Source organism: Meleagris gallopavo, chromosome 24, assembly GCF_905368555.1.
Source record: "Meleagris gallopavo chromosome 24, MGAL_WU_HG_1.1, whole genome shotgun sequence".
NCBI classification, from domain to species: Eukaryota; Metazoa; Chordata; class Aves; order Galliformes; family Phasianidae; genus Meleagris; species Meleagris gallopavo.
Window position 1 is genome coordinate 1,968,252 of NC_139427.1, and position 144,179 is coordinate 2,112,430.

A 144,179-nucleotide genomic window follows, 5' to 3' on the forward strand; every position below is an offset into this window, starting at 1 on the left:
TGAATGTACAAGTTTGAACAACACTGTCACTACGAACCTGCAAGGAGAATGTTTGCTCTCTGAAAATGTTCTATTTGATTCATAATGTTCTTCTGTGACTCTGAAAGCTCACATTACCTACTGAAAGATAACAGCTTTGTGATTAAGCTTAGGATATTTGGACCAGGCAGGCACTGCAGCTCAGTACCAGGTGCTCTGCTCTGCACACCAATAGGTTCAGCTGAAACTGGAGCATCTTACCAGTGCTGGTTTAAGCTTTGACTCTACCTTAGTCTAAATGGAAGCTGATCTTGAAGAATGATCTCTAACTGACTCTGCTGGACAGACTCTTGACTAGAATGTCCTTATTGTGGCCAAAGACTCTTCAATCATTAGTGAAAGTATGCTAGTTCATCAAAATATCAAGGCATTCAGGAGGTTAAATCAAACAGAACAAACACCAGTGGCTAATGTGTATGCAGTATAATACAGCAGAGGAAGTATCTCTTGTGGGCAGAGAGTGGCAGAACTAGTAATTTTGTGAATTGTATCATTAATAAAATATATTTTATTCTATTTGATGCTGACTTTGGAAGGCTCCTGTATGATTATTACGTTTTTACGTATGAGAATTTTTTATTTCTAAGGGCTTTACCGGAGGCTAAATTGTGATCTAATACAAAATTCAAAGAGGTTCTGCTGAAATGCCATTAAAATTTTAACTTTATGTTCTTTCAGGGGTTTAAAACTTATAGAGGCAAAGCTGTACAAGCCAAAAGGAATTCAACTATAAGATTTCTGTGTTCTGTAATAGGTAGAATGTCCAACCTGACACAGATCCTTTGTTGGGTTATGTATTCAGAATATTTGGGTTTTCTCCAGTAAATGGTTGTGTTCACCAGGGGCTTTTCAATACTTGATCTTTTCATATGTTTTCCACTATAAAGTTTCAAGTCTCTTTCTGTGCTGTTAAATTGAAATTAGGCAGATATTTCTAGATCAATGATATGATGAGCTGACTCCTCAGAGCTTCCCTGTGCTCTTACCTGTGATATGCTCCCATCAGAAAGAAGCCAGGAAGCTGTTTGGCCTTGATTGCTTTTATCCAGGACCCATTGCTGTATTGCTCACAGCTTCCAGTATTTGTACTTTGATTTTTGACTGGTTGTGTGACTGGGAGTGTGTTGGCCTGACTCCTGCCCAGCTGATACCCAACTACAGACTGACACTAACCTGCCTCTGTGCTTTGATTCAGTGGGAAATTTGTCTTGGTGGTGGACCTATAACAGAGCTGGTGCATCCTCTGACCAGATTCCCATCAGAGCTGATAAGTAACAAGTGGAACCTTGCTGAAAACCTCAAAAGAAGGTTAGATATATAGGCTCATGGCATGTTAACTCCTATGATGGTTGTAATTTATAATCCAAAGTTATAACCCTGGGAAAAATGTCTTTTTTCGGGCTGTTAAGCATTGATGCTCATACAGTATTTTTAATATGCTACAGACACTGGTGGTAATTAAAATGCCTGCTGATGTCAGAAGCATCTCCAGTAGCATTTTTCCCTTATACTGTCCAGGAAAAAAGTCCCAAGCTATCATGCCTCTCTGAACTTTAATTCTACATTGCTTTTAATTCTGATGATAGCTACTGAAAAATTTATGAGTAAGTTTGTCTGCTATCAAAAGCTGCCTCATGGAACTTTATTATATTGGCACTCCATCACAACAGAGAAATATGTATCATCTCATTTAGTTTCTGAGAATGTGTCTGCAGGACAGGCACAGCTGATGACTCCAAATAGGCATCTCTAAAAAGAAGCATAGGCTGCATTTATCTCTGCTGTGGACCCGGAGCAAGTAGTAGTGCTGCTTTGTTTGAACTGCAGTGGCACGGAACAGAAAGAAGGCAAATTATATTGGGAGAAAGAAGGCAAATTATACTGGGAGAAAGGGGATGAAAAGAAAGGGATTAGGACATGTGTGGGAAACTGGTTTTGTTTCTTCAGTTTTCTGCTTCTCATTATCAGTTTGTGTGGTATCACATCTGCACTAGATGGAAAATTAAAATCTTTCTTGCACAAAATGCTCTGGTGCAAAAGGCAGTATTAGATGAGCAAAATATTGAGCACTGATGCATCAAGGTTTAAGATTTTTACTACATATATATATGTTACATCATACATTTCATATCTGTGTAGGCACTGAAAACTAAAATTCCTGATATCTGAATCTTCAGTCTAAATATGCTGGTTATTTCCAGTCATGCATCTGTTTCACTTTGTCTTATCAGCTCAAGCTAAATGAATTATTGAATTCTGAAGTTTCAGTTAGGAGGGAATTGTGATTTTCAGGCCTTGGCAGTAGTTGGGTTTTGGCAATTTGTCTCTTTCTTGAACATCCAAATATATAGTTTGATGGTAAGTGAAGAGTTGGCATCCATTCTTACCCTCATGATTAACACCTTATGATTGGGCTTTATTAAAATGGGGTGCTGAGTAATTAAGGACTCACTGCGCTAATGAGTATTTAAAGGGAAATCCCAAGATTCAGTTTGCAGCAGACTGTGTTAGTTTTAAAGATTCCCTGTCAAAAATGGCTATCAACTTCTACTTCTTTTTTTCCTTAGAGATCCATTAGAAAAATACAACTTGTGAGAATATTAGTAAAAATAATTTGCTTGCCTTCCACACAGAACTTGAGTAATAGAAGAACTTCCAGGTGCCTTGGACCATTTGTGCTGGAGTGATCACTGGGGTTTGGATATTTGCATTTGCACCTAAAAAGATAAACTGTCTGTATTGATTCTTACAGCAAGTGCAGCGATATTTATCCAGGAAAAATAAGAATTGTAGTGAACTCAAAATGTGATCTGACTTAATCTCAAGTTTAATGCTGAAATAACTGAATCCTGCTCACCCAATCCCCTGAACTTTTGACTGTCAGTTGGAAATTCTTAATAATTCTACCTGAAACACAAAGCTTTGGAAGTTGAATTGATGAATGTTAGCAGAGTTTCTCCTGACTTGCATTAACCTGACACTGATGGCAGTTTTCCATTGTCTGAATTTGTTGGTGTTCTTGTTTCTTCTTTCTGCTCTGCCATGAGAACCGAGTGCTTAGTTCCACAGGAATCAGTGGAGCCTCCTCTGATTTGCACTGACATAAGTACCGTGCTCACCGCATGGCTGTGTTTAACCCCACTTAGTTTTTGTACCCTCCTAACTTGCAAGAATAACTACATTTTGTGAAGGGCTTACTGTTTCATTTAAGAGTCTTAAATGAAACACATGGTGCTTGCTGGGAGTGTGAATGAGCAGGGCACGCTATCTCCGGTGCTGTGAGAGTGCCAGAACGCCGGGCTATTTTGGGACGAGGTACCAGACAGAATTAATGTGGTCTCTCACAGAAATCAATGCAGAGTTTTGGTATTACTTATTCTAGGGATGAGGATAAGAGTTTCTGTTTTGTCTTTAAAACTGTCACACCCTTTGCAGCTATCCATATCAAGAGCTGCCTTAGCAGCCACAAGATGGATTTTGTGAGAACTGGATGTCATCTCCTTCACAAAATAACCAACTGAGCCTGAGCAAGCTGGTGAATTTCCCTCCACAGAGAGTCACATTCAAATTAGTGGATAAAACTGATACTTTTTCAGAACATCTGTTCCTGCTTTCAGACTCTTGATCGTGGTGGTAATAATATCAAGTGCAACTATCCAGTTTTTTCTCACCCGTGTTTTCTAAATCTTGGCTATTGATGCTGTTTAGCAATGTTAATGGGTCTCGCTGCTTTTCTTCTCCCCCTGATAGGCTTTCCTCTTTAGACATAATTAGAGTTTGTTTACGCAAATATTTCAGAAGCGTCTGTGTCAGTAAGCTCAAGTCTTTGTGTTGTGTTCAGCTTCTAATATTCATTAAAATCTTAAGTCATACAGAAAGGAAAAAGACAATTAAAAGGCAACCCATATCCGTGTCCGAGTAAACAAAACATCTGATAAGAACGCTGTGACTCCAGTGGCTGATTTGTGGGATTTCTCCTGAGTCACTGCCAAAATAGAAAATAAAATAAAAGAATAACAGTTCCCCATTCTGTGCTTTCAGAAATCCAGGGTCTCACTTGAAGTATTGGAATTTTCTGCAGTTCTTATCTATAACTGTTATAAAATCCCTTAACATGTTTTAATAGTCACTGTTCTGATGTTTATTTGTAATGTCATAGCCTATTATAAACTTAATATCCATGTGAGTGTATTCTACTGTCCACACATTAATGATGAGGACACCCAGTGACTCGACTGACTGCACCTATAAACCCACATCCTATGGTCTTGGTTCACAAATACGATTCTGCATTTTCCCTGTATCCCATCACTTCACTTCCCCATTCTATTTCCAGTTCTAAACAAGAAGTGCATTTGATGGCATCTAATTCATACTCTATGGTCATGAGAAAAATTAACCTTTCATTCCTACTCCTTCTGTATTGCAGCCTTTTTAATTGTGATGGTGTCATACCTCTCACACGAGAAGGTCTTATCTTCCTGAATAGCTTCCTCAGACACCGTTTGATGAAATATATTTTAAGGAATACAAAATTTACCATTTAGAAGGTAATTTTTGATGCTAAATTGCATCAAAATTGCAAGAATGTGGGAGATTTTCCCTCTCATTCTGCAGTTTTTAAGTTGAAACATAACGATGACTAATACGAGATAAGCAGAGGATGGGCAATAATGAAACGTGACAGTGCTGTCCATCTTCCATGTGAGCATTGCTTTTTCAACCTGATGTTCTTCTGCAAAGACCACAAAAGGTGGTGAAGTGTTAAGGAGGTTTCTGAAGCATACAGCTAGATGGCAACTAACCTCTAAGTGACAATATTGAAAACAATTTGTTTTTCACCAGGAGGGTACACATAAAGTGTTCTAAAAATGCCCTGCTGCCACATCCACAAGCTCAACAACGGCAGCACTGACAGCCCTGATGAGGGAGGCCTCCAGCATTTCTAATTCTTATGGTTTGTTGCTGAACAAAACTGATGGAGTGATAGAGACAAAGGAGTGAGCAGGTTATCTGGGTGAGGTTATCTGAGTGCTGGAGCAGCCGGGGTCTGTGTTTATTTTCAACAGAAAACTAAAAAGTGTTTGTAAATAAGTCTGCTGCAGGGATTTTTGTACCCAAACGCAGCAGATCTGCTGTTGCCAGCACACTCAGTGCTTCAGACTCACAGAGTGCCTGGATTCAGCAGCAGAGGGTATTCTTTCTTTTTCCTTTCCAAAAACAACACTTGCTGTGATCAGGTAGAAAATAAGCATCCTTTGATGCAGTGATAGTGGTCATGTGTTCCTGTCCAGAAATGATGGGGTCTCTCTCCCACTACTTATTTATTACTGTCCTTAAGAGGGGATGCTACAAGGTTGTGAAGCCTTTTCTAAAAGAAGGCTGCCTGTTCCAAAGCCCTTGGTTTGTTGGACATTTGTTTTGCTTTTCTTAACAAAGAGTCTTTTTAAAAGTTCCAAACAAACAAACCCCTCAATTCTTTGCTTTCTTACACTTTTCTGTTTATCAAAGGGATTTTTTTCACACTGTGTACTGTAGAACTGTATTCAGATCTGTGCCTTTCTTTTCAGTGTGACAATGGGCTTTCACATGCCTTGGCACAAACAACTCTCAAGGCAATAGCAGGTTTTCCTCAGTTTGTAGTCATTGCAGTAGCTCCCCAGTAAGCTTAAAAATATCTGGTTTACAAAAGCAAATAGGATGTTGTATCACAGTCCAAAGCCCAGTCAAAAGCAGTGCTTCCTCTACTCCCATGTGCAGAATGGCTGCCCATTAGGTGCTGCCAAAAAAGTGGCCGAGGCAGTCCTTCTAAATCTGAGGACTGCTCACTGCAATGGGAAGAATTTATTAGCCATTTAACAGCTGTGTGTAGTACACTCAAAGGATGAATAAACAGTAATGAATTGGAGCAGCTTATGCTTTATTTATTTATTTTTGGTAGTGGAATTGGTAAGTAGCTTTGAATTATCTGGGCTGCCTCTGGTCCTCGCAGTAGGTAATTATGTGTTAAGTTTGCTATGATTTGTACAGTTCTCTGTCCATCTGCATTTCACCTGGGGAAATCCATGGTGTGAGCTGAGAGCAGCTTTGCTGGCTTTGGTGGAGGAGAAGAGACAAAGTCATGTTATTCCCAGAGTCAAGCTGGCAGATTGTCATTGTTTCCAAGCTTCTTGTTTTACTGCCATCTTGTGCTAGTGACACAATGTTCCACGTTAGGAAATGTCAGCTCCGTGGATGAGCCATCCAATGAGAATATCAGCTCTGTCAACAGGATGAGCTGTTGGCTGAAAGGAGCAACTGCCTGCATGCAAATCCCTCTCCTGGAGTTGGTTGGTTAAAGGGTTAGATGGAAGAAAAACCATCCTGCCTTTTCTTCTCCGTTAACTCTTTATTTCCATCTTTTACAAATACAATTCTCCATAGATCTTATTACTGATATACATGTTAATTTCTATCTTATTTAGCTTTCTAAGCCAGGTGCACACATGCCAACTGCAACAGCAAAAGCAGATGGTGGAAGTTGCTGAGGTCCCTTGGTATTTTTTGAAAGAGGGGATATTGTTCTGAACAGTCCAGCTAATTATACTGCATGCAGTCTCATTTTCTTCTGTCTGTGTTTTCCCCTTCTTTGGTTTGAGTAATTTATACTTTTTAAAAAAAAAATATTCTAATTTGAAGGTGATTCGTTGTGTTTTTAGAGCAGAGTTCAAGCAGAATTCCTTCTGTAGCAGTTGAAGTTTATTATGCAGAAGTGTTTGAAGCTTGGGTAGGTATTAAGGTCTTTGAAAAAAAGTAGGTGACAAAAGAAAGCTAATTGAAATGCAACAGTGTTTCTCAATTGGAAATTCAGTTCCAATAATTATCTGAGATAGAACTTAACATTATTTAGGGACACTCAAAAATAAAATTGGAGAATATACTTTCTTTGATTTTTTAAATGTTTTCTTTTCTACTCAAATTTAGGAGTGAGGACCAAAGAAACACTTTAAGAAGTTACTGAAAGCAAGACTCTGCCTGCTGCCAAAGAGAGCCAGGTGCTCCATACATCTCTGAACTCAGCTGACTGATCCTGCAAAGTGTATTTCACATATTTCAGGATGGGATTTGGTAGTGAACAAAGCCCACAAAATACTGATGTTGCCAGTTAGTCCGAAGGCTTTTTCTGTCTTCCTTACCTGCTCATTAAGAATGAAATGCTTACCTCTTAATGACAGGAGCTGGGATACTCAAATGGGTGAAGTAGAGTTGCATATAGAGAGTTTGAAGCCCAAGCTAGTAGGAAAAATATATTTGTAGAAGGGTAGCATTCATTTCTAGAAGACAGATATTGGAAACATGCACTGTTTAGATCACATAGAAGCAAAGGTTAAAGTGGTCAAATAGCATCATATATCAGTGAATGGAGAGATACAAGCGAAGAGTCTGTGAACAAAAAATCTATTTAGATCAAAATCAATTTTAGGAAGGATGGCAAATGATTTAACAAAAATAAATCTGCAAAGCTTCTACAGCCCCTCACCAGCAGATTTTAGTAATTACCACATCCCTGCAACCAGAATCACATCACTCTAGCAGCTCTTTGCTTCCCCATTTAAAGTATAGGGAACAAATGCTATTAACCACTGTGTACAAATACTCCTGGATGAAATTCAAAAGTCATTTTTCCATTTCATCACTGAACTTCCAGGAGGGAAACAGTAATGTGTGTGCATCTAGCACACATTACCATTCCTTTGTAATACTTCTTGCAATCCAAATCGTATCTGTTCAGAAAGGACTCTTGCTGCCTCAGCTCTAAGGACAGGCAGGGCCAGCTGCAAGACAGCAGCGATGCTTTCACAGTTTGTTAATTTGAAGCTGTTTCTCATTTCCTCAAACATCAAAAAAAACGTCAGGAGAGCATCGTGCCCCTAGCAGGAAGCCCAGCACAGAGCCATTAGGCAAAGGAGCTAGGAAGCAAAGTTCTTCACTCACATACAGACAGTGCCAAAGCCAAGCTCTGGAGTTAGGATGCAACTTAGTTAAATGAAGACCACAGGACTCCTTTCTGTGAGACTTTCTAGATCTTGCTTGCAGGAGGTGCAAAGTGCCTGTGACAAAACGCTTTGCACATCTTCCTTTCCTTTCAGTGATAGGTGCAGCTGCTACAGCACAGAGCAGTGGCAAGTCCACTGGGCAGGCCTGCAGCATCAGGCTTTCTGCAGCCTAAAAACACATCAAACAGAACCAGGACCCCTTTTAAATTATATCTGCATTTGTTATCCTATCATAATGCATATGGATGAAGAAGATAAAACTGTTTTTTTTTTTTTAAAGATCAGTTCATTAAGTTCTGAGGAATTTACGTAATACACCTGCTACTGTTCTTTAGTGTATTTTGAATATTCATTTTATCAGCTGCCAAATCCTTCTAGTGACTTTTCTTTCATGTTTTTTTTTTTTTTTTGGGAGATAAAGCAATACATTCTAGAGATGCTAGTGATGCATCGAGTCAAGCATCTGACCAGAAAAATGTATTCTGTCTTACATCTTCAGTTTAAGCCTTCTTTGGGGTCTGAAGTCCTTCACTTTTGTCATGGTTTTGTATGGTCCCTTTATTGCTAATTGAACTGCTATTACTACTGTGTCCAGTTCCCAAAAATTTGGTAGGAAGGGCTGCATCCCCAGGATAGGGGAATCCTTTCCTTTCTGTTAGGATAGGCAGATAAGATTTGCAGTAACTCCACGAGCACAGGGAACTACTGTTTTCCAGTCGAGCTGTGCTAAGGGCCCACAGGTGCTTTCTACTCATTGCAGTAGTTAAGTAGAGCCAGCTGTCTGCATTCAGCCACCTGGCAGTGTTAAAATAACACATTCTCATAGCAGGAAAGAGCACGGACATGGGAGTTAACACAGCCTATCTGATGAACAGTAACTAACGAAGCCAGAGCACTTTGTGATTATCTGTGCAGACCCCCTAAGTAACTGCATTCCCAAAGTAGTTTAAGTTTTTTGTTTAGGGTCCCTAGCAGAGGAGGATAGTTAAGTAATAACTGCACAGCATGGTAGGGTTATTGCTACTTGTGTACTAACAGAGGGTAACTAAATATAAGATAATCAGACTATAATTTGATTTTCTCTGATTCAGAGCTTGTCTATTGGTAATGGAGAAGTCAGAGAAGCTAGGTAGCCCTTTGGGATAAGACAGGTGACCTAACTTGTTCTCTTTCACGAGCTCAGTACTTGCTTGGAAGAGCAGAAACATGTCATGTGCAGTGGAACTATCTGAAAAATTGAAAGCTTGCTTTCGATGCCTGTAGAACCAAGAAACAGGCTTCAAAGCTGTGACAAAGCTTCCTGCCTAGTGTAGGACTGCTGAGTGTTTGTTCTGGCTGCACAAGGGTGGGATCCACCTCGAGGGGACTGATGCTATTTGGTTTACTCAAAAGAGGGAATGAAGTCAAGGTAAAGAAACTGCTGTGTGCCAATTCTCTACAAAAGATCATTAAAACTATATATATTGTATATATGTAGTTTTATAGGGTTTTATATAGTATATTATAGTATATATTATATTGTATATTTATAGTTTTATAGGGGGATATTTTATAGAGTATATTGTAACCCCTTCTTCCTTGTGTCCTAAAAACATAATGGTTGTGTTTAGAAAAGCAAATCTAGGCACTTCACCTTGTAATGAAATTTTTCAAAAATATATTTAAGAAACTATCATCTCCCAGGAGTTAATTCAGATTAAAGCTTGTATCTCTTCTGGTAATAAATTGTAGAAAAGGAAGAAAACTTTCCACAGTACAACAGGACTGAGCAACTCCTCTTTTCCTCTGCTCCCACTTTCAGCACAGAGCTGCAACTGCGTGCTGCAGGTCTGACCTCAGAGAGATAAGGGATTTCACTGGAGCAGGATTTTCATTCTATCCTCCCACTGTGATCTAACAGAGTTTGTTTAATAACATTCCTTTTGTTCTGGCAGATAATCATGGGCTGGCCCAGATAGCATCACAAATTTGCTTCTTTCTGATAATAGGATCTTATCAGGGTTTCAGCAGCATATAGCATTTTACAGGATATGGCTTTAATTAAAATGACAATATGGAACAGCGGAGGTTAGATTTCCTAGTCTGGCATCTCTGTAACATCAGACTGGAAAAGGACAAGGTAATAAATGTCTTTCATCTGGTACCAGAGAAAAGGTAGAGAAGTATTTTGATGACATATTAATCATCTGCTGGCTGGAGTAACTGCACTTGGGAGTTCCAAGGTAAAGCTGTCTGTGAAGATGTTCAGTACCTATTGACACTGCTGGGAGGTCCCCAAACAGGCTAAAACTGAAATAGCAGGGGCTATGCTTTGCTTTTTGGTCATTAGTCTTGGAAATCCCTGTGTGCAAACCTCTGATTTTGCAGCGTGGAATACAAGATGATCAAAGTTCATGACAACAGTACAATGTTTTCTGTTTGAGAGAGGATTTGGTCAGGCCTGGGCAAGCTATCACAAGAGAACTGAGTGCTGTAAGCAGAAGTCTTCAGATAAAGGGCCTGTTTAGAAAATACAAACATCCCCCTCTCACAGTTCAACAGCTTTGCAATTCTGAGTTCATGAAAGACCGAGGCTGCCTGGCTCTGAGAAACAACTTTTGCTGTGGGGAAGCATCTCCTATCCACTATTAACTGTGTTACCCAAGGAAGTTTATAACTTGAAGTTAGTTCTTCAGTATCTTGCATCAGATTAGTGCTGGCGCTGAGTGTTTACGTAGATGAGAAGCTTTTGGCAGCTCTCTGAACAGACTCTTCTATGCCCCATGTGGAGTCAAAGCTCCAACTTCAAAGTTCAGATATCAGAATTCACAGATCAATAGTAGCCCCCAGCCAGCCAGGTTCCTTATCTCTGTACTGCTCCCTGGTAGAGCAATCAGGGAAGGGATAGCGAGTCCTGCCTTATCTGTATTAAAGGCTAGCTATCAAAAAAAATCTGCTGTTTGCAGAGCCTTGCTTTCTCTTCCATCTGCCATCTTAGGAGCTGTCTTCAGTCCCTGTTCCTACTCACCAATTCAGTTTCATATTGACAATAGCCTGTTCTCCCTCAGCCTCTCCATCAAAGATCACCAGGAGACCGCACTGTGATGGTGGCTGTAGGACATATTGAGGTACTGATAATGGCAATGGCTGGTGAAAGAGGAGGATGTTTTCCTATGAGAATTCCCTCTAAGAACAGGTTGAATTATCACAACCCAGCTTTCTAAGTGGCAGCAGAGGAGACGGTGCACTTACGCAGGACTTGAAGTTAAGGCTCATTTGCAAAGTTGCACATCTCTTACTTTTACTTCTGGAAGTTCTCTGCCTTTGAAGGTGCAACTGTGACACAGCAACACATCAAAGCGGGCATCTACCTTGAAGCAAGTTAACATACTAAGAGTTTTCAAGTACTAAGCATCTTCTAAATTGGAATTTCATTCTCTTAACACCGTAACACAATCAAGGAGAGTTACACGATGTCCTAAATAACAAGGGATGACAATGGATGAAAAGAAAAAAGAGATCAGCTGACTTAAGGGAAAATAATCGCTCTTACTCAGCAAGGCTGAAGTTAGAATTCCTGAATTGTTGAATTCCCCAATAAAAACCTTCTGAAAGAGAAAAATTTTCTTCTTAATTTTTGTGCTTTTCTTTGTTTTATCCCTTCTGTGTATTTTGTAACTTTTAAAAGCTGAACAGAAGTGTTTTATAACCTGTCATTGCTGACTTTGAAACCAGGGGAAAAGAAAATCATCCATTGTAATTCATTGCTGACTCTGAAACCAGGGGAAAAGAAAATCATCCATTGTAATTCTTTTCCTGACTCTATGATTTTTTTCCTTGCTGGGTGCCATGTTCTGATGCCTGATGCAACGGTTGGCTTTGAGGATACGGTCAGACACAACTTGCTCTTTTGATTTGTACATGTCGTCATCACTTGCAGTGCACTTCTCAGTTACACAGCACTGAAAGAAATGGGGTGATGCCTTCCTCTGCAAAATTCCTGGACTCTTTAGGATGTCTGTGTTTAAGTGTTGCAAACTGAAGCACCACAGACTCCCTGTTACTGTGGGAACTTTCTAGAAAGTCACAGCTTGCTTCTAATTGAAGTGGTAATACTAGCCTAGTGTCACACTCTCCATTAGAAAATATAGTACCTGGCTATATAATCAATGAATATACAGATGTTATAATTAAGAAATATACAGGAAAGTCAGGCTAAGTAAGATTATTGCAACAGAAAGATAATAAATGGAAAATACTTAAACGATGTTGCAGGCTCACAATATTCCCTGTGAGGAGTGACCTGCAGGAAGAAATCCTTCCTTAACGGCTGTCAGCACTTAAATGGGTCTAGGAGAGGTGGAACCAGGCTCCATCTCTTCCTGTAGCACAGGTGAATTGCCTTCAGCTGTGCTGCCAGGACTGACTCATTGCTCGCCTCAGGTGGTCAATCAGAGATTCAGGCTGTGATTCAGCAGTTCCCATACACTGGCTTAAAAGTATGACATCCTTTTATTGCAGTTCATTACAACTACCCTTTAAATAATTGGTAATTACTATCCTTTAACCTTTAGTTCTTTCTTGAAACAGCAATTAATTTTATTTTATCTTAAGCATTGAGGAAAGGCAAAGTCTGTCTTTCAAAGCCGTGTAGGTTTGTATCATGTGAGGTGTGCTTTTAATAACGTCATAATTATTGTTGTGGGCTCTGTTCTATTCTGCCTCACTTTCTCATAAACTTTCTTTATAGTGTGATCAAGGAATTGTGGACTTCAGCTGTTTGTGTGACAGAAAGAGAACTGCAAGCACAGAGCCTGGAAGGAAAAGCTCCATGGTAAGTTCTGTACCAAATAATACAGAATCTGAGTTTTATGCAATACCTAACTCCCGTGCTAAGGGAAATCACACCCAAATAGAATGTAGGATCTGTGTGAAGTACTTCAAATATATTGTAAGCAAAATGTTTTCTCCTATGCTATCTGCCAGCAGTTGACAATTTCCATGCATTAACACAGTTGCAACTGAATCCTTAAGGTGTCTTGAAGATCAGAGAAAACTGTTTTGAATACGATTTCATGTAAAACATCAGCGTGTGCATTGAGGTCTTGATAAATAAAGCAAAAACAATCAAACAAAAACACAACGAACAAACAAGAACCCTGCAATCCACTTCTCCATTTTCAGAGGTCACACTTCCCCCTGTAGCCAGAAAAAATCCTCCTTTATCTCGCATAGAAGGCCATTCGACTGAGCTACCGACTTCATGGTCTCTTGTGTGATTACTTATGACAGAGTTCATTGTATTTTGTTTGAGAACATAATTAAGTCCTTAGCGCATGACAGCCGGGTGGCCGGCGCTGTTACGGTGCTCGCTGCTTCCCTCTGCTGTACACAACTGGAATTGCTGCGGAGAGACGGCAGTGGCAGGGGATGGAGGTACGGGTGAACCTGAGTGCAGCGATGGGATCTGGAGTCTCATTAGCCCAGGGATTATTTGGACTGACCGTGGCTGCTTCCATCAGCACTGTATTTGGAACTGCCTTACCTGTATCTCAGCTCTTCTTTATGGTCTGAGCAGAGCCTTGGATCTTCACACTGCAGGGATGGGCTCAGCTGGGCTGGCTGTCGCTTGGGAGCATTTGTAGGCGTACTGAGTATGAGGGCTGCTCTTATCACACCAGGGGTCCCATTTGTGCTTCAGTCTGCCAGGTGATGCTGTGGTAATACAAACGTAAGGGACCTTTTGGAGGTGGTGAAAAAACAGCTGGTGCTTGGTGCTGTTTGCAGGAGAGGTTACTTAATTCCGTGCAGTCAACTCCTTTTATCAATTTTCACTGTAATGTGTGTGTCAAACCTTGGTAAAGCATTTATAGGGCTTGTTCTTGGCAGGTGAAATAGGTTAATTCATCTGAGAAAGAAGCTATGTTTTTCTTGATAGTAAAGGGATTATTGAAATGCTGAACAGGCTCTTTTCTCCATTCCTTCCTATAGGCTGAGTTTCTGATGCTGCAGAATGTAACACTAAACCTTGTGCTGGTTATTATCAAATGCAACTATAGGTTAGTGGTTTCCTCTTGTCCACACCTGCTGAAAATAAAAAGAAAATGCTCATTCCATTAAGCAGCCTCTAAACACCCCTGGCTGATTGGGGATATAAAGTGAAATTCACCTCAACTTTAACCCAAATTACCCAAACGTAGTGAAGTGAACCCAAGACAAATTGGGCTGAAGGTAGTGACAGGTTTGAGCATCAGGTTGCTCTTCTTCCTAACAGCATTGAGAGCATCGTGCATGAGAGGCAAGGAATGGGTTGGGTTGAAAATGTGAACACTGGCAGAACGGCCCATTAAACCAACGGATATAATTTTCTTTTTTCTATACATGTACAGAGTTCGAGGTCGGGTTTTTTTTTGTTGTTTGTTTTTATGCTGCGCATTTAAAATTAAAAAAAAATATGGAGGGACAGTTATGAGTATATGAGAACTGAAGCTGAAACATACAAATTGGTGATTGAGCAGTTTGTGTCTACTAGCAGAGGCACGCTCTCATTCAAAATGGGTAAAGCTAATGTCTGAACAGCTTTTCTTGCTGGAATCTCCTCACAGTGCAGGAATTGGTTGCACTGTTTGTTTAGCTCTCATCTCTCCCTGCAGCTCGCTCAGCTGTAGCCAGTTCCTTTAAGTCTCTTGTCTTTTGCAACAACTGCCTCATCACTGCCACGGAGCGCCTGTTCATCTCTTGGTGGAGCTATACAGAGCCTTTGATGTGCTCTTTAAATTACAGTTGTCTGAGATTACTTAGTTCTTTTTTTTTTTTTAATCAATGACTCTGAGATTCTTGAGCTTCTCTTCAAAATATTCAAGTGATTGTAGATGTAAGTGGATGGCTGTTATCTGCCATCCTTCCTATACTGCATTCACACAAGCTGCTCCTCCATCTTTACGGATGTAACTGAGTTGGAATAAAGCAAAATCTTCCTGGCAAGCCCCGTGTATCACAGCAGATCCTGGTTAGCACCACAGCGGGACATGTCACAGGGCATCACTTCTCTGCTCCAGCGACCTCCACCTGGGAATGATTCATCAGCGTTCATGCTTCTCTGCTGCAGTCACCAGAGCAGAGCACAAGAGGCTGCTCTGCCTTTATGCAGCCTGAGAAGCATCACCAGGGGTCACGCACATAGCTGCAGAAACACGTGCAGCCACCTCCTCGTGGTGGGGTTACCAGGGAGTGGTAAGAGGTCAGCAAACTTGTGTCAGGAGAACGGTGGGAGCTGCCAATAACTCAGCCCTTTGCTGCTTAATCACACGAAGAGGGGAGAAGAGCTTACCTCGTTGTTTGGTGTTTGATTGATGAATGTCAACTGGCGTTTCTCAGAAAATGATATAACTTGCACCAAAGCGTGCTCCTATTGTTCCTCTGCCTTGTTGCTGAAATGATGTTTTAATGGTTGAGGAAAGGAACTGCTCAACTGCTGTTGTCTTTCATTCACACCTGAGATCATCGAAGAGTTGAGTTTCACAATGTGGGTAATTATGAGTAATTCAGAGCAATAGTTACTGGATGGTCACCCTCTGCTTTTCTGCCGGAGATTAAGATGAAAATAATAATACAAAGAGTTCTCTTCCCCTTTTCCTCTTGTTACTGAAGAGTTATTATTATGTGACCATTTCAAAGGCATAATTAGGTAACTTAATAACATGACACCTGCGTATTTCCAGTCCTGTCAAAATTGCACTTAATTAGGGCAAAAATAATCTCTCATGACTCACTGTGAGGCTTTGGAGCATCAGTTAGCAAAAAGGAGAGAAAGGAACAGTGTATGTATGATTAGTCCAATGCATTCAGCAAATCAAAGCAGGGTGAAGTGTCCCTAATCAAGGCAAACATGTTTGCAATGTAAATGCCTGGTGCCTGCTTCAGCATCCTTTCCAGCGTGCAGGAAGCATGAGGCAACCTTTGGGCTAAAGCTTGGACCATTTCGTTAACCCCAGTGCAGAGCATTAGCCTCCCATCTTGCTAGTTAGCAGGTGTTCTTTCTTTCTCAGGTTCCTTATAAAAAAATTTCTCAGCTTTTGTGGTTTTATCCTTTTTTGCTACTCTCCAATTATAGAGATCATATAGAATCATAGAATGGCCTGGGTTGAAAAGGATCACGATGCTCATCCAGTTCCAACCCCCTGCTATGTGCAGGGTCACCAACCAGCAGACCAGGCTGCCCAGAGCCACATCAACGTGGAAACAAAATGCCAAAATGTCAGACTAGTATTGGAGCAAAAATTTTGAGACATGGCTTGAAGCAGTGACGGAGCACCTGGTGGGAAGGCAGGGCCAACCCAGGGGAGCTCAGCTGCATGCAATGCAATGCACTGAGTGACTGAAGAGCGGGAGCCAGGATCCACCCCTTCCCAGCCCTTTTAAGGACTGGCATTGGAGATGAGACTATCTCCCTGAAGATCCTTATGTACTTGAGGCTTTGTGAAGGTAAGCAGCTTCTTTCCTTTATTTCTGTGCCCCTGGTTGTTGTGTCTGAGCAAATCCTTGCTTGCTGCTGCCTGGAACTTTGCTGCTCTGCTGTCATCGCTGCATTTTCCATTGTGTTACAGCGATACAAGTGTTAACGTTTTAAGTTGCTATAAACACAGAACAAGAAAAAAATAAGCACGCTGTAAATAGTAAGACTGCATTATGAAGCAGAGGTAAGCATGCTGCTCTGGTGTCTTGATGAAAGATAAAGTAGAAATTGATATATGTACCTGCCACTTTCTTTGTGCTCACACTTCAGAGCGCTCTACTGAACAACGAGTTGGGGTTATATCACAGAGCACAATCATACAGAGATCCTGAGAGTCTCTCAGAAAGCTTTGGAGGAGTAAATGTGGGCTTCCAGGCAGGGGTTCAGAATGGTGTATTCAGGTATGTGTGTCTATACAGTAAATTATTCAGCCACTAGATGTCCTAATGTGTGGAGCTGCAAATCCAGCATGAGCAGTGATGTACAGAAACTACAAACCTGAGACTCAGTGCTGATTATCTGCATATTTTTTAGTCCGTGGATTTGCAATTCCTAGAATACTGCTGAAGAGGCTCTGAAACACAACCAAAAATGAGACTCTCAACAGTAGGTTTGCATGCAGGCTGTGACTGGCTGATTAATTGCCATCATGCACGTAGGTTGTACTTTTATACTGGCTTAGCAGATGCTGTAACTACTCAGTCTATTAGAGATTGTTTCTAAGTATCATGTGGCTGGATCCAGTACTGCATCTTGCTGCTAAATGTTGTTGTTTTTCCAGTATTACATCATATTATTTTGAGAGACCTGACAAACTCAAAGAAATATGGGTCTACTGCTAAAGGAAATGCAGTGTTGAAATCCTGACCTTATGCAGAGGAGTGAGAGATGTTACATGAGAGGAGAAGAAAATGATGAAATTTAGCTGATTTTTTTTTTTTTAAATTAATTCCTATATTATAAGCAGTGGAAATGCCATGCCTTCATCTCGCAGCTGCTCTCTCTGCCTGTGAGAAACCCCAGCCATTTACCTGCAAGATGCGTGCAGTGAAATTCCATGTTGCTGAGGGATGTTATGCGCTCAGGAAGAGCTTTTGAGCCAGCTCTTGTTGTAGAGATGGAGAAATGGCTGGGCAGAAGGAGCACCCAGCTGTTGTTTTTATTGCTGGCTTAGCTGTGTATTATTCAAGCAGGGTTGGGTTGGGAGTCTGTGTTCTTTGACTATCGGGTGGTCCAAAGCTCCTCACTCACATGCACATCCATGCACTGGGATGAGAAAGTTCTGTGGAGTGGCAGATAAAGTCAATCACAAACTTGAGGCCAAAGGATCAGGATGGATTTCAGCTGCATTTCTGCATATTATGTCTCATGGAATGCTACACTCAGCTGTTACCTCCTGCTGATTCACCTGCCCTGGAACTGTCTGAGAGAAGCAGTGGGTGCTGAGGCAAAGCATGGTGTTATTTTGGGGCTTTTATCTTCACCAATTTTCAGTTCCAGTTCTGTTTAGAGAGTTGTTTTGAGTGAGAGAAGGGGAAGAATAAATAACCAAAATATGCCAAGAGTAAGTAGGGCTTTTATTGGCTTCTGTGTTCTTACAGCAGAGCCCATTCTTAGTGTAATTTCATTAGAGATTTGTTGTTACAGTTCTTGCCTGCTCATGAATTATTTACCTGTTGTACAGGTGTGAATATTTGCATTAGAACCAACTGGTGCATGTGTAATCTTCTCTGTGAAGTACATCAGTGGGGTGGGTGCATTTATTCTCCTTCTATCGTTTAATCCATTATGCATATAGTTGTACACTTATACCTGAGGTTGGCATTTGAATATGGAATGTTTTTTTAGTTGTGAGAGCTGCAAAATGAGGCCATTTCCTTTCCACCTATTCTTGAGAGCATTCCAGCAGTGACCCCCAGCCTATTATCTGACCCCAGATGATGTGAATTCTGATCTAGCTCAGATCAGAATCTAACTCAGATCACCTGTGGGCTCCTCCAGGGCTGGACATGAAATAAGAAACAAAACATCATCACCTGCTGTAAACTTCTGTGCTGTGCCTGGGGAGAGAGAGGGATGAGAGCACCTTGGAAAATTCAGCTGGAACACTTTGCTGAGTTGCTGGTGCAAAGGAGGGAATTCTTAATATTTTCCCTCAGACTGCAGTTGTATGGCTTAATGAAAATTACTGGGGTATTGACATGTACCAGGGAGAAAAACTGCCTTTGCAGCTGTTTAATAAGTTTGTGTGGGTGAAGGCTAGAAATCCATAGACTCTTCAACTATCTTCATGGCACGGTATGAGGTGCAACCTGAAATGCAGAGATGTGGGAAAAACCACACTGAGTGCACAGGTGGCAGAGCTGATGGCTGCAGATTCTGTCTGTCCTTCTGGTTGGTGCCTTTGTGCTGTGTGTGGATGTGGTTGGAACCATTCAGGAGGCTTCCTTTGGTTAGCTTTGTTCCTTTTTTGCTTTTAGTTTTTCTTTGAACTTCGATGCTTCTGCTGACAGGCTTTCAGTTTCTTGAAAACGTAGAAAGCCAGATGTGAAATATGGAGTGTGTTAGAAAACAAGCTTAACCATTGAAACACAAGGGATTAACAAACTTCCTTCCAGCATTCTCAGCTTCTCTATTAGTGTTTCTCCCACTTGCCCCAGTAATGCCATGAATTCCCTCTGACTGAATTCCAGATGCACCTTTTCTTCTTGTTCGCTCCCTGATATCAAAAAGCAGATCCTCCCTTCCCCTTTAACTTCCCTCTGGTTAAACCTCATAGTGAATTGCAACTGTATTTCTAACAGAGGTGGCTCACTGGGCTGCCAGAACAGATTTAGAGCTTTGTTTCTGTAAGGTGCAGTACTTCCAGTGTGCATCAGTGCTTAAAGAACGCATGGTTTCATCTGCAGCTCAATTTCACCAGCTCAGAGGTTGCTGCGTTCTCCCCACCGAGGTTTTTTTTGTAGAACACTTTGCATCTTTGTATGTCAAGTGCTCTGATTGAAGTTACCAGCTGCTGCCCTTCTCTGCTTATGCTCTTTTCTTTCCTAATCATCCTAATAGTTCTCTAAACTGAGAACTCAGTATTTTAATCCAAAGGACCAAACACTGACTCAGTGGCATGGGCAGAAACAACCTGTGAGCTGAGCTCAGAGCACTTGCCTGTATGGAATGGATGTCCTTGGAAGTAGGGCTGTGGTGTTGACATGCAAAGGCTTTAAAGAAGCATAGGAGATGCTGTAATGTGCAAAACTATTCCTGTGTGTCTTCCTGATTGTGTTCCTTTGTGGCTTTCTGCTTGTTGTTATTCTTTTGGAGCCCATTGGCCATGGAGATGACCTTAGGCTGTTGAAGAAAATGTATTTTTCATGTGCTTGCTCTCAGCCTTCGCCACTCTGCTCTTGATTGTGGTCTGGCAAACACATGACAGAAAAGAAATAAGAGATCTTCTGATGTGATGTTTTCTCAGATATTGATTTTTTTTCTCTTAAAATTCTGTTTACAAATTCCTTTTGCTTTAATTATTTGTTTCCAGCTGAAAGCAGTACAAAGCTCTCCTGCAGGACCAATTGATAAGCCTTTGTTTTAAGCCCACGTAACTAATCCTATTGTATTTCTCCAAAACTCACCTGTCAGGGATTTCTGAGCACTTTGACAGGAGCAGTTGAGCACCCTTAGCATCTGATGCAGGTGGAGTAGGGTGAGGTTAATGGATGAATTCAAAAATAAGGAAAGGAATACAGCCCCTCTGCTGACTCCCGTGCTCTTGTTGCCTAATGCAAATAGGGCTTATCTCCAAAAGAACGGCAAACGGAGAACAAATATCTTAGATTTTATGTCTTTGCTCACTGGTGCACATTGTGATGCACTGACCTGGAGCGTGCCACGCTTGGCTTCCACAAAGAGAATTCAGAGTCACGGTGGCACGAACCCAATCCCTTTACCCTATGGTTGTGTAGGAGCCTCACGGTGAGCACTTTGGTAGCATCACTGTGCTCTGAGCGCCTCGCTTTGTGCCACCGCCGCTCCCTGCGGCCGCACCGCGTCCTGAAACGCGTGGGGTGCAGCTCCCTGAACCCCAAAGCTTTGCTCCTCCTCTGCCTGCAGCCGCCACGCCGCTTTGCACCTCCTTACTGCCCAAGCAAGGCAGAGCAGAGCGGCTGCGCTCGAGCACACCTGGGCTTGTTGGCCTTTCTCCTGTGCACCGAAATAGGTGGCTTGCAGCGAGCCGGGGGGAAGGGAGCGTGCAACAGTGCCCCTCACGGCAAGGAGAAGCACGCTTGGGCCAGGCACTGTTAGTAAGGATGGCACAAGCGCTGCTTGCTTCGGGCTGAGGCGCTGCTCCCCGCGCACCTGTTAAGGGCGGTGCTTTGCTAAGGAGAGCGGGGCTGGAGGGTGGGGGGGGGGGGGGGTTGGGGAGAAAGGCAGGATGCGCTCTACTCCCACCCTCTCTGCTCGGCCCCGAACACCGGAGCTCTTCGGGGGGGCTCTGCGCGCTGCCCAACGCACCTGGCCCCGCCCCACGTGCGGCTAATTAGCGGCGGGGGAGGGGCGGCTCATTAGGGATGCGGGCGCGCACGGCGCCTCGGAGGCAGTCGGCGGGAGGAGCGGCGGCGGCAGCGCGGGGCTACGGGCACAGCTCCGGTTCAGTGCGTGCGGGGGGGTGGGGGGAGGCGAGAGGAGGGGAGGAAAGCAGGAGGGGGGGAAAAAAAAAAAAGACAACGCAGAAAGCGACTTCTCTCTTCACCTGCGGCTCCGGCGGAGGTCTGCAGCCTCAGCTCCGGTCGGGGAAGGAGTGGAGTTGCAGGGCCCGCATGGGCGGAGGGGCTGAGAGGGGCGGCTGCGCCCCGCGCCTGGAGCTGCTGCTGTTCCTGGGGCTGTGCGGCCGCGCGGCAGCGCTGAGAGGTAAGCGGGGTCCCCAAGCCATCCCTCCCCGGCAAGTTTGTAAACGGAAACCCTCGGCCGGCTTCGAGCACCGGTTGCTCCGCTGCGCGAACCCCCGTCATTTAAATTAAAAAAAAAAAAAAAAAAAAAAAAAATCGCTGCCCACTCCAAAACCCCACGGGATCGCGGTGGGAGGCGAGCGGATATGCCCCAACGTTGGGGTAAAGGGAATACAGCCCTGTGGGGGGGGAACGGGAGCCGGGGACCGGGGGAGAGACGCAGCTCGGCACTGCGGGCTCCGGGCTGCGGAACATCGTCGGGAATGCGGCGTGTGCGGGGCTGCGGGCAGCGCTGGGATACCCGCAGCGGTCGCGAGGAGTGGCGGAGCCGTCCCGAAATGATGGGGCTGCGAGATCGTGGACTGTTCTGACAGCGAGAGAATCCAGCACCTGGCAGACAATGCGAGTGTCTGCGCTTGGATGCGCGTACGCGTGGTGTTACTGATGTACGTGCGATGTCGGGGTCCGTCCCCACCTCCAGCCTGGCACCTCGGTACGCTGGGCTCCGATAGGGCCGGGCACCGCGCATCGCTGGACCCGGCTTTGAGGGCTGCACAGAGCGTTCCCTCCTGCTGTTGCGGTTTTACAGAGCAAGCCTGAAGCAGGCTTTGTAGATCCGAGCACGTCCCTCTTGTTGTCGCCTTTCTCGATCTCTCCCCGCGTTCCCGCTGGGGCTGTGCCTCCATCTGCTGCCATGGGACACCATCCGCTGGTCGGGCATTGCCCGTGGGTCCGGCACGGGGCTGGGCCACAGGTGGCTGCTGGGCAAAAGCATCCCTTGTAGAACTGAACTGAATGATGAGAACGGGGGGAAGGCTGATATTACTTAGTATTTCTTTCAAAAAGGCATTTGTGACCATAAGGGACCGTGTGTGTGTTTAAATCGGTGCTTCATATGCAGCTTCATATGCATCTGGAAGAACTCTGGGGTGGATCTCAAATTGGGGAAGTGTGGTTGGGATCAGACCCCGTGAGCCCCAGAAATGTCACTGCAAACCATGTGGGGTATAGCAGGGCTGTTGCTTTAAGGAGTTTTAGTTGTTCAACTAAAATTTCCCATCCAGGACGTTTCAGGCTGAAATAGGATGGTTTGGTTTGGGAGTTGTTATGAGGAAGCACAGAGTATCCTTGGGATCAGTTGGTGGCTGTGGTCTCTGAGCCGTGATGTGCTGTGTTTGGTTGTGGCTTTGGCCAAAGCAGTGAACCTCAATCACTGACCTGCTGAGCTGTAAGGGATGCAGGTGAAGTTATCTTAAAGCCTCCTCTGAAACAAATGGCATTCTGAGATTCTGTTTTGAACTGAGTTTAAAGAGAAATGAAATGATTGTAGATAACCTTCACGCTGCGTTTGTCTGTTGGAACGAATGTCTGTGCAGTGCTTTGGGCTTTTATTTTACAGCAAACAATGCATAGACACTGAGGGAATTTGAAAATGAGATGGAAGTTGCTAATATTTTTTTTTACCTCATTGATGTATTGAAACTAATTTTGGGTTGCATGTATCCAAATAAAGATGTCTCTAAAACGTGAATGCTGGTTTTGCTCTGCATCTCGATATTAAAGCCTAAAGCTACGTGTTTCATCGTGTTCCTACATCTATGTGCATTTTGTTGTAAATAAGCACCATTTAGGGATTTTTCTTCTTCTGTTGTGACAGTACCAGTGCAGCCACTGCATCTCGCTTCTGGTTTTATTACAATAAACGCTCTGCTAAGTCTCCTCATGGAACAGGGCTTGGTAGAGCAGCGAGCCATAGGAGCGGGTGGATCAGTTTGCAATTTGGGGATTTTTATTTTATTTTTTTTTACTTTGCCTTTTTTTTCTTAATATTACCCAAAATACATGGTCTGGAGAGCTGTGAATTTAAGGCATTGCTCTGATCTGGGAACCCAAAGGACAAACCAGGTTCTGGGCAATTGAGCTCTTGGAGGAATAACGCTTTAGGAAGATAAAAGCAGCCAATTCTGGTGATGCTGAGATGAATCCAATGGCAGGGACAGGACTGATAGGCGAGTTATTTGTGTCCTGGTTCTACCTCTTGTCTGGAATTTAACGCCATCCTTGCACAAATTAGATGAGCTTCTGTTTGCTTCATTACGAACGGGCTGGAATTTCATTTGTGTATCTAGATTCTCTCAGTATTTGCAGTGTACCTCATTGCCACCAGCTTAGAGCAGTCCGGGAGCCACCGCTGCTGCTTTTATTTGCAGAGCGACGTGGATTTGCTGCGCTGCATTCAAGGAGCAGGAGAGGCTTTTTGTGTCCTGATTTCTGCATCTGAAGGAGGTGTGTTACGTCTGGTGTTGCGTTAGATTGTCTTCAGTTCTCATTCTCTGTTCCTCGTGCCCCGCTGAGAGTAAAGCTGTTTATTTGTTCCTACGTTCACCAGTTTACTACCTGGAATATTTCTCATGTGCTGACCTCAACTGAACAGACACCGTCAGCGTATGGATTTATGTGATCTTAAAGTACCAATGTCACCAGGATCTCAGCAAAGTGCAGAACTGAGATATTAGCAACTGACACGGGGTAAACAAAAACCAAGGAAAGGCACGAGAGCTGTGTGCATCAATTGTAGGACTGTGTTCAGACCAAATAGTTTTGCTGCATGAGGAAAAAGCATTCATTAAATTAACAAATCCCATCTCTGAACCATCCTTCTACTCACCATGCCTCTGTTTCTCTGCTAGTGTTTGTCTCTACTTCTCAGCTGCTCAGGGAAGAAACTTCTTTGACTTGGAGCTGTGGTTACTGAGTAGTTCGTTGCTTCTCTCTCATCTCCATGAAGATACAAGCTTGCTTTGCTTGTGCTGAGGTCTTCCTTTGTGTAGGAGGAGAAAGGAAGGTTTGAGAGAGGAGGATGGGGAAGCCTGGGGGCTCAGAAAGCAGCATTTCAACGCTGCCATCACAACGTGGAAGTTGTTATGCTTTGGGACTGACAGCATCAGTGCTTGTATTATTTCTTTTAAGTCTCTGTTCAGTGTTGTGTTGGCTTCCAGTCAGTCCTGCTCTTTTCTGCATCTATTGCTGTGCTCATCTGTTAGAGTGTAGTTCATGAGATGAAGTGGGATAGGAGAAGTGTTTCTATTGAGTGTAAGGCTGACTTTGGACCTGCTGTAGAACACTTATTGGGATTGTTTTAATTGTTCTCTGATGCTGTTTGGATGTATTACTGCTTTGCTCAGAGCACACTGAATTTTCTGCATCCTGTGGCAGCCAACGTTGGTGCTAAATGTTGCTTAGACAGAAAGCTGAGAAGTCGCACATATTGATCCCATGTTGGGAGTGTGGTGCACGCCTCTCCATCACGCTGTTCCTTTCTGATGTGTGCATATCTGGGTGATATTCCCTCCTGTCTTTCCAAAAAGGAACCCCTTCCCTGCAAAGCAGCGTGTTGTAGTGCTGCTTCTCCCTGGCACTTGTGCTTCTCCACATCCACGCTGTAGAGCTCTGCAATTCCTATCTCTTCCGATGCAGAGAACGAAGCTCAAGCTCTACAAAGATGAAATGAGCTTTCCAAGCTATGAAAGAAAATGTCCATCTTCACAGAGGCAGGGGACTCTGTATCAGGATGAATTGTTAGCAGTGAAGAAGAGAAGCTAATCTGATGGTTGTTTCACAGCGAATTACAGAATGCAAACATCAACAGTCTGATACGAGCCTAGATGGAAAATTACTTATGGTGCAAAGGATCCCGCAGGGCCATCTGATGTATGTTTTCTGTATTTTCAGCCCTGCTTTCTGGGGAAAGGTGGAGTCAGAGGGAAGGAGCAGAATGTTAACACCAGAGGCTGCTGTTTCTGTTGTTTTCGGCAGCTGCCGCTGTTGCAGTGAAGCAGATGGTCAGCTTCATTTCTATGAAATGGTTTGATATATATATATTTTTTCCATTTCTACTTTTAGAGAACCCCAATTGCCACATTATATCGCACTGCCTCACCTTATAACATGATTATTTGTAAGTATGCCCTTTTTTTTATACTTAACCATATCTTACGTGGTCCATAAACCACATTGGAGAGCATCTTGCCAAGTAGGCATCGAAAGCTTCTAATTTAAGTACATGATTTGGTGACCTCAGCCTCAAAATTCTACCTCCATCATTTTGGTTTGTGTTTTTTGTCCATTTCCCCCTTCCCATCTCCTTTTTGAGGTCTTTTTTTTAAGTACCTACCAGGACCAGCAGTAATAAAGAATGAGCACATTGTGGTGCAGTTCCATCTGTTGGGGTGATGGGCAGCACCCAGTGCCCCTGCTGGGGTTTGGGGGTGTATTTGTAGATGTCTTCAGTATTTTCAAGGTGCATTGGATGCTTCTCTACATAAAATGGTGCAATAAAAGAGCACAGCTTATCTGCAGATGAAACCCATTGAGTATGTCTGGAGATAAGCAGTGTAATCAAAATGAGTGCAGTAGGAAATAGTGTTGGTGGGTGAATGGTGGTGGTGTTGTTCCTTATATGGGTGCCTGTAGTAATGATAGGAAAACTTGAAAATCAGAAGCTTTTTATTTATTATTCCTTTGCAAAACATCCAAACTTTGCAGCTGTCAGGAAGCACAGAACACACAGCACACCTGCTCTTACCTTTTGTTGAATGGGCAGTTACTTCAAGTTGGATGTATTTTCTTTTTTTCTCAGCAATACGTTTTGTGGATCTCTGCTGTTTCTTCTTCAAGCACTTCTGCTTGTGAAATTAAATTGCTGGAGTCCTGGCGGACAATGGATGTGAAAGGAGCAAACGTGGAGGCTTCTTATAAATGCTGAATAGTTACAGAATGGCTTCCATGCTTACAGTGCTCCCAATAATAGATTGCAGTGCAGAAAAACAAATTTGCTCTATTAATTGAATTCACCTGTCATATAAAACCACGTCTGATCTGCAGTTCAACAGATGCGTCTGTGACTTTTATGGTGACAAATGCTTCAGGTTAGCAGTGTTTTGGGCCAGATTTAAAACCACTGAGGGTCCGTGGTAAGCCATTACCCTTTGAAATATTAATTTCAACTTCCAATTCCGAGGTATTTGCTGCCACTGATTTATTGCGAGGTATTTGCTGCTGCTGACATAGACAATAACGGATTTGAGTTGGAACTTTTTCTTATCTTTTAACTTTTTCTTAACTTTTAACATGGGCTGTTTGCTCAGGGTAGAAGAGTGATGCTGGGTGGCAGCTTGCAGTGCTCACCCTGTCACAGCTGCTGTGCAGCTCAATGAGGAGCAGCTGCAGGATGCAGGGTGATGCACGTCCTTACCATGTCCTAACCAAGCTGTGTGCTGTGCTCATTGTGTGGTTCTCAGAGCTCCAGTGATCCTGGAGAAATACCCCTACATCAAAGTAGCTCTCTCATTCTGAAATTTAATTATTTTTTTCTTGATATCTGTGTGTTTCTAAAGGCTTTATGAACTTCTTGATGTGGTTCATGGGCAAATGACTGGTAATTTCTCTATTTGTAAGAGGGAAAGTAGCTGAAAAAAAATGTTTAAGGGATAAATAAAAGTGGAAATAAAAAGCCACTGCCCCTATTTATCATTATATGTTATAGAGTCGTGTCAGATTTGTAGATCTGACCTGGAGTAAGGTGGTGTAACTTGTGCTAAATGGGGTCACTCAAGTTGAGATGCTGGAGATCTGTCTCCTATTTCTGCCTGCTCCGTCCAGCTGCGTGCACTCCTTGAGGCAGAAGGGAAGAGGGATTGCATGGAGCTTTAGGCTGCTCCAGAGATGCACCATCCTGACACGAGGAGGTTGGCAGTGTGTGTCACCCTGTTATTTAACCACGTATTGTGGGGAAAAGGCACTTAATCATACATTCCCTTTGTTACCAGCCCTTATTCTTCAGCTTTTCCTGGTAGAAGCAACTTCAGTGGTGTTAGATTAGTTTCTAAGAAGCAGTGGTGCTGTGGTAAGAGGGGAAACAAGTCATTCTTCTCCAACTGACACTTGGTAACAGTTTATGGCTGTCCTGAATACCTAAAAGCTTCTGTTAATACCAAATTTGCCACAGTAACAGCCAAACTCCCCCTCCGCTCCCACTTCGTTAAAAACGTAGGACTTATTTTGTGTCAAATGAGCTAACAAAATAAAAGATGAATTTAGAGTATTTAATCTGTCAGCATCAATGAATCTGAGAGGATTATCATTCCATTACTGCTAATAGATTTTTTCCAGAGATAACTCTGCTACTTGACTTGCCTATTTTTACAGATCTAATTTAGACTACGATTTAAATACTTCTGCTCTATTTTAGATTTGAATCTGTGAGTTAGTAATGTGGTACCTGACTTGTTTTGAGCTCGGTGACTTCACTTCAATCATTTGAGTGAGAGCATCTTTAATTCTTGATAAAGATTATGTGGTGTTTTCAGATCTGAGTTGTGCTAAACGTGACCTAAGAGTTGGAGCTGACTTCTTGCTGCCTTCCTGAGGAATGACAAAACAAATAGCATTGCCCTTATGATGGGTATCAGAAGGACTGATGCAGACCTGGTGCTTACTCACGTGTAGGGAAAGAGCCCAAGGATTGGGATTCTTATTTCCAAGGTCTTTTGGTGGTCATTGATATGTGAAGGTTTTTTTTTTGAAGACAAATAAGGATAACATCACTTCTTACCTTAAAGAATTAAAAAGAGTGTGTTCCTACCATCACTCCAAACGAGCTGTGGGCAGGAGGGAGAGGAGTACATAGCAGAGAAACTTCCTGACTCTAGATGGAGCCCAGGCTGTAGGATTTGACTTCGGTGATTGCAGTAATGCCCTCACAAAGGTCTTGCAGTCCAACAGTCCGACGTGTCGCAGTGAAAGGAAACCACACAATATCAGTATTAGTCTGCAAATAAATTCCCCCTTCACAGTGTGTGTTTCAGCAAATGGTTCCACATGACAGCGTGCCCCTGAGTTGTGTCTGAAGGTTAAGAAGTTTGTGCAGGTTGGGGTGATTTGTTGTTACTTTGGGGTTAGTGGGGCTGTCTTATCCAGGTGTGGGCGAACCCGTGCTCCCATTGCACTCTGAATTTAGCAGAAAACAAACCAGAGAGGGAGATGTCAGTGAGGGCTGTCGTGACCTCTTACAGCTGTAATCATCCCCAGCTCCAGCACTGCATCTCTGTAGTTTGTGATGTCAAACTGGATTACGTGGCTATTGAAACTCTGCTGTGTATTTCACAACCTCCTTGGGCTCTGTGTGTAATTAAAAGACTTTCATCCTCCAGCGTTATTTAGTGCCTTTCTCTAATTAGCTATTTCTGTGACCTTTTTTTAATACAAATATTATGTCTGCCACCTTTTCTGCATGTAAGAGTGAGACCCCTCCGCTGGTCCAGCAGTGATGGAATAGTGTAGGAGGGGGGAGGGCTGGTAGAGCCTTGTAAATCGTATCTGAGAGCCCAGAATATCATAGATAAAAGTAATAATTAATGTTTTACAGCTAGATTCTGAGTGCTGCCACTGGTTGGTGCAGCGGTATCTGGCCATCCTGCAGCCCCATGAATGAGATCATAGCCACTAACAACTTGGCAGGGCTATTCTTGAGAGATTTTTTGTGCCTTTGGAATGTCATTTATCGTTACAGTCCCCTTGGTCCTGCAGGGACAAAGGATACACTTCTTGTGATGGAAACAAATAACAAGCTGTGGTCCCCCTGTGTTTGGCTGCACTGTCATGCAGCTTGCAATATTCCATCATCTGAGCCTGTCATGCTTAACCTCTAAAGCAGCTTAACATGAGAAAGTAGAAGAAGCTATGAGTGGGGAAATAGAGCTGGGCCTGATGTTGGCTCATATTTCTAACCTTTACTTTCCTTGGGGGTATACCCATAAAGAGAAGAAGAAAAAAAAAAAAACATACAAAAAGCCCACAAAACGTTACCAGCTCACATCAAGATGTTTTTAATCCTGTGAAAGTTCTGTATTTAAAATGCTTTATTAAAGGTATAAAATATTTTCTATGGAGCTCAACCATTTTTCGTGGCAGAAAGGAAGAGGCTTCAATAATGCAGGTGTTGTTATAAGGGGAAGTAGAAAGAGGAATTCTTTTTTTCGGTGCACAGTTTCTCTCGCAGCTGTGAATAAAACGAAACCCCACAGCCCCCTAAACAGTTTGTTTTTTGAGATAGCTGCTCCCAGAATGATGTGTGATGTGTCCAGCCAAGGAGCCTTGTAAAGGTAGGACTGCAATTTGCTTCCTAGTGGTTTGGATATTTTTTTTTGCCTTATAAATGCAGAAGAAAACGAAAGGATAATGAAGACATTTGACTCAATCTCAAATGAGACCAATAGGAATCAACTTTGATCAAAATGTGAGGCCCCTGAGCTCTACATTGGTTTCTGATGGCTTTAGAAGGGCCAAGCTTTGTATGGGCACTCGAGGTTTTCCACCTGAAAAGACATCTGAAAGTTTGGGAGAGCAAAATGCACAGTGTTCCTAGAGCAGCTTAGCCATACTCTTCCTGACTTAGACTCCAGTGTCTGCAAGCAGGTTGTATTTCTTTGTATGGAAGGCTCACAATTAAATCTTAGCTGATGATGATACGTGGTGGTGGCTTGTGATGCTTCTCATGGGCTAGGCTGATGTAGCAAGTGGCTTCAAATTCATGTCTGTCATCAGCTGTGAAACTTATTTTAAGCCCAAGCTGTTCTTCTTGCACTGCTGTATATTTTAAATCTCCTACCATTGTGGAAAGCAGTAGGAGAAATCCTCTTGATGGCTGCTTAAAATCTCATCTCAATGGTTTTCAGCAAAGTAGATCCAGTGTTAATAAAGACTGAGAATGTTCCACGAATAGATTCCTATTCAGAGCGCTGAGATGATGTGCTGTATTTATGAACACGGATTTTAACCTCTAGGTTGTCATTAAACAATTTCTGCTGGAGATCAGCAAATCTCTGGTGGTTATTCCTGACCTATTCCACTGATCTGACGCTACAAATCTTTCAGTAAATTGTTTTAATAAAGAGAAGCCTATAATGAGGCAACTATGAGAATGTCATTTCATCATGTTAGAGGTCTGTAAGACTTCACACAGACAGGTGGCTGTATTGGCTGCCTACCTGCTTCCTTAATTCAGTTTAGCAGTCAGAAGAGGACAGAGGGAATAGCCCAGGAGTTGTTCAATTGCTATATGTTGCTTCTGAGATGCTTCAAAAAGAAGTTTGGTTGTGGTTTTTTTTTTTTTCAGTGCTGACATTTGAGACAATACATGTAATTTAATTCATAGCATGGTTGCAGACAATGCAGTCGTATTTCTTCTGATCTTTGTTGTTTTCTTTTCAAATGACTGACATGATTCTTGGTTATAATACTCCTCCTTATAGGCTGCTTGTTCAGTTAAATTTGTGTGTCTGCTACAGTGAGCAATCCTGAGTTTACAGTCAGTAGCTGCTATCCCTAATTCAGCATCTACTTTCTGTGCTTGGAGCAGTAACTGAGATGCTGCTGTGAGAATACACAATCTGCTTAGTTGCAAAGAGAAATTAGCATTTACACAGGAATCCCATTTAGCTTTCTCCTAGCAGATTTCTGCCTTGTAACCTAAAATCAGTGCATCTGGACCCGCTCTGATGTGGCTTTTCAATGTGTCAGGTCCAGCTGACACAGGAGACTTCGGACCACCTTCAATGGGTTGTGCAGAGATTCCTGCCAGCCTTTATGGCTTGCCTGAGCTTCAGGAAAATGTAAGGAATTCTCCATATCTCAACTTTCTTGTGCTTTTCCCTTATTTGTTAGGGGTGTAGGGATATAACAAAAAAAAAAAAAAAAAAGATCTGATTTCCCCAACAGTTTGGGCAAACTGTGTGCTTGCTGGACCTCTCCTAACTTTCCAAAGAATATGAAAGAATTCTTCTAAAGAATGGCCAACAAATCCTTACGTTAATAAAGAAATGCATTTTGTTGCACCTCTGAGTGAACTGGGAAGCTGTGGGTTTGATGAAGCACTCAAAGTGTGGGCGATGTGGCTGCTCTCTGACTTGGCTTCTCCCTTGGACCATTACTCTAACTGTAGATCACTGTAAACTACTTGCCTTAGCCTCCATTTCAAGCACGGTGGAAATGGAACAGAGGGAGCAAGTTATTTTAACAAGCACTGACTTGGATTCCGGCTCTTTTGTGTGTATTTATGTTATTGAAGGGGGCTCATGAAGCATTTGTGGCAGTGTATTCCATGTGGCGTTCAAAGAGGAGGCTCAGGAATTGATTCCATGGGCAGCCGTTGGTGGGAAATGGAAGCAAGTGTCAAGTAAAAGCAGTAGGCTCTTATTTATAGTGGAAGGAAACGCTGCACATCCCTATCTGTTCTGAAAGGGGGAAGCAGGAAAAAACACCACCATGTTCCTGTAGACCTGTGCTTGTAATACAGACACGAGAACATAACAATCCACGGTTTCTGGTAGCCTGGAAGTTGCTCCTAGCACAAATTGCACTTGGCCAAACCCAGAGCAGTTGGTTTAGCTCTGTCACAGCAATGACTAATGAGCAAAGGTGTGGGGTTTGAATGGTGCCACCTCCTTTCTGTCATTTTTATGGCAGTTAATAACCTGGGGCGTCTCACTGCATGTGGGTCCCTCCTCCTTTCCCCCAATTTATTTGCATCTTGTAAGAATGACCTTGTTATATTTCAAAAAGACAAATTCTGGAGAAGGTAGAGGCTGCCATAGCTGCTGGCTTTCCCATCGGCAGAGTTCTCTGGCTCCTAATTAGTTGCAGAAGAAATCCAGCTGACAAAGAAATAAAAGATGGAATTCACATACTCAGCTGTATACTACCAAGACACAAACAACTCCAGAATTTGCAACAGGGTCAGCAAGAATGGCTGCATTTTATATTTGGTGGACTGTTACTTTATGTTGTATAATGGAGTGTTACCTTATGGAAACATCAGAGATGTTCACACAGCCCAGTTCCATGCATGAGCTAGAATATAATTTTGCCCCGTGATGCTGAGCACCCCTCTGGAATCCCAGCAGAGTGTGGGCTCACTCAGCACAGCAGGAGATGATGAAATACTCTGAATTACTGCACCTCATTCTGCATTATTTCATCCTAAGTTTTGATCCTTCCCTCCAGGTTCGTAGCACGAGTTTAGCTTTGTTGCATGGCCTGAATCCATAACAGGTTCATTTGAGTCTGTCACCATGACCTTACATCTGACTGTTCATGCAGAATGTTTCTTCCTGCTTTTCTCCTTTATCAGAGAGCTTTGTGGAAAATAATTTCCATTGGTATCATAAGGAGGTTATGTTATATGGTATTTCGTATTCTTTTTAATGCTATGTCAGCATCTTGTTCAGAGTTCACTTTTTTGCTGCGCTTTGGCCATGTGTGATGAGGTGCAGGCACTGTTCTAGATAGAATTCAGGCTATGATGAGAAGACAGTTGAGAATAATTACTCTTTTATGCTGTGTTCTAAAAGGAGTTATCTATAAATATCTGTCAGGTTACTACTTCCTAAAAATAATTGTTATCTAGAGCAAAGGCTTTACAGAAACTTGGAAAGATTTGAGCTCCCACGTGCTGAAATGACCTTCATGCCATGGTCAGGGTGGGTTCCTTACCATCCTTGTGCAATGGTTCCCAAAGTGCTGTGCAGGAGGCAGGATGCTGAGCTGTGCCCTCCTGCTCCAGCTGTTTGAACACAGCCCGCAGTGCCAGCAGGGAGCATTGCAATGTTTTGAGGATTCCCTGAGCCCAGAAAGGTGTTATGATATTGCAGAGCTGCTCTGGGCTCTCTGCCTATGCAACTTCTTTCTATCTGCAGTTGCTTTATTACACCCAGCGTGTGTTTTGTCCTCTTTTGCCTTAAACTTAGCCCCAGAGACGCTATGGCCAGGCTTAGTTTACTTTCTTATGTCACCAAATGTAGTTTATAAGAGGCCTTGTCATTACACAGTGTTTTAGAAAAAATAATTCAGCTCTTGAAGGCAAGCAGAACAGATGACTTAAATAGATAGCTGCCTCTCACCTATGGGTACCCCCATCAGTTCTTTGTATTGGTCTGGCTGGGAGAGAGAATGACACAAACCTGTGCCAGCTCACACAAAGTTTGGGGAGCTCTTAGTAATGCTCAGAGCTAATGAATTATTGCTTATCAGATCTATGAACGTCACATCTCGATGCCTGCATCTTTAAAAGAAACTTCAAAAGAATATTTTTGTCTCTCAGATTCCCCAGTTTTTTTGCAAAAGGCTGAAAAACACTTTTTAGAACCTTAAACTGCCATCTTCTCTCAAATCTGTCTTGACAACTGTTTGATGGTATTATCATCACAAATGGACTTCACCAGTGTTGGAGATATCTGAGCAATTCTAAATGGCATTGGAGTTTGTGTAGGCTTGCTGCTGAGGGAAGAGCTAGATTAAAGGCTAAATGCATCTTGTGTGCTGTGATGTATCTGATGCAGTGAGTGGGAGTATTGTAGTCCACAAGCTGAAGTGAGCAGAGCAAGATGGAAAGCAAACAGTGCTGAAGACTTCCAGTCTGTTGAGATGGATACTTCGAGGCATTATGAAGGGCAACCAGAAGCATGGCTTCAGTTTTTAACCAGCGTGATTCCTGTGGCTCTGTAGAATGAGCCTCTGGTTTCTCTTTTCCAAGCTCTTTTCTCACCATAAGTTTTAGGGACATGATTTGAGTGTCTGAGGGGAGAAAGGAAGTGTGTAATTCCCTCAAATCTTATTCTTGTAATCACTCCATCTCTTGGGCAGCTGCTTTAGAGCTGACTTGGAGTGGGCTATGAGTGATGCAGATGGTGGTTGTGTGGACGTGGGTATGATGGGAAGATGCTGGCAGTGGGGTGGGTTCCTGTATGCTGCCTAATGCTGTGACTGGCAGCAATTGACTTCTCTCCCTAGGTTTTTGTCTAAAATAGGGGCATTTTCAGACAACTGCATACGCTTTATGCCCGATGTGTTCTAGAAAGGACGGTAGGTGATAAGTTTGGGACTATTAGCTGTCTTGGTCAGATATTTTGTAGTCTTAAATCTCTCGTGTGCCTTTCTTCATTTAAACCACAAGAAGAACCTGCAGAACGTACAATTTTTTTTTAACTATGTGACTAACCAAACCAAAAGGTGGCTCAGCTCTCCTTCCCTGTGGGCTTTCTCCTGTATCTCATAGACTGCGCTCATTGCTGTGGCTCCAAAGCAGTGCATGAACCACTTAATTCTACTCTTTCTCCATTTAACGAACGGACAGGAGGCTGTTATTGTTACAGACTAGGTGCTATGGGCCACCTTCACCTCTGTGGCAATCAGAAAGGTGATGTGATGTTTGCTGTGTGGGGAAGGGCACTGCCTGGAGTCCTGTTATAACTCATGAGGCTCAGAGTACAGAATCTTATGTCCTTTTTCTGGAAGGTGAGGGTAGCTTAGTGCACACCTTTGTTAATCCTTGGTTGCAAGGGTTGTGTGCTGGAAGCAGCCAGTTGCTCTGTACTGATGTTTCTTATGTGATTTCTGCACCTTTATGGGATCTGAAGTCATGTCTTTTGGCTGCCCTGTTTGCTGTCGCTGTAGATAATTCCTTACAAGTGAAGCAGGATGTTTCTAATTGCTGTAATACAAAAGGAGGACAAATGGTCAACTGAACAACTTTTTAAATAAAAAATACGCTTTTGTGCTTTGTTAGTATGTGATATCTGTCCTTGTCTTGGTTCTATGCCTTTCTCACGTTAAAACAAAGGATATTGGCTTGCCTTTCTCAGGGGAGGAGTGCTGATCTACTCATGAGGAGGTCTGGCTCACAAAGCTTGTGAAATCCAGAGGAAATCCTTTGATTGGCAGCAAGAATTGCCAGGGTGTTGACTTTGTGTTCTGCAGCCTCACTGGAGATCTGCTTTGATGCTGCCTTGTTTCCTGCTAACATGAAAACAAAAGTTGCTGTGCTCCCCATTTCTGGTTTAGCTGTTGTAAACGCGGCCCCTGGGGAAGCTGTTTGCTTGGAAATGATTTGCATCTTTGACAGCATCTTCTTCTCCCTGTGTTAAAAATGTAGGGCAGAGTCTGTCAGCAGTAGAGGCCCTCTCTTCATTTTTCCCTTCTTTTCTGTTGGTTGGTTAATTACGTTTGTGGGTCCAAAGAAAAAAAAAAATCTGCTGTTATGCAGGCAATTGACATTAATTTTGTAATAACTTAATCTGTGCCAAGGAACATAAAACAGATCAAAACCTAAACTCGAATGACTTTAAAAATGATAAAATAACAGCATGCAGCAGAGCTACAGTGTGTTATCCTTCAAACTTGGGAAGCTGTTGGAAGTTGGAATGTTGTGGTCCATCTCAAAGGGACCGTTTTAGTTTAATATGTTAAATTGCATTGAAGTATAAAAATAGCCTCTTCTAAATTACATCTGCATCATGTGACTTCTCAGACCTATTTACTTTCTTCATTTTAATCCTACTAAAGTTATGACTGAGAACATTATAAGCTTTTCTATTATATACATGGTACAAAACCAATTAGTCTTGCAGTGCTGGGCCTGGGATCCTGCTGGGGTAATGCACTCAGTTGTGAACAAAAGAAAGTTATTAGGATCATTTGCAGCAGGATGCTCTGGAAGCCACTGAAATATGTTTGATTCATTGAAGGTGGTTTCTGAGAAGGTCCAGCACTGTATTTCTTTGCCCTTTAGGTCCTCCTTGTGAGAACAGCAAAACTCCAGCCCCATAAATTGGCTGTGTCAGATTGAATGAGGGAGGACCTCTGTGAGTGTTTTGGAGCAAAGGGGCTCTTATCAGAAGTGATGGGGAATCTGTATGCAATGCAGCCCATGATGTGAGCACTGGGAGGGCTGACTGGGTCTGAGCTCTGAGAGTGTGAGTTATCAGCTGAGTGTGGCACAGGAAGCAGTGGAACAGCTATTAAATGTTCAAACCTTGCTAAGGGGATGTGTGTTTGGGGAAGCAGCCAATTGCAGCACTGTATCTACTGCTTTGACCCTCTTTCAGGACACCATTTTATTTTCTTTCCCCCTCTAACGACATCCCCACTCTCTGGGGATAGGTGCTGGCTTTGCATAGTGTAACAGCACAGATTCTGGCCTCATTACTTTTTTACCTTAAAGTTCAGAACTCGTTCTGAGCAGATGAATGGTTGGATGCTGTGGCATTGCCTCCTCCTGGAAGGAGAACAGCTCTGCAGGGGATCTTTAGGGTTTGAGATCCAGATCCTGCATCTGGTATGTGGCTATGGGTCATCCTGATGAGCACCAGGAAAGTGGAAGGATGAATGTTTGGTCCCAGCAGTAAATTACAGAAGCATTTGCTGAAAGCGCCGTTCTGCTGTTTTCCATTTAAATAATGATTTAATTGCATGTGAATTATGTTGGGTCATTTTTTTAATTTTTTTTAGACAAATTACTGCTGTCAATGAATTTTATAAACCATGACCTCTACTCTGCAACCTTCTCTCAAAGGCTAGGAAAAATATCCAAGCTGCTTAACCACGATGCCAACTGTCAAATACATCACTGTGCTTTGCCTGCCCCCAGCATTTGCTGTCACTTGGGGAGTCAGGAACTTCTCTTGTTGACTATGCAAGCATTTACTATCTGTCCACAGGACATTCTTTGCTTGATCAGACAACTTTAATATGATGTGTATTGGTGAGCGTTGTCTGATGATGAGGGATTGTTTCATTCAGCATCCATACGACCTCTGAATCCCTTTACAGAGCTCTGAATCATTGCGTGGAATTGGATGTAGGATACTTTATAAGAATTCAGGATAGGAGCTATTGAAATATGTAATTAGAAAGGGCTTTTGGCACGTTTTCTGAAGTTGGGAATAATTGGTTGCTTCTCATTGTACACATACACCATAATGGCACATCAGAGGGTGTGACAGTCTGGTACCAGTCTGCTCCATCAGTACACTTAACCTTATGTCCTGATTTGATAGTGGAGTTGCTCTTTTAAGCATAACTGTTAATTAGAAGCAGATTGTTTACTGAGGTCACGTCAGTCACTGCCGTTAAACAATGAGTGCCAAAGCCTTTTTTTTTTTTTTTTTTTTTTTTTGGAGACACATGTGGGAGATCCCCACGATCCCATGACTGCGTTGTATTTAGCAGCTCGCCCTCCCTGTCTGCTGGCACCTCGAGGTGCTGAGGCACCCATCGCAGCTCTGCCTGCGATGCTGTAAGGAGGTGTGGATGGCAGTGTGAAAACACAACTCTGCTGACAGCTGTGCCATTCAGATCTGTCTTTTTAAAAATGTATTTTCAGAGCCGTGCTCTTCCTTGAAAGCAGAAATGCTGATGTGTGACAAAAGAGTTCTAAATGGCAGGTTAAGAAATATCTGAGCCCCTGTCTGGGCTCTGACAGTCTTTCCTCCATAACACAATTGAGTGACAAGGAGTGGCTGTATGTGGCAGAGCAGAGCTTTGGAGTTTTCTCCTTATCCCAGCAAAGCTGCAGTTCTTGCTTTAGTCAGCGTAGGAGTTTTGCTCTCAGGACATTTTCCCTATTGTGGTGCTTTTTTATCCAGAGATGGGAGCACTTCTTATACTGACTGGGCAGGGATGCTCCTGACTGCTGCTTCTAATATCTGTAGTAATCCTGAGTCATTGAAGGTGGCCAAAGAGCTGCTCCAGCACTGAGACAGAGTTCTGAAGCACTTCTTCTGCACCCCATCTGCACTGCCGTGTGCTGAGACCAAGGGCTGTAAGCAGCTGCACCTGATGGGGAGAGGGCATGGAATGGTTAAACACCCATAACATGGAAAGATTAGGTTGAACCTATCAGGTTAAAGTGAAGGGGATGTTCTGTGGGTGTGATCTTCGAGAGCTCTTTCCAAACTGCCTCCCAACTTTGCCTGTTCTACCATCGGGACAGAACCACTGCTACGTTAAGACTTCAAGATACAAATGTGAGAGCAACCAGAGCAGTGCTTCATTTTCTGCTCTGCTAAAAAAAAATAAAAAAAAAAATTGTTGTGTTTTTTTCCTCCCATAGCTCTGTTTTTTCTCTTTTTAGTGACACACACGTGGTATTTTTAGAGAATTCTTAAAAAATAACTCTTTGCAAGTAGGGTACTTCACGGCGTAGCTTTGAAATATAGAGGTAGAAGGAGCCATATGTCACTTGATTAAAATGTTGCGCTGCGATTTGGATCTGCTTCTGTAGATTTGACAAAGACCTCAGGCAGAAGTTTTGCCGTTCTGTGACTCGATTAATCTGAACGAGGTAAATCTGCCCGGCGTGAGCCATCACTCAGCTCAGTGACAAATCTCCCTCCGAGAGCAGCATGGCAGGGAGTGGGAGCCAAGCAGTGCTGCCGAAGGGTTTGCTTAAATGCATGTTTTTGTTAAAATGTTTTGGAGATGTTGGCAGTGACTGCATTTATTTATTTATTTATTTATTTATTTATTTATTTATTTGTTTATTTATTTATTTATTTATTTATTTGCAGCTTCATACGAGTGTGCATGATATTGGCTTCTACTTCTCTTTATTCAAAGTAAAGCTCTTGGAAACTGTCCTGAAAGATGCACGTGGTCAGATTCTCAGGAGACTTAAGACAGCAAAATGTTTAGGAAGCTGAAAATCTGGCAATTCTTGGCAATCTTTTTAAAGAAGTTCTGTCTGCTTAACAGCAGCTACAGTGAGCTGTGCGTGGTGAGTTACTCTCAGACCATTCAACAAGCTCAACTTATTTCCAAATGCACTGTGAAATCTCCATTACTGAGGGCATGCTCTATGTTTAAAGCTTCTGTAAGTGGGGTTCTCCCTGGTCAGTGATGTTCAGGTGGTTGCTAGGATGGTAGCTAAGAACTTCTGCATGAAGAGTTATTTACAATATATAATAATAATTATCTACACTATTTGAAGCAGTGCTGTAGGATCAGAGAAAACCAACTGTACCGTTTCTATAGTGCATTGCTTGTCTGTTCTGCTTCCATATCTCCACGGACAGCTTTCAGAAATCCTGTTTTAGGAACAGCTGGCCTTCTTGAATAGAAACATTAGAACTCTGGAGCTGTTTTTAGGTATCAGTGCAATAAATGTTAGTTTGAGTCAAAAACACAGCAAGCAAAAGATGACTGTGCAACAGAATACTCATTTTGGAGCTATAAGGAGAAAAGAAAATGCAATTGCAACCCACGGTGGATATGCAGTCACTGAAACCATCTAGATGTAACTTTGGGAACTTGATTTTGTTTGGAAGGAGCCCCAAGGCTCTTATAGCAGATGGCAGCCCAGGACCTGCAAGGCACCGTCTGGGAGCAGCCTAGGATTTCTGCATTTATTGCTTCAACAGTAACTAAAGCAGTGTAATTCCATTAAGATCTAATCTGAAATTGTTTTTCAAGCTTGGTGTGGCGTGAAGGAAAAGGCCCAGATGAGTTCTATGTGACCTGTGTTTTGAAGATGGGAAATGTGCTGGGAGAAGGGATCGTTGGAGTTGTGATTACCATACAGTGATCGTGCTTCAGGCTCCAATATAAAAGCATCTGAAATTGAACTTGGTGTGAGGCATGACTTGTCCAGTGTGCTGATGTTTGAGCTTTCTCTTTTATTTTCTTTCATTTTCTTATACAAAATGGGGATGAAGTGATAAGTGTGCTTAAAAAATTATTGCAGAACTATGGTGCAATGTTATCACATAAAGCTTTTAGCCCGAGGGAGCAGAACATGGGTTGGTATGTGTTGTTCCTTCACTTGGAAGTGCTGTTTTCTGCAGTTGCATTTTTCTTTGAAGCTGTTCTTTTCTCTAAATCTTGCTGTTCTAAATAGTGGTACGTTGTGAGCTAGAAAGAGGAAAAAATGGGCTGAGTATTGGGATCTGAGGGCTTCCACGTGCCTTTCATTTTGTCTGTGGTATGAACCAATTGCTCAAGTGAAGATCAACGCTGGAGCTGGCTCTGGCAATAGGGAAGGGAGCAGCTAGTTTTGAATCTTTGCCTCTGTATCCACCTCTGTTTTCTTCAGTGTGTACAGATTAGACAGGTATGAGTGCTTGTTGATCTCCCGAATTATTATTTACTCAAATTATAACTAAAAACTTGTGTTTAAATCAAGTAATCTTCTAAGGGAGGGTGCATGAAACAGCAGCTTCATTGGCAACGTTTCTGAAGTCCGTCAATGTCAGTCCAAGTTTAGATTTTTGAGCTCAGTTAATTGAGAGTGATATTAAAAACAAACAAAAAACGGAGGGGAGAAAAAACCCACCAGTATGCTGTTGAAGCATTAAGATCTCATTCTTGTATGCGATGCACTGTGACAGAAAGCTCCCAGTAAATGTTTGTTAGAAGCCTAGGAACAAAGCCCTTGACTTAACGTCTTTGAAGCACAAAGCATCTTTAATATTGGAGGATCAAAAAGGAAAAAAATGCAGAGTCTGTGCAAAAGAATTTGCTGATGAATACATATAGCGTTGCTGGTTTGTGTTTGGCTTTTGATGAAGCTCTGGTTGTATGGCATCGCTGGGGTGGATCAGTAAGGAGTGGCCAAAGTCATGCTGGGATGACTGTAATCCATTCTTGATGGAAATAATGTATTTGCAGTGCGATCAGTTCTGAGGAAAGAGATGCATGGAGGGAACTTAAGTCATTTTTGGTGTTTCGTTGTGCTTTATTCTTTGGATTTAGTAGTTTTTGGATTTACCAAAAAGTGAATGATAGCTCCCTGTCTGCCTATTAAAACAGGACCTTCAGAAAGGTGTTCAAGATCAAATAATGAGTGAGATTCTCAGCATCTGTAACTTCTCACTGTTTTGCTGTTTGGTGGGTAGTGTAAGCCCACGCAACTCCAAAGTGCTGACCTCTATTGGCTAACACAGCAATGATTGAGAAGTAGGATTTAGAATATCTAGGTCCTCCTTTGCTTTCTTCTGTATATCTTTACTTTGGTTAAGTCCTCTTGATATTATTATTCAGAAGTAGGATGGTTTTTCCCTCTTCCAGCTGGGTTTTGAGCAAGGGAAAGCGAGAGGTGATGGAATCAATGTATACATCACTAAGGGATTTTTATTATTTTTTTTTTAATAAGGGCTATCAGATGGGTTTGTTTTTTGTTTCTTTTTTGACACCTATTAAGCATCCAGCAGTTCCTGTTAAGAACAAGTGAGAGCACACTAGAATACTTTAAGGCTGACCCATGTCATTCAAGACAGCTAATTGGAAGCCAAGGTTTTCTTAGAATCACTGGATGTTGATTGCAGCCGTGGAAAGAAATCTGATGTCTGTATAGTGCAAGTTGGAAAAAAGTTTCCATACCTTTCACAGAACATAGAATATAAGGTTCTCCTTGACCCGAGGAAAAAAAACTTGCCTGCTGTTGCAATGTCAGTGCTGATGCTTCGTGCTGATTGCTTTCTTTTCAGCCCAGGCTCTATGAAGCAATACATAGTAGTGGCCATTGAATTCAAGTCCCACAATTTCCGTCTCATAGACTGCACTATTGTCACACACAGATGCATTCAGAGGATGGGAAGATGTGTGCTGTGAATGCTTCAAAGTAGAGCACTGTGCTACACTTGAACAGAGGTTACAGTTTCTATGCTGTTGCTGGATAAATGTAAGAATTTTCATTGATTTCATAAATGTCTTTATAGCACTGGGTTTAAAACAAGCTATTCTTAAACTGTTGCTACACAAAGAAGTAGAAGAATTTCTGTGATGCCCCTTGGGGCAGGAGGTGGCAGGGTGAGAAAAACACATGCAGATGGGCAGGAGCAGGAAGAACTCGCCCTCTAAACTAAGCAACGCACAGCAATTTGCATCAGTGATGCAGTGAAACAAACTGTTACAATACAGAGGGGTTTAATTGTAAATTGAAACTGCCTTGGGACATCATCACAATTGAGTTTCTGTGCAGAATCATAGGTCTTGAATGGCTGCAGCTCTGCCAAATGATAGAAGATGCACATCTTTGCAGAAAGATGCGTTTCTCCCCTCAAACGTTTAACACTGCTGGATTTCTTTTTGATGTCTTTTTCCAAAGAAATAAAATGAGATAAATTTCCTTGTTTTTCTGCAGCTGCTTACCGGGTTGATTTTGCTTCTGGCAAAGTCAAACTGAATAGAAAGAAATGGAAAGGAAGAAGGAGCTGGATGCTGACAGGGTTAGCAGCGTCACCTGGGAAATGATATATAAATGTTTCATGGGAAGGCACTGAGACAGGCTGCCCAGGGATGTCCCATTTCCCACTGGAAGTGCTCAATTATTGGCTTGGTGGGACTTTGAGCAACCTCACCCCATAAGGCTGGCCCTCTTGGTGGTAAGGGTGATAGAGCTCAGTGTTCTTTAAGTTTCCTTCCAACCCAAATGTTTCTATGGATGCCATTGCTCTTCTCTGCATTCTCTAATCACTTTACCTTTGAGCCTTGTCTCTCCTGTTCTATGCTTTTCCTTTTTCCTTTCCCTTTGTCTCCATGTGAAAATGAATTATCAGGTCAGCAGTGTAATTCATGGAAAAAATGGCCTGTAAAACCACCTGGAAAACCAATCCATCTATCTTTATTTGATGCTTGTGGATTCCTTAATACGTTCTAGAGGAGTTTGTCTTACCTGTGTCAAGATTTTCTTGGCAAACGGCCATTTCCATAGCAATAAATGTACACTTAGAGCATACATCTTGCTGTGTTCGTTTGTCTGTATTGAGAAGTTGAGTGTCTGTATGCAGGGGCCTGTCAATTTATTAGCATTTTCTGCCTGTTCCTGCCCTTGCCTTCTATGCCAGTTGTCCATGCTGACATGGGCAGTTCCATGCTTTTCTCATCATGAATTTCAAAATGGTTTAACCTTTGGGTACCTGGGAGTTGTGCTGCTGTATGCTGTGTATGCAGTGCAATAACCTGCTGGTTTTGATACACCTTATCAGTATATTGATTGAAAACCTGACCTTGGGCAGCTTACATTCAGATGCCGAAGAATGGGGAAACATTCTGCATGTGGCCACAATCTGCTGAATTTCATTGAGTCGTAGAATGGTTTGGCTTGGAAGGGACCTTGAAACTGAAATCAATGATGGAAATGTTGAAGGACAAATGTAAATACACTCAAATCTACAATTCCAGGATGTGTGCGTATCCAGATGAGCAAAGTTGCAATGGTTTGATGCACAGAATCATCTCCTGATATTCAGTTTGATAGCAATGTTCAGTTGTACTACAATTAAGTAATGGAAATGTTCAGTTGTCCTTCTACAGATTTGACCAGACCTTCTATAAAAGTGGAAAATACCCACTGCACAACATCGGCCATGCATTGAGGTACATGGAATATTCACAGACACAAAACTACAAGTAGGAAACTGTGCAGCGAGCCAAAGGTTTGAGCATTTCTACATTTTCTGTGCACTGAGAAATTTTTAATGCTTCCAAACGCAGAGTGCATTACAAACCTTAATGCTACCTGAGTTATTAAACCTTTTGAACAGCCGTGGCCTTTTGTTTTCTCACTATTTATGTCAGGTAAGGCTGTATCTGTTCAGGTAATCATGCTATGTAACTACAGAGGAATGTAAATGATGTGTCTCAGTTCGCTGAATAGCAGACGTGGAATATAAATGATATTTATGAGGAAGTTGGGAGTGCTTTAAATATTGTGAAACCACTTAGTTTGACACATTGGGGATAATGATGCTGAAACAGTAGATGCTTTGTAAACTAGTTAATGGCAACAATTTTCTAAATCAAAGCGATCTACACTTTCCCATTTACAATTTCATTTCTAAGTACTGAAGTCTCATAAAAGGGTTTACAGCATCGAATCTGCTGCGTGCAGTTACCTGGCACCGAGGCAGCAGCATTATCTGCAAACTATTTTAATAATTTATTTTTACTATTTTGTGGATGTGTTTTTTTTTTTTTCTGCTCTCTTTTCATGCTGAAGTAGAATTCTAACATGCAAAAATGATTTTAAAATTGTGTTAGGGGGCTGAAAAAGTGCATTTGTGGTGGAGCTGTTGTGAGGTAGGCTCGACTTTATTGGAAATATGTTTTTAAAAATTATAGTGGGATTTTTTATACTAGGAAGTCGTATGGGTGCGATTCGTGTGTGCACATGTGATTTTGAGAAGGAAAGCAGATGTAGGTGTGACTGTGGATCACCTTAATCCCCTCTGTCTGTCAGTGCAGAGCTGTTCCCTACAGAACAATTTCCAGCATTGAACCGTGACTACTTATAAATTTCTCAGATGATGTTTCCACCACTTCTCCCAAGAACGACCCCCTCCAAAGTCTCATTGATCTCCATGTCAAGCGAGTTTTTCCTCCTATTCAACTGTAGTCTTCCTTTTTAGGAAAACTGGCTTCTTTCCGTTGCAAAGAAACGACATTATTTGCTCGTATCTGCAGCTGTGTGCTGCCTGTTGTGCAGTGCAGTGAGCCCATTCTATTCCATGTCTATTCCATTCTATTCCCACGTCTAGTCAGACATCTAGCAGAGCAGTTTGGTGCTTGTTCTGTTGGGGCTGCTCTGCGAGGGCCCATTTCAGTGTCCTCCTGAGTAGAAACAGAACAAGGAATATAAAACAAGCATCACATTGACCAGTCTAAGATAAATGGGTATAGATGTCTAATAATGATGTTGTGTAAATGTTCAGAAGTGCAGACTTAGGTCTCTAACTCCTCTTTGCCCTCACTGGATCTGTTTGCTTCTTTTTAAATTCTGTATTTGGTGTTTGTGAGGTCTTGTGATGGGCATAAACATCACCTAACAGAAACCTGTGTGTTTAGCAGTGCCCTCGGTATGATGTGAGCGTGTAAATTTAATCCTTCAACCACGCCTGTTCCCTGAAGGTGTTCAGGCAGCTTCCAAAGGATGACTTCCATGAGAACAGGTTTCCATGCAGCTGATGGAGATGATGGAGCTGATGTGCAGATGACCTGGCATTGGTTTCCATTCATACCTGTAAGTGAACCCCAGGGCAACCAGCCTTACCAGCCACCTGGCGGCTTGGACACTACACGGTTTCCTGGGTCTCAGCAAGGTGAAATTAAAGGAAGAAGTTTTCTGAGGGGTTTTCTCAGCTTCCTGGGTTGTGCTGTGGAAGGTGTGGCACACAGTGCTGTGTTGCCTGGATTTCTGCCTGGCTGGATGTGTCCCATCCTTATGGAATGCTGCCTGCATTCTCAGGGAATCCCATGCAGAGCTGTGCCTGCTCATCTCCTGGCACTGTGTGATTCTATCCCAGCTGGGAGCTTCTGGCAGCCCATGTATCATATGTGCTGGTCTGTGCTCCTCCAGAGAGGGGAACCATCATCATTTACATTTCAGTTGCTTTGAAAATCAGCGTGTGGGTGTAGATGAACTTGATAGTACCATTAAAACAAAGCAAACTGAGCACAAGTGTGTTAAAGGATGTTACAGCAACTTTGGGTGCATTATACATTCTTCTCTGGTGCGTGGCAGACAGGAGCAAATGAACTTTAATCACTTCAGATTAATGGAAATTATTTTCTCAGCTCATGTCATAACAGAGCACATTAGCAATCATGCGTACTTCATCACGTTCCAAGGAGGAGAGCTGGAGGAAAGTAATGCAAGACGTTCAGATTGTCAGCTCTGTACTGCAGTGATGGTGCCTTTGCTTACACCGTGATAAATCAGAGTCTTTTAAAGGGAGACAATTCTTCCTTTCCTCAGATTTTTGAAACAGCAGTAGGCACAGTAGCCATGTGGTGGTGGAATGGACGTGGTGTGTTATGCAAAATCATGTTAGAACCCATGAGTCTGGCCTGGGCCTCTTTACAAAGCCAAGATGTGTATTATGCTGCACCGAGAGCTCAGTACCAGCACTGGGGGTCCAATCCTAAACACAGCTTTGAGGGGTTCCTATCTTATGGCATATGGTGACATTAAGATAAAGAAAAAAAAAAAAAAAAAGGTAATTTATGGTAACAGATGGTTTTGAACTCTTCTTGGATCTGTTGAGTACTTTTTAATTTTTAATTTACAATGAATCTTTCATACAACATTTAACCAACGCTGCTGTCGTCTTTTAAAATATATGAAACCTTGATGCAATTGTTTGGAAAATTTCATGTGGATGCTGTGTGCTTAAAATTAAACAGTTGCTAGAATATGAAGCAAAGTAATTTCACTGACATCTTGATGCTCATTTCTTGCTGTTCAGGATGTTGCATTTAAGGGGAAAAAAAAAAAAAAAAAGCATGTTGTGTTGTTAACATAATCCGTGTTATCAAAACAACTCCAAACCTCTGAACTCAAATGACAGCACGAGAAGCAGCTTCTGAGATGCTTCTGCTTCTTTGCTCTGAATTACATTCGTGATTCCATCAGGTGTTCCACAAATTATGGTTCTGCCAGTCTGGAAAACGCAAGAAGGTTCTTGAAAACATCTGCTGTAGAGAATCATGGTTTCAAATGAAGTTCATTAGAGTTTGAAAATGTTCCTTACCAGGAAACTGTCTTGTAAACATTTCCTCCTTTAATTTTCAGTTTAGTTTTAAGGATTTTAAGAACTCCTCAAACACAACTATTTCCTCCGCTGGATCAAAAACTTTACTTACAATTCCAACCTGCCTTTGTAAGCCAGCAGTGTTTGGGACACTGGTTGGTGCTCCCCAGCTTGTGGCTTTGTGCATCCCTGATGTTTGGCCGTTCTCTGTGGGTTGTGGCTGTGTAGTCCAACTCCACAACAACGTCCTCCTAATGCCCATTCTGGGGAATTTAGACAAATCTGCCTGGACTTTTCATGCCCGAAATAATACAGCTATTGCTTCCTCTTGAACTAATTGATGTGCAGATTCATCACAAGAAAATTATCACTTAAAATCTTAAGTGATGCACAAAAGCCAGTCACTCAAAGCTGGATTTGAACAATTGCTTTAATCTCCCATCTGTTGGCTGGACTTGTCATTAGCTCTGGGAATGTCATCCCAGCTGGGGCTGTCTGTGCTCCTTCTGGGAGGTGGACAGGGGATAAAGCAAAGTGTCAGACCTACTGAAGTTACATCTGATGCTCTCAGACGTGGCAGGAATGCTCACCTAGGAACACCAATGATGTTCAAAGTAGCACTTTTTCTTTTTTGTGTAAGCCAGCTTACACCATATCATTTGTTAGTTGGAAGCAAAACCTGAATCGAGGGGCCATACTTAATTCTGGGCTAAGAATCTCTTTTCAAAACCTGGGGGGAAAAAAAAAACAACACTCTGTTGATAGCATGAAAAATAATAGAAAGTTTCCAAACTGTTGTTCAATTCATTGTGCTAGTTGGGCCCAAGAGAACATCTGCTATCTCCTTCAGTTGATTATGCAAATATGAATAAATATGTGAATACCTATTCCTACTTTTTATCCTCTGTAATCTAATGTGTCCCCTGACAAAATGCTCTCAAATTATCTTCAGTGAGTAATGACTTGCATTTAGTATTTTATTCCTAACTGTCATATAGATCATTTTTCTGTAATACTTTACGTAAATTAGGAAACCTTCCCCATGGCATGCATAGGGCTGCCAGAGAGTTGTTATGAGATGAAAAGTGCAAACAACACAATTTTCATGTAATTTGCAAGCATGCAAACAGAACGAAATGATAAATTTGGAGGTTATAGTGAATCACAGGGCCGTTAGTCGGAACAGCTTTGGGAAGCGTTTGGCTTTCCCAAAATACAGTTATTTTCTTTAGTGCAAAAGGGTACCTGACAGTCCTTGCCCTGTCCAAAGGATGTTTAGAAGCTGCTGGAGGTCTTGGCTTTGGAGCTGGCAGTCAGGTGGCTGCAGCACATCTCAGTGCTTAACGGGGTGGGAGGGCTGCAATCATTGGGTTGCACCATTCTGCTCCAGAAGGTCTCTGTAGGCTGTGGTTGTGGGAGGATACTGATAGGTATCCCCAAAAAGGAGCATATGAGGAGGAGACTCCAGCAAACCATCCTGCTGTCAGCTCCCTCATTTATCACATTGCTTTTCAGGGCCTCTGTCAGTGCACTCAAAGGCAGCTGTAGGATTTGGGTACAACACTCCTCAGTATGTGCAGTTTGCTCCCTGACTGCACTGTCCTAAGGGGAACAGTTGCTATCACAGCCTGTACCTGCCCCAGGCTGCATTGTCACAAGTGAGTGAATTATTTCATTCCTGATGATTAGAGGGTGATGGAAGTATTTCTGAAGGTTTGAAAAATGCCTTTCCTTGTCTCAAATTTGGACTAATGAATATCAGAGGCAGCAACTCTTACATGCTTTTCATTCTTATGCTCCCATCCTTTCTCTCATCCCCACTCAATGGCTCTCAGCTCTTAACCTGGCATTGGGAGGGCTTTATGACCTGTGTGTCCTCAGCAGGAAATGATATTTCACAGTGATAATACAGTTGCCATAAAATATGACTTTTAGAAAACAAATCAGGCCAGGCCTTCTAACTTCTCTTAATAACAAACACGGTTAGCTTTTCCTCCTTAAATCACTATAGAGGAAGAGATGATAAAGTAAATAAATAAAAAAAACTATATTGCAAGGAGGGGGAATAACAGTTTTATGGAGTGGAAGGACAAACAGAAAGCAGAGGAAGGCTGTATGGAGCAGCAGGAGAGGAGGTGTTACAGGAGGAAAAGAACTTTGAGTGCACGTGGGGAGGAAATCTGTCATCCCACTGCACGTGTGGATGTTGAGCCTGAATTGCCAATCAAGGCTATGCATTTTCCTAGGACTGTTTGTGTTGTCTATGAAGCAGCGAATCCTGTGTTAAGCACAAGAACTACCTGGTGGCTTTATCTGACCCCTGAGCTGCCCAGCATTGATGGAGCGATGGTGTCTGAAGGGTTCAGTCTGAGGTGATGGCAAAAAGAGCCCTGTGCTGTCACTGCAAGGTGAGCTCAGGCCTTGGGACATTGACTTGCAGCGTGTTGAAGTCAAATTTATTTTCCCTTCTCCTTGCCTGGAATACTTCTTTTTTTTTTTTTTTTTTTCTTTCTTGTTCAATTCCTATTTCACTGGTTGTATGGTTGTATAACATAGAATGGGTTCAGCTGGAATAGTCTAATAGAGGAGAGGAAAGCAAAGCCCATTCCTGACCCAGCGATTGCAGCCTCAACAAATCAGTGTTTTCAAAAGAAATTCTCCCACAAGCTCATGTGTATTTCACAGTCACTGAGCTCAGTGTCTGAAGGGGCAGAAGTGCATCTTACATTTCTTTTTTTTTTTTTTTTTTTTTTGACCTGATCTTTTGGATCAGGTTTTATAGCCTCAGCTGTTCTCCTGACTTCAATATCGAAGACCTTTATAAAGCAGTCATTGCCTGCTCAGTAGTTTTGTGGGTGAGGTTATAAAGACACAGCAGCTCACTCAGCCAGGAGATGGGGTTATTCCTTTTTTATTCTTCACGTCTTCAAAATATACACCTCTCACTCTATAGAAGATGCTATTGCCGGATGGAAGGAAGTTGTGCTCAGGTGAAAATGCTGTCCTTGAAGCTGAGAAGTGAGGAATGTTCAACACTCATTGAGCCAGGTGTTAAGGGCGAATGTGAGAGTAACTGCCTCTGTTCCAAACAAAGTGCTTCAGGTTGATTAAAAATCTGGAGTTCAAATTGAAAAGTAATAAAAAGGAGGACAGGATTTGTTAATAAGGTTCCACTTTCATATTAGGAACAGTGTGTTGTTGCCTTGAAATACTGAGTTTTGATCAAGATTTGTATTTGCAGATTTATTTATTCAGTTATGATTAATTGGAATCTTGCTGCCTTACTCTTGGAGGTTTGGCTGGAGACCAGAAGGACCTCATTAAAGACTGCTGAACAGTTTTGTTTTTTTTTCCCCTCATTTTGCTACTTCCCTACTGATACTTTTATTACTTTTCCCCATGGTGCTTGACAATGCATATGCTTTGTGTAGTGCATTACTAAGCATAATAGCAAAGCACGTGGGGAATAAAAAGAAGTTTGTTCTTGAAGCATCCATAACATCAGCTAATTTATGTATGAAATCTGCCAGCAGTATAAAGAAGCAGTTGTGTGTTTTCAAAGATGCTTCTGCATTTTGGGTCTGCAATTCTAGAAAGATATCCTTATCTCATTGCTTGACAGGGCCAGAAGCAGCTGCAGTGTGATAGTAAGAATGCTTACTCTGTGGTGGGTTATGCTACTCAGCTGTAGAAATGGCTCAGATAAATCTGTGTGTTGATAGTGCTGCTGTTTCCCCATGTGGTCTCTGGCATTCTGTCTGGTGTCCTTTGCTCTCATCCAGGAGTGTATGTGCTCTGCTGGGGGGTGTTGTCCTGTTGGCTGATAGCAAACACCGCAATGAATTGTTCCTTTCTGTGACAATGAGGCCATAATTTTGCAAATAAACCAAATCTACCCTAGATTCTAGTTAGTTGTTAATATCAGGAGAGAATAGCAGCTCTGTCTGCTTTCACACCCAGGCTTTGCAACCAAATCCAAAACTTCTTGCTTGTGCAATGATCACTGTTTAATAAGTGGCAGAAATACTGGGCTTCCATCACATCTCTGCACTCTGTCCTCCTCTGTGCAAGTTGTTCACCCTGCATTAGGACGAGCCCTTGTGGTCTTCAGGGAAACCTGCACTTATCCTCCCTCCTGAGATGCACTGAGGCATTCTGGCACCCAAAGAGCTTTTGCAAAGAGTCCATGTGCTGTGATTAATTATTCAGTATTACACCAGACATGGCTTAAAGGCAAGAATTAGTAAAAATGGTAAAGGTCATTTAAAAAGCAGGAAAGAAAATACCAAAAATAGTGCATGGCTGGCAGCTTTGCCATGCCTGCCTCTGAATGAATTGGTGCTAAAAATTGGCAGGACATCCATCTAAATCTATGAATTCTGTGCAAAAATCCCTGACTGACTCATTATGTGCATTCACCATTGCTGACTTCTTTGCATGACGTCCTCTATTTCTCCTGAAGTGCAAAATTACATTTGAAACAATCACATGCATCTATTGGAAGATAAGCTTCAGCTGTCAGCATCTTCCCTTTATTCGTGCTTGCTGAATTCATGTTGGAAGAGAAATGGATTCGTTTTCTTTTACCATTCTGTCTTCCCCGTCGTTTCTTTATTCAAAGAAATCATTTTATTTGAGAGGCTCTGGCTGCTGTCATGTTTTGGCTGATGGAGGTTAAAGTGAACTTTTTTCTATATCACTTTGCATGTTAATTTCTGGGCCTCTCTGAGTTTTCCTGCTCAGCTCTGATGTTTCCCATTGTGATCTCAGTTTGAGCTCAGATATCTCAAATTTAGGTTGGTTGTGCCCGGACTCATGGCTGATTTGCTCCAAGCATTGCCTATACCTGACACGACCCAATGGTGTTTCATTGTTTTTTAGGGTTGGTTGGTTGGTTTGAAGGTGATACTGAGCTCTTCTACACCAAAGGCAGCACTTAAGAGCTTCTGGACATGGGGTCTCTGTTGCATTCTTTGTGCTGCTTTCCTTTTTTTTTATGGGCAAACAGTTTCAATACAACAAAAACCAAAATATTTGCCACATAGAATGTGTTACTTAAAAAAGCAATCAAAGGTGACCAGAATGGCACATCCTCAGATGTAAGAACTCCTTTACCAGAGCTTCTTTTCCTCCCCACGCTGCTTAATTCATACATGGTGATTTCAAGGTGGTGTTTGTTATATTATTCTTAATTAAGCCTCATAAAAGAGACAGAACATGTCTTTTGGGGCTGAACTTAATTTAATTAACAATATATTCTATCAGATTTTTTTTGTATATTATTACACTTTTGCTTCTTGCCTCTAAGACACGCATCCCTTGCTTGTGTAGTTTAAATAAAACCATAAAAAGAGTTGTATTTTCACTCCAGAGTTTCCTTACCCCCACGTGCCCCCCTTAACGTTTGGAATTAAGCAGCAGGGAGATTTAAGGCAGCGTTTCAAGGCCATTACGGTTAGCTATACCTCTGAGATCAATTCAGCAACACAGTGCTCACAGAGCACTTAATCTACGTCACAGCAAAGGCTCCAGGGTGCTGCCCAACGGAAGGCATCTATTTACCAAATTAAAAGCACAGCAAGGAAAGGCCTGGGTGGTATTTAAGCATATTTTATTGACTCCTATTCTGCTCCTATTTAGAAAAGTTCTTGCTGATGGAAGATGATGGATGAGCTGATTGCTCAGCTTTCCAAAAGAAATAAGGCTTCTCTGATTTATTCCTCTTACGTTGACAAAACAGCTGTGGTGTAATTGGAGGTTGTCCAAGTCTGGCTGGATGCACAGTGCAGGCAGCTCCTATTGCTGCTGCTGTGCCCTCACCTTTGTGGAAGTCACATAATGGAGGTTCTGTCAGCTTTATGCTTAATGTCAAGTCTGGTGTCGAAGCCAATTTTATTTATTTATATATATATATATATATATATATATAAAGTCTCCAAGTGTGTTTGTGGACAATAAGATTCAGGTATTCAGTTCTTCCCTAAAACGAAGCAGTGCAACTTTACACCAAAGAGAGATCCGATGTATAACGTCTATGCACGTTTATGGACACCAAGAGCAGACATCACCCAAATCTGTTTTGTTAAAAGTACCCAACGTGTAACATTCCTTTGGATGCGTGCACTGAATTTTGTGTGTTGTGGATCTACAGTCACTTTATTTTTCTTCAGTGGTTGTATTTGCTTTTGTATTTGCTTTTGCTCAGGTGCTGATTTAGTTGAGCTTGGGCTTGGGGTGGCCCATTAGTTACATTTTTTTTTTGTATGTATTACAGTTGTTCTTAACGAAGAAAATCCTTAAAATGTAGCATCACACTGCACTGTAGCTGTGTGCTCAGGTTTGTCATATAGAGGGCTTGTTTGTCTGAACTCGTGTTTAAGTTCAGCCTTAGGGAGCACCACTGAGTTTACTGCACTGCAAGAGCAAAGATTATGGCTCATCTCCTACACTACATGTCTGCCTGTTGAGTTTTTGAGCTCTAAAATGAAAGATATCTAGATTTCATGTGCATGAAAGATATATAAAGCCTATGTTAAACACGTGAGATTTAGCATTTCATTGTTTCACAGGACTTTATCTTTCTAGTGAGTCGTTTTCTTACATGGAAATATGGGTTTCCATCCAGATACTGGATTGTTTCCTCCCCAGTTCAAGTGTCAGACCTCACCAAGATTCTAGCTGCTTGTTAGGGCTCGGGGTTTCATAAATTCCTTCTCAGACACTGATGTTCACTGCAAGGCTGCATCAGAGCTGTCAGACTTGACAAATACATCTTCCAAGTCCTGGAACAAAAAGCCTTTCAATCACAGAGCTGTGATAAACATACTAGATTAATAATGCTGCTTTTCTTGGGCAGAGGATGATTCAAACAGTGCTGAAGTAACAAGTGGTTTTTATCATCTTGCAGATATGAAAAGAATATTGTTCATAGACATTTGAACACAGTTCCTGAATAATTTCCTCATCTTTCTCATTGCTTTTCATAAAAAACAGGGGAAGACATGTTGAATGCTGCTGACAGGGCTCTGGGCAGCCCCAAACTGCTCTGTTAGCATCTCCTAAACACAAGGTGCCAGGTTCAGTGTGCAGATATATATCCTTAACTGCATGAAGGTAATTATAGGCTGCCAGCTCCCAGGAGATGCTATTTCTTTCCTCCTGATGTTGAATTTGACTGCAAGCAATAGCTAGTTGGTCAAGCATGTGCAGAAATATTCTGTTTTGTTTTGTTCTTCCTATGATAAAACCCTTTCTTTCATGACTTCTCCAACAGGCTGCAGTCTGGCTTGTGTGAAACTGCCTTCTCTTCAGTTCCCCTTCTGCTCACAGTGCCCACGTTGTGCAGAATGAACCTGGGAGCTCTTTGCTACTGCTGAGCCCTGATGGGATGGGGGGAAGAATCAGGAGACAGATAAATGTCTGTTGGAGGTCAGTTGTTGTGTCATCCCTTTGGACTTAGCTCAGTGAGTCGTGTACCTGTGCTGTATTACAACAGCCTTTACTCATTATGGCAAAATCAGTGAATGTGGGACTTATGGGGATCAGTTGGCATTTAGAAGGAAGAGAAAAACCTTTACGCTTTGTTCTGGTTTAGGAAAATAGGAAGGCTGAGGATGCTTTTGTCTTGACAAGCAATCTAGATTTAAGCAAAGGCTTTGTACATTATTAATAAAAAGATTGTGATCAGTGTAATTCGTTCTTTTCCCAGCTCCCCGTGTGAGTACATGTTGGTTTTGTAGAACTGCTGCTTCTGTGTTTGTGACAAACTTGCAGAGGTTCTTAAGCATCAGAACAAATTTGTCATGCTTTGGTAATACACATTTGTCTGTTTGAATATATTGTGTAACGTGTGGTTGCGAGCTTGGATTTGTGCACATCCGTCAGCTTGATTCTCATAGCACTGCTTTCTGTTCTGTGTACAATGTCTGTGGGTGATCTGACTTTTGAACCAAGGAATTTGTTTGAGCCTCCAATGCTCTTGGTTCCTAAAAGCAAAGCAAGAACTTGCTGCTGGCGAGTGACTGTTGGGTGTGTGTTAGAGAATGGTGAAACTGTTCTGACGTGCAAGCCTTGTTGCTTCACGTTGTTTCCTCTCCCATAGATCAATGGGAGCAAGCTGGGCAGCTATAAGAGGTGCCACAGCATGGACAGGTTGCAGGGAGTCTGTATCATCAGTGCAGTTGTCCAATCTGTCCATGCTAAGGCAATGAGTTAAGCATGAGTTGTAAGGCTAGCACATGTTTGTATCTGATCAGCTTTTTAAAAGCAACATGAGTGCAGAACTGGAAATGCAACTTCACCGTCAACAGTTCAAATTTATTTTTAGCTGTTTACACAGGATCAGGAAAAGAAGGTTCTAAACAGATTCCAGGTAGATAGGACTTGGATAGGAGCACAGACGTCATGTTTGTAAGGAATAAATGATCTGTTGTGGCTTTAAATGGTGAAGGAATGTATCAGGGGCATATTGTTGAATCAGCTTTATGCTTTAGGTTATGTCACCCCCAGGATGTTGCTTTACCTGCCCATGGAGGGCTCAGCAGGTGAGATATGGCAGCCACAGCTGCATGGAGCTTCAGTGGGAACAGCTGTCAGCTGTATCTTATCCATCACAGCGCTAACCAAACGTGGGCATTTATCACAGCTGCTAAAGCACCACGTCTCCTCAACAGAGAGAAATCCAGCTAACGTATCATGTTTGTGGAGTTGAAAGGAGATGGATTTTAATGTCGTACTCAGTAGCTTTTGACGTGCTGGAGAAAATGGGAGCATGCTGGGATGTTATTGTAGCTTTTTGCTCTAAGAGCAGCTGCTGAGCTGTGTGTCAACGTGGTCGTTTACCCCTCTTCCCCTCACCAGGTAGGAAATTCCTTGCATTTTACAGTCATGTAAAGTTTCTTTCTATGGATTACATGTGCCTATTATGAAAATAGAATGCATTCAGTACAAATCCGTATCGCAGACTTCTTGATTTAGCCCAGTACTTCTGTTTGCAGACTGTACGACACACAACAGCAGTGCTTCTCACACCACCACGCAGCTGCCATTGCAGAGTTGAAATGGTCCAACTCACACTGGCATAAAAAACCACAGAGCTTTACTGAGTGACTTGGCTTGTTCAACCTAACATCTAGCAGCCACTTGAGGGTAAGCTGTGATAAAGAGTGCAATGTATTGTTGGACAAGAAGTAGGGATCAGGTCAGGAATGGATCAGTGGTTGCAGCTCGAGGCATCGTTGGCTTGTCAAGCATCTATGAAGAGATGACATTCACTTTTCAGTAAAGTAGCAAAGCAAGTTCTTTGCCTTAACTGAAAACTGCATATGTCTGGTGTTTAATGAAGTTCTCTGGCATTTATCTGGTGGTATATATACATTAACCTCAGGAGGGGGAAAAATATGGTGGCTTCTGGAATCTGTGAATAACTTGAAGCCAAAAACCACAGAGAAGATCTATTAAGAGTTGTTTCCGAGCTCTTTAGTTTTCTTCCCTTCGGGGATGTGACTGCAGTTTGAAATGTAGGAACGTATTTCTGCTTTTTAAAGTAGTCCTACTGTTACTGAAATTAATGTTATTGAAATACAGCCTCCTTACTGAACCTGTGCTAACCCTGAGATGTGCAGCAGGTCCAGCTCTGCTGCTGCCAGATTGATTGGCCTTTGTGTGTGGGGGGCATCTGGTGTTTGGGGCCAGATCTTGAAATCACAAAATCTGAAGGTCAAAGAATATATTGAAGGAAGTTGTGAAGGTGATGTGAAGGGTGTCTGTACTGGAAGCCAACCCCAACTAAAGCTCTCGCAGTCAATCACCTTTGTGTTATTATTCATCAGATTACAGAAGGTGTTTCTTAGTTTATTGTGCCAGGCATTTTTAATGCTTTATCTCAGTGTGGGAATATCCTGTTACAAATATGAGCCTTCCCATTAGATTGGAGGGCCATTATTTTGGTATTTGATGCTGTGAGCTTTTTGTCATCGTCAGTATTGATGTGAGTGGACTCTTGGTCTGATTGTCCTCCTCCCTCCTTGGAGATGGGATGTGTGGCATGAGATGATGCCACTGTAGAAACTCACATCCTTGTGAGTCACTGATTCTACCTGGGCTCCTGGAAATCAAGGTTATTCTACTTCTCTTCTGTATTGGTATTGGTTGTTAATTGAATAATAGCATATAACATCCTAATTTCATGGACTCTGAAAAATAAAAAGCACATAAATCCCTCTAAAAATCAATGAAAAGTCTCGTTCCGAACCTTTTTTTCACTGCTGTGTAGAGGATAAATGAGGGATGCTCTCAGGAATACTGGAGCACACAGGTTTTATGCTTCCTCACCAAAACGCAGGGATGTTTAACATCAGGAAACAGTCTGTATTCCAGAGCCTGCATTCAAAAGGAGTCTGCTTGAGGCTCCTTTGGAAAGCATTCTGTACAATAGAAGATCAGATAACGCAGTATTTAGTAAAATTGCTTGAAACCCCGCAGGCAGACAAGGTTAAAATCAATGGAATTCACACAAGGATAAACCCTAACACTGGTGAATACCTGAACTGATCTGAAGGGTAGAAGAGGAGAAAGAAGGGTGGATGAGCTTTATTACTTCAAGGTGTGTGTGTGTGTGTGCTTGTAGAGAGATTTCAGGATAAGAGAGTTTAGCTGATGCACACAAGATAATCTCACAGTATTTGAGTAGCTTGCAATTCTCACTCAACGTGTGCATTTCTCTCATGAGCAACTGCTGCAGAGCTAACAGCTGTACATCTTTCCAGGTCTTTAATATGACAAAAGCTTAAAATGCCCTTCTCCTTGAAATGTAGTATGCAGTGGAGTATGGAAAAGATTTTGCATGAGGTAGCGTGTGATTCAGATGGAAAAATGTCAGGTTTTGGAAATTATTAAATCTTTGTGCTGCACAAAATTGTCAGCTGAAGGGGCGTTTGGTGTAGGAGGTTCTTGAGAGACAGTATTTCCAAATTGATCTTCTTGTGTTGTTTTTTTTTTTTTTCTCTTTTGCTTTGTTTTGGAGTTATTTCTCCCTCAGCAGCAGCTGCACGAGCGGGCAGGAGATCAATAGGACAACAGCTGCCAGGTAGCAAAAAGTGTTGGAGAACTGATTCTGATTCACTGTGAAGGAAAATGCTAGGAAAAAAAAATAATTAAGAAATTAGTAAGCAGCTGCATGAGAAATCATTCCATGCCAAGGGATGACATCTTTCCAGAGCTATCTGGAATTGCTGTGATTCAGAATATCTCAGGTTTTTCCTTATTACAGACGTGCAGTTCCGTTGGTGAATGGTATTTCAGTTCTTCCCTTTGAAGGACCTTTTAAGATTGGATCTCGCAAGAAAGTTCTCAGTATAGGTAGGATGCCCAACTCGGTGAATTAATTTCTTTAATTGAAGAGGGATCACAGGAATACACGAGTATGTTTTTGTTTGGGTTGTCCTTTGGGGTTCTCATCTCAACTTCATCTTCAGAATTTGCACTGCAGTACTTCCATGGGTGGATAGGGTTGCATGCAGAGCATTGCGGGTGATAACAACCAGTATATGGCAGGTGGATTAATAAACTGCCCAGTCTGCAGTGCCATTACACCAAGATGCTGTGAAAGATGTTTACTTTACCATCTCCATGTCCTACTTTTCTCTCGGTGATTATTTCGGCTAGCTGTTGCAATTGGTTTTACGTCTATTTCATCAAGTATTTGAAGCAGAGGGTTACCTTGAAAAAGCAGATAGATAAAGTTAATGGTCCAACTCACACATCCTTTCTGTAGGAGCACAAGGATCACTACAGTGCCCATTGCTCTGGCTTTCTATTTTTCTCCTTTGTTGTATGACATATAGTTACTGCAAATATGCACATGAAAATATTTGTTAATGTAAATGTCACATTGCTCTGATTGGTATTTACAGAAAGACTTAAAAACACCTGAGACTCGAGTCTCTCTAATTACACAGAACCTATCTACTAATTGGATCTTTCCTCTGCTGTAGGATACTGTATATACTTCATAAATTCAGTTATATTTGAAATGCCCAATACACAATAGAGTCACTTTTAGGATAGGCAGGACCCTTGAAGTCAAGTTAAATTTAATGTGTCTCTATTGAGCTCTGTTTAATTTGCGTGAAGTGTGACAAAGAATGAAAACACTTGCAAAGAAAAATTAACACGTGACTTTAATTCTATATTTTATGTGAATTAGGAAATGTAGTGTTCTTCTCATCTGAACTCATTGTTCTAAAGTGTGTGCTCTATGTTACAGATAGAATGATGTCTATCAATGCCTAATGTTTGGTATTTTCTTGTGTTATTTGGTTTGAGGTACCCAAAGAAGCAAAAATAACTACAGCATTCTTTAGTTCAGTTTTTAATTAGATCATTAGGGATTTACAAGGCAGTTGCTGAGAATTACACTGTTTTCTCTACTCTTGGCTATCGAGTGCCTCAAGTTATGATGACAGCGATGCCTCAAACCCTGCCAGGAGGAAAAGAAGCTGTTGCTTTCTCACAGCTGTCCCTTAGTTCATGGGTTTTGCAAATGAACACTTGTGTGTTGTCTTGGTAATTAAGGCCACCTGAACTCAGGTCTCATCATAGCCATATTACTGTCTTCCCCTACATTTCAGGAGCAAGTAAAGTATTTAGAGAGCTCTCTTCCTTTGTCGTGTCTTGGTCCTCCATTTCATCTAGAAGTATTTCAGAGTATGAGAGATGTAGTTGGTATTTAGTGGGAACGTGACCTTAAAAAAAAAAAAAAAAAAAAAAAGGGGGAAGTGTTTGCTGGTGAAAGTTTGTGTACTGAAGACTCCATAATTCTTTTATTTATATGTTTTGAGGAACTTCATGATTTGTGGGCAGAAATTCACTTTTCTTGGGGTGAATTACTGGTGGTAACGTTGGATTTTTCTAGTGAATACCACAGGGGCAGGAATTAAGATGAAATAGCTGCATGAGCATATGACTATGAGTACAGTTTTGGATAAAGTAGACTGTAAGAGGTCATGTTGCTAAGGAGGAGCTCGAGAGCACTGTTTGCAAATGCAAGGGAAGAAATGTGACCTCTTATTTCTCTTGTCATTGATGTTCTTGCCGAGTGAAGTATATCTGTGCTTCACCTCAGGCCAGGTTCTGGTTTTAATTTAATTTAGACATTTATAAAAGAAATCTTTAAGCCCAAAGAAGCCCAATGATTCATGTTTTGTTCTGCTTGCGCCTTTGGTAATGAGCTTTGGCAAAAAAAGGAATAGGTGAGAGGGGGAAGTTCCTTTTGTATTTGGAATTGTGATAATGTCTATTCTGATAGGAGTGATTTAAATGTCTTGTACCATACTGTAATTTACCTCTGACAGTGACTGATATTTGAGTTTGATTCACAGCAAGAAGAAGAAAATAAATGAAAAGTGCCAACTTTTCCAATGGGAAAGATATTTTAGGTGATACTATGATTAGAGCTTGTAAGCATAAGAGCTATTTCTAACCAGAATACAAATCAGCACGCTTACATTGCTCTCTGCACACCCCTCAGGTGTCATCCCTGGTTATCACAGCTCCCATACAGACCAAAATCCCTGGGGCATTGGATGGTTTCGTGCTTGGGATCAGACCGTGACCTTGTGAGGTTTGAAGGCCAGGCTTTGTCTATGCAGTGGTACAGCTGAATTTTTACCTGAATTTCACAACTTGATTGTGAATGTTTGCATGTTTACAACCAACAGGTTGATTTTTATTTTTATTTTTTGTAGCTGAATAGACATTCTATTTTAGATGTCAGTCTCTTGGACAAATGAGGATTCCCTGATACTTTAGTTTCTGTCTTAAAAGCAGTATATGTTGTTTTTTGTCCTTATCTTCAATGAAGTCATGTGCTATTTGAGAGCATCATGTCGTTGGCACCTTTTCTGCTGGATTTGAGGGACCTGAAAGGTCAGATGGACAACAGCCAGGGAGAGTTTATGCTGAGATCGTAAGCACAGCATTAAACAGATACTGCTTACCTTTCTGTGCAGGCAGCCAAAGAAAAGCATTGAGAAGCTTTGCTGGGTGACACGTGTTGTCAGGAGTTGCAGGCATTATTCTGTGGTGGAGGAAGAATTTTTTTTTCCCTTCAACATTTACAAAAAAAAATCAAACTGACATTTATCTGTAGAGCAGCTTTGCTGCTACAGTGGTTTTAAAAGAAAATCAGTTTGGTGTACGTATGGGTTTTCTTTGCCCCCTTCTTAATATGTTATCAGCAAATGTATGACAGACTTATTACTTGCTTGCAAACAAAACAGAACTCTTCTTGAAGCAGAATGCCAATGGCTCTGCAGTGAGCATCTCCTGCAGCTGCATTTGCTCCTGGGCACGTCAAAGCCTTGAGCCTTAATAATGACAATTGATGTGTGAATTGAATTCATGGAAGGAGCTCTGGTGGCTCATTCAGTAAATAAAATGCTGCTGCAGCTAAGAATGAGCGTTGTACCACAGGTGTGATTATGAACTGGGTACGAATTTATTATATTTATTATTGCTCTGCTGCTGAGCTCCGAGTGCTTGCATCAGCAGGTACTGTATTTTGACCAGGGCTTGATAAGCAGCTGTGCTAAGTCAATAATTGTACTTGGGAGAAGTCTGTTCCTAGAGCAGAAGACCAGACTGCTAAGAAATACGTGTAGCTTTCAAGGCAAAGTGAGGTATCTACACACATCAGAATCCAAGCAAGGCTTTCCAGTGCTCTTCAGTTCCCCCTCTCCTGCTTTGTCACGTACTTCCATGCTAAATTTTTCCAGCTGCCCTAAAGACCTGTTCCACTGTGTAGGAGTTGTAAGGAAATACTGACTTCGTAATGGCAACCGTCACACTTGGCAGCGATATGAGGCACGTGTAACATCAGCTAACCCAACCATGTGTGTGAATTTATTCAGAGTTGTTTTTTTTTTTTTTTCTTGTTATTTATTTCTTGTTCTTAAAACAGGCAACAGCAGAGCCTGAACCTTCAGAGCAATCTGCTGAGCCCCAGAGGTGTGGCCCATCTGGTGGTCCTATGGCACCATCTGGAGATGTGAGATGCTCCTCCATCTCCTACAACCTGCTGACAAGTATGATGTGTTTCCAGGAAATTCTTAACGTTTCTGTAACTGATGCTATTGCCATTGAAGCTCTGTCTGGTCAGTATGTTATGGTAGCTGTGTTGTACCTAGGAAGGTTTTAGGTGTGTTTTGCTCATTCAGAACACTGGTGAGGCTGTGGTGTTTTCAGGCTGACTGCTAGCTAAATACACAGTGGTTATCCTCATCCATTTGATTCTCTTTATACAATCAGATATTATCACGTGTTTTCCTGTTTTGCTTTTAAAGTTGTTTTTTTTTTTCTGTTTCTTGTGGTTTGCTATTTTTCACACGTTGCATTTCTATGTCACTGATTTGTCTCTTTAGAATGCTAAGGAGACTTTTTCCTTAAAGATTGATATTTCTTGCTAATGCATAAAGGAAAAAAAAGTGGATGTTGAATGTATGAACATATGAGAGATTCCTCAAGTTTGTAATCCACTTAATTTTTAATAAATGGAATATATCATTTTTAAAAACACATATAGCTTTGATATAGATAGGTTTAGAATGCATAAAGGATGATGATAGTGTAACATTAATCTCTGTTGGCACTAAAAAGACCTCTGTTTCATGAACATATTAATCCTTATCGATGGAAACAAACACAGTACCCTCCTGTAACCCATTAAAAATGTTTCTGGAAAGTTACTGCTATGAGTTCTGTGCAACAGCAGGGATGGAGAGGGACAGCACAATGTCAGCTGAACACGAAATTCATGGGGAAAAGAAGTGTTACTGAAACAGGCTGATAGAAGGAAAGAGAATGGAATAAAGAGGGATTGAGGAGATGGCCCGGGTCACATTGGCACACAAATTCTTCTCAGTGAAAGCAGCTGTGCTCACTTACAGAGTGGTACTTCAGAGGCTTTTATTGTTACAGCAAAATGCTGTTGACATCGTAGGGTTTCTTTCAAATGGATTCTGTGAGAAAAGGCGTTTGGATTATAGTGTTGTTACTGTTGTTTGGTGAAAAGTGGGGGAAAAGGGGATTGTTCAGAGAAATACAAGAAATAGGATCATGTAAGGAAAGTACAGCTTCTCTCCTTTCCTCTCTGAGGAAAGTACAGCTCACAGTGAAGGGTTCCTACGTGTGTTTCTTGTTGGTTGGTTCAGATCAAAGTGTTGGCTCATCCTTCAGCAGACACAGGCAGTTCTTATGGGTTTTTTCACCCATAAGCAGAGAATTTTTCAAGTTGGCTCAGTTGCTTCCAAGTGCTTCAGGCCGTTCTGTCATTCTCCTGAGTCCCACTCATCACTCCTGAGCCCACAGATAACCTTCTGTGTACAACAGGACTTTCTCTTAATGTCCATTTTATCGCTGCTGGAAAAACCTTTACAGCTTTGTAGATGTAGAATAGGTTACATAGGAAGGGATTGTTAAAGCAAATAGATGAATAGATATTTGCCTTGATTTTTAATCTTATTGAAGACAATGGATTTCCTGAGTTTCGCTTTCCTTTTCTGCTCAGGAGGACACAATGTCATCTAAAGCCTTCTAAACTACAAAGAAATATCATATGCAGCTTAGCATGGTTTTAATAGAATGGGAACTGAGGTCTGTGGCACTGGGTTGCTGGCTGCATTGCCAGCTCATAGTGTCCATTTGCAGACTTGACCACTCACCCTTTGGGAAACTGAAACTGCCAATGCCTCCTGCCCAGATACGTTGTCAGGCTTCATGATGCTTTAAAAGCAGTGATTGAAGAAGCCACACAGTGCTGTCAAAGTGAAATGGAAAAAAAAAAAAACCCAGCACAGAAACAGGTATAAAATGAAGCTCCAAGTGGAAGCATCCAGTCCTCTGCTGAAGAAATAGAATTCTTTACAATTTAGATAAGTGAGGTTTGTTTGCAGCTAAAGATTTTGAGCACGCTGCTTTTGCGTGATGATATTTTAGATTTCCACAATTTATTGCACGTCCTTTTTTTTTTTTTTTTTTTTCTTTTGGAGTTTTCATTGCAGAAAATTGCCAGGAGGGAATGGATTTTGTCTTCCCTCAGCTGGCAGAACAATTTTCCACCTGTCGCCCAAATATTTGATGGGGAGGATTATGGAAGTTTATACTTTATATCCATAGGAAGGCTCTGAGTCTCACACACTGCCACCTGAGGTTGGCTCTCTGAGACATGCCCTGCACTTGTGACTTCCAATGGGAATTATATGGGAAACCCACAGTGGATGCATGGCATGTTTGTAAGCAATGCCTGACTTCCCACCTGCAATCCCCTTTAGACACATTCCTTCCACGGGGAGCAGTTTTTGTAACTAAAAACCATTATTTGGATGGGGCCATTAGTTTGAAAAGCTACTTCAATGAGATTTGCCTTCATTCTTTTAAACATCTGACCCTGCCACATATGCAGAAATGTGTTGTTGTTTTTTTTACTTGACATCCACGCAGACATTGATGGAAATACAAGATTTTGTTGCCTTGTGAAATCCTTTAATGCCTTTGTTGTTTCCTCTGCCACATGGATTTACTGAAGTCTATAGGGACATGGTATTTAGCAAAGATTGACAATGCAGGAAACAGAAGAGTGGTCAGTAATCAAACATGCATGCTGATGAATCTCACAGCATAATTTTTCTGGAAACTCTATACATTGAAAGCGAATCCAATTATTACTTATTCAGCACCGCTGGTAAATGATACAGAACTACTTAATTAGTCTGAGTGCCACACAGGGATTGCATTTGGTAGTTCTGCCCTCTGTCATTCACTGTTGTGGTGGAATAACTGCCTTCCTGTGAGTACATATGGCTGAACCTTGAAGGCTGACAGCTGCAATAACTTGAAATCAAAACCCTTATAAAGTTCCAGCAGGCTTTAGATGGATGTTAAAACAAGTGAGGCACCATTGAAAGAAAACAGGAAAGAAAGATGTGTGAAATTAAAAAGCACAAGTAGTAAACGAGTGGTGTCTGTTGTTTGCAAGTGCTCATCAGTAACCCAGTAACACCACAGCTGTGTGTTGCTGTTAAGCCCCAACCCCACCTGTGAGCAGAATTATGCCCTTCATTTCAGCACAGTTTGGGTTTCATCCATTGTAACTCACTCTGAACAGCAAATTTAGGGGTTCCCAGTATAACATCGAGTCCTCTGACTACAGGGGTCCCTGTAAAGTTGTCCACTATTCTTCCCAAAGTCTTCCACTATTCCTGCTATCCCTGGAGGTGCCCGAGGCAACAGATGGAGCCCTTTGCAGCCCAATGGAGGATGGATGGGAGCAATGGGCTTTGAGGTCCCTTCCAACCCAGCCTTAACCCACACAAACTCATTGCTGCCTCGTGGAGCACTGAAAGAATTGATGGCAGAGTGGGGTTCCTTTGCCTCTCTGAATTCTTGGGAAATAGCAAAAGTGTCATTCTATAAAGCATGGATTTAATAAGGCCTGCAGGGACGCAGTATTACTGAAGACTGACAAGATGAAAATTGGCATAACTGTTCAGTAGTAAAACGCTAAGAATTATGATAATATTTTATAAAGTACACTGAAAATGTAGTTTAAAACATTGTGAAAAATGGAAGTCTCTCAGTCTCACTCGGAAATAAAATCATTTCCCATCACGTACAGGGTGTATAGTTTCAAATACAGATACAGAGTGTTAAGCAGGGTTACTTCTATTAAAAATAGATGTCGTATGCTCATTATTGTTTGAGTGCTTCTGCGTTCACATCTAAGCAGAGAAATTGAGAAAATAGGACGTGTGCTGATTGAGTGCCTTTGGATCCTCCTGCCCATGGTGCAGCCTTACCCCCTGCAGGCTGTAGCCCTATCGACACCAATTTTTCCAATTTTTCCAATTTTTTTTTCAACTTCTGCAGCACCTTAAAGGGCTGCAGGAAGGGGGACCAGCATAGGAGCATATTGAACATTTCCTCCATGTGGGTCTGGAACCACAGTTTACTTATTTCACTGTTGGAGTGCTGCAGCAGTGCTGCTCACATCACTACATTTCTCCATGGTTAGTACTCTGAGCCCCATCTTGTATGATCTATGGTGACCCATTTAGTCCTTCTGTGCCCATCTATAAAACTTGGCAGCACGGATGATGCCTTTTTCTGACGTTCTAATTTCCCTGGAAGTTCTTACGTTATTGTTTTGTCTTGGTGTGCACCAAGTTGGAAAGCACAGTCCTGACAACTATTGCATTCTTCAAGTTTTTCTTTAATAAAATCAGTTTTTAATAAAATACAGAAGTGGTTTACAACCAGTTAAATAATACAAAAATAAAGCAATTGAAAAATGTGTGTTTTTCCTTTCTGCCCCTTTCAGGAAATGATAACAGCGAAGCCCTTCCAGAGTCCATCCCATCTGCTCCTGGAACACTGCCTCACTTCATGGAGGAACCAGATGATGCCTACATTATCAAAAGCAACCCCATTGTCTTACGCTGCAAAGCCATGCCAGCCATGCAGATTTTCTTCAAGTGCAATGGTGAATGGGTCCACCAAAACGAGCACGTGTCGGAGGAAAGCATGGATGAGACCACAGGTAAGGGCAGTGTCCTTGGGGAGGTGTAAGCACAGACAGCACTGGGGCTGTGACACAGTTGAATGGCAAAGAGCTGTTGGGTGCACTGAGCTGAAGGAATGGTAATTTGCTAAGTAATGAAGTTCAGCAGGAGAAATCCATTGTGTGAAAGCATCTTTCTCTAAAAGAAGAGAAATAAGAAGGGAGAAAGTTGAAAGCGATCAACAGATTTTATCATGCTTCCAGCACACCCTCTATTTTTTCTCATTTAAAAGCATCTTGATAAGTATTGCAAACCAATTTAATGCTGCGCTGTCTTGTAATTTCACAATTCGGTTTTGTTATTGCTTTCCTCCTCTTTTTAACTTCCACGATTGCTAGGCAACTCCACGGGTTGGAAATAGCAGCGTAGGCACAACATCCTCTCCATCAATACCAGAAATTCCTCTTTAGAGGGGGGAAAAAACCACATTTAAAAAAGAAGATACATCTCCTAAAGTGACAGTGGTGTTTGGCATTCACTTTAAGTGACACATTCTGAAGAAATTTCATCCTAGCAGCTTTTTGTAAATGCTAATCTGAGTGAGCTCTAATTTCTACAGTTACCTTTTCAAAAAGAATTTAATAGGCGTAACCTTTACTTCTAAAGGCACTGCTGAATCAATATAGAAGAAATGTCGTTCCTAAATGTTTTTCTTCCATATGGTTAATGAAAAGCTGTCTTGTGAATACTGCAATTATGTTTTATAAGCCTTGGATTAATAAGAGAAAAAAAAAAAGATGAAGCAACATTAGGTGGTAGGTTTTCTGTTTTGCTTTTAAATAACACACGGTAACGTTGAGTTTTGAGACATGGAGGCACAGATTTAGCAAATGGGATCTGGAATATAAACGATGCAGATTTGAATTTAGCCCAAGGGCAGAGCTAGCACTAAAAGTATTGTTTGCTGTCTGCACATGGGCGTGATCCCAATAGTTAATGTGTTCTAAAAGCGGCCGTGATGATGCTCAGAATGCAGAAAGGCACAAAGAATGGCTACGTTGGGTGAGCTGTGAAGGACAGGCCTGGATGTTCTTCTCTCCTAGATGTATCCATACCCACAAACTACTTCAGAACCTTTCCCCAGCCTTCAGGAAACATCAGACGTGAGGTTTTTGGAGGGGAGTAAATGAGTGCTCTGACAGTCCTCTCATCTCTGGAGCCAAATCCAGGGAATAAACATTTCTGCTACCAAACACTCCGTGTTCTGCACACTGCGTGGGCTCCATCTGTGAGAAACTGCACTCGAATTTATGGCACAAGTGGTGCCTCTGGTTTAATGAGTGTCAATGCATTCACTAAAAGGAAGTCATGCTGCACAAAAATGGGGCTGCCCTTTTCCATCCTTCCACTCTTTGGTATGTGATGGAAATTGGGAGAAGAATAGTAGAATAGTGGTGAAGAATAGAAACAAATAAGTGAGCAAGACACGCATCTTAGCATCTCTGCAAATTCCTGCCTGTGTGTTCTTAGCCAGGCTGTGCAAGGAGTGCACATAATGAGAGCCACATGTGAAGCTGAGAGGAAGGGCATCAATTCTGTAGCTCTGTGTGGTTTGTAGTTGAACACTGAGCTGACACGAGCTGGCTGCCTGAGGGTGTATCAAGGGTTCTGGGGGGCTGATGGTTTGCATTGCAGTCTGTGCTGTGGTGGCTTTGCTGCTGCTGCTGCTGCTGCAGGAAGTCAGGGCAGGTAAGGCAGCATGTGCTGTGACTGATGGATGCACTGCTGTGGTCCACTGCTCAGTTACAAACCCAATTATTTCATCTTCTGCCTTCGTTCTTGAGCTACAAAAAGGGGAGAGCGATCCACAGCCTGCCTTTTGTTGTTCATTCCACAAGCACTCCAGCAGGGGAACTTTGCTCACTCTATGTGCTCAGAAAATAAGAGCCTGAGCTAATAGATCCTACTGTGACAAGAATATAATATATAATATAATGTGATATATATGATATAATGTAATATATAATTATAGTTTGGTGCATTTCTTTCTGCTTTTCTTCTCTTTTTTTCCTGAATTTTCTGAATTTCCTTTTTTCCTGAAGGACTGCACCTTACAAATATCTCAACTTTTGGTTTTACCGCAGGATCAGACCACTAAAAGTAACTCGAGTTTCCTTGTCTGATAAATAAAAGGATTACAGCAATAACTGCTGTCAGCGTTTTTCTCATTTAAACAAATAAAGCTGACAAATGCTGAAGTTCTGTTATGTTTAGTACATGGAGAGCAATTATTCATCTGCTGCCAACATTAGTCTATCTGCAGCTAAACCATCCAACGGTGCAGAAAGCTTATTAGCATCTCAGTACCACAGTCATAATTTTATATTCTGTAAGGCTGTGCTGTGTAACAAAAGATGATGGTTATAATTTGCACAATAATTTAAAAGGTTGACTTGCAATGCTTATTAGAGTTATACAAGTTACAGGTAAAATGTTGTTCTTGTTTATGATGTGCCTGTTTTTATTTGCCTGGATATTTTTTTTGCTCTGTGTCATTTCCTATGAATGTTTTCTCTGGCATTTTTGAGACGCAGATGGTGAGTGAATATATCTGCTGGTGAAATACAGCGATGATAAATGAAGAATATATGCCTCTTTTCCCCCGTGGGTTTGCTTTCTGTAGTTGGTTCTAAAATCAGTGAAAATAGGTGTACTTTCTCTGTAGACAACACACAAACAACTTTCCCCAAAGAGTGGATGTCCTCTGGAGTTTCCCCTCCAACCTCGATTCTGTTATTTTGGATGCATCTGTTTTGTGGATTGACAAAGCAGGGGAGTCCAAGGGACAGAATTCCTCTTCTGCTTCTCCCCTTCTCGCTGCATCTCTCAAAATCATGCACAGTTTGGCTGCCTGGTTCAAAGCTCATTAAATGTTGCTTCAGGCTGACATATATCAATTAATATTAATAAACATGTTGGGGAAAGGAAGAGCTGGGGTGGAGAGCATTCTACCTTAACAAACCCAAAACTGTAGATGCCTTTATTCAGTGGTGACTGCTCAGTGTTGTACAGCATCAATGAGCCTAGAAATGGCTTCTGCTCTTCCACACGTGATGATTTTTCAGGTTGGTATCAGTAAAGGCTCTGTTGCTTGCACCAGCAGCTGTGTAATGTGCAGTTCTCAACTCCTCATTTCTATTCGCTGCTTCCAAAAATTCCTTGAGTAACTTGGAAATTTGGGAGAGTTCAGGAGAGATGGAGTGTATCATAACCAGGTGGGGAACGGTCAGCGAGGTAGGAGCTGATGGCTGGTGAGGAGATGAGTGGGTTTTCCCCAGGAAGATGCTATTTGAGGTCGTGGTGAGAATATGCTGACCATGGGAGGCCAGCTAGAGGTACCTGGGTACAGCAGGATGCCACGTAAACTTCTCACCTTGGTAGCAGTTCAGGCTGCTGCACCTTCGTGGCAGTGCACAGAGCAGCACTGTGTTTGTAGGCAGTGCAGACTCACAGGCTGATAGGATGTACGTGGCTGCACAGCAATGTGCATCAGCTAATTGAGCGCTGGGTGAGCGATCCCTGACCAGAGACAACCATCTCAAAAAGGTCACTGTTTGTCAAGGACTGATTGTTTTTCATCCTTGTCAAAGAAGTCTTTAAGTAGATGGGTCGCAACCTCGTTGGACATGGCTGCAAATTAGCTTGGATTTGGAGGATGAGCTTTTGAGGCTCTGGAGCTTTGAAATCATCCAGGGATTGCACACAGCTTGATTTGTCATGTATACAGTATCAATAAAATATGCATCTGTCAGTGTTATCCAGCATGACAGAATGAGAAATGTTCAGCCACTGGGACCTGCTGTGTCAGGTCACCAGGACTCCAAGGGTCTCTAATGGAACTTTCTGTGGCTGCTCTTATCACTTGTCCATAAACATCACTCTACAGGAAGGTTGCATGGCTGAGAACTTGGGGATTCGTTGCTCTCAGAGCAGCCTGGGTGTTTACTTTGAGATGGTGAAGCTTCATTGTACATCTTATATGTCAGCAGGGAAGGGGATTTCCAACAGAACTGCTGGGTTCTGCCAGTGATGTTTTCATCATTACAGGAAACAAAGGGAAGCTTTTGTAAACAATTTTGTTGACAAATGCATCAACATAGTAAAAACAAAGCACAAATAGAAACAACCAGTTTGTTTATTACAGCGTGGATAAATATTTGAGCTGCTAAAATGATTTTCGAGACAACTGAGGAAGCTCTTGTAGGTTTGGCCATATCTTAAGATGTCATATTTCCCAAAGACAAGCCAAACAGGAGAAATGAAAAGAAATAATTTGCCTATTGCTGGAAACAGAACAAAAATGTTGTATTGCTTTATAGCTCCTCTGCCCTCCCCCACTGCTCTCTAGTGAGCATCCCCAGTGGCCTCAGCTCTTGTTTGTCAGAGAACCAGGTTGACTTCCTGGTGCCTTAAAGAAGTGAAGTACCCAGCCATTTGTTAATGGTGCCTGAGATTAAGTGGAAGCCAATTTTTATGGAGTTCAGGTTTAGAAATTTCGTGGTGCTTTATAAATTCACAAGCATGAAATATTTTAAGATTGAGTTTTCATTCATTTCCATTGAAGGGGAAATAAGTACCTTGGGACTGCATCAGAGGAGAGAAGGAAGAAAGTAGTAGGCATGATCTTTTTTTTCCAATTTTCAAATTAATGTTTTTCTGACTAGCTCTCCTAAGTGATTTTTAATGCCTCTTAACAGTGATTTGGATTATATTTTCTCTCCCCAACGTTGTCATACAAAGGTAGTTACAGATTTAGCATACAGATATAGCAAACATTGCGATTATATAAAATAAGGTGTCAGGTTTAGAAGGCCTCCATTTGTGTTACCTTGTCTGAAACAAAAGCTGCTGCTCTGAAGGCAATGCTGCTGAATGTTGGCTGTGTACGGGGAGTTATGGAAATGGCAGCAGGAGGAAAAAATAAGTACGAGACTCTTCCCATCGTTACTCCTGGTTTGCCTTCATTATTCCATGAGATTCTTTTCTGAGTTATTTAGATGAACCTGTTTAATTCCTATCACTTATGCATAATTCTGGTGGATTGACTTGACTTGGGGGTAATGGATGTGGGTCCACCAGGGTGCTTCAGAAAGAGCTTCAAGTGCACTGAGAGTGGTAAATGGGAATACAATTTCACTTTATGTTATACAATGCCAAATAATCCCTCCAAGTGACAAAAGGCATGTGAGAAAAGGTTTCTGAAGCATTACACTCTTGCAAAGGCCAAAGTGGGTGGGTAATTTGTTTCATTTGATGCATTATGACCTAGTCAGCTTTTAGGATTTAATTAACAGTAATATATTATTGTCAAAGTAATTAAAGCTTTGCCTTGATTAAAAAATGGAATTGTTTAATTAAAAGAAAAGCGTCTGCTTTATGCCCGAGGAAGGTAGCTCATATCACTTAGTTTTCTGTATCTTCCCCCTTCAGGCCTGAAAGTTCGAGAGGTGTTCATCAATGTGACAAGGCAGCAGGTGGAGGACTTTCATGGACCAGAAGATTACTGGTGTCAGTGCGTGGCATGGAGCCATCTGGGGACCTCAAAGAGCAGAAAGGCGTCCGTCCGCATCGCTTGTGAGTAGAATAAACCTTCTGATGTTCTTCGGATGCGTTGGAGTTGTAATGAGTTGGTTTGTTGTTTTTTTTTTTGGTATTGAACTCTGCAGATTTAAGGAAAAACTTTGAGCAAGACCCCCAGGGGAAGGAGGTTCCTATTGAAGGGATGATCGTTCTTCACTGCCGGCCCCCCGAGGGCGTCCCTGCAGCTGAGGTGAGCTTTCTGCATGACACACAAGAAGGGCTCAGCACTGCAGGTTTCCAGGCCCAGCATTGTGGCAGTGCTCCTCACTGCAAAAATCCGGGCTCTCCACGCGGGATCAACGTGTGTTGTTCTATGTTGACTATTTTGGGGATTTGAGTTGCTTTGCTTTTGTTACTGCTTCTAAAAATACGATGTTTAGAGGTGAGCAGAAAGTTTTCAGGTGATTATTTGTATAAATCCCATGTGTACTCCTTGAGATCCAAAGAAACAAACAATGAGTAAACGGGCACCTGTTACCTATTGAATAAATAGGTGAACTTCTACCTAACAAGCATGGTTTGCTGAGCTGATTACCTGCATTTGTCTGGTTTTCAATTTATGCATGTTTAAATATCCACAGAATGCTGTCTTTGTTGGAATTGGACCATTTGAGGAAAAAATGCCGAACGCTGTTTAAATTTTACTGAGGATTTTAGAATTACCAGCTTTACGGTCAACGATTGAGCAGAATATCTGTCCTTTTGGAAAGTTAGGAATGATACTGAATGGAAAAGCTGGCATTTCAGTTGTTTTCTACAGATAAAATTGCAGAGTTCTCAGAAAGCCCTGATTTACTGATGCTGATGGTAAAATTGTTATTGCTACTAATAAAGCCTGTATATCGTAACAGGTCATATTTGCTCTGGACAGTAAAATCTCACATAAAGGCTTCACATAAAGGATTCAAGGCTAATTCTATGCTCATCAAGGTAAACTGTCTTCTGAAAATAATTAAGTGTTCAAATGAGTAATGGCTCTGGTCTGTGGCAGTAAGCTGTAAGCTCCATGTTGTAAACTCATTTGGTATTTTTGAGTTATGGGAGACCTACTCTGGATAAAAGTAACAGGGAGAGCCCATAAGTTTTGCTCAATAATTGTTGGGTGTGTGTACGGAACCAAGAAACGTAGAATGCTGTAAAACCTGAGACTGAATGGTTTGGAAACAAGAATTTCTCTTTTTAGAGTTTGGATAAAATCCTAGACGGTAAGACTTGAAGAAACTATGGATGAAGCTCACATTGGTTTCAGTAGATGCAAAATAGATGCTAATCGTGGTATGGGGAACATGGACAGGAGACTCTCACCCCCATTTGTGTTACTGTGCCAATGTCTGCCTGAACCCCTGCAGAAGATTCTGATTATTCTGTCCATTAAGTGCAGAAATACAGCACCATTATTTTTCCAAAGAGCACACAGTTCTGTGCCTGCCATAGGAACAAATTAATTGAGTGATTAATTTCTGACCATGGTGATGAAGGACTGGTGCAGCCAAACCTTGAATCACACTATGCAGCTTGGTGAGAGACAGACACTTCATGGTGGGATGAAATTTAAGTTCAACTCCATTATTTCAGTGAGCCTGCCCCATTATCAACAATATAAATCTTCACTTCTGGAATTATTTTTCTGCAGCTTAAAGGTGCTGAGGAATTGTTAAACCTAAGGATAAAAATGTCCTACGCTGTGGCTTAATCTCCCAAATCCTCAGTAATTAGCTTGGTGAGACTACTGGAATGTCCTCACAGTCAGCATCTCTGCCAACGGTGCCTCAGTATTACATCTTTTTCTTTATTTTGGGGGGTGACATAACTGTGGTGAAGACCAAACCTCACGGAGATATTCTCCAGAGAGAATTTCTCTAGATCAAATTCAGTTTTATTGAGAGAACTTTAACTTTTACTCTGTTCCAAAACAAATATGGCTTCAACATCTCATCATTGGCAGCAGTAAAAGTATCTGGATTAAGGTTTCTTATTAGTATTACTTTCTGCATGCAATATATAAAAGAGGAGGTAGTAAAGTATGGATTAAAGATTTGGATCCATAGTTGTAATGTATCCAGACTACATATGACATAAGACCTGCCTTGTATGAATTAATTTACAAATAATGGGAGCCAATGTAACATTGTCAGTGCTTTGTGTGCTCACGCAGTTCACTTGTAGTAAATGGTCTTTAAGATGGATAACACATTAGTGAAAACAAACAACCAAGGAGGATTACAAATAAGGAATTTGCAGTATTCTGATTCAGCTTTAATGTCACACAGGCACGAATCAAGAGCTCCAAATCCTGCTGAGGCAAGCTCTGGATTTAATGCTGCTTTGAAATGCACTGTGCTGTCTTGACTCATTTAGCAGCAAATTGCAGTTGCTTGTGTCAGCTGGGTCTGAACTAAAAGACATATAGAAAAGGATCTCTCTAAACCTGCATTCTCTTTCCAAGAATGTGATGGCTGTCTTCATAGAGCTGAAATTCATCTCTCGTGCATCAAATGCTATTGAAAGTGCCCAACTGTTACCAGTAATGAACATTTGGGCCCTTTGGAGCATCCAGACCAACGCACTTTGCTCCTAGGATGCTCAGCCTTTCTCTTTGTGTGCAGGCCCAGGAATTAGCTGCTATCAGCCCCATAGACCAGCCTGTATTTCTGCCTCTGCTGCCTTTTCTATGTTGCCCACCTCTAGAGTTTGCTCCTGTAAGTAGAGGAACGTAAGGAAGTTTTGCTTTGGGAGGTTGCTGAGTGCATGCAGTGTTCTGTGCACGTTGCCACAGCAGTATGAGTAAAAAAACCCAAATACTGACACTGGGCATAATGTAGAAAGGTTTAAAATCATCTTCTCACATGCATTTGCATGGTAAGCAAAACAGAGCTGGTGAGCAGCTGTGCTTGCAGGCATCAGCACCCAACCCAAATAAATTCTTTTTTTTTTTTTTTAATGAGTTAAACAACAAAACAAAAAAGAAAATCCAGCCTTTCAAGTAGAGCATCTGATAGTCCCCTGCTGTGGCAAATGTTGGTTTGAATGTAACAATCTCTGCTGGCACAGATTGGATGGGACCAGAGCCATTTCTCGCACAATTGATGCAGTGTTGGCCCAGGGAAGAGGCAGTTCTGGCTCACAATCCCCACAAGAGATTCTCCCCATAGATAGGTTTATTAATTGTGTGCAACAGAGGCTTCATTTAGCTCAGGGTGTGTGCAGTGCTGCAATTGTGGTGTAGCACAGGAGTTGGATAGGATGATAAATCCACATCTGCTGATGGTTTCTGGGAGCTGCCAGATGGGTGCTCAGCCTCAGGTCTCTGCTGCCATGTTTGGTGAGAAAAAACCCATAAACCTTTGTGTTTATCAAGATGTAAAGGAGTTAAACCCAGCTGGGTTCTTAAGCCCCATTGCTCTCTTTTTACAAATCTTGGCTTTAGATCAGTGCAAAGCAAAGGAGGGGCAAGTTTCTGCAATGGATGCTAAGCCCTCATCCTCAAGAAATGTGTTTGCTGCTCCTTTCTATGTATTACAGTCATACTATTAACAAGATCTAGTTCTGTTCATACCTGCTGTCAGTGACTATGTAAAGCAACTTGGGTAAGATTTCATATCCATAATGTTGGCAGGTCAGTAACCATAATTGTCATCCCTGAATGTTTTCCTCTTTTCTTGCCAAAGGATATTCTTCTATTAATTTTAAGAACATACTGAGCATTGGACTCGGTGCCTCTCAGTGGCACATTCGTTTACTTTAGAAGTGAAATAATGAAGAATTGAACAACTTGATTCTGTCTTTTTGTGCAAGTCTGTACTTGGGCTGCATCTGGAATCAATATTACTAATAGATCCTGGTGCTTTCCACAGGATCCTGGAGTCAGCAAACAGAATAAATTACAGCATCCTCTTTGGTTCATTGATGGCATTTCTTTCCTGTCTGCTTCTTGATGGTTGTGATGTTGCACTCTGTGATGGTTGTTGAACTGGAGCCTGGAAAAGACTTGGTCAATATGCATTCAGTGAAGTTTAGGATAACCTTTATTCTGTACATCTTACATTATCAGTGCATAAGAGTGGAATTTGGGATGTTGGAACAAGTTAAGATGTAATTTTGTAGCTGATTTTTGCTAGAAATCTTTTTAGGCATCTGTTTTTAAGTTCTCTTCACTGTTCTGGTCAGGGGCTGTGATGTTGGTTGTGGGCACGTTAGTAATGAGTCTTCCAACTTATTGATACTAGAGATCAGCATTTCTAAACAGCAGGCTTTCACATAAAGAAAATCAAACGAACCCTTTTGCTTTCTGGATTCTGTTCATCTTTGCCAGAGCAGTGCTGCAGTGCTTATGCTGCTAAATGGGAGAGCTGCAGTTCTGTGTTGCATCTGGTGTTAGCTCGAGGAGCCAAGTCCCAACTGGAAGTGCTGGAGCGCTGATAAAGTCAATTGGAGCAGAAGTTGGCCTGGAGATTTATTCCAAATCTCTTTTATTCTAAGTAAATACCTTCTGAGATTAAGTCTCTGAATAGTTCATATTTGGGTATCAATGACTTGCAGACCCTTCTGCATCTGCCGTTGTGCTGAGCTGTTGTTGATGAGTGCAAACTCGAGAGGTCTGCAGAAGACTCTAAAATATCTTTATCATTTATATCCAAATATATATTTAAGGTTTAAATGGAGCTGTATCCAAATACTTTTTCAAATTTTTAACACAGATTTTGATGCTTTAATGGACTGCTGTAGAAGTTCCAGTGAAAATCTGCATGAGTTCTGATGGCTTATTTACTGCTGTAGCTTTTAATGGAAATATAAAATAATTTCTCTTCTGGGCAGTATACATCCTGCTGCAAACACATCAACAAAATGCAAAACCCACATAAAATTCACAAGCTGCGGAGTTCAGAAAGCAGTGAGAGTCATTGCTGCCTATTTTACATAGGCTCATGTATTTATGGGACTTGCACACATACTGTAAAACGTAATATGGCAGGATAATGGGATTGTAGTAAAACACTATGGCAAAAAAGGCTGCTGAATTATTGTCTTCAATGAATCTTGTTTCTAGTTACACAGAGCAGAGTATGATTACTAAATGCAAACAGCATGCATTGTATAGAGTTTGTTATAGATCTTTGACCCTGTGCCTGGGAGATCAATCTTTGCTCTGCTTTTAAGGTATGTTGGTTACAAATACAATACGTGCATTTCATTTTATGCCAAAAATGTTTCACAGTGTGTGCAATGTGTCTCAGTGATTATTCATCTCTTCTTAAAGACAGATTTCACTTCAGCTACTGCCAACATCCATTTCCTTAAAATCATAAAACGATGGGGAATGGTAAGAAATTCAGTAGTTAACTTAAGCATGACAAAATTACACGTGGTTGTATTCAGCATGGTGAAACGAATTCTTATTGCTTTCTGAAGGAATTATGCAAATTCCTGATTTTGTTTAATGTGAGCAGTGACAAATAGATTTCAACACAGAGTGTTTCCCTGCAGGTGCTGGAAGCACACACGCACCCAGGGCTCAGTGGGTGCATCCCACGTACTGCTGCTCTGCAGGAAGGATGTCTCAGCTTTAGATCTTCAGGCTGAAGCAGAACTCCAAACTGTTGAGGAGGGAAGATATAAAAATCACTAATAGGGTCTTCCGAGGTGCAACACACAGCATAAGGAATATGCAACCTTCTGCTAATTTGTTGGCAAAGCCAGCTGATCAATGAGACCTTCAAATTCTGAATGAAGGATTTGTTTTGGTACGGATACCCCATGGAATTTCTGCTTATGAATTAGACTCTAAAATGCTGATAATTTTCAGGAGGTGGGGGAGGAATGCTGCTTTAGAAACCAGTGTTGTAAGGACAGCATTTTCCTCTGTGATACCTTTATACATGGCATAGATGGAAACCTGTGCTGTTACTGGGGGTGGTGCACGGCCCACTGATCTGACTGTGCAGAACGTAGTCCTACTTAATAGTATGCAGGCCCTTATTCTGCACAAAACTTGCTCAATTAAAGCCTCTTCTTTAAGCCTTTGTGTTCCACGGATGCATGGACACCACAAACAGAATAAAGATTCTGTTTGCTTAATATGCTGTTTCATCTTTTGCTCAAGTCCTGCATTCATTCCTTCCCTTTGGCACCACAACTCTGTGAGCCAAGTGCTGCCTTGTTATCTTTCTGCTGGTTTTTGGTGTGTTTCTTTTTTTTCTTCCCTGAAGCACTTCATCTTCAATGCCCTGAACATTTATTTTTTTTTTATTATTCTTTAACCTAGATCATGGACGAGGTATTTCAACAGCAACTGTAATGCACAGAGCCTGGAGTCACACTCTTTCCACGTTCAAACAAAGAATAGTTTTCAAAAGCAAAAACGGCTTCTGATTATCAGTGCTCGTAAGAACCACTTTAATGCTCTTGCTCAATATGCAAAAATAAAAAGCCTTACATTCCACTGTTATTCTGTGAAAGTGGGGAATTAAAAAGGACGTGGTTTTGCACAGTGGTGGTTTTCCTTCCATCCATTGCAAACGTTATAGTGGGGTTTGTTGGCTGTGGATGTTTCAGCGCATCCCAGCCTCTGGGGTTTGCAGCTCATAGAATGATGGAGGGGCTGAAGGGCTGTGCAGCCACACTTAGAGGTCAGTTTGCTATTCTGTCCTTTGTTACAATTTGATTTTTAAAGGTTTTCTCACTAAGTTCAATGTTGGAATGGATGTTATTTGGACACTGCAAACTCCTGAAATGTTACGGATAGCCCACACTGTTAAGTCAGTAATTTTGCTAATGTTTGCCCTGTTGTCCTCAGATGTTTATCCGTGTTTCTGCTCCACGCAGCTGACCTGCAGGTCAGCATCCCATGTTAAGGTATAGTGGAGGGAGTGGATGGGGCAGTGGCTGTTGCACAGAGATGGCTGCTGCACGCTGTATGCTCTGCATACACAACGTGGTTTAACACTTTGACCATCTTCTGTTGTAAGCACCAAGAGTTAACAGCATTTTTCTCGAATCTTAAGAGAAAATAGAGCTCCTTGTAGGGAAACTGAATTCTTTTCATGTATTGAGCATTGCTTCTCATCATAAAAGACCTGCTTATCTCTATAGGCTCTCATAGCTGTCCAAAATGAGTATATGTGCTCGATTTCAAGCAGGCAGCTGAACTGGTACCGTGTTTTCCTCCTGTAGAAAACATGCTTTTCTCCTTCTAAGGTCTGATTTGTGTTCTAAGTACGTCAGTGCGCCCAGGAGCAACAGACAGAGGTCATGAAATAGAAATGCTGAAGCAAACAATTGTTAGAATGAGGGGGTGAAATGTGAGAGGACTTGAACAGAAGTGAGTTCCTCTGAATAGATAATTCCATTTTCTGAAGACCTCTGCTCTGAGGCTTTTTTCTTTTGAGGTACTGTTTTGCAGCAGTATATGTTTTTCTGGTACTCTATTCAGAAATATGTTCAATCTGAATGCTTGGAAATGAACATTAAGCTTTATCATTATGTTTATAATTATAAATGATGATAAAATTGCGTGAAAGTTTCCTAACAAGGATTTTGAAGCTTGAGTACAGTGCACTTTTCTGTGAGCAGAAGGATCAGACCTGTTTGGCAGAAGACTTTTTAGAATCATCACAGGCTCACAGAATGGCCTGGGTTGAAAAGGACCATGAAGATCATCTGGTTCCAACCCCCTGCTACGTGCAGGGTCACCAACCAGCAGACCAGGCTGCCCAGAGCCACATCCAGCCTGGTATTGAATGCCTCCAGGGATGGGGCATCCACAACCTCCTTGGGCAACTTGTTCCAGTGCCTCACCACACTCCTAATATCCAACCCAAACCTCCCCAGTCTCAGTTTAAAACCATTCCCCCTTGTCCTATCACTATCTAGCCTTATAAGCAGCCATTCCTCCTCCTGTTTATATGCTTATTGCCTCCCACTGATGTTTTATTTACCTACATCTACAAAATGTGACCATCTCACCTGGACAGCTGGGACTCATGTGGCATCTCTTGCTCAGGGAATGGATGGCTGTGAAAGGAAGAGCAGGGAAGGGGAGTGTCCCTGGGAAGGAGGGCATCTCCCAGACCTTCCCTTCTTCTGCTTACAGAAGCAGGTAAGAGATACAGCTACAAGAACTTGTCTTAGAATTTAGGACAGAATGCTGTCGTGGGTACAGCTTGCATGAAGTACAACAGACTGCACTTGAAATTTTCAGTCCACTCACATTAATGCCCATTTTGGTAAATTGCACTCAAAATCACAGCAAGAGCAGCTGGTTTATTGTCAGTTGTGACTAGTGCTGTAATTGGAAGGGGGAGGTGAGCAGGGGAAAATGCGAGATGCCTTTGGAGTGGAATATTTCCATATCCACTGCATTTCAGTGCAGATTCAAAAATCATCTGCCAGAACGTGTCTTGTGATGAAGTGTAACCCATGTGCACAGTGTTTTCACTGCCTCTGATGCTCTTCCTTCCTATTTTTGTGACTTCTGTGCAACTGAGTTTTCCTATCAAAGGAAGCTCTTCCCCTCTAAAATCAGGAGCTCCCAAATATTTTGATCCATCTTCCACAAGCAAGGGAGATGTGTATTACCCCGATGATCAGTTCTTGCAGTTCATTCCCCTGTTCCTATCTAAATTTCCATCTAATTGTGTATTTCCAAGCATTTCCATTTCCTGAATCTCATCTCTAATATATGTGCTGAATGCAGTCCTAATGCAATCACATTTTTTTTCCTTTTGTTATGTATAGACGCATGTTGTTACAGTGCAGTTGGAGTAACTTTGATGTCTATCACAATGAGATCAAAGGAAAGCAGAACAACACAGCGACTATATGACGATGTGTGCTACTGTAGTCAGAACGTTATGTTGTTTCAGAGGTGAAAAGATTGTTAGGGGGCTGAAACATTCAACCTATCCAGCCAAGCTGCTATGAGAAAATTCCCCCTGGCAGATATCTAAATGGTTTACGACTTCAAAGTAGCAGTTGCATTTGTTATTGCACTTCCTAGTTGTGTTTCTTTCTCACAAAAACGCCTTTTTATCTAAGCTAACAAGGGTTCTCTCTATTCAGGTTCTGCTGGTGCAATATACTCGTGCTAGTCACTTTATCATCTGAAATGAGTATCACTGAAGTACTGGGGAACTGATATTGTATAACATCACAGATTCCAGCAATGCTTTACCTCTCTGAACATATAGGCGTACGTTTAACATAGTAAGTTGTTTGTGTTGCAGGTCTGCTTGGCTGTGTTCAGTGACACAGCATGAGTAGCATGTTTGTTAACTAGCAATTGTATTTCTTCATCTAGAGAGAGTTGGTTTTTTAGATACGTTTTTAGTGAGTAGAACAGGAGGGTTCACTAATGCATAAAAAGGGGTTTCTCTTAGAGAGATCTCACAGTTACATTCTGGAAGTTGTATCTGAGGACTACCACTTACAAAAGCAATTGGTAAAAACACAACATCAGTGAACACAACATCAGTGTTGTGGGCTCTTTGTTTCCTTCTGAGCATCCCACATCACAGCACTGAGGAACGCAGGCTTTGTGCAGCACACTTGGAAAACAACGTCTGTGGATTACTAACTGCCCTTAGATTTTGTGTTATCTAGAAAGAAAAGAGCTTTGGCTTTATGAGTGCTGATTCTTTTATTTTTAACCATCAGACAACCTACCATTAGCAACAGTGCATTTAGCAATGTGTGTTCTTAATAGTTTAAAATAGTGTGTCTGAGTCAACCTGTTGCTCACCTTCATCTTTAGCATTACAAATGGAGAAGCACGTACAAGTTATTATCTTTCCCATTATATTTACACAAGAGCATACGTGAAATACATGTTTATTTTCTTACCTCCCCCTGACACATCAGGTCTTTTTCTCCCTCCTTGATTATTCACTAATATCGGTTTCTGGTTGAGGTTTTAGATCACAAAAAAAAATGCTTCATTGCAGACTGGACGTAACTCTGAGTAAGGGTTCCAGAAAAGAAGACAGCAATGCTGTCTGCCTGCATGGGAGGACAGCCTCCCTGGACTTCATTTGCTGCTTGAGGCTTAAGCTCCCTGCAAGGCACCTGGAGCAAAACAAGCAGAAAGGAAATGCATTAGCAACACACTGCCCTTGAGGTTTTTGCAACCACTGAGAGCATCTCTTCAAAGAGAAAGTTCCTGTACCATTGCCACGTTGCCAACAAGATTGCAAGCTGATTTATGAGTTGGTCGGTGTGTCAGATTCACGTAACGAGATTATATATTCAATCTAATGAAGGAAAAATATGCTTACCAGAGCAGCATGACAGCGCAGTGATTAAATGATTCGGTAACAGTGTTCTCTGGGTGGATTAATTTAAAAACCTTCAGCAGGTAGTTGACCTGCTGCTGCCTGTGTGTTTCTGCAGGTAGGCTCCTTGCAAGGAAGATCAATGCTTTTTGATTGTGTTGATAAAATAGTATGTGGTCATGAAGGTAGATGTGAATTGCTTGGATCCTGCAAACGGGCTTTTGTGGTTATTAATCTCCCACAATGACTTATGCTGTTGGGAGGTTTCTCCTTTGTATCTTTGTGAGTATTAGGGTAGAAAGCAAAACAGAACTGTAACAAAGATCTGTTGCCATCTTAGTGCATCACTATTAGCAGAGAAACTGCCCCGTCCACCCTCGTCCATTCTGCTGTCGTGCTGACGAAGGTTTCCTAAGCTAGACACTTGCATTTTCAGAAGTGTAAATTTCATGCTAGATCAGGCTCAGTCTTGAAGGGAATGGATTTCACTCCCTTCCATAAAACACTGTAGGTCACGGTGAAAGCCATTTTTAGTAAGGCTTTTAAAGATTTGGGAACAGGAGACCTAAATCAGTGATGAGATAGAAAGGGTTTTTTCTAGCTCCAGGTCTGAGCTGATCACTGTGGGAGGAATATTCACCCACACCAATGGTAGCCTAGTGCTGTAGTCTCCCAAGGTGTGCTCTGGAATCAGCAGAGAAAGTACTGGAAGCCTTCCAGGCCTTCCCTTCGTCTTGATGTGCAGGAGAACCTATTGGAAACCTTTTTTATTAAAAGAAACTTATTTGGAGAAAAGAATTCATCTTTACTTCTAACGCCTTATATTCTCCTGTTGAAGAAAAGCTGTAAATTGTCTGCACTCTAAAAAACATTTGTGCTGCCTTTAGTCAGGTGTTGACCTTTTCCCATCTTAAAATCATGAAGCATTTATCTAGCATACAGAAAGCAATTGATTCTCTCTTCAAGAGGAGCTGACATTCTAACTATATTATCTCTGATATATGTGTACTCAGGTTATTGACCACATGAGAAAGTCAGATGTTGTGTTTAAAGGGCAGGATAGTATAATCTACAGGCAGGAATGCTAAAGTCTTTTGTCTTCTGACCTATAAAATCATTGTGTGTGCCCAAAGATGTGAGTTGTATTGCTTCTTCTGGGTGTTAAATCTTTGTATTCCCAAGCAAGATACCCTAGAAAGAATAGAAGATGCAATGACGGGCCAGTCGGCTCTTGGGATGTTTCAATTGCAGCAGCTGATGAAGAACCCTTAAGGCACCAAATCATGCCATGAGATGCTTCTCATCTGCTGCCTTTTCTGCAAGGTTTAACTATTAAGTTGGGTATTAAAAACAACAATAAAAGCAAGTAATTTCAATTAATGTAAATAAGTAGAGTTCTGCTCCCATAAAAGCCACAGATGTAGCCTACTGATGGGCAGCTTTAAAGGAGTGAGCAACCTGCAGTCTCAGATTCAGCTGTGGTTCTGCTCCCACCAATAGTTTCAGGGGCACCTGAGAGTCCCCAGAGCATTGGGACTTGCTAGGTGGCAGCTGGAAGGAGGTGTTTCCATAGTAGCTGTACGGATGTATCTGTAGATAAGGATGCTATACATGCTGTATTTACATTGCACATAGTGCAGTAAGACTCCCATCACCTGCAGCAAACCAAACGTTCCCATGATATGAAGCTGTCAGGCTTCTTTGTGCTGTCCACAGTAGGCAAGAAACTGATCAGCTTAATTTGTGAAGAAACAGAGAATGAAAAATTCACTAACTCTCATGGTAACCTACCTGGGATATGGTGTACTTAACTGATTTCATTTCTATAATGCTGTAAGCTGGTCTTTGATAATTGCTTTCTGTAATTAGAATAATTTATGATTATGCTAATTCATCTGCTGCCACCCAATAGGTAGTACCTGAATTAATCCATATCTGCCCCTCCGTTTCTTCTGTAGATCATTACGTGATTAGCCTTTGTTACTAATTGATGGCAGTCTTTGAGTTCTGAGCAGATCTATTTCAGGAGGAAAAAATCAAATATGTTTTTATAAGCTTACTGCAGCTATAGGCAGGCAGTTTAAGTCTAGTTCAAGATATAAACATGAAAGGCCTCAAGACAGGGTAATGCTTAGAAAGAAATGTATTTTGGAATGTTATGAGCTACTGTATGACCTCCATTGGTGGAAAATTGAGTGAAGTTAAATACCAAAGGGTTCTAAGTAAGTCTGCAGTTCTGAGATGGCAGGTTGGCAGTTCAGCCCATGTACCTCATTTCAATACGGAGATGCAGTAACTTCCTTTGTTGCCTTTATTTTGCTTGATTATTTTGTGTGTTGGTTCTGAATATGTTTGTGTGATGAAATTCTCCAATGGCTGCATCACTGCAGGTTTCAATAACCTGCTGGCATCGTGAGGTCTTTACAGTTAGCAGATTTTCCTTTGAATTCATCTCTTGGTTTTCCATCTTTGAAAGCATTCATCTACTGAGGTCAAAGCACTCTTCTTCTCTTTGAGTGCTGGAATTAGAGATGTGTATTCGTAGTGCTATCAGGCCTCCAGATAAGAAGCAAAAGGCAATGCGTGCCCCTGTTTACAAATAGCTTTTGATGGCATATCTCTCAACACGTTTACGTTCTGTCTGTTTAATGTTCTCCCTTCACAGTGAACATCATTCTTTTAAACGCTTTGCATTAATGTAAACGTTTTTCATCCACCAAGTGTTGTAGTCCTCTATGCAGTAAAGAACAGATCAGGATGCATTCTTTCCTGGAAAAGCTTTATAAGAACACAGAACTAGAGACAGACGTCTTACATGCTTACTGGAAGCTTTGATGATAGTTTTCTGGTTTTGTTACGATTCTTGGCTAAATTGCATGTTGAGAAAAGAGTACATTGAGCAAAAATTTGCTTTCTGCTTAAAATGTCTAACGCGTCACACCCAGCTCATGCCTCTTTTGACAGATGTGTAAAATAATCCCTTTATTTACTCCCAGTGTCACTGTGTAAGGCAACAGTGCCACAAAGCCCGCTCTTGTTAAGGGAAGCCCACAGCAGAGATGTGGGAAGCAGTGGACGGGTCCCAACTACCAAATGGCTGATGCTACTGGAAGGGGAACCTGCTGTCTGGCATGAATTCTAATTGGCTTTGATGGTCAGTTTTGTCTGATTTGTTTATAAATTGGACAATCTACAAATCGTAGGCCATCTGCACAGGACAGAGTGCTAATGAATGCCTGTACCTAGCAAATCTATAAGCTCTTTACCACAAAGTTACAAGTCCTTCTGCAAGTTCCAAAATGAGGTTATTCATCTGAACCGAGATGAGAAGGGTGTTTGACTTCAGGGTATGGCCATACCTCCTTCAAGTCTGGAATAGCTGTGAAAGTGAGTCATATTTGTTCACTCTTCCAATAGATTCTGCTTCTAGTTTTAATTTTTCAGTTCTGTTACAACAGCTTATCTTGCCTTAAATATTTGGTTTAAATGTTTCAGGTAGAGCAATGCCTTTGTGGACAGTTCTGGGTCTGCTCAGAAATACGCTCGTTAGCGAACTAGAGGTGTACTGAAGTATATTGCACACAGTATTTCACAGTATTTATGTGCTTTGAAAACAAATGTTAATGTTCTAGTTTAGAAGTGTTTATTTGAGAGTCCGTTTAATTTGAAAGTTGTGAACTTTAATTGTGAATTGTTTGAATTGTGAATGTCATCGCTTAGATTAATATCATACTCACGTAGTATGAAATTTAACTGATCGTTGTCCAGTGGTTTGAGTGTTTGAAGTGCTGTGTTCTGCAAGGTAACTGTGATTAACTGCTCTCTCTTTTTCCCCCCATCCTCTTCTTCCTCATCTTTCCTTCCTTTTTTCCAAGTAGGACAAACATAATATCTCTATAACCTGCATCCTTACGAGTCTAAACCAGCTCTTCGCCATTTTCTCTTATTTCAGTATTTCAATTGGTGTGCCTCTGCTAATTAGCTCCAGGCTCTTTAGATAAGGACTGTTCTTTTTCCTTGACTTTGTGAATGCCTGCCTTGTTAGGAATCTCATCCTACCTTACTTCTGTTCCACTCTTTATAATAAAGATTGAAGTATCGTTTATTAATGATAACTTTGTGGACTTCCTGCTTCCATCTCTTCATACGTCACCTTGTTTTCTCCCTCCCTCCCTTTCCAGGTGGAATGGCTGAAGAATGAGGAGCCCATAGATTCCAACCTGGATGAGAACATCGACACCAGAGCAGATCACAACCTGATCATCCGACAGGCGCGTCTCTCCGACTCTGGGAACTACACCTGCATGGCTGCCAACATTGTTGCCAAGAGGAGGAGCATGTCTGCGACGGTCGTGGTTTATGGTTGGTGGAAATGTGATAATTATATATTGATAATTACAGAAAAGCTTAGAAGTCTGTACTTTTACTGCCTGAAGTCGTGTTTTTAACACACAACTGGTTCTAAATCAAACGGCTGACCTCTTTCCTGTTACATTTATTTCTGCTGAGGTCGTGGCTGTTTTTACAGTGGTTGGAATTACGAGTTTCCTGTTTGTGATGAAAGGTTCCCAGCAGTTCCGTCAATACTTAGAGTCCTCATTCCAGATACCCACAGCCTAATTCTGCTCACGAAAGAAGCAATCAGATGAGCAGATTTGTTGTTTCACGTCTCTTTGAGCACCTTTCAGCACCTCAAACGCAGTTCTGTGTTGCAGTTAATGGAGGCTGGTCGTCGTGGACCGAGTGGTCCAACTGCAACGCGCGGTGCGGTCGGGGCTGGCAGAAGCGATCGAGGACCTGCACCAACCCTGCCCCGCTCAACGGAGGGGCATTCTGCGAAGGAATGTCCGTGCAGAAGATCACCTGCACTTCTCTTTGCCCTGGTGAGATATGCACAGTCCTAGAAGGAATCACTTTTAAATGGCGCGCTTCAGGTAGACCTTTTGCCTTCGGAAATGCCTGGTAGGCAGTTGTGCTTTTACAAGCCTACTGAGATTGAAAAACAAAACAAAACAAAAAAAGCCACTTGCATCTGTTGCAAGTGAACAAAGCTGCCCTTACCTAATTTTGGAATCTCTGCTTTGCAAGTATTGCTAAGGAAATTTAGCAATACTAAGCAATAGTAGGATTGTATGCATTCAAGTTCAAAGACCTTGTTTGCCTGGGGTCACAGCACAGCCCCTTTGGTGAATCTCTCTTCTACCTTTTATGAGTATTTGATACAACGTGTTGTGAACTGGCATTTAAAAAAATTAACATTTTCTATACTTGTCTCTGTGTTGATCTAATTTTTTCTTCAGTCTTATGCATGAGGAAAAAATGGAGACTCTGGAATCTCTTCTCATTTGGGACAGGGTCAGACACAGCTACATATCAGTCAGCAAAGCACCATACTGATCCATCATATTGCACAGGGCATTAGCCAGAGGTCTGCAAGGCCAACTGTGCTTTTTGTGTCAATGTCAGCATCGTTTCTCTGGTAGGTTAATGTGTGGCCTCTTTGCATCAGCCTGTTTTAAGGCAGAATTAGCACTGAAGCATTAGAAGCTAATAGGTAGGTGGCACCAGAAACCTTTCCTCCTGCAGTTTTAATTGACTGCATTTGCAGAATATTGCACACTGGTGCTATTTTAAAAGCTTCTACATTGTACGTTCAAGGCGGCATTAAAATTTTAACTTCACATCTGATGCTGTACAACTCTTGAGAAATAAATACAGCCTTGTGTTCTACTTGGTGCAACCTGAGGGGAGAAATAAAACATGTTTTCTTTGTAGGATCTTGGAACTACATCAGTTTGGTAAGCAATGACAATGTTTGCTTCTTTTTTTCCCCTCCCCATTTAGTGGATGGAAACTGGGAGGTGTGGAGTGAATGGTCTGTGTGCAGCCCGGAGTGTGAGCATTTGAGGGTTCGGGAATGTATTGCACCAGCTCCACGAAATGGAGGAAAGTACTGTGAGGGCCTGAGCCAGGAGTCAGAGAACTGCACCGAAGGGCTTTGCATTCAAGGTGGGTAACAGTTTGTGCTGTGTGGCCTAACACAGATAGCACAGTGCAGGTACTGTGCTGGATCTGCCTCACATCTGTGTCAGCAGAGCTCCTGGGGGTGGTTTTGCTGTGTGTTTTTTTTTTGTTTTTTTTGTTTTTTTTTTTTTTTTGTAGCATGTGCTTTACCTATTCATTATCAGATGACTGAAAATGCTAGTAAAGGTTTTCTTCGATGTGTAATTATGACCATCTGCTACAACATATTTCATAGAAAGTGCTACTGAGCTTCCTACTTTTTAATGCAAGTGAACTGGCAAAGCACCAACGTGAATACGCTTGGTGCAAGAGCTGTTTTGGGTCAAAGTTGATTTCCAATTTCTTACGAGTAATAAACAAAGGCAAACCTATTCACAGCCAGTCCGCTGGGATAGGATTTGCCCTTCTTAAGTGTCTGGAAAGCATCTCCTTAATAAAAGGAGATCCCATTTAGGTCACGTTTCCTTAATGACCCTGCAAGGTGGTGAAGACCACCTCTCCTACTTTGGGGTGATATCCTTGCACGCTGTGTGGTTGCGTGTCAGTTCTGCATTCCTGTGCTGTGCTGTGCTTATGCTTTGGGAGCAAAGGAACAAATATGGTATTATGCTCATTTTGGTAACCTGAAAGGAGCATATGGCCTGGGGAAAACCTTGCCTCTTAAGCACCGAGATGGACGATTTACGTTTTCCCTGATGGAGCAGGCTTCATTCCATGGCAGCAGTCACTGAAAATCCCCAAGCCCTTGTTGTAGCACGGTTTGTTTCAGATACAGACTGGGCCTCTGGCACTGCTGTAGTAACAGGCTTTTCCTTGCAGCTTCTGCAGCTCAGTCTCTGCTTCTGAGCTCATCCAGGCCCCTTTGTCAGTCTCTGTGGCATTGAGTTATCACTTTAGTATCAGCTCTGGATGCTCTCTGATGTTACAGAAGTGCAGTGGATCAATGCCATGCTAGGCAGCTCTCTTTCAAGGACTAGCTCTTCTATTCAATGCTGATTCCAGGAGTGAATTTTCAGGAAGTATTTTAGGACAAAACTCTCTGAAGCTTTTAGCATGAACAGAGGTTTCAAGTACAGGTCAAATCTCTATCAGTGTTACTGCAGGTAGAGGAAAAAAGGACAGAATGCTTGGAGTTCCACTCACAGGCCTGGTACCAATCCACAGTAATTTGGTGTTGAGAGCCTTCTCAGTATTTGCACACAACAGACTTTCACTGGGACTTGAACAGCATAAGAGGAATCCAAAGCCCCATGGCACAGAAGCTGTTGCTCCTCCTTTTGCTGGGCAGTAGCAGAGAGAATGTGCTGGCTCTGAAATTTCCATGTGCATTCAATTAGATTGAAGTATTAAATGTCTAATTTCTTTCATCTTAGAGCATGATACCATTCCTCTTTTATGGGTCGTGCTGTATACATGTACTGGTGTCAAATTATTTTTAGGAGCATAATTGCTTTCTCAGCTAATAGGAATTGATGCAATTACCCTATTTTTTGAATTCTTTTTCCCTGCTCATCTTCTGATACGTTCCTTTCCTTCTCTGCTTTTCATCCCACTGGGAGTTGCGAAGGAAATGCAGTGCAGAGCTTCAGATAACTAATCTCTTGGAGGTTATTTATCAGGCACAACTTGTTAACTTTGTTCCTTTCATGAGGCAAAAATAGAAATGAAACATTCCTCTGGTTAACGAGGAGGAACTCTAATGAAAGTAAAGGGAAGAACATAAGATGCTGGAGATACGTGGCCCTGTTCTGAACAAGCAGGAACAGTTCTAATCCCCAGTGTGAATTTTCTGACTTGGAGTCAATGAATGAAACAGCAATAAATCGGGGGCTATGCATGCTCAGGTTATCCCTTCTTCAGTCCCTGACTAGAGAAGTTGGGAGTAACAGGAAGAAGGCATCCTTACAGTCCCAGGAACGTCACTTCTTCCCAATTCTTGCTTTGGTTTTTGATTGACTCTGGATGGATCCAGATAGCCCAGTCCACGTTTTACTAGTGTAAAACCCCAGCTTGATAAAGTTAATTTCACATTTGTAAATACATACTTACGTGTTCAAGTAATGCATTGGTTCTGTATGTTATTTTTATACAAGTATACAGGTCAATAGTTTTGTGTATTTAATAGAGACATAAATATGAGTGTATTGTACGTTTTGAGGGACAATTTTTTAAAATGTTGCCAACTTTTTAATATATCAAGCATACAAAAAAAAAAATTCATAACTGAACTGTCAAGTGATCCACTTCCATGTACTGAACTTCCTTGTTGGATGCACTGTGCTCTAAATAAGAGCATCCAAAAAAAGCTAACAAATAATCAAATTAATCAAGTGAGAAATGACTGAAAAAGAACTTCCTGAAAGAGATTTAGAAAAAGAAGATGAAGGGGAAAAAAAAATAAAATATGGACAACGTAAAATATTCATATTGTCAGCAAACACAGAGAAGATGTTTCATTTATAGAGCTAGACAGACGCGATGTAGGAAATAGATATGCTCCATGTAAATTTATTAAGTGCAACTTTCTCTCTCTCTGTCTCTGTCTCTTTCTCTCTCTAGATAAAAAACCTCTTCATGAAATAAAATCCCAAAGTAAGTTATTTTCTTTCCTCTTGTAAATATGATTTTTCTCATCTTCTCTGCCACTTTGTTTTATTTGTTTAGGAACTGAATACAGCTGAAGGTTATATGAAAGGCTTTCATATCTACTGAAAGCATCTTTTTAGCGGCTTGGTGATCATAGCTTTTAGACTGAAAATAAAAGGAGTGACTGTTCTTCAGTAATTTTGTGTCTTGCTGAGCCCTGCATATCTTCACATCAATCTTTTGAGAACTTGTGATTAGGGGAAAACTAAAAAGATAATATAGGAGTTTGGCTTTCTTGGTTCTAATCTGTCTCCACTACTTGCTGTGCCTTGGTCAGCTCACTCGATTTATCAACTGGTGAAGGGTGTTTATGTGCTTTACTACATATCATTTGTATACTGCTTTTCAGGAGCTCCCATCCTGCATTGTTTCTCAGTTTTCCATTGTTTTCAGTGGAATTTTAGTTAAAATAAGAATGGTACCTGTGGTTTGGATTGATTAATTGAAAGATTTCATTAAAAGAGAAGGCGCTCTCCCCTTGAAGTCACAACATCCATGAGGCCTATCCTCTTTTAAAGCTAAGATGTTGTTCTTATAAACCTTATGCAACGTTTTGAGGATTACTCGCTGCTTTACAAGATTTCTTTGAACTCTGACTAATAAATAACTAGATTAATAAATACATTTTTTAATTCCTTTGAAGGACTTGGAACGAGAATCCATTTGTCCTGTGCATCCAATGTAGTGGATGCAATTGTTTGTATCTTCTTTAAAGAGAGAGTCTTCTACGATGAATATGAATTGTGTGGATTATATATGAATTATGGAATTTCATGGGAGGTGCATCCCATGTTCTGTGTTCCTGGAACTGCCTCCTGCTGGGTCATACCAACTGATCTGTGTGAAACTGAATGCAAGTGATGCATTTTTATATATCTGTGTTGTTCCCATTTAATTAGAGAGTCTTGGAAGAGCATTAGTTAAATTGCTTTAATTTCTGATTTATTAAAAAAAAAAACACAACACCTTAATGGCATTGATTTTAGCACGTCAGGTTCCTTGGAGAATTAAATGCTTTCTTTAGCTGTGGGGTTAGAAACATGCTGTACAGCTTGCTGCTATTCAGCGAAACAGGAACTTAGTTTAAGACTGCATGAATCATCACTGATGCAAAATCAAAGTCAATTATGAAGATAATTGAGAAACAACCTGTTCTACTAACTAGCCTTTACGTTATGCTCTGACTTTTGGTCTTTACTCTCAAGGACTAGCTGTGTGAAGCAATGGATTTCAAGTTGCTAAGGGGCATCAAAAGTAAGGGAGGTGGAAAATAAGGGAGGATGGGAAGCAGAAAGAATCTTTCCAATCTCCTAGCAAACTCTAATGGGAGACTGGGGGAAAAACATGCCTTGCATATCTCCTGGAAAGCACTTATTGTAAATGAGATAATTTAATCAATTACATTTCCTAATGTACTAAACCAAATGTTTCATTTTCTGCTCCTGCACATCTTAAATTATCTTCAGGTGCTGTAGAAAACTTAATCATAGTTAATAGAAACTTCATTACCATCAAATGTGCTTTCAATAAATGTTGTGTAACAGTGTCAGAAGGTGGAGTGAAATATAGGCTACAATTACCACAAACATGTGTCCTGTAACTGAAATGTGTAAAAGTTGGAGCCCTTAGCAGCAGACACCTTGGGGCTGGGAGGATGCAATTCTTAACCTCATTGGCCAAATTGTTCCCATTTGTTTGTTTGTTGGAGACAAATACCACTCTTTCCCTTGACTTGTTTGTACCAATCTACAAAAATGAAGCTGGTGATGGAATATCACAATTAATTCCCCGTAACAACAAAATAGATTGGAAATAGAAAATTGGAAGGATGGAAACGTAAATAATTTCTGTACTTTCTGTATGTGGTGCTAAAGAATAAAATGGAGGTACAACAGTATGTGGTTCACATGTTGGATTGGGATTCAAGTATTCTTGGTTTGAGGTATTTCCAGGGTCTTCCTTTGTGCCCTGGTCTTCTTGTGTTTCTTATTTCAGATGGAAAATGTAGAATAGAGGCAACTCCCTTTGTTATTCTGATACGTTTCCATTGTCAGTTAAAAGCTTACTTTCTGGAATTAAAAAATTGCAAAATGCTGCAGAAAAAGAAATCTTCTTCTCAGTAATTTATTTGGTAAAAGCGTGTTGTAATTGTGAATTTGGAACTGAGCTGTTTACTTCTGAGGTTTCTCAGTCGTGATTACTTGTCGTGAGAGGCCACAGCGGATGGATGTCTCCTGGAAGTTGATATTTGCACAAACTAAAAGCTCGGTGATGTTTTTGTTGTTGTTTTTCCTTTTCAGCAGATTGCAAATATGTTAAAAATTGGAAACGTTTTTCAGTATGGGGTTATTTGAAAATAGCAAATCTCTATGTGCCTCAGCCTACTTAGAGCAGTGTTTTCCTGCTCGGTTTCCTCGCTGCTGCAATGCATATGGTGTTTTTTATTTGTGTTAGAATACAGTTGAACTTCATGATTGCATTTGGCAGCTGCTGTGCCTTCCCAGGAAGTTCAGCTTTGCATCATTGTCAGCCACGTAGTTTATGTAGGAAACTGGTGAGCCACAAACACCAGCTTTTCAAGTGCTGCCCATAGGTCATAATTTCTTCCATTCCAGTGGTTTGTGGTTTCGTGTTCATTTTAAGAATTCAGCTGAAATAAAGTTATCTGACTCTAGAAAAAATAAGATGCACAACAGAAGCCTCCTCCCAAACATTAAGCAGTTTCACTAATTATTTCCATATTACATGTTGAATTTGACTTCCTACCGTATATATTCAGTATATAGTCTGTTTTTCCTGGTTATTTTTTGTCACTGTCATTTGTTATAAACGCTTGTTTTGTACTAACATGCTCCTCACCTGATAGCAAGAAGCAATGTGGAGTGAGATAGCAGGTGATGCACAATGTACACCATGATCTCTTCCTCTAAGCTGGAGTTTGGCATTAAGGGAGTTGAGGACTCACTATGTACACTTCCAAGTAGTTTAATTTCATGGTATGTGGTCCTAAATCCCAGGAGATCTAGAACAGCGGGACTGGATAATTCAATTACATAATACTTGAGGGTTTTATTTGGGTTCATTCTTTCAAAAAAAAAAATTCCTCTTCTCTGCTGTAAAAAGTTTGAAGTCTTAGGAAAGTTGGTTGTAAGCTTAACGTGTGGATGTGGTCAGAGGAAAGGCTTTGGGTTCCAGCTTGTTTCCAACAGCAGGATTCCACCAAGATATGCAGGATACTGTCAGCCATTCTTCAAGCTTTGAGAGGGTGGATTGTTCCTTCTTAAACTAAAGCTCACAAAAAAATAAAAAGGGAAGGAAGGGAAAATCTTCACTAAGAATTTTTTTTCAGAGGATTTGTGACATCCTGGATTAGTTCTAGAGCTGAAAACAAAAAACTTACATGTCCCTGGAAGCCGTCAGTAAATGAGAATCCTGCAGTACATAAAACAACTCTCCCTGGCTTCAGTTCTTCCACGTTCTCCCCTCTAAGGGCTGTATTACCATACTTTAATGATCTCCACTGGGCAAGAATGGTAAAAGATGGCATACCTGAGTGCACAGCCCGAGCTAGCAGTGTATACTGAGGAGAGAAGGTATTTAGTGGTAAGCACTCTGCTTCTGACTGCTACAAGTCTAACTATCCCACTTCAAGAAAACCTCAAATACCATGATGCAACTCCTAAATCAGTATAAGCTTAGTGCACAGAATGAGGCACCAGGAAATGTGTTCATGCTTTTAAATGCTTGCTCCTCGCTGTTCTATCCTGCTGTGATCTGCCCCGAGTTTATGCCTCAAGCTTTACTCCTCTGGCCGCGAGTCTGTGGCTGCATACAATCCCCATTGCTGGGAACACTCTGGGCATTTTCATGAGCGTTGCTGACTCAATACCCACTTTTTTCTCCTTCAGATATAGAGACAGCCAGTGACATTGCCCTGTACTCTGGCCTGGGAGCAGCAGTCATTGCTGTAGCTGTGCTGGTGGTTGGTGTTACCCTTTACAGACGGAGTCAGAGTGAGTACGGCGTGGATGTGATTGATTCATCTGCACTGACAGGAGGCTTCCAGACATTTAATTTTAAAACAGTCAGACAAGGTTAGTGTTGTGATTTCATTTTCTTCTCTCCAGAGCCCCTACTACAAAGAGATACTAAGCTCATATGTGATGACTGGCTGCAGGAGGGCATTCCAGCCTCATGCTAAGCAGACGCATCTGGAGCCAGGGAAGGGCAGATCTGGCACATGGAGTGAGATCTGGGGGTTGAACAGTGATGTCTTTTGTAGTCTCTGCTACTGATTTGACACAGCAGCTTGGACATACAGTCTTTCTTGACCACGCTCTCTGTGCTTCAGAAATACTGTCATTAGATTCTATGCTGATGTTTGTGACTCATAGGAATTTTTCTGAGCTAGAACCCTCCTGGATGGACAGCTTGTGATATTCCTCCCCTTGTTAGTCTTGTCCTACTTTAACCCGCTTTCTCTCAGGCATGAAGCTGTCCTTTTGTGCGAGCTCAGCAAAAAGTTCTACCCAATGGGTTGTAATTAAAAACAAAAGCATGCACACGGAACCAAATCCAGAACAAAACAGAAGTTCCTTCATGGATTTATGCACATTGTAATTGCCTGAAGTGCAAAATAAAGTGATCAAGTACCTGATGGATCTTCTGCATGGTTTCATCTGGGTCTCAACATCATCCTTTTTGATTTTAAGATTTGAGGCTGCCAGGGAAGAAGAGCAAATCAAAAAGGAAATGATGGTGAGGTCAAGAAGAGATGTCTGATACAAGGAATTAAAGCTCAGTTATGCAAATTTCCAATGCTTACTTTGGTACTTTTCTTTTATATTGCACAGAACAGAGAGAAGATAGCTTTTACTTTCCAAATACAATTATTTTTCCCAGGGCTGCAGTATGTGCTGAGTGCATCAAACAAGTTAGCATTAGATGCACATCAGAGAGATCTCTTAAGTCTTACCTGTCTAGCTCCAATTTATAGATGGGGAAATCAAAGTGCAGCTGAGTACTGCTTAGGATTTACAAATGCATCTAATGGTTCACTGAAAGTGACAGTGAAATACAGGCCTGACTTTTTATTTGCAGGCAGCTCTCGAGTGCAGAGTGATTTAAGCTCCAGACATTGCTAAGGAGGGAGGAATTAGCTGCAGCACGCTTAGTGGCACAGTTCAGGCTGGAACTTGGGTTGGGTTAATGGGGCACTGAGGCAGGTGTGCATGGAATATCATACAGTATGTAAACATCTCCAGCACTGTTTAATAAAGAAAACACAACACCACCAGTCACGATCCATGAATCAGACATGAGTCATGGGTCTTAGGCTACTTAGACCCATACATCTATTATTTTTCACTTCTCAGTGTAAATGCAGCTCTTGTAACCTAAGGGCATAGTTTAAATCAAAGACGTTTATTCATTTCAGGATTGTAACTCAAATTAGTGCACGATTAGGATTGCAGTCCAAGATTCCAAATTCTCACTTCTCTGTGATTTATGAAGATCTGCATAAAATGGATGGAACATTCCCTATCCACAGCATCATTTCTTCAGTGATGTGTTACCTAGGTGCATTATTCTGCTTCACTGCACACTCTACAATACAGTAACTAACTGCCTGATCCACTTCATTTCACCAGGTAACTCCCTGCTTTTGAATTCATCCATGCAGCCTGACTTGACAGTGAGCAGAACCTACAGTGGACCTATCTGCCTGCAGGATCCAATGGACAAGGAGCTAATGACAGAGTCTTCACTGTTTAACCCACTGTCAGACATCAAAGTCAAAGTTCAGAGTTCGTTCATGGTTTCCCTAGGGGTGACAGAGAGGGCTGAATATCACGGAAAGGCACATTCTGGAACTTTTCCTCATGGGAATGCTAGAGGTTTTGGAACAATACAGGCTAGAAACAAGGCTGCATATATTCAGAACCTGTCTTCAATTTCAACAAGAAATGAGCTGAAGACAACTGCTATCTTTGGACACCTGGGAGGTCGTTTAGTGGTTCCAAATACAGGTGAGTAGATCCTTTCTTATTAATAGCACATAATTTTATATGAAATTCATTATGCTTGGTGCAGTGCTTTATCCATTCATTCTATGAATTAAATACATAAAAAGTAGGAGCTTCCATAATGCAAAGTCTGTGAAGTAGAGCCTGTTGCCCACACAGGAGGTGGCTATGATAAAAAACAAAGCTTGGGATTAGTAGTAAAGAGGTATTATGTCTATCTGAACTGCTACAGATTACCACCTCTTGATGCCTTTAGCATGAAAGTTATATTAATTAAAGCTGTAGCTCACTTGGATCCTGATCCAAATGAAGCACTCCCCAGAAAGGAAATTGCTATTGGATCAGGATCTCAGATAATGGGGTCAAATTCAAAGCAGAGTCTACACACATCAGCACCTGACTGCATTAACACTGTCAGGCTTCATTATATTATTAAAGTCTGCAGCACATAACAATTAAAATGTCTCAGGAGAAACAGGAAAACTCCAATGTGGCTTTCATTACCGTGCTCCTGGCTTTCTGGTTTTGTCTTTCTTTGAGATGAGCACTTCAAGGCTGGGCTATGCACTGAAGCATTGCAACAGGAATGCTCAATTTGCATTGTTTAAGGAGTAGTTTTTATTTTGTGACTTGAAAGTTTTGTGAGACAGAATCTGAGACTTTCGCTTTTGTTAAATTAGCTGGGAACATCAAATAAAGGATGTTGAGATCATGTTCCTGCAGCACGTTTGCACTACACCACCATGTTCATACGGTGCTGAATAAACTCTCACACTGAATAGTTTCTTCTCTATAATGGCTGGATGCCCCCATTTCTAGCTAACAGGTTATGTTTGAACTCTTGTGATCTTTACTCGGGGTTTCCTTTAAACTCAGCTTTACGTTCAGCATCTTTCCCAAAGGTAACTTCTGCCTTTGCTCTGCTGCAGGAGTCAGTCTGTTGGTGCCACACGGAGCAATTCCTGAAGAGAGTTCATGGGAAATCTATCTTGCTATCAACCCAAGAGAGTCCAGGTAAGGCGTATCTAAAAAGCCCGTGTCAATAGCATGCAGAATGTGTGGAAGTGGCTCGTTTCATGGATTTCGTGGTAAGATTGTCTATAGGAATGGATTACCTGTCTTCAGTGGTGCTGGTATGGCCACACTGCTGTGACATACGATGCTCTGTCAGATGCATGGCTTTAAATTCTGTTGCCAGCAGCAGCCGTGGGTGTTTTCATCAACTCTGCTGCAATCACTTCAGTGGCCTTCGTTCCATGTTAGAAGGCCAAGAGATTTTGGTCCCAAGTCAGAGGCTTGGGAATGACTCCTCTCCTTTCTTTTATGAAAAAGCACAGTCAGAGGAGCAGATTATTTTAGATTTTTTTTATAGTCATTCTCACAAAAATGCTTACTTCCCAGTTGGCTTTTAGCTGCCAGGATTGATGGAACATAGTCTTCATTTTTAGATGTGGTCCTGTTTTAGTTTTGTAGTAGTTTTTTTGTGTTTTTTTTTGTTTGTTTGTTTTGTTTTTTTGGTGAGGTAAATTTTAAGAAATGAATCGAAGAGACCAAACTGAATCATACAGAGCTGCCTATGAATTTTAAAGCTTGGAACTATTTTCCAAAACTTAATCTGAAATCTATTTTAATTTTTCTTCCCTCTCTTATCTGAATTCCTTTGTGAGAACTTTCCTATTCTGTCCCCATCTGCTGCTACAGGTTTTTGATCATTCTCAGTGGAATATTAAGATATGTAAAAGGAAGGGAAGAAGTAATAGGGGGGGAGGGGGGGGGGAAAAAAAGAAACAACAAACCCACAGCTGTTTTATCTGCAACGGTTCTGCAGAAGGGAGTTAAAATAGGTTAATTAAATACAAGCAGCCAATTTTACCTACTGCTTTCCTTTTTATCGTGGGCAGAAACGGAGGTAGCAAACCCAACTGAAAATTATCACAGGCTGTTTTCCTTCCAGTTGAGGCAATGTTGATGCATCTTTCACCCATCTGAACTGAGGGAGAGAATGGCCGTGCTGTACCTCACCAGCAGAAGAATTATAACCATTAAAAATACAGCAGCTCGTGTTGTAGATTCTGAATGAAACCTTGTGCACATCGAATCGTGCTCAGTGCAATTTAATTTAACACAGGAGTTCACCACATAAATAGATGCGTACAAGAATGGAGATTTCTGTGGTTCTTGTAAGGATTTGAGGTCACTTTAAAATGTGTTGGAGAGAAGAAGGATCGTACTGTTCTGATTTAGGTTATTTGGGAATGGTTTAGCTGTCACTTTTATTCTAGTCTTCGTTCAGATCTTGAAATAGGTTGGTATGAGATATATGTTGATAGGAGCAGAGGTGATGGGGGGGGAACTGTTTGTATCTGCAGTGTTTTATTTCATTCCTGGGCCTTGAAAGATCAGGGCTGTTTTTGATGGGAATCGTCACCAATGGCACAACTTAACCAAAACTCTATTCACATCTCCTCTGGGGAAATATTGTTTAATCTTCACTGCTGTGGAGATATTGTTAATGACATTCTTTGCAGGCAGAATTAGATGGTAGCACTACCAGCTGGTGCACAACGCGAGGCTTACTTTTATAGTTTCCAGTGTTTCATTTTGTTTAAGCAAATCAAAATGTATTTTAAAGACTAGAATCTAAAAAGCCAGCCAATGATTTCAGTACATGTGACCCAATAATTCTGTTTCACTTCCTGCTACCAAATCTATATGAAAATTAGTGCTCTAGTTTGGCTTATCTTTTCTGCAACAGATGAACGAAGCGCTTACTTGGATTTTTAACTAAAACATTTAAAATTCGTATTGCAGTTAGTGGGAGTACATTTTCACTCATTAAAAAGGTCCTTAGATGTTGTTATTCACCCCCAGCCTACAGCCAGAAGGTCCAGATGTCCTGCTGGGACCAGAAGTGACGTGTGGCCCTTCGGATGTCTCCGTCAGCTCTCCGTTTGCCTTGACTATCCCACACTGTGCAGAAGTAAATTCAGAGCACTGGAATATCCACTTGAAGAAAAGGACACAGCAAGGAAAATGGGAGGTAGGTTCATCCTTCTGCTCCCACTGAAAGGTTTTTTACGCTAAATGGAAAACGTGGTTGCTGTTAATCAGCCAGGAGCTGGTTGAAGATGGTGCAAGGGACAGAACAATCAAAACAATTTTAAAGGAAGCATCTGTTCTCCTTTGGAAAAAAATAAAATAGAGATTTTGCATTTTGTTTCAAAGTAGCTGAATTCTGTTCAAGTGCTGAACTGAAAGATAGAGAAAAGGGTCAACGCTTTATTGTACTGCTTCTGATGGAACTGTTTGATTCCCTGCATCGTAAAGAAAACAAACAGTCACTAAAACACTTGTGCATACCTTAACTGTATCCTTTTCCTCCTGTAAACCACCATATTGTTGTGGCTCTTGTTTAAACCTTTCAAATTCAGCTTCGTTTTCCTCATAAAATTCATTCAATACACTGTCAGCTCCATCAGTGTCAGTTACAAGCAGCTCAGAATTAATGAGGAGTGTAACACCAGGCAGTAGATTGCTCAGATATCTCATCTAATGATGCTGTAATGCAGAACTAAGCATGAAATACAAAAGAATGGGTTAGGTAGTTTTTTGATGAAGATAAACAACTGTAGTGGATGTTCTGAAAGGATGTCAAATACCTGCTATTGCTCAAGGTTTGCTTATTGACTTCAATCTTCAAGGTAATTTCTTACCTTGACATTGGAGGAAAAAAAATTAGATAGAAAGTCAAGAACACTTGAAAAAAGAAGCTCAAATTGCGTAGGCATTGTCATTATTATATGCTGTATGCATTGTATCTGTACAGTGTATCGCCAGAAATCCTCTTGCTGCCTCAGGGCTAAATGGCGACTATTCACTTGCATAGTTAGTCTATTTTTCCTCATTCTTTGAGATCAACATGAGTTTTAAGGACGTGAAGTTGGCTCTTGGGAATAACTTTGCATTCCAGTTGAATACAATTTAAACAAATGATGTCATGACATCTATTATCAAAGCCTTTGTTGTTGCTGTTGTTGTTTTAACTTGAATTTCATTTTGCAGGAAGTGATGTCTGTGGAAGAGGAAACTACTTCCTGCTACTGCCTGCTGGATCCTTATGCCTGTCACATTCTCTTAAACAGCTTTGGAACTTATGCACTTATTGGAGAACCCATCTCTGAGTGTGCCGTCCGACAGCTGAAAGTAGCGGTTTTTGGCTGCCTGTCTTGCAATTCTCTGGATTACAATCTGAGAGTGTATTGCATGGATAACACGCCTTGTGCATTTCAGGTAAGTAATTTCACGTGGATATTTTGGTTTTAATTTTTTTTTTCCCCCCCCTGCAGAATATTAACATTCCTTTATCCCTAGGGTTACAGTTCAGAACTGCGATGTATGTTCCTTATCACGCTCATTACCCTTCGCTGTCATTAATCACTTGAGGGATTCCTCTCCTTTTTACAATATGAGCAAGAAGAAAGAGATTGTATTGTTATAATTAAATTCTTGTTAAAAAAAAAAAATAGATAGTTGTGCATTTCCTCTTTTAAAAAACAATTAAACCAAAAAATCCCCAAGTGTAAATTAAAATTAGTATGACTTTGCATTCCAAGGCAAAACAATAAGATTCACAGGCTACTGTAGCCATGGTGAATTGAGAAGCTTTAACAAAGTGTTTTTCTTTTGAGAGCTGAAATAGAAACGGTTGTAACCAAATTTTCACTTCCTATTGTACAGAATAAAGACCCACGTCTTAATGGAGCGCACGCTAACATCTTTGTGCTCTAATAAAATCAAAGCCACTGAAAGGATGGTTAAAGATTTACAATAGCTTTGTAATTATACCCTTTATATTATTTACACAATTTGTGGGCTGGAAGTATTTTCCTGGATGTATCTGCCTGAAATTCAGAGGCCCAAATTCCTCCTTCAGGTATTTGTTGAACATATAAAAGGAAATCTGGCTGATATGTTCACAGTTCAGTGACTCAGCATCAGTTATGAATAAACCCTAGCTGTAATCATTTAGTATTGTGTAGCAGTTTTATAGCATTTCATAAAAATGAAATTCTAAGTAGTGTAATTTTTATGTTTTTATATGCTTTTAGTTAATATTTAATGTGCAATTTTATAATGTTCTATAACTTCTAGAGTTGTATAAAAATAATCTTGTTTCTCAAATTGTGACATTCAGTAGAACCACAGAATAACTTCCAATGGAAAAGCCCAGCTTCAACTTGAAACTGAAATAAGAAGGCATTAATGAGCTGCAATACCCTTATGGGTTTCCTTCTCAATCACTGCAGTCCTAGGGAAGGTGCGTTGGTATTGACACTGAGGGAGTCAAGAAAATAATCCTAAGTAGCATCAAGGACAGCAAAAGAGCTGACAGAGCCTAACGACACCCCTGGAAGTCCAGTGGTGGAGCACAAATGGCAGAGCTCACTGTGACAGAAACACTCCACTGCTGTAGATGGCCTCAGTTCCTTTCACAGAGATGAATTTTCATCACAGTTGGTATTTGTTTCTAATAGTAAAGAATTCTTTTCTCCTCTGCCGTTGCAGGAAGTGGTTTTGGATGAAAGGCTCCAAGGAGGACAATTACTGGATGAACCCAAACTTCTGCATTTCAAAGGGAATACCTTCAGTCTCCAGATATCTGTCCTCGATATCCCTCCTTTCCTTTGGAGAATCAAACCTTTTACTGCCTGTCAGGTAATTGCCCATTTTAATTGTTTGCATTTTAATTCAGAGGCAGTAAGAATTTTCACTGGCACAACCATAACAAGACAACTCTCCCTTTTATTTCTGAACGGTGTGGTTTTAATCTCTGAGATGCTATAAAAATGCGCTGCATTGTGATTTTGTCAAAAACAGAATGAAACATTTCAAATGCAGCAGAATACTTAACATGTATCTTTTAATAGAAAGCAACCTTGTGCTTTTCCTTATTTAAATTACCTCCAGTGGAATTTATCGCTACTGAAAATGTTTTTGATATCTTTGTCATTCCAATTTCAATATAATTATGAATATATGGCTGAAAATGAGGGGATATATGTCAGTATTTAAATGTCATGAGTTCAAATTACAGCATGCACATTCTTAGACCTGATGAAGAGCAAATTACTTTTCCTGTAAGACATTAATTAGAGAGGCTGTTGAAAATAGGAAAGTATAAATCAAAACATAAGATGAATTTCAAATGTATTGGTTACTGGAAGCTATAAGCCACGTGCTGGCAAATAGAGCGAGCTGATGTTTTAAAATACAGATGTCTTTCATCTTGATTTTTAGCAGGAAAAAAAAAAGCCTTCAATGTAATGACGTGGAAGGTTTCTATTAATACAACAAATCATGTTTTGCCTCAACTTATGTTATAAAAACAGCCCTGTCTTTTGATTTGTTGCCTACTCATTGAATCCTTTGGGGCTGTGTTTGCTTTAAGGAAGGCTCTGAACACAGCAAGGACTCGAGGATTCTGAGAAGGGTGTGCAGAACAATGCCACAATGCTGATATTGAAGCCAAATAAACATTTGCATTTTATAATTGAGTATCATTTGAATGGCAGCTGAGGAGGATGATGGTTTCTTAACAGAAACTGCTGACCAACTTGCACTGCCTCGGTGAAATGTTTTCTGCTGTGGCTCCTTGCAGTGTTTACTCATTTCTCTCCCACATACCAAGGCTTTAAGTTTGGGTTGTCTAGAACAACTAGAAAGAGCTGATGCAATGAAACCATTGTCAGACACTACGATGAGGAAAGCTTTATGTTAATAGATTGCTCAGAGTAGCAAAATCCATTTCAAGGCTTGAAGAGACAAATTAGCACCATGTAAAAGCGCAGCGTTAAAGCAGTTCATAGCAGGTGGCAGTCAGCATAGCCCAGAGAAATCATAAGTGCCTTTGTTTGTCCTGACCATCCTACAGGAGCAGGTGCTCAGTGCTTAGCATCCTTCCCACCATACAGACCATGTAATTAAGGGGAACCCTTAAAAACTGGGCTGATAGAGCAGAAAGGGGCTGCGGCGAGCATGGTAAGAACCAGAGGCATCTTTACCTCTTGGAAGATCATCTCACTCTCATTCCCCCATTCTGGTGGGCTGTTTCTCTCCCAGGAGGTCCCATTCTCCCGTGTGTGGTGCAGTAACCAGAAGCCACTGCACTGTGCCTTCTCCCTGGAGCGTTACACTCCTGCAACCACACAGCTGTCCTGCAAGATCTGCGTCCGGCAAGTCAAGGGGCACGAGCAAATCCTACAGATCCAGACATCCATCCTCGAGGTAAAAGCATCCTTTTCATTTTCTTTTGTCAGGCTGTGTAGCATCAGAAGAACTGTGCCCTGTTTTTACCCCTTCTCCCTCACTGGCAATTTCTCATGCCCTGTTTAACGCTGCAGCAAGCGCAGAGCATTCAGTTCTATTTCCAGCATTTACTGAGATTCTAGAACACTAAAAATAATTTATATGTATGTGAGATGATGGTGATATTTTTCTTGTGGAAAGTTTTTGAGTATCTTGAGAGTTTAAAGAAGAATAGTTTGCCTGGATGCTGTTTGGCCACAGCAACGGTGTTCAAGCAGGCAATGCCTCCAAAGGGCAAGGAGAACTTATGGAACTTAGGAGAACTAAGATGCTTACCTTTCTTAGGCTTGTGAGCATCTTTGCTGATTGTTTAAAAAGTATTCAGAAACTTCTGGATTAAATATCTATGTCTGTGTGCTAACAGCACTGTGCAGAGAATGTAGATCTAAATATGCAGAGAATGTAGATCTAAATATGCAGAGAATGTAGATCTAAATATGCAGAGAACGTAGATCTAAATAAGAAAGCCTCAAACGTAATTCAGGTAAAAACAGAGGGACCTACCTGTCCACAAGGCCTCAAAAAGTGTCACAATTGTGTCCTCAAGCAGATGTGCTGACACAGAGAGCTTTCCCATGGCTCTGAAAAGGTGAGGGAAAAGTGGGGATAATTAGACTGTAAAACAAATATAATCAACAACTGAGTATTTGAATCGTTCACAGCTTTAAGATGCACCAAACTAAGCAGGTAGCAGCAGCTTATCTCACAAGTGCAGGGTATGAAACCTACCATTGTTCTGCAGGTTTAATTTGAACAGACAGGCATTGTGATACATCTGCAGCACCTCTATTACTCTGCACGGATGACTTTTGGGATGTGTCATAAATGTTATATGAAGAAACTACAGCATCGTTGTTATTTAATATTTATGTCGCATTGCACTGAAACGAGTAATGCATGGAAATGGGACTGTTACACAAGACTGGTATAATTTCATAGGAACAGAACAGGCCCAGTCCACAAGAACGACCTGGATTCCACTGATAAAGAATTTAGATGTCTGTGTTTTAGGCATATGCAACTTGACCAGTCACTGCTCTATGGCACTTTGTAACCCCACCATAAACAAAACTCCTGTGAAAGGAAAATGACACTATTTTAAATGCTTGAGAAAGTTTCTTCACAAGTCAGAAAAAATACCCTCCTGGCTGTTTGGTTTTCTGTTGTCACCTCTGCAAAGTATCAGGGGAACCTCAAAGTTTGATGCATTCTCTGTTGGCAAGCAGCCTTGGTGCAGCAGCACATGTAGACATGTATGTATGTAGACATGCTTTGCTTCCAGGCAGATCCTTGCATAAGAGTGCACTCCCAGTACTCTGGTACTGAAGAGGCCATGCAAAAGTCCTGTCTCAGATCCTGGCTCCTGAACAGGACCATTGATGGCATTGTTTCTGGAATGGAGAGCTGCTTGCAGACCTCCAGATCAGAACCCGGTGCTGCACTAACTGCTTTGCTTTTATCTTCTGTGTAGAATGAAAGAGAAACCATCGCTTTCTTTGCACACGATGACAGCAACTTCCCCGCACAGATGGGTGCAAAAGCATTTAAAATCCCATACTCCATCAGACAAAGAATCTGTGCAACGTTTGACACACCCAATGCCAAAGGCAAAGACTGGCAGATGCTAGCACAGAAAAACAGCATCAGCAGGTAATGGGAAGCAATTTTGAAAGGTGAACATTTACATATGCAACAAGAATAATTTGCTGCTATTGTGTTATGGGGGTTTTTTTTCTTATGTGCTGGTATTAAGGATGCATAAATAGTAATTGTCTTTCTTACTCTCAAGGATAAACTGTAGTTGGTGTGTTCTTATATACTACTAGTAACTGAAAACAGGACCTACCTTCCAACCCATCCCACCTGGTGTTATCTCCTAAGCTCAGGTTGTAACCCACCATAGTGGGTGAGTACAGGACTCAGAAATGACTGTGAACACAGCAGCTGAGCAGCTGTTGCGTGGCTGCCATCCCCAAACTGAATTTTAGGTTTTAGAGAAATAAAAAAAAATCCTATAAAAAAAAAGCATATTTCAAAGAAAGTTACACTCTACTGTTAGGAGCAATAACGTTATGTTTATTAAAACTGAGAGGCACTATAAAAACTCACTGCTTATTTTGCATTTCCCACTTGGCTAAATGGAACTGGGGAAGGGATCGGACTCAGAAATATTTTCTGATTGCCACCACCTCCATAAGTATGTGCCCAGGAGCACAGAGGATGAAGCAAAACAACTTCCTATTGACGAGTTCCTTTTCACAGGGTTGTCAATAAATCAAAACTGAACCAAAGAAGAGAATAAAGTTACAGGCAGGCAGCAGTGAGTCACAGCGCTGTGCTTTATCTAGCAGTGTTTGCTATGCATTGTCATGCTCTTCAATCCTGAGGAATTTTGGCTTTCTCAGGAAACTGAAGGACAGTGCAGAATAGAGATTACAATGGTTTGTGCAAGACTGAGTTTGTGACAGTTCTTTAACTTCTGATTCTCCCTTGGATGCATCTGGATGGTGCAGCATGCATTTTTATAAATCAGAGGTAGAAAAAGAACGTTCTCGAGCAGTTTAAATAACCAGACATGAAATGATAAAATTTAGAGCAAAAGTCATGACTTTGCCAACTTTCATCCAGCTACAATTTATTAACATCATCATATTTCCCCCATCTATTTAAAAGTAATAATCAGATAATGGAGCACTGCCATAGCTGTAGTTCTTCTGACAGTAAGGTTTCACTTGACAGGAGTGACATTTTGGCTTTAATTCCTCATTCTGGACAGGGATCTGTTCTTTCACAGTTCTGAAACTGCTAGGAGCTTTGCTATAAGAGACTTCAAAGCTCAACTTGTACTGCACACATATGCACATACGAACTGTTCACTAGGATTCCCTCTTTCATCCAATTAGATCTTGCTGCAGGTTTCTTTATTCTAATCCATCTGTTCCACTTTTCTTATTCCTCTCAGGAATCTCTCCTATTTTGCCACACAAAGCAGCCCATCTGCAGTCATTCTGGACCTCTGGGAAGCCCGACACCAACATGATGGAGACCTCGACTCCCTCGCCTGTGCCCTGGAGGAAATAGGAAGGACACACTCTAAAATCTCAGACATAACAGAAACTGAGATCGAGGAGCCTGACTTCAACTACAGCAGACAGAATGGACTTTAATCCTTCATTTCCATTGAAGAACCGATGGCCAGCTGACTTTCACACCTGAAAATCTCTTTGGCAGGGAGGAAATAAGGGTTTCTGCACACTGCCCAAGGAAGCAGACGCGTCTCCACGATGCCATTTTCAGTTGGAGGAGCAGAAGAAGCCCTATTAAAAATCATCTCTGTAATAAGGAAAACAAGCTGTCCCTCTGCTACAGTCCTCTTTCATTTAAAATTCATGTTTCAGATTCAAAAACAAGACTGCACATCAATCATTCCCAGGGGCAGGAAGGAGCGAGGTACAAAGCTGTGCAAGGTAAATATTATGACATCCTACATTTAGGAAACAATGATGCTAAGGAAGAATACAATGCCTACTAAAATACAATGCCTAGTGCTACGCAGTAGATATTTAGAGCCACTAGAGGTTAATCTCAGTGTAAGGGTTTGTGTCCTTGGGGCCCTGAGTCCCCTTTGTGCACCTGAAAAGTGGATGTAAATGCCATTTGCTGGCATCATGTTGACTCTGTGTATTTGCTGTAATTTAGCTAAAGGATAGCTGAAAATCTGACCTTCTCCTGTTCAGAGATTTAAGGAGGTACAGATTGTCTAAGTATTTAATAGCTATCAGGTGTCATCCAAACGATTCCTTTTACAAAGTTATTCAATGAATGTAGCCTTGCTGCAGATTCTCCTGCCTGTTCTGATAACAAAAACAGAACAAAGCCCTTCTCTGTGCAATCTGTGTTTGTGAGCACTTGTGACCAATGCCCTAAAGTTCTCCATTTACAGAATTTCACTAGGGCAAACATCGTTGCTTTGGGGGTGGATTTAAACAATAAAATGCAGGAGATTGCCAGTCCTGCTTTAGCAAGTTTACACTGTACTGAAAACTGGAGGTAAATTCAATCTGCACAGCTTAATTTTGCTTTAGGTTCATACCAACAGAATAACCCCCACTTATCACTACCAGAAATTGGCCTGATTTACTGTACAGCTTGCATGTTGTGCAGGAGATAGAGCTGGCTGCATTACCTTTATTCTATTTACCACCACATCTGGAACAGAGCTAGTGAATTCTCATCACTTTTTACCCTTCTCACGCAAATATGATTTATTACTTCAACTGAAACCAAAAAAAAAAACAAAAAAAAAGCTGCCACTGCGAGTCAGCATCCTGGCAGAACTGGTACCAAACCAAATACAACCAGTGTTCTCACTCGTACAGTCTTTGAGAATTACCCAGGGTACTTGTATTGGGCTGAGAGCAGCATGACAGGGCAAGTAATTAGTAGGGAAATCCATAATGATCCAAAATGATTTCTTCATCTGGGATCCCAGATCTGAGCAGTACAATCAGTGGCTTTGGATGGGACTTTGCTTGCTCTTGTTGATCTGAGATGGCCAATTTCATGGCTTTCCTGGCTCAGCAGGCAGACTTACAAACACTTGGACTTCCCCAACCACTTTTTAAATGTTAGTATTTCATGCGGTCTGACATCAGCACTCCTGTTTGCAATGGGAACCCATAACTGCTGCAAGCATATTTAAGACTGAGACAAAAATACCAGCTTAGCTGGCAGGAAGCTGTCACTTTTCTCAGCAGCACATGGTTCTGGCTTTGAATTATATTTGTAGTGACTTCCATTCCTCCTCCCCAGAAACTTTTTATTTTCCATTGGACAAAACATCATGAATAAAAAATGAAAAATAGCAAATGACATCAATAGAAAAGCAACAGAATTTTAGTGAGCTGCAGTTGTCTGGGAAACCTACTACAGCCTCTCTCCAGCAGTTAATTGTTCTCAGCATCTCTTCAGATGCAGTTTTAATTTGGTTGCTGTTTTTTTTTGGTTTGGTTTGGGTTTTTTTGTTTGTTTTTTTTCCAATCTAGCTCCAGTTTGCCACCCCAATGAACCCCCAAAGCTTGCTGTGGTGCTCTGCAGAGCTCTGTGTGGCTCCTGCTCTTGTTGTCCCAATCTGCTAAGCCACACATGGGGGTCAAAGCTCTGCAGAGCTCAGCCCTCACAACCTCAGGACTCAGGAAACATGCAGTGTTTACATCCTGGACTGGAGTAGAGATGTGAGAAACCATCCAGCTCTGCCTGCCTTGTACTTGCGACCAGCCTGATTTCCTCTGTGTGCACCAAACCTGCAGATGGAAGGGATCAGGGTTGATACCAAAATCCACATCCAACCCCAAATCCCATGAAGTCTGCCCTCTGATTTATGTACTGAAAAGAATGTCTTTATTTTTTTTTTTTAAATACTGGAACAGAAGCTGTTCAGTTTTGGGCCCGAGGTAAGATTTCAGTTTTGCTTGGCTCAATAGAGAATTGTTATTCTGTTTCCTGGTTTTTGTTCAGTTATGCCAAAGCAGCTTCTTTGCTGCTGACCTCCCTTTTGTGAATCTACACTGAGAACTGACTTCTAACCTAGTATTGTTTTCACGACCTCTAGTTGTTTAAATATTATTCTAACATTTCTAGTCCATTTATCTCAGTGGAAAGGAATTTGAAACAGGAGCTGGACTTCTAGACTACATTTCTAACTTGTACTGATCGGGCTGTATAGGATCTGCCATACCGTATCATACAAAACATCCTTTTAGCCTTACAATATCTGATTGTGAGTAGGACTAAAAGTCTATGGAAGTGGTCTAAGAAATGAGTTCAGTATTAAAGGACATCTTCAGTCAGCCCATTGCTGCTACCTGATAGGAGAACAGCCTCAAACTCTCAATTTCTCACCACTCTCACACTCAGCATCAATCACAGAGGATGAGGATCTTGCTAGAGCATAAAACCACAAGAAACAGCTGTGAGAGTGCAGCACTCCTAAGGTACAGTAAGTGACTTTGCAGTGCAAATCACTCCAGCATCAGAGAGGATGCAAATGAAAATAAAAATGGTGAGGAAAAAAACCATATAGCTTAAAAGATAAGCATGAGAAGTGACAAAAAAGTGCATCATACCACAAACGTTTTCCATAGAGAGGAAATTGTTCTCCCTGATGACGCGGGTCATAGTGGGCAGCAATCAGACAGCAAGTATTTAAGTCTGACTTCTCTGTTCCATTTTCTCCCACTCCTGGGAACTTTGCATTTCTTGTATCTTAGATATCTGCTGCAGATATTGCAGTTTTCAGATGCTCCCTTTCTGTTGTTTTATGTTAGCGTCATGGGATGATATTAATAAAACTTAGCACTTTTAATTATAGAGGCTTGCACCAGTTCTCCTCCCTTCTTCCTGTGCTGTCCCAGTTTTAGAGAGAGAGAAATGTTAACATTTGGGGAGAAATGTCTCTGCTGCCATTTAACAAGGCAGCCACAAATGGGTTTTGTTACCATTCACAGACAGCAAGGCAATACAACAGGAGATGTTAAATGGTGCTTTAATTTCTCTATTTCACATTAAAACAAAGCTTTTCTCCCCACCAAAAGCTGCTGCAAGGATGCTCTGGAATACAGTATTCACTCAGAATAAGTTAGAATTAGTATGTAAATTTTATATAAATAGATATGTTGACAAGGATCTGCGATCTTAACTTTCCAGGAGCATATTTTTAACATCCACGTTCTATTTTTTTCTTTGAGATCTGCGTTTCTGTGATTTGATCCCAAACCCAGCTGTGTAAAAGAGCTCCCAATGCAGGATTAGGGGCCAGAAATCCAAATCTGATTCTTTTCTTCTATTTTATAAATTACGACTTTTGAAAAATAAGTCAGAAGCCTCCTTGCAAACCAAAAGGCAGCAGAGAGAACTGACTGCAGTGCTGCAACACTGGAGGTCCCACTGAGCTGCCATGGTGACACAGCCTTGCTCTATTTTCCATCTTCCCAAACACTCCCAGTTAGTTCTGTGCTGTGACCCCTTTCAGACTCATTTTTCAAAAATGACTTTAAACAATTTTTTTTCCCCCCCACCAAAAGTGACACACAGCACAGCTTTTGCCAGAACTGCAATGTCGCAAAGCTCATTTCCAGCTTTGCAACACTGCTTTTGCAGCCCCGTAGTTCACATTAAGAGACATTAAGCCACAAAGGAAAGAGCCTTACTCCCTGGGTTTACCTTTTAACTTCATTTACTAGAGCAAATGCCATAAAACCACCATGCTCTCCTACAGAAATGTTATTGGACATTTTGTAACAGATGGAAAGATGTCAGTGCTATTCTCTTACAGTACAGAGAAGTATTGCTGTTATTATTTTTATCCCTGGCAACAGCTGCTCCCCCCCAGGCCTTTGCAGCACAAGGAGGGGCTCCTGGCCAGCCCACCCCTTTGCACTGCCCTGCAGTCCATTCCTTTCATGCCACTTGAATGACAGTTCTATGAGAATGTTTTAAAACATTCAGTAACATCCCAGCTCTTATTTCCCACTAGAAAAAAAAAAATATTGTGTGTGGATACAGCAAAACAAAAACAAGCAACAAACTGTTGGGGGCTGTTATCATTAGTTGGGTTTAGGGTCTATGAAATATAGACCTGAAGCAAAGGACTGCATTCCATCTCAAATGGTAATTAACTGAATGAAAACAGGGAACCCTATCCAAGCCCTTAACAACTGTGAATGAAGTGCAGGTTTGTCCTTCCAGCCTTTACTATGCCGAGCTGTACGCAGGAAACCCTCACATCTTACACAGCAGTAAAGATGGTTGATGCCATTGGCCAAGAACTTCTTTCATGGTAAACCTGCTGAAAAAGTGTTTTCTGTGGGTTGTTCATCTGTGATATGTGCTGGGGAAATTATTCCCTTGGCACTGTTCCTGCTTGGGGAGAGGCTGGCAGCTGTTCCACAGCGGTGTGTAAAATGCTCAGATCTCCTCTCCTGCATAGATAATCATTGCCTAGCTAAAATTGCCAAGAACTTACAGGGCTCCTGGATGAACACAGGACTGTAAGCAGTGGGAGTATAGCACAGGTATATAAGAACTGCGGCAGCAACAACAAAAACCCTCAATCCACTGGCAAAGACCACAAATCGTTTTCTGATATCACAGCCTCGTCCTTCTCTCTCTCATTGCAATACTAACATAATACAGTACCAAAAAAATCTCTTTTCCACCATGGACAAATAGAACAACCTCTCTGAGACTAAAGGACCACTTACAGAATCATTGGATAGTAACAGTGCCCACAGTGCAGACAACAGAACCAATGTTTCACTCATTGCTGCAGGAGAAAACCCTCTTGGGATCCACCTTCACTGTTCTGTCCAAAAGTAAAACAAGTGTTTAGGAATTTGACACTATATTTTTTGTATTAGAGGTGAATAGTACAAACTTTACTAGTGCTTCTTGTCTGGGGTTCGGGTGGGTAGGGGTGTCTTGTAATTTTCAAGCTATTGCAAAGCTGCTTTTAAATAAGCTGTTGAGTTGTGTCGACTAACTGGTTTGTGCTTTACAAGGGAATCCAGGTGAGCTGGGGTTCAATGGGCAGCCTCCTTGCCTTACAGGGTAACTAGAGCTGAAGTCACTTGTGAAAATGTAGCCAAGGGATAGGGAGATTAGACAGCCCGTCCCTGATCTGTAATGTAGTGTCCTGTAATTAATGAGATTAGCCACTCACCTACTGTAGAACCGTGGTTTCGTCAGCAGCTGCTTAGTTTGTTTGCCCCGGTGTGATAACCTTGGTTGAGAATGTACTTCTGCAGATTTCAGATGTCAAACCCCCTCCCCCTCCTGTGTTATCTGGTCTCTGTATATAAATCTTATTGTCTAATCCCAAAAGGAAACGTGTAGCACAATAGGAAGTTAAGGGTGCTGTGCACCGAGCCTGGTGTAAGTTTTTTTTCTGATCCAGCAGGAGGGGGATGACATGGATCTAACAACAGGTGTGCCTGATACAGAGAATAGGAGAGATTCCTAACAAACCCTCACTTAAAACTGCCTGAAGTTTTGTTTTTGCAGTTTAAAATCATGAGACCTGGTAATTCCCTTACTGAAATGTGGAATGTTACCATAATGGCAATGATCACGTTTGCAAACAGTTCTTTCAGTTTCCCCTATTCACACACTCAAGTTACTGGGGGGAGGGAGGAATATTTTTACATACATTCTTTCCCCTTTCAATCTGAAGAGCAGATAGATACCATTACTGACCCTCAGACATCTCCCAACACTTCAGTAAGCAGAACACAGTGCCTTGCTGGGCATGCAGCATCCATCTACTTGTATATATTTGGGAACAACCAACCACCATCACACAACTCGTGACTGCAGAAACGCAGCTGCCTCCTCCCACCTCCTGCTCAAATTCATCCTCACTGATCTCAGTTTATAAATGGGTACAAGAACTTCAAAAGCACACAGTTTGTTAATTTGGAGGAGGCAAAACAGAATGCTGGTCAGTCTATGGAGACTGATACACACAATCAGAGCTAACCAAACATTTTCCGTTGCATTTCCAACTTCCAAAATTACTGACCAGCCTTTTGGCAAAACGAGGGGCAGATGCTTTAACCCAAACACACAGTACCATAAATACATACAGAAATATTAATAATCTCTATATTTCTATAACGAGACCCCTTTTCTCTTCTGCTCCCCCATTTTTGCAACAAACAGGTTCTGAAATGTTGGCTTTTGCTCAGTCTGCTGAGCATTCTTCCCTCCCCCACTTCTCCCCATGGTTTAAGTGTGTTTAGAACTGAAAAAGGAGCAGAGGTTTGAATGCTTTCTTTAGTATGAAGCCGAAGGAATAGGAAAGAGACAGAAAACATTAAATAAAAAGCATGGCCTTGGCTTCATACCACACTTTCTGTGCCTTGTTCTATCGATGTAAATTCTGAATGTTGTACAGTAAAATACTTGGGAAAGACTCCTAGGAAAAGGCTGCACTGGCTTCTTTTTTCAGCACATGTACATATATAAATATATATACATATATATATTTGGTAATGCCAAACAGCTGTGTTATATTGTACTGAAGAAGTAATAATGGACAGTTTGGATGTTTTATGTAGAGTTTGCAAAAATTGTATGGCTATAGCCTTTTGGAAATAAATGTACAGACATAAATTACTGCATATCAGTTATTTATGAATAAAGAGTCTTTTACTGATATCTCAGATGACAGTCCGAGTGGCACCTTGATTTTTCTGTTAAAACAAGATGTTCTGACATGAGAGCATCACTGGTTTGATAAGTGAGTTTTGTATGGGAGTTTGTGATGGAAAGCTGTGTATTGTGCACCATTGCCCAGAAACACTGCAGGGAATGCAACCAGAACTGAAGTTTACCCTCTGCTGCCAGCATTGAACCAATTCAAGAATATCTTTTTGCTTTCACACCCATCCGAGCTCCAACCCAAACAATGCAAATTACATTCTAACTTAAAACTTGTACATATGTGCAGACAACTAAAGAAGGCACACTGCAGCACATTATCTTAAATCACACATTCTAATCTAGGGCAGGGAAGTTTTTGTCCTTGGCACTGCAAAACCAACATCTATGCTGCTTTGTGCAGGATAAGAGAACCTGCCCAGGCTGACCTCCAAAACACAGGTGCTCCTCTTTGTTATTATCAACAAGTTGCTGTGCCTCAAATCCCATCTCACTGGGAAACAAAGCAATGAGTTCTCACCGATTTATTATGTAAATCTTTTTGTTTGTAACACCCTTCACTAAGAAGCACCAGCTGATAACTCATTTCTCAGTTAATCCTACCTATACAGAGCCCTAGAATCATAGAATGGCCCAGGTTGGAAGGAACCTCAAAGATCACGAAGCTCCAACCCCCTACCACATGCAGGGCCACCAACCTCCACATTTCACACCAGCCCAGGCTGCCCAGGGCCCCATCCAACCTGGCCTTGAACACCTCCAGGGATGGACGGGGCATCCACAGCCTCTCTGGGCAGCTCTTCCAGCACCTCACCACTCTCTCTGTATAGAACATCCCCCTGACATCCAACCTCAGTCTTCCCTCCCTCAACATAAAACAGTTTCCCCTTGTCCTGCTGTTATCTCCCCTTTCAAAGAGTTGATTCCCCTCCTGTTTGTAGGCTCCCTTTAGGTACTGAAAGGCTGCAAAGAGGTCACCCCGCAGCCTTCTTTTCTCCAGGCTGAATGATTCCAGCTCCCTCAGCCTCTCCTCATCAAGGCTCATAACTTTAGATCTCTTAGAAGACTGGAAATAGCTGGAAAACAGAGTGCTGGGTCCTGCCAGCAGAAAACCTCAGACTGAGCTACCACGACCTCTGCATTGCTGTGCACTGCCAGCCTTACTTCAACTGCCAGCAATGGGGGATACCTCCTTACAATCCTTACTGCAGTCATTGTAACCAGATGCTATGTTTACATAAAGTCAAAAAGGAGAAACAAAACTTTCAGCATTCCCTTTAGCACAATATAAACCTCTTTTCTAGATTGATTTGATCCACTCTCCAGCTACGGCTGCCACATTAACGCATGCAATTAAGCATCATCTAGAAATACATTAGCCTGACAAAATGAGAACGTGGGTATGGCAAAAACATTAAGTGCAATGTTATAAAAGATATCATTACTACATATTTATTATCATGGGAAGCTAGGATAAGCTTTTATAAATCAAGATGCATTTCAAACATTCCATCACAGTCATTTCACTATCCCCTAGGACAACCTACACCATACAATGTAATGGTCACCTTTTATAAAATACATCTCTCCTATTAACTGCCTTAGACATTCATTGTAAAATTATTCAAGACCAATTATGTTTGCAGAGAAATAACGTACGTTGCTGTGAGGAGTTCACCTCGTAGCATCCAAAGCCTTTTCCCATCTCAATTTCCACATAGAAAGGCTTTCTTCAAGAGAGCTCTGCAGGTACCTTTTGTTCACAGTTAAATCCAGTGCCTGTTGCACCTTGAAAGCATGGTTCTTAAGGCATAATAGAAGCTCTGCTTCTTGTATCTTCATTTTCTAATGAGGTTGAAAATTTAGTTAGTTACACTAGGACCCACGGGGTCAATAACAGACATGCTTGGTTTGATGGAGCTGAAACTCCCAAACTCACTGTTAAACAATCCATGAAAAGAAGATCTGGGTTACTGAACAGAACAACATGACACACATGAGGTGTTTCATCCAAAAAGAATATGGGGGGGAGAAGGAACAAGAATACAAGGGATCAACAGTTGTGTGTGCCCCTACATTTTACAAATGAAACTTGAGTGCCAAACATTGGATGCTGCCAATACTCCTGTCTCTATCTGCACTGTGCCTGGACATCTTCCTTCTGTTTGCTTACTCTTTTTTTCCTCCCCATCTGCACCTACAGCACAAAGCCCACAGTGCAGAGCCCAAGGGAGCATCAAATCTGGCAGAGTCCTTATTTTATTTTTATGTATATACACACACACACACATATATATATACATATAAAATATATATATATATACACACACATCTTCATATTTCTACAAGTGGCTTCTTCAGACACTGTGCAAATGCAAGCAGTTCCCTGTTGCTTCTAGACAAAGCCAGATTAGCAAAGAACCTCAGTGTTACCGGGTAAATCTGTTATCAGACTGAAACTAATTCCTACTTTTCTGAACAGCCAGCTTGTGAACCCAGCAAGAGTCACTATCTCCCACCTGCCAGAGTCCAGAGGTAATCTTAACTGATTGAGTTCACTAATTAGTCTCATTCACCCTCGTCTTGTACATACGTGGGGATTTTTGTAGGACCAGGGCTTATTAAAACACGCCCTGCTCACAGATACCTGCTTGGAACACGGAGGGGATGTCAGCTCACAAGCTCAAGTATAAAAACATTGATGGGTCTCTGCAAGCAAGGTGACGCTGCTGGAACATCATCACACCTACCACTGGAAGAAGCTGGAGGTCTGAACTGAAATGCAAACACCCAGCAACTGTGATTTCTTTTTTCCTTTTCATGCCCTCCTACAGAACAAAGGCTGTTTTTGAGGAGCAGCACAGAGACCTGAATGGGTCACAGCGACATCACCCCTCCCCAGAGCCCTTCACAAAGCACTGATGAAGCTCATACAGAACCCACGTCAGGAGGAGCAGATTTTGGATGGATAGAGGAAAAAAAAAAAAAAAAAAAAAACTGGGAGAGAAATGGATTCTCTCCCTGCATGTTTTTGTTTAGTTTTAAGGCCATTTGGCTGCTTACTCAAATCCTCAAACCCTTCTGTTGCGACAGGAGGCAGCAATGGAGAGAACTGCTGGTGACAAACATCATGGGCTGATTGAAACTGAACAGAATAAATCCCAATCTGTCCTCTGCTGAGCAGCCTTGTGCTTTTGGGTGGGCTTGGTTATATCCTCCCCTCTTCTACTGGTAGATGTTTGATTTTATGGAGTCGGGGTTCCCTCTAATATTTACCTCAACTTCAAGGCTATCTTCCCATATTATATTTTTGTTCTTTTTTTTTTTCCCCCCATGTCATTTTTATTTAATAAGTAACAGCAGCCACTATCAGACTCAAACCCAAGTGATGGTCAAAGTTTCAGTCCCACAGCAGTCTTTATTCATGGAGAAGAGAACCACAAGGAAGCAATCCCAGCTACTGCCATGCTGCTGGAGTTGGTGCCCATTTGCCATCATTTCTCCCACAGCGGGAGGGAAAGACATCATTTCCATCCACTTTTGCCCAGTTTAATTAAAACTTTCAGGAACTTTGCGCTTTTGGAAGCACCGCTGCCCCAGAAATCCAGAGAGCTGTCCCTCACTTCTCACTCATGCCCATTAAAAGCATCACTTTGCAGAATTAATGAGGAGGGTGGATGAATGGTAACTAAATGACATGAGTGCAGCAGCTAAGAAGTTCTCAGGATAGGGGGAAAAAAGTAACACTGGTCTGTGGCATTATATAGAAATAAAACATCATTTACTGAGCTCTTCTAGTCTTACTCCATCAGCGTAAGGAGAGTGTGAGCTCTGCTCTGCCTGCAGACAGCACATTTCTGTTCCAGGCTGCTCACACTAACAGGGGCTGTGCATTGGGAAGTGTACGTGTATCACACGTTTTGCCTTGGGATGCAGATACAAACTGTGCCAAAAATTCCTGGGATATGCAGGATGACAGCATTTTAATCCCCCTTTAGTGGAGAACCAGCTCATTAAATCTTAACATGAAGGTTATTTTATTATGAAGTGACAGATCTGGAGATTTACTTCCCCATTCCTCACCTGCCTTCTCCCTTCTGCTTATTCCTTTGTATTGGTTAATGGCCTTTCTCTCGCTATATAATCCTGTCAGGAGTGCAAAGATCTCTCTCAGGACGGCTCATTTGGTGTAAATCACTCAGCCTGTGCTGCTGACAGGAGAAAGCCAACATGCCAGGCTGATGCAAAGAAGGAGTTCTGTCCTACACTCGGGTAATTGTCACTGCATGATAAGTAAGTGCAAGATTTAATAAGGTCATAAAATGGAATGGCAAGAGCTGGTGTGAAAGGTAGTTTTTTTTCATTAACATTGTGAAAACCTGGATTCGTAGGGACAATAAATTAGAGCAGTTGAGCAGAAATGACCTATTTGATTATTCAATGCTTTGCAGCATCCCAGTGAAAGCAGAAAGGGCTGGGAGCACCTCTGCCATCACAACAGAAGTAAATACCTCTGCAACTGTTAAAACCATTACTCCCTATGGCACAAAGCTGCCATTAGTGATGTCAAGAACTAGAATCATACTCTGCATTATTAAGCAAGCTCAGTTTTTGCAGCTGTGTTAGAGTTTTGAATGTAATATAATTAATGACTCACACAGAGGACCAGACCTGGCATCCTATTTCATGGATACACCCCCATGTTCAGGCAGCCCCCCCAGCTCTGTAAGAGCTGCTGCTGCATGGCCTGGAGGTGACACACAGGGAGCACCATAGCAAACTATTCGAGGTTAACATCTCCAAACCCTTTACAAAAGTCTCATATAGGAATTTCTGGACAGCTCCAAAATAAAACACAAAAATAATCCTCCATTAAAAATCTCCTTCCAGATAAACCTGCACTCCAGAAGAACTCAGTGTCTGCAGGACTGGGCCAAACACCCACATATGGAGGGAGTGCTCTCCAGCAGTTCTCCTCTCTGCTGTTCCATAACACAATTTGCCATCAGCTGTAAGCATTGCAGTGCCCTCTCAGATACCCCCAAACTCCTGTCCTCACGAGGCTTTGAAGGCTGCACTGCTTTTCCTTTCAAGCCAAAACCCAAACAGCACGGAGAGTCAGTGGAGCACAGCCCAGATTGAAGGCATCTGAGGTCAGCACCATGGAAAAACATGGCACAGTGCCCATCTAGGAGTTGTGAAAGCAGAAAGGAGCAGTGATCACCCAGAAGGCAGGGATGCTGCGGTCCCCTGTCGAGTCAAAGAGCAGGCAGAAAGGAAAGAGGCAAAGCAATACCACAGCCACTGAGCTACACGGATCTGTCAGACACAGAATCTGCTGACCACACATCCTGGGTCCATCACTGCCTGCAGGAGGAGCCTTCAGCTCTGGGTACCAACGTGGTACCTCACCGATGTGATTCAACAGCTAATAAGAGGCTGAGAAGGCTATCTAAGTGCTGTGTATAATTAGAGGCAGTAAGCACTGCGTGTGATTTGAAGGGTGACACAGATTCTCAAGTCCATGGTATTAGGAGCAGCCACAGTTTCCTTGCACTCCTTCCTTATGTTTTATACTTCATTCTATAATATGCTTCCCCAACGTTGATAGGGACATCTCAGAAACAGGAGCCCCCAGGGAATCGTGGCATTTTCATTCTCACAGTCACACCATTACTTCACAAAGCTGCTCAACGAGGAAGATGCAAACACACCTTGAAACCACTCTCTTTTTCCCCTCCCCACCAAATGACAGCACAGTGCTCACCAGCAGCCCTGAAGCGTGCACTACATCCAGGTCTTTCCCAGAGATGCATCACTGAAACACACCAACAATTCCTCTCACATTTGAGAGTTATGGGGACAGGCAGCTATTGAAAAACCTGACTTTTTTTTTTTTTGAGGTGCTAATTAAAAGCCGAGGCTTTTGAGTAACATCATCCTGTTTGTGGGTGACGAGCACTTTCGAAAGCTGAGCCTTCAGTTTCTTTATCCCTATTTCATGTAGAGAAGCACTCAGGCAAACAGCACTGAGCAGGAAGAAGCAGAGACCCCGGTTTTATGGAAACACCAATACCATTAAAATTCAAAGGAAGGAAAGTACATTAAGCCTAGGCTTGATTTACAAACTTTTCTAGGAAGCAACGGTTGTTTAAACAAGGTGTTATGATCAAACTAATTTATGGGGCTGTAATACAGAGTCGTGAAACCTCTGTGCTTAATATTTATGGGGAAAGAGAACTTAACAGTTTTGCTGCATACAAATTCAATTAAAATGTGACTTAGAAAAAAGGTGCTGCGTTTTCTCCTTGCATTTTGTCCTTCACTAATTACTCTTCCTGCTCAAAGCCCTCTGCCATCTAATACAGTTGGAGAAAGATCTTTGCAAATATCAGCCTCATTAAAACCCTGCAGAACAGAGATTACAGATGTGTACCAAAATGGGTGATGGATTTAAAAAAAAAAATAATAAATGAATTTTCCATTATATTTCTGGAAGCAGAAGTAACACGTGGAACAGAATGTCATTTTTCTGGATGAGTGAGTGAGCCATCATAAAATATCCCAGACAACTGTGCACCGTTTTACCCCTCCTTATTTTAATCCTACAGTGTATGGTGCTATTATGCATGCAAAAAAGTAATGAGGCAGGCAAAGGTTATTGCTAGGGACACTTCTGGGATGAGGAGGGGGTGCCAATGCAGGAAACTAACCTCAGGCTATCTGAAATTGAAATTTTGGGATAAATTAATAACTCAACGTGAGACCAGACAGTAATGCTGTCTGTCTCCTACAGGGCTGAAATGTCTTTTGGCATTAATAATGAAAAAAAAAAAAAAAAGAGGAGGTGTTACCTGTGAAGACATACAGGGAGGCAGAGTAGCTGTGCTGATGCCACAGAAGAGCAGGAGGGGGGAAATAAATGGGAAGAGACAGTGCTCTTCCTTACTGCTGACAAGCCAAGTGAACACTCGTGCTGGCTGTGGGGAAGTGGCAAGCAGCAGTCAGTAATTCCCCTCATTCTTCCCAATGCTTTCAGGATTTTTTTTTTCCCCACCATTAACGAGGGAAATTGCCTCATTATTCTCATTATTATTCATAACAGCGCCAGAAATTTTCTGAGGGATTTTACAGAGCAGATAAAAACAAAACAAAACAAACAAACAAACAAAAAACACCTCCTCCCAGAGCTGAAGGGTTTATAGTGTAATTTGCACATGCAGCTCCAGGTCAGACACAAACAGCGTCTCCAAAGATGAAGGGGAAAGCAATAAAATGACACTGTTTGCTGTTTCTACATGCAAACCAGGTGCAACATTTGGATGAAGTGGTGATACCTGAACAGCCAAGAGAAAGGGATGGGGAGGGAACAGCAAACGGAAGGGGAGACAAAGGGGAGGAGCAAACTATTGCAAAACAACATGGAATAACAGCACATTATGGAACCACAGCAATCTGCAAAACCTTTGTGTTCAGCCACAACCCTCCGCGTGGTCACAGAGCTGGGATAACAGCACACAGACAGCAGCAAAGAGAGATCACCAAAAACAGCAAAACCAAAGCGTGGCCTTGCATTGGTTTGGCTTTGCATTGGCTTAGCCCTGCGTTTCTTATAAGGGGAAAAAAAGAAAAACTAGAAATAAAAATAACTCATCGTAAACATCAGGAAAATAATGCCCTATTTCTGCCAGAACCATCTACCAGAGCTGTCTGAATGTACTTGCAGAAGTACTGCTGTGGGTGTTTGGATGTGACTTCACTTTGAGCCTCTGAGTCATGGCCAAAGCAGGGGATGGGATTTCTATTACAGACAGTGATGCTCTTTACAGCACTGATGTTGGGTGTGTATTTCAGCATCACTAAGCAGCCCATGGCTGCCTTTAGTACAGTATGTGTGCACAGCCTCTGAAGTCTCATTATTCTATTAGGCTTTAATGGCATTCATAGGTTGTTTGGGATTAATGAGGCAAAAGTCCTCAATCAAGAAGCAATTTAAGAGTACACTGCTAATTCCGCAGAGTTCTGTAAATGAACTAATTCAATACAAGTTGACCTTTTTATTTTGGGGAATGATTGGTGTCTATTTTCCCTGAGCGGAGCCCTTAAGCAGTGATTTGCAAGGGCACTTCTGGCCCAGTGACTGAAATCAATCACGTTCCAGGTGTTGTGAACAGTCAATTCTGGAACAATACACTTCTTTATGAACTGTGCAGGTCATCCCACTGATGTGAGGATTGTGCCAGTGTTTATCTGGCTAAGTAAGGACCAGTGGTCCCTTCAGGGGGGCACAATGAAAGGAAGAACAACCCAACGGATTCATTTCTAAGTCATTCTATGATTTTTCAGAATAAAATCACTGTGGAACATTTCCTTTTTAGCATTTACAGATCTCATCCTATTGCAGCAGCATACAGACTCCTTCCCTTGTCATTATGGCTTGAGATGAGGCAATGGCACATCCATTCAGTCATGCAAGTCACAATACAAGACAGAATAGCAGAAAGCATTTGGATCAGCACAACACATGAAAAAATGAAAATTCATCATTAAAAAAAAAAGAAAGAAATAGCAGATAATCTGTACCCTACAACTACAAAAAAAAAAAAAAAAAGAATTAAAATAGCATGAGTTCAGAAATAAATTAGCAGTGTATCCATCCCCACATGAAGGGGAGAACCAAGCAGAAGTGCAACTTAAGCCCCTGGAAGGACTGTTGTTAAGCAGCTTAGGAAGGAAGTAGTTTTGTCTAATCAGAAATGGCTCTTTCATTCTCTCTTTCTCATTTAATTAAGATGAGATCTGTTGAAATAATGGCAACGGATAACCAACATTTGTGCCAGTTGCCAAGAACACAAGGCACATTATTGCTTTGTTCACGTTTAGTTTTCCTCACAATTGTGGTGAGGTTCTGAAATAACAAAACACAATTAGTGCTTTTCCTTTCATTTTATTTTCTGAATGTGATAAAAACTTTACAACTATTCATTATTCTGTTAGCAGACAGTTGCTATTTTTACTCTAAATTAATGTATTCCTGTCATGCTGTGGACTGTGTTTTATTATAATGCAGTTTATCTGGCTTTCTCCTTCCACCCCTTACACATTGATTCCAGCACTCTTTGTGAACACTGCCACTTAAGTAAGAAAAAAAAAACCAAAAACAGTAGTAACTGAAGATATGCACTTCTACCTACAGACAAGCATTTGCCATTACACCTTCTTTTATTTAGCAACCCTAATGCCAAAGCTTAAGTGTGGACAGAGCAGCTTTTTGGGCTCCCTACCAATGCACAACAGCTGCAAACGCTGCTCCCTGAGGCCCAGAGGAAAACCAGGAGCATTCAGTGCCCTGCATTGCTGAAGAGGTGCGATGGGAAGAACAAAAGATGGCTTTGGAGATGGCCTTTGTGTACTACTCCATCTCTGTGTTCCCTATCAAACCTGCTGAAATACCTGACGTCTGCTGGTGATGCCCTTCCTGAGAACAGAAATAGCAATACCTCAATGCCAAAGAGCGAGTGTGTGCTGAGCACCACTTCACTCAATTGCCTACTAAACAGGAAAAAACCAGCCTCCTACTTCAAGGCATGCTATCGACTGGATTAGAAGACAAAGGCATGAGATTGCATTGTTTAAATGACAAACACTTTCACGTGAATTTTACCAGTAAATTAAACCTTCAATCAGACGTAAAATCCCATCACAAATAGAAGTTAATGCACCAAAATAGTTGCTGTGGGCAAAGCAGTCGTTGCGGCCATTTATCTGCTGATAACAACTCTTAGCATCACAACTGGGAACTCTAGAGGCACATCTGTGCAGCAGCTCGGTCCCAAACTTCCCTTCCTTCCCTCACTTCCAAGCATGGCACCCAACGTCCAACAGAACCACCAGTTCCTGCTGCTGCTGCACATGGAAGCCTACAGCTGGGGATGGCCGCACCAACGAGCTACCATCTCTAGTTAAATTGAACAGATTTTCACAGGAAAAGAACAGAATCCTGTGCAAAACATCAAACACAAAGAGAAAAGAAGCTCCGAGTACAGTACTCATACTACAGCATTGGTTTTCCCAGTGGGTGATTAAACGTAGTTGACTTTTTGGTATTTATTTGCCTCTCAAGCACTTTCTGATGCTGAATCCCATAGGCAGTTTGCATTTAATCTGTGGGAGCCAGTGGACAAAAAAAACATTTTTAAATACGGAGGAGATTTTAAAGCTATTACCTGTAATTTTTTTTTTTCCTTTTTACAAAGCAAAGTGCATTTAATGTCATGCTTCAGGGCCGAGTGATTGTGAGCTGGAAGAGGAAGAATTGTTGACCTATCCCATTACACACATTTACACAGCTGGACTAAGCTTTAAGAGACTCATGAAGAAAATTCACTGCAACTGGAACTCAGAATACATGATTTCATTCACTTGTTCCCAGCTATGTTCTTTGAGAAGCCTTTATTAGACTTAATTCAACAACAGCCTCTTGCAAAGCACAGTCAGATCACATTACTACTCCTTGAAGACTTAGCTAATGAAACAGACACATCTCCTTCTGTTTTCATTCTACATTTTTGCTTTAATTATACACATTGTCCGTTATGAAACCTTGCCATGTTGTCACAAGTGGCCTCTGAGGCTGAACTCTGCCTTGTCAAGATAGCTTTATCATTCATAAATATTTCAATGAGAACCACAGACTGCTTATGAAAGATTGATTTCTTACAGTTCACTGACCCTTCCTTTGAGGCCTTTTATTAAAATTAGAGTAAACTCATCCTGGAAATCTGAGAATTGTTAATATTACAGGCTCTAAAACAGAGTCCCCCACGGAAAAGCGATGCACTAACGGCTAAAAGTGATACATTGCTCTAGAAATTAATGGCAATCAACACAGTTTAAACACCTCTGTTTGATTCTGAATGTGCAAATTAACGTCTTTAATGGACTTTAAATTAAACCAAGCAGGTTCAGTACTTCGGAGGTCTCTAGTCCAAACTTTTGGAGTATTGAAAAGCAACTCTAGTTCAACGTTTGGGCACCCAGGAGGTTTGGCAAGGTCATCAGCTGCTGCTTTATGTGTTGTGCAGAGTCCTCATTTATATTGCTAGAAAAATGCATTTCTGCCACTGCATCATTGAATCAGCCACAGATCAGCAGCGCAAGCAGATCCCCTTTAAGATCACAGAATCACAGACTGGTTTGGGTTGGAAGGGACCTTAAGGAACATTCCATTCCAACCCCTTACCATAGATACCTTCCATTTGATCGCGCTGCCCAAAGCTCCATCCAACCTGGCCAAGAACCAACTTAAAAGTGGTTTCTGTTCCTACCTGGTGCCTCGTGTATCTCAGTATTTTGGAGTTACCTTCCTTCTGGTTGGTTTATCGTGCTATCTAGGTGAATATACACAGATTGCTTCGTGTGATGGAGCATCTGGAACATGACAACATTGCTGTGGGTAGAATTGCAGAGCTGCTTCCCTGCATAGGAGGGCGTGCTGTTATGATGGTACACAATCAGCACAATACCAGTGAGGTCATTAAGGGCCTAGACCTGAGGAAAGGATCATACATGCTACGAAATGGCTTAGCTCATTCAGCTTCATGAATCAGCACGTTCTCTCAAGATGCAGAACAGTCGGCAAAAGCGAGTTTGCTGCTGTTGCCTTTGCTGACAGCATTCTGCTGTAATCTTGGCAGCAGTGCAAAAGTAACAAATTGCATCTGCTTATTTCTGCTGTTGTCTTTAAGGCAGCTGCAGACTAATTTAAACCTGGCTTGTCTTTTCCCTGCATGCACATTTGAGCACACCCATGCAAATTTTGGTTACTTGCAACAGCCTTTGGCACTGTAAAACACGTCCTGGATGTCACGCCAGATCAAAGAGATTCCCTCAAGCCACCTACAAAGAAAACTAGCAACTGTTGAACAGATGTCAATCTCAAAGTCTGCTGTATTTTCCTCTATGACTTACAAAGCAGAGACTTTAAACCTATTATTTAAATTAATTCAATTCAGTGGTTATAAAAATCACACTGCCCTTCCTACCAATCACAAAAAGCAGCCTCACTCAGAGATGTGACTTTCAGCTCAAGTGTAAAGGCTACATCTGAAATGAAAGAGAACAAGAACGTTGTGCTACACGTTCATTCTGTCATTGAGAAGGTTAGGTGTTGGGGAGAATCCAAAAAGGACAGCCAAGGTCAGAGGATGGCAGAGAAATTTAGAATAACCTTAAAATTCATGAGTTAAACTCTTCATCCTGGGGGAAATGAACTTGGGTCAAGTTAAAGAAAGGGGAATAACATCATGACTGCATGAGAGCCTTGTTGCAGTGACTTTCAATGAAGTAGACAGACCCGATCCAAGGAAACTATACCAAGACCCATCTCCCACAGACTAATTTAGCACAAGCCATCAGCCACCTGTGACAGAACAGGTCATACATAAGCAATTGGACCAGATTCTAGCTGGTGACTAACAGGAAAAATAACCCCACAGCAGCCATTGACCAAACCTTCCTTCTGCTCTGGGTCCCTCTCTATGTTGCCCACTGATGAACTCATTTTGTAGTCATAAGGAAAAACAACCAAAAACACACAGAGGGAGTTGGTTTGTTGTTTTTGTTTTGTTTTGTTTTTTAACCTTTTCCCAGAGTAACAAGTAGTTGACAGCCATTTAAATATTCAGCAGCATCAGCGTTCTGCCATTTAGGCTGACTGCATTGCTACACTGCAGGCTCCATTCGTCTCTTAGATTTCCCAGTAGAAATAACACAAGCCTGGTGTGAATGGAACATTTGTGATATGCAAACTTCTTCCTGCTGTTCACAAATAGAAACCTGAATGTGATCAGCAGCTCACTGCCTCCTCATTTCTCCAAGTGGTTGTTGTTTCCTTGCCTTTACAGAGATCAAAAGCTTCAAGCCCACACACTTGCTCTCTCCTCATTTGCTAAATTCTGCCCATTACAGCTACTCCTAAGAATATTCATTACATCAGACATACAACGTTGGTCTGAGGTGTGAGCCAGAAGGTAGGAGAGCTGTTCCTTTAGCTATTCCAAATGCCAAGAAACAAAGAAAATCTCCGAGACTGAGCACAAGAAACAGTTTATATACAACACAGGAAAGCACCATTTCTGCTCTTAGCAACATTTATCACTTCAAGTCTCTCCAGCAGTGATTGTTACTCCTACATTAGGCTGACATCTGGCAGAGAGGTTGGGATAAAAAGCAAATGGAGAAGAGCCTAATGAAAAGTCAGCAAGAAGACACAGTCATTCATTTCTCCGACACAAAACCAAGCTTGTCATCAAGTGTCAAGTGCTACATTAAGAGCTGCACTGGACCAGATCTCTGATTCAACCTCTAGGCTCTTAACAAGACACGGTGAAAATCCTCCCCCAGAAACATTGCCTCTAAATGGCCTCTTTCTGTTTTCAGAACAGAGTTGGGCTGATAGCGGACCTGCACAGCTGTGCTGTTGTTATCCAAAGCACCCATGGATAACAGACAGATTCAGAAATACCAGCTTGACAAGGATGAGCTCAGCAACCATGTGCCACTGGCACAATGTGAGGAATGAGGCACAGCCTTGCTTAAATAAATGGGCATTCTTGATTCGGGTACTCAGCACTCAGACCCAAAGCCATGCCCAACCTGTGGCATTAAATTGAGAAAAGGCAATCAGAAAAGAGTTGATTGAGACAACGGAAAGACAAAACCAAGTAGCACATGGAAGCAGACACACGAGGGATTTCCCCTGTATTTTAGAGATATACCCACTCCCATTACATTGAGGCAGAAACTTTGCCCTCTCTCATAATGTCAGTTAGATTCTTGCCTTCTCTGCCTTTATATTTTCTTCTAGGTGGATGGAATAAACAATGTAGGAACACATTCAGCTTTGCAGACTCTGTCTCCCTGTTTGTACTCCCAACACCAAGGCCAGCCTGAGGCAGTGCCTCTGAACATGCAGCCAATGCCAAAAAAATTAAGATGAACTTTTTTTTTTTTTGTCTTCCTTTCCTAATTTTTTTTTTTTTTTTAAAGAAGATACATCATTGAAATTCAACATCCATCTTAGAGAAGCACTCTGATGCTGCATGACCTTTGTGTGACATTTTCTTTGCATATGTGTACCAGGAGAGACCATTCCTCCTTGTAACCATCCCATAATACAGCACCATGTCTGCAGCAGGGAATGATAAAGACTGCTGTGATGAGTGCTAATTCCCGTGATTCTGGAAGGCTTCTTAAATCAAAGCACTGAAACTGAGAAGTGAGGGGCATAACTATGAGGTTTATTGATTATTCTTCACTACACGAGCATAATTCTACCCTGACAATTCTACAAAGCTATGTTTATGGCTTCAAGGCACATTTGGGTTGTTATCAAATTGGGTGTTTAGCACCCAAATGTGTTAATCTTACGAACTACTAGCTTTGCATATTTAACAGATTTCACTTTACCTTACTATTCTAGTTCAGAATCAACATGAAGCCTTTTGCTCTGCTTGGAACCAAAAGGAAATGAAACACAAGCAGGAAAAAAACTGGAAGAGAACCCCTCAGTATATTCATCTATAGAAGAGATAAAAAGAAGTCTGTTGCCAAAACTGTCGTCAGTTATAAACAGGTTGAAGTTCATATAAAGGCCGTAGAATTCTTGTATTTAAGACAAAACAAATCTTTATAGCACCCACAGGGTGGGTTTTCTGTTTGTTACGTTGTTGGGTTTGGTGGCTTCTTTAAAATGCCTTTGTAAGCTGAGTTATCTGCTTCACAGATCTTAAATTCACCAGTCGAAACTCTTGCAATTTCCCACATGATGAACATCTGACCTCCAACATCAGGAAATAATGAAGAATTGATGGCTCCAGATGTGCCAGTCCCACCAATGGGCAGATGTTCATTTTACACACCATTTAGAAATCCCCAGTGCATTTGATTACATGATGATAAAACGACTAAATAATAGGGAGAAATGGAATAGTGCTTAGAAAGTGAAGTTTGCATTTTCCCCACTACAGAAAAACACACGGATTCGGGCATGCAGAAGATTACACTGACACTGTGGGCAGATTTAATTCAGAAATTCCTAATAGGACAACTGGAAGTTTCCACTATGGGAGATGGCTCTATCAACTTTATCCACCTTGCATCTAAAGATTCCAACACGAAAAAAAAAACTGGCAGATAGTTGGAAAGAACACAAAAAACTCACAAACCATTCTTCCAGTAGTTATTTGGCTATTGGGAATTACCTCCTCTGCACTGAGTAAATCTCAGTTTATTTCCCACTTGCTTCTGGAGCTCTTCTGTCTTCTTAGAGATTATTTTTCCTTCTGTTACCCTTGACCAATATGGCACTTATCCTTCAACGCAATGCATATAAAACTGTCCCTGTCAGCCTGTGCTTGTCATGCCTAGAGAATGCTTTACAACATCATAAAGCCACAAAATGCCTCAGTATTTAAAAGAGATCTGTCATGCTATCATTGGATCTTACAGGCTCCGCACACAACTCCTTGCAATGCAGAATCCCTAAGCAGAAAAACAAAGAAAATAAACAGATGCTGCACTGCACGTTCACGTGTGCTTCCACCTTCATGAATGTTGATGGATTATTGCAGGTCGTAACTGCACACAGTTGTTAACAGCCATAACCAAACTGTTGCTGTAGGGTCTAGGACTGCCAAATTTTGGGACTGCCAAATTTTAGGTGCCAGCTGTGGGGATTGGCCCAACTGTACTGTGATTGCTGCTCCACCAGGGATTCCAAACACCCTCCCAGATATCCTACTCTTGCTGGGAAAGCTTTCAGTCTGCAAACGAGCATCTGTTAATGTTGCACTGAACAATTTGTTATGTTATATTCCAGAAGCATTTTACTACGGAGTTTATTTACGCCCAGTGCTCTGATAATGACTGATGAACAAGCTTCCAGGAACAGACTTAAAATGGAAGCCGATCGGTTTTGAACGTAATTTCATAGCTGAGAGTACAAAAGCTCATTTCTTTCAGTAGGATTTTGCCTTCACCCCTTTTATTTGGCAAACCACTGACGAAGGCAGTTCTACTGACCAGACACATTTAATTAAAACCGTGCATGATGTGTTCATGGGGTTCTCATAGTTATACTGTCCCATCTCAGTCAGATATTACAGATTCACTTACTGAAACACAGACCAATTCCTGGCTATATATTCTCACTATCCATCTTGTCTCTCACGTTGACTGGTTCCAAGCATTTCTAAGAAAAAGAGTCAAAGCAAATTCTCAAAAACCTCTCAGCTGCCACTGCAACAGAAAGCACATATCAGGCCACAAATAGCATGCAAAGGAAAAGCTTGTCTTCAGTTCAGCAGAGCCAGCGATGGTCTTTTAGAGCAAAAAGAAAAAAAGAAAAAGAAAAAACCAGGAAAGCCAACGTCATTAAAAGAAAAAGTCCAATTTTAGAGTTTGAAAAGGATTCTGTTAAAACTCAAAAGATTGACTTTCTGCTCTAAGTGGAAATGCCTTGTCTTGCTGCATGCAATTTTCCTCCCTTGTGAAATGGAGTATGTAACAAACACCAAAAGCAAGCTATCTGCTCAGACGAGCTCCCATGCTTATATTCATCCACTATCAGTGCTGCTGCCTTCTGATTTCAGATGCCCCTTTTACATAAAATCCACAGCAGCAAGGAATTAGTTCTCTGATGCATGCAAGCTGAAAAGGAGACTTCTTTCATTAGGCAATGACTTCTACCTAAAACCATCTAACTGTCTACAACAGCACAAGCTGTTGGGCAGTAAGGAATTGGATACATCTAGGTGGAGTTCTGGAGAAGTGCTTCCAAACCAGTGAGAAGCAAAGCCAGCCAGGATTGTGGCAGAGCTGGGAACAGACCGACAGGAGACTGAGCAGGGGCTGAATGGGGGAGTGGGACTGCAGAACTGATAAGATAAGCAGCAGCAAAACGCCCATGTTACGTTATCACAGGATGACTGAAAGAGATGCACGGACAATGGACCAGTTTGCTGTCCTCACAGCCCTGAAAACACTCACATGAAGAACACAATGCTGGGTTTCTCACTTAGCATTCATTAGCTCTCCAGTTTGCCCCAAAGAACAACAAGAACAAAAAATCTCTGAGCTGAGATTGGAAGAAAAACGGAGGAAAGGGGCAAATCCTTCGAGCATAAACAGATTGTACTATTTATACATGAAAATGTTTTCTGCATCTACAAGCTTACCATGCCTAAGTACTTTAATTAATCGCAGCAGTTGCTATGGTAACCTTCCTAACTCAATTATGGATCCACAAAGAGGTGCAGAGTGCTTACGAGAGAAGCAGGTAACTCTTGTACTCAAAGTGAAGCAGAGAGCAGGTATCACAAAAATAACAACGCTGTGCAGTCACTGTCACACAACTGATGCAATGGATTTGTGCTTAAGCACATCTGAGCCCAGTGGTCACCACCAACACGAATTATCCTACAGTTCAACCCAATCTGCAGCTTCTTGAGGGCTGATGCAACAGGAGCAATAGATTTATGCCAGACTAATTGACTCGACACAACTGATTTCACTGGCTCCATTCTGAGCTAGAACAGCAACATAACAGGTGCAGAGGAAGAGAGTTTGGGTGAGAACTGCAGCTTTGCACTGAATGAACGAACTCATAGGACCTGCAGCTACTGCAGAGCATATCTGTCACAGCAGGCTGACCTGCATGACTTTAGCAGGTAGAGATCAACTACCTGAACCTAACAGAACATTCTGCTCTATCAGTGGGTCTCTCTGACACTGCACAAAAGTCACTTAAACTGTTGCCTGTGCTTCAGTTCACGATCTGTAACATCAGGACTGTAACTCCTGGTTGATTCCTAAGCAACTTACAGATCCAAAATATCAGCTGCTCCCAGCCATGGATAAGGCCTGTTTTGAGGCTACTATCAAATTAATTATGTCAAAAATTGATGGGAGATAGGACTGGCAGCAAATCAATTACTACAGGAGTTGCTTTGCTTTCTTGCATCTGAGCAAATGATTTGCATCATAGGAGCGATGCAGATGTTTCAAAAGCAGATGTAATATTTCCCCCTTTGTACCACGGCACTGAATGATCAACAGAAAAGGAAAAAAGAAAGAAGCGTGAGGGAAAACGGTATTTTGTCTCAGCTCATCATCTGAAAACCTTTACGTTTATTAGCAAAACTCACCTTGCCATGCGAACTGGCTCCCATTCTCTTCCATACCTGCACTGCTCATACACTCACTTCTCTGGCATTTGCTCAGCAGCCTCACATGACAAGAGACACCACTTTTCCAGCTCGTGCGCCTGTCACTGCTTGTCCTAAATGGGACTTTGAGTTTCTATGGCAAGATTTCCCCTCCAGGATCCTGTCACATCACACGCCCTTTTCTCCCCTTTCAGATGAAATGCCTCGTTAGATATTTCTAAAGGTGTCTTTAGAGAGACACGGTGATATTTCTTGACCTCTCTGCCCTCATCCTTTGAGGTCACAGGCAGACACTTCAGCTTGTTTCTTAAAGGTTAAGTTCAAGTTCCAGGAGAGCAGCTTGAACTTTGGAGAGCAAGAGCAGAAGAAAAAAAAATAATAAAATCAAAACCTTCAGAGAATATAATACCATTATGTGAGTAGTAGTGAATGTGAATGATGAACCAGAAGTTGGAAAAGCTGGACAGCAGATAGCAGCTCCCTTCCAGAGGAACGACTTCATCTGTCTGCAAACCAGCTGCTATTTTGTCATTGTGTTTTTTGCTCCTTTTTCTGCTCTGAACCACCCTGCTGTTCCCCTGCAGAGGGGAAGTTTTTATTGCAGCAAAGCCCCCACCAGCCCTGGCTGCACTCCCTCAGGGATGTACAACGTTAACTCTTCAGAGGTGGATATTTCCCAGCCTGTCTCACAGACAGATGCCCAATCCAAGCCAGAGTATTCAGAGCTTGAGCAAATTTTGCCTTCCTTTTCCATAAGCACTTTCAAATTACAAATTTCAGCTCAGCTTTCTGCTCACATTACGGAGGCAGATGACTGCACAAAGTCATACAGCTCACACATCCTTTGCAAGTCAGACCAGGAAACAACTACAACTCAGTTTACACCACTGGTGCATCACTTCTGTAGGCACTGTGATCACCGAGAGTTATTTTGTCCATTTTGCAGCCCTGTTTTGTGTCAGGATCTTACACTATTCATAGCTATAAAAGAGTGTTAGAAACAGCCAAGTATGAATGGGAGCTGGAAAGCCCTTCCTCATTCTGGCACAATTGGAAACTACTTGAGAAACTGCTTTCATTTCAAATCTCATAACTGAAAACACGTTTTCCCCATGCATGGATCACCAGTACTAAAGCCTGAACATTACATTTTCTCCCATGTTGAAGAAGTCTTATTTGTACACCCACGGACAGATCTGCCACACTCATACAAATGCCCCAACAAATAAGATGGCCAGAAATAGCAAAAATCTTGAGCTTATTGCTAAATAATTAGCAATCAACAGGCTTTAACATCAGATATTAACCAGCCAGCTCTAGATAACATAGAATCTGGGCTGGGTTTATAAACATCCAGAATTTTCTCCAGGCTCTTTCATAGCATTTTCCACTGTTCAGCTTTTGTACACACACAGCTGTAGGAACTGGACATTATTTTTACCTTGGCAGCATTTGTGGAACAGAATCTGATAAGGAATTAATCCATGTCTCACCAGCACAGCGAGGGTCTCTAAGGGCCTGGATTATCAGGGTTAGTTTAGCAGCTTGCTCTTCTACAGCACATTATACATGAATGGACATCTCTAAGGGGCACAAAGCACTGCTGAGAATTCCAAAAACATCTCGCTGAAAAGCACAGCAAAAGAAAAAACGTTCTGTTTTTCCTCATCACGTTTTGGTCTGAGCAATTAGAAACAGCAGAGCTCACCTATTGCCTGTGTCAGCTACAGCAGAGCTCAGTGATTTTGGCAAATTCAGGGACGCCTATCAACTTACAGCTTTGGTACTAAGCTATCTAAGATTTCTTTTCCTCCTATCAGCAAATTCACAACTGCATTTGAATCAGCAACAAGAATAATTGTAACCACTGGCATTTTTCTATTTATTCTCATATGCACATATTGTCTCTGCACATATATGTATATATTACTTATGTGTGAAAGAGATTGGATTAAAGAGCACAAATAATGGTAGGTGAGACACTCATTCAAAGCTCTCATAGTCTGAGTGATGGGACAGGGAACAATGAAAACAAAATCTAGGATTCGTGCTGTTGTGCCATGAGTTATACCAAGCAGTGCTAATCAGGAAAAATAACAGGATAAAAAGAAAGAAAGAAAAATAATCAAGTTATTTATATATACAGATTGAGGAAAATCTACCTCTGCATGGAGATTTAAGGAAAGAAAGGAAAACTGACCTTGCTTCAAGGCATAAATTGACCTCTAGTGGATCAGGATTTTTCCTGCAAATGGGTCTTCATTCAGAAGTGGACAAAATCATTTTGCGACATAACCTTAAGTGCCAACCACTATCAGAGAGGTTATTAAAGTTCCACCAGGCATGATAGCACCATATGGCCATTCCTATGCCAATAAAGAAACACTTCTTACACATCGAGAGCGTTAGTGGATCACAGCAACTGCCACCAAACAATAAAACCTGGACAAAACCCACCTGACCATCACTTATGTGTATTCCCCATGGAAACAGCTGCTCTGAGAACTGCCCAGAACTGCTCAGTGCATGGGATGCTTACAGATAAGGAAATAAGTGATGTGAAAGACTCAAAGTAGGACTGGATCTAATGATTGGTTAGGAACCAAATCCAGATACTCATGTAATGTGAAAGCAATCCATTATTCAGTGCTACAACCATGGACTTAATGACTGACACACAGGCAGCGCATAGAAAAGCACAAACAATCATTTCTGCTATTTACAATTTATCTGTTCATCTTTCCTCTATTTCTGTCCTTCTGGCTTTTCTCCTAGGGGAGATGAGATTTGAAAACCAGCGTGCTGACCTACAACACTGCTGTAACCCTTCACAAAACAGCTAATTAAACCTGCTGTCCCCCCAGTGCAACACAAAACAACATTCCTAGCAGTGCTGATCCCTTTCTTACCCTAATCCCATCCTGCACAATGCATTCTAATAGTTCAGACATCTAAATCAACACTTTCACTAAAGCAAAGGGAGCTCTGCCAATTCACAGAAGTTGAGGTCACAGATATATTGGGTCACAGGTATTTCTTTGAAGCACGTAGAAAACGATTAGGATTATTACTGTACAGAGTATTCAACACCCTGCACATCTTATCAGGAAGCTTGGAGAAGCAAATATAGAGAGCACGAGGTAGCAGCTGGTGTCATCAGGGAGTTGAGACATCATAGCCTATGTAGAGATTATCCTTTCTCCACTTCTCTCATTTTTATTATCATTATTTTGTTTGCTTTGAAGGCTGTGGAAACTTGAAGCAATGCTTGACATAAAGGCAGAAGCTCATCTATATCAATGCTGCCATGTATGAGGGCTGCTCTGAAAGTCTTGCATTGGCCCACGATGTGAGAGGTAGACACTGGTGGGATGGCAGTAGAGGCTGAACCTTCCCCACCACATGGGCAGTGTGCTTCAGCAGTGCCATCGTTGACATAAAGACAATCCACAGCCACGCACAGCTCACACACTATGAAATGAGGATTGTCTCAATCAGTTTTGTTCACACTGATCTGCTAACAGTCACGGATATGTTAAAAATATATATATATAAAAAATAACGTTTTGCAGCTGAGAATTTTCTCTATCAAATAGTCAAGGAATCATAGAATGGTTTGGTTTGGAAGGGAACTGAAGGATCATGAATCTCCAACCCCCCTGCCACATGCAGGGCCACCAACCTCCACATCTCACAGCAGCCCAGGCTGCCCAGGGCCCCATCCAACCTGGCCTTGAACACCTCCAGGGATGGACAGGGCATCCACAGCCTCTCTGGGCAGCTGTTCCAGCACCTCACCACTCTCATAGCAGAGAACTTCCCCCGACATCCAACCTATATCTTCCTGACTTCAACTTAAAACCATTTCCCCTTGTAAACAGTGTTAACATGCTCTATATATCTGTTATATTTTCCATGGAAACAAATAGGAAGCGTAACTTTTGGAGCAACCTAGTAGTATCCATTTCTAACATGGAGATTTATATCAGCCTAATGCTCGATTCCACATTTCTAGTTATCCAAGTATTAAATGAACAGCATCACCTACAGATTTCACCAGGATTTGTAAAGGGACTTTAAGTACAGCCAGTCAACAGCTGTGCGGAAATCGTCTTGAGCTCAGGTAAAACAACATTTCTGAGATCCAGTAACAAACACTGATAACCAGGAGAGTATTTGCCCTGTATGAGCTGACCTTATTACACGCAAACAGTTCATCTATAATGCATTTAACTCAAGTTCTTCTTGTTCTAATGAATTAACTGCACTCTAGTGGACTGCTGCTGAGAACTTGTTTGGGAAAATAGCTCCAATAAAAATCACATCAATAATAACACCTCCAAACCATTTAACAGTCAGGAAATACTCAAACAATGATTTTCTCTCTTCTCTTGTCAGGAAGTCTTCAGAGGATATAAACATACCATGATAATCTATTGTAAATTGAGCGCAAGCAATGCTTTTAAAAAATATAGCAATCAATAAATAAGAAAAAAAAAAAGTAGGCCCACAATGGGGACACAATTTCTTCTTTAGGCTTCAAACATGACGTCCTTACACCAACCAATTACTCCAGCAGAGGAAATTCTCTCTTAGCTGTTGTCAGCAACCGTTGACATTTGCATTGCAATTCTGTTCAAAACTTCTGAGAGTTCCTGAAATTTCTTCCAGGCAACGCTTGGTGTTTAGACAACGCATCTATAAGGATGGCACGGTCTGTTTTCATGAGATCACCCAGTGAGATTCTAATGCATTATTTATATTACTGTACAGGCAAACCAGAGTACTAAGCACTACATGAACATGCAATTGTGACAGTGCCTGTCCTAGATAAACAGCAAAGACCTCAACTGGAGAATGCATTTAAAGCATAAGCCTAATGCTAAAAGCGTATTTTAAATCTCATTGAAGTCAGTCTTTCTTTTATCAAACACACCAATTATCCACCACGCGGGCTACATGTTATCTCAGAGAACTACAGGCTCCTACACGTTTTGCCAGCTGCTAACTGCTTTACCACAGCTACATTTTGCCCAGGGTACAGCAGCTTTGCTACCATTTATATCTGCACCATCCCAACGTAGCAACGGGGGCAGGAATCTGGGCCCACTAGATCAAATGCTGCTACAAAAACCAATTTAATTACTCACGGATAGCTCATTAATCTGAAGCTGCCTCCTCTGAAAGAAATGGCTTCTCAACAGACATGCAGCCAATAGACCAGACCTAGGAGGACACATAAACAATTTCTCTTGCATGTGCTGTTACACGTCAGAAAGCACATCAGGCTTCTGCTCCCTTCCAACTGGGGATGCTCTGTGATTCTACTGGGACCAAAGTCATCCAGGGAAGTTAAAACAAGTTTACTCAAGCATTGAGTTAAAGCAACCAGCTTGAAGATCATGCACCAAGTGTTGAAGTGGCAACAATTTCCTTGGTTTCCCTGAGCTAGCTGTATATGGCACTATATGAAAAATTACCTGCTCTACTACAAATAGTTTTTACCCCCCCTTACTCATGAGCTGGATTTCCATGCACAGAGGAAGACTTGTAAGATGCCCCAGTTTCAGCTTTCACAAGTCATCAGTTAGCATGGATTTTTTTCCTCCACGAGAGCAGTTTCTCATTTTTGCATACAGTGCTTTCATGCTTTCATGTATCACCCATAACCACAAGCCATGACATGCAAGAGTAAAACCTGAGCCACGAGGGGGAGGAATTGATCTGTGGGTCAGCCACAGCATAATAAAAAATGAATCAAAAGACACAGACAATATTTTATCTCTAATCACTCAACCTTAGAATGTTTCCCATTGTGTTCAAGTGTTTAACCACCTTTAAAGAAACGCATCATTATTTGGTCTAATTCTTCTATCATTTTCATTAAATTATCATTTTTCCTATTTAAAAGCAATTGCTGCACCTGTCTCACTGCCCCGTCCTTAAGCATCTCCATCCATCTTGAACATTATCCACATGCTGCTCTGCATGCCTGCACAGTTTACCAGTTCTAGCTCTTTGCAATTGCAAAGTAATATTATGCTTAACAGCATCAATCTCTGTTTGCAGTTTTAAGACAAACTTCCTTCTTGCCATCGGCAATATGCAGGTTAATTGGATGCTATACAAAGAAAAAGCATTTCAGAAGTGCTATGACATTAGAAAAACAACTCAGTCACTGTGCATTTAGGCAGGCAGACACTCAAAACTACATTGATTCGCACTTTATATTTTGAGATAGATGAAAAATAAAATGTAAATTGCACTGCCCATCAATTCTGGTAGCACCACGAAAGCCTGCAGGGCTGCGCTGAGACCTCCTCCCATTGTCCATCTGCTCCTCATTTGCCTCCTGTGCAGGGCAGCAATGGGGAGGGCTCATTGATGGGCTCACTGGGAGCATCTGCTTTGGGCAGGAGACAACAGAACTCTGGATTGGCAATGATCCTACAATGCCAAGTTCCCCCCTCCAGCTGTTGAGGATTCCTCACCCAAACGTGGTGAATTCTTGCCAACAAGGCAGTACCTTGCACAAAAGATTTTCCCTCGGCACAAGGAACCTGATGACCACAGCTCCTGACCACGTGACATGTTAATTCTAGTTTGTTTCCATCCCAACTGATGCAGCCACAGAGCAAGTAATGAATAATAACTTTTAGTAAATAAGAAGAACCAAATGCCAACCATGAGCCAACAAGGAGAGGAGCGGAAGAGCAACTGGTGAATAAACTTGGCAAGAACAGACCTGGATTTCATCATAGCTATTCCTCATCTCTCTCACATAACACCCACCCCAAAGCTGGGTGATTACAGAAACAGATGTAGAGTTCTAGAAAGCCAATGAATCAACATACAGTTAAATTCCACAACCCATTAAAATCAATGGAATCACAAGACGTAACACCAGGATAGAAAAATCCTACAAACAGTAAATAAACCAGACCCATATTTAGGGACTACTTTGCTACTTATGTCTAAAGCAGAGTTTGGGCACATCAGCACCTCAGCTAGCCAAAAAGAAAAACCAACAAACACAACATGTCCAGACTCATACACTACCAACTCTAAAATATTCCAGAGTGATTAAACTTTTTCTTCGTTCTTACATCTTTTTCTAAACAATGAGAGAGCAGACATAACTGCAAATTAACAGATGATATACCTATAGAATATATTGATTAAGCTGTTTGCATGTGATTTCGGTTTCCAGAAACAACATGCCCTCATTCCTTCTCCATTTCTTCTGCACTGCTTCACCTGTAAAAATCTACTTAACCCTGTCTTTAAGCACCTCTGTGGTCCCATGGTCTGATGTTGGACATCTTTCCACACACATCCATTCTGCCTCTCAGGGTTGCTACACAAGCAATGAGTTTCCCTCATTATTTTAGAAAAATCTTACGATACAGATCTGTGAGTTTCATAACCTGGAGACATGCAAATCTATTAGAAAAAAAAAATCAGTATTCACAACAAAAACATTTCCAGAGATGGAAAAAATAGTTGGGTGTTGGGTGTTTTTCCTACATCTGTATAAAGGTGCTCATTTTGCAGCACGTTCAGACACCCCTCGACTGCCAACTGTGCTGACAGAAGGAACAGCACTTTCAGATGGTTCCATTTTGACCTTCCAATCAGTGCTAATTAGTGGGACAAACACTGCTTTAGCACGACAGCAACTATGCAGTCCCAACCCATACAAAGAAGGTTCCAACATTCATCAGCTCCTGTCACCCAAACCAACAACCATTTTGGATAACATGGAAGATTAATAGCACTGAATGGCCCCAAAGTCTGCATTTGGCTCCTGGCTTCCTTGCTGCTCCTTCCACAAAGGCTCCCCTTGTATATATTACATCTGCACAAACACACTCTTGTGCTTTCATACACATCCTTCAGAAACACAATAGAAATTCTGGATCCTTTTCTCATTATCATTTCATAACTCGCACGATTTAAGGCTTGTTTGTGTTTTAGCTGCTGATGTTAAAGTAACACTTACCCTGAAGCTTTCATAAAACTTTCAGAACTGCTATTATTTTTAAACCTACTGCCGGAGGCAAATCCTCCAACAGAATGCACATATAAGAGGTCATTTATTTCCTCCCAGTAAGCAAACTCAATTTCCTTATCAGGGCAATAAATACTACCACCAACAACACAAGTGCAGAGCAGCTCCCACTTCCATTGCTGTTACTGTAGAACATTGTTTCAATGATTCAGTCAAAACTACACTTGCCTTCTCTCATCTCTATTTTTAAAGCAAAAATATTATAGTAAAATTAAATACCTTCCCATTCAAAGAATGAGATTTTATTATTATTACTTTTTTGCATACGTGGAGATTGTTGTTCTTATAAGCAACACTTCAATACTCAGCATTCTTCATTTCACTCCAACTGATCTACAGAAATTGAGAGTTCTTTTGAAAGCTGTAACAAAGATGATTTAAAACATACAAAAGATTTTATCTGTTGTGGGAAAAACAAGCATCTAAATTTGGGACGAGATGGATCTCCAGCATAGGAAAATGATAGTATTTTCCACCTTAACCTCTTCAGCTAGAGTTGCTAAGTAACCATGACAAACCACTGCGTATTCTCTGCAGCGTCTGCTCTAAAGCCTGACAGTTTGATTAATTCTTCTGACTGCCAAACCTGAATGGTGAATATTCTACATGCTTAACCATTTATTTAAAAAAAAAAAAAAAAAAAAAAAAAAAAAAGACTGCCTATGATTTGTAGATTAAGGTTTATTACTGAGCTGCCACAATTTGGTGGGAAACTAAAATCCACTCACAACAGAGAAAGGTGGGATGCATAGGGGCTTCTTTCTGACTCTCATACCAGTAAGGATAGTTCTCCATCCAATAGCATACATATTTGATTCTGAACCCTGCAACTCGGTGCAAAGATAAAAAAACATCAACATTGATTTCATTTTCTTCCAGCTGCTGACTTCCCTACACAAGGAAGTTCAAAGCATCAACAAATGTTACTTTCAAGCAGCAGGAGAAAAACTTCAGGTGCATCAGCACACATGGACAGCACAGCTGCCTTCACTTTACCTCTCTAGACCAACTGTGGCTGCAAGATTCCTACACTTTGTAGCTCATCAGATGACCAGAGCATCTCCTCCAGCAAGAGGAAACGTGTTCCTGGTATAGAATGTTTGCTATAAACAAGTAAAGGTATTTATGCATTCATATCCTACTCTGTTGCCTCAGACATCTATAAACATTGACAAAACTAAAGACACTGAATTAAAATGTGATCAACGCGATATTTTTGGTCTGTTTGTATTTTGTCTCTTTATCAGAACAGCTTAATGTTATCTGCTGAAAGGAGAAGAGGCTAATGCGTATGTAATTATAGCTAGAAGTCTGCCCTTTAATATTAGAGGAGGCCCAGAAGCAGAAACACTATCTCTATCAGAGACTGTTCATTAACAGAACAATACAAAGGAAGAGCTGCTGTTATGCATCTCAACTACAAACCAATGCATCTGATATCAAGTAGCATTTCCTGCCTAGATCAGATTTCTATCCTGAAAGAAACCCACCAAATAACCTGAGCCCACCTGCAGCTATAGGCTGTAACAGAGCCTGCAGACTCTCCCCTCGAGCACACACACACACACACAGTTATCCATTCCTCCCCCAGGAGTGCCCTCCATCATCTGCAGGCTCTTTGCTTTGCAGGGCTGCTTGTTCCTATATGAGCATCTGCAGTGAGGGAGAGGAAGATGAAACAAAACCTTCAGGAAGGCTTTGCAATCTCAGGTTAAATAAAGTATTCTCTACTATCTTACAGCCATGCATACTCTTCACATACACAAGAAAAATGAAGACCTTCCATATATGCAGTTTCAGAAATTACAAGAAAGCTTGAAAGCAAGAATAAAGTTGTTGGTTTTAACATCTATTAAATAAATTGCTCATTATGCTCAGAGTTGAGTTCCCCTTGCATTGCTGTAGCACTACGACCAAGAACATACAGAATTTTCACTGCATACCACATCAGCCTATAGAGATTTTTTTTGTTTTATTTTGCTGGTCAGGAAAAGGGCTTTCAGCCATACTACATCACTGTTATAAGAAGGTTCCAGGGGTTGCTTGAGCTTTGTTGTTGTTTGTTGGGTTGGTTCTTATTGGCCTGAGCAGTCCTAAACCTCAGCTTCTTGCCCTGAGACACCTTGCTTATTACAAACCTCTGCAAAAACTTTGATATGGGATATTTTAGAGGTGATTGAGCTTTATCATCCAATTCCAAACCCCTCTCCAGCATACTATCATTTCAGTGCAGTTAGGATCAAGCATTTAACTTTTGTGTTTTAACCTCTTAAGTTTGTACTTCTGTGGCTTTAATCAAAGCATGGCTTTATATTTGCTTCTGTAACTGTGTGATAAATTATTAATAACTTATTGGCTTCACTGAGGCCATAACACACCAGTTAATGGCATTTATGAGAAGTGACACGTTTAAACGCGTGTAGTTTTAAGTCATTCTTTCCTCTTTAATGGGATCGTGCTGAAGGCATCTGTTGTACTGGGAAGCAAATTACTTTCACAGGACATGATCAAAAGCTGCAGAGGAACACAAAGCCAGAGCCTAGAATTCTCCAAGGAAGAACACAAATTAATATCTCCATAGACAGACTGATTGCCTGAGCATCGTTACCAACCTATTCTAAAGGAAGGGTGATATTACAGATACAACATGATCTTCAGCTGTCTCTGTAAAGCACACCAACAACTGAGGTGCTGGCATGCAGCATTCCTCACTTTCTCCCCAACAGCTTTCTGAGCTGCTTTCTGGAACTGGTGCTGCATCTCACCTTGTATAGGCTGCTCACATCTCTCAACCTCAGACTGCCCATACTTCACAGCCAACTGAAAGCCTTCTCTTTAGACTAAAAACTGACCATGCTGCAGGTTTAGCTCATTTTATTGTATATTCAGGATTAACAGTTACTGCCTTACTATTTACTCCCCCTCCACACTCACCTTGCAGCTCTTCTCAGAGCACAGAGGTGCTTTACAACCATATCAGAACTTCGTGGATCTGAAATAATAATACATAATTTTCTAATATGTTATATTACATATAACATATTATACATATTACACATAACATATGTTATATTACATATAACATATTAGATATTACATATATATATGTTTTCTAATATACATATTTACATTCTCACCAGTCTGATCGATCCCTAGTAAACAGGAATTTCACTGTAAAAGTTTCAAACACGTAAGGAGGAGATTATCACATCATAGCTTTATCACAAGAAATTGACAAGATCAGCAATAAATCCTATTCATCTGGAGCACCACG

The 144,179-nt window shown here is 41.5% G+C and overlaps 1 protein-coding gene across 1 annotated transcript; it reads left to right on the forward strand.

Annotated features, from left to right (window-relative positions):
• The first annotated feature begins 21,282 nt into the window (after positions 1–21,282).
• UNC5D (unc-5 netrin receptor D) lies at positions 21,283–114,585 on the forward strand. The gene is made up of 16 exons (XM_085242871.1): positions 21,283–21,474; positions 66,243–66,461; positions 71,914–72,057; positions 72,150–72,253; positions 86,510–86,690; positions 87,044–87,211; positions 88,173–88,337; positions 94,907–95,092; positions 96,650–97,027; positions 97,954–98,038; positions 99,896–100,064; positions 101,087–101,314; positions 102,590–102,739; positions 104,144–104,308; positions 105,861–106,039; positions 107,352–114,585. Exons 1-16 carry the CDS (start codon positions 21,384–21,386, stop codon positions 107,554–107,556), a joined length of 2,817 nt encoding a protein of 938 aa, XP_085098997.1. The 5' UTR covers positions 21,283–21,383; the 3' UTR covers positions 107,557–114,585.
• The last annotated feature ends 29,594 nt before the right edge of the window (positions 114,586–144,179 follow it).

What these genes read in the sequence shown, in the direction of transcription:
- UNC5D (XM_085242871.1), top strand. Translation starts at nt 21,384, where the DNA reads ATGGGCGGAGGGGCTGAGAGGGGCGGCTGCGCCCCGCGCCTGGAGCTG. An exon ending in AAGCATGGATGAGACCACAG is followed by an intron (nt 66,462 to 71,913) that starts GTAAGGGCAGTG and finishes TTCCCCCTTCAG; the next exon opens with GCCTGAAAGTTCGAGAGGTG. An exon ending in GGCGTCCGTCCGCATCGCTT is followed by an intron (nt 72,058 to 72,149) that starts GTGAGTAGAATA and finishes TGAACTCTGCAG; the next exon opens with ATTTAAGGAAAAACTTTGAG.